Source organism: Varanus komodoensis, unplaced genomic scaffold, assembly GCF_004798865.1.
Source record: "Varanus komodoensis strain SLA01 unplaced genomic scaffold, ASM479886v1 scaffold35, whole genome shotgun sequence".
Taxonomy (NCBI): domain Eukaryota; kingdom Metazoa; phylum Chordata; class Lepidosauria; order Squamata; family Varanidae; genus Varanus; species Varanus komodoensis.
The window spans coordinates 8,530,555-8,674,733 of record NW_025335856.1 but is presented as its reverse complement, the minus strand read 5'-3'; the positions used below and the strand labels follow the sequence as shown (position 1 = coordinate 8,674,733).

The 144,179-nt window shown below is 45.7% G+C and overlaps 1 protein-coding gene across 3 annotated transcripts; it reads right to left on the bottom strand.

Moving 5' to 3' along the window:
• Positions 1 to 62,123: 62,123 nt before the first annotated feature.
• SNX19 (sorting nexin 19) lies at positions 62,124 to 96,564 on the bottom strand. Of its 3 annotated transcripts, none has more exons than XM_044439651.1 (11): positions 94,603 to 96,564; positions 93,915 to 94,050; positions 92,387 to 92,487; positions 91,802 to 91,921; positions 91,123 to 91,253; positions 89,302 to 89,398; positions 88,969 to 89,161; positions 85,358 to 85,487; positions 64,855 to 65,039; positions 63,325 to 63,412; positions 62,124 to 62,729 (listed from the first exon to the last, which is right to left on the bottom strand). In XM_044439651.1, the coding sequence occupies exons 1-11, from the start codon at positions 96,286 to 96,288 to the stop codon at positions 62,630 to 62,632; spliced, it is 2,967 nt and encodes a 988-aa protein (XP_044295586.1). In that variant the 5' UTR covers positions 96,289 to 96,564; the 3' UTR covers positions 62,124 to 62,629. The 3 variants fall into 3 exon arrangements, with proteins under 3 accessions (XP_044295586.1, XP_044295587.1, XP_044295588.1); XM_044439652.1 differs by lacking the exon at positions 62,124 to 62,729 and adding an exon at positions 62,846 to 62,993; XM_044439653.1 differs by lacking the exons at positions 62,124 to 62,729; positions 63,325 to 63,412; positions 64,855 to 65,039 and adding an exon at positions 83,388 to 83,416.
• Between the last annotated feature and the right edge of the window lie 47,615 nt (positions 96,565 to 144,179).

The following is a 144,179-nucleotide window of genomic DNA, read 5'->3' as shown; positions in this document are numbered from 1 at the left end:
GGGAGAAATCAGCCCAGCCAACTGTCCAGGAAGGCAGAATCTCCAGCTGCTTTTTAAACACACTTGATCAGCCTCTTCCTGCTTATAATCTCTTTTACTTACTTGAAAAGCCAGATGACTTCACAGGCCTGGCTTACAAAATCCCCTTGCTTGCTGGCTTGTGGTGTGATGAGACCAAGTTATCTGTGTATTATTCAGAAAATACAACTGCCTTTCTGGACTGGATGGAGCTACAGTGCTTCTTGGGAAGAGCTCTGCTATCACTCACAGTTGCAAAGTCAAGCTGGGGTCACTAAACATGTTTGCAGGTCCCAGTGGTACATAAGCCTAGGATGTGTCCTGTTTGGGTGATGGTTGTTCCTACCATGAAGTCTCAGACCACACCTTTGCAGCGGGAAGCAGGTTGATGGTTATAGCAGCAGCAGGAGGAGTGATTTCCGAGGCTTCTTTCTTGAACAGCCACTGAAATTTTATCTGAAAAGGGAAGTTCAACCTGATCTTGAGAGTCCTCCTCTGGTGAATGATGCAGCTTCAGATGTGTTGTTAGAAAGCCAACTCAGAGTGAGGGTATTGCTTTTTACCTTTCCTCTGCTGTGAAAAACCAAACTGATGCCCACCAAAATCTGGTACCCCAGGAGCATGGTTGATGTTCAGAATAAAAACAAAGCAAATAAGCAAGTAAACAAAATAGGTTGCCATGGCAGTGAAGAGAGAGGTAATTGTTTCATGTCTCACTCCACCCTTGCTCACATGGACACATAGACCTAAAAGAATTTCCATCTTGGAGACATGATAAGTTGATTGTTAGCTTACCCTGCTTTTCATTTGCACTTACAAGCCTGATGCAGAAGCCGTGCATTTGTTCTCCTAAATTCCTCCTTCTTTCCCAGGCGAAAAGAAGGAATGTGCCCTCACTGATGTCATTCTTAAATTTACTTGTAAGTAAAACAAGAAAGGCATCATAAGCTGCACACCCCATATTTAAGTGCCATGACATTTATCCCTCACTTCTAAGAGATACCAAACAAGCTTCACTACCTTTCCTGAAACTTCTCATGAATATTTTGCACTCTTTGCCTTTGGAGCCCTCTTCCTTGATGCACCTTGAACATGTGATGCTTTCTGCAAGGGTTCCCCATTCTCTGTGCATTTCACTTGGTGCCACCTCTTTTCAACAGCATGCCTCTGGTTAATGTGGTGGCCAATGCCCGCACTGATGTGTGGAGCATCCTCTACCTGAATTGTGGCACTGTGCCCTGGCAGCAGCCATCCAAAGAGAACAGCAATGAGGCGTTGCTGCTGCTTTGGTCCTTCCTCACTGGAGAGGCAGTGTGGAGCAGAGACAGTGTCAGACTACCAGGGGGGCAATGCAGGGTCAGACCCCCACTCAGCCATGAGGCTTACTGGGTGGCCTTGAATTCTTGGCCTAGCCTGCCTTGCAAGGCTGTTGTGAGGATGAACATGGAATGCTTCTCCATGCCTACTTCTCTCCAGTTTCTATGTGTATCTATCACTAATTTACACCAAAGAGGTATTAAAGTGGGAGGATTGGTCCTGAAAGAAAAGAGGGGAGACCAGTCTGTGGTCGCTAGACTTTGCATGCCGCCTTGCCTCACATCAAAAGCAGTGCTTCAGAGTGGAGCCCACTCAGACATGCCATTGCTCGTCTCAGGTATGGAAACCAAGTGTGTGAGACCTGTGTGAACTGGCTCTTAGCAAATCAGAACCAATTCCCCCTCCTGGGACCTGAGACAAAGATTTCTTTTCATTTGTGCCGTTCTCCAGACCTCTTTCCTGCTTTTGCTCATGTGTGATTCCTTTTTATTTTGTCTCCTCCGCCAAAAAGGAGGTGGGCGAGAGACTCATCAGGCCTCCCTGACAATATGTCATGATCTCGCCGTGTTAATTTTGGACAGTCTCCTCTGGGCTGCATTTCAGCTTTGGCGCTGGCACATTCTTGTTATACCAGCTGCCTTAAATCAACACACCTGCATGCAAGATGGGTCTGGGGGCTGCTGGGCAACTGGGCAAGCATCCTAATTATCACGGGGTGACACACGCGTTCTGGCATGACCTCATGCATTTACTTTAGAGCTGGGTGATCTGTCGTGAGGGAGGACCCTTGTTTTCGCAGGTGGGAAAGCTCCGGCCAGGAGGCAAAAACGTACCTGTGTCATACTTTTCCAGGCTCAAAGAATGGACACCTGTCTGAAGGAAAAGGAGATGCCCACCACACTCACCTTGCCATAAGGATGCTGCTTCTTTCCTTGTGGTTTTACCTTAACGCCATTCCCCACCACCCTACATCTTGTGCCCCAGAAGATATTGATTGCAAGGGTTCGGATTCTTCTTTGCAAGTAACTTTGGTCTTGCTTTCCTGCCTTGTCCAACCTGGTACCTGTCAGGTGCTTTGGGCTTTTACTTCTGTCAGGATGGCCAATTCCCAGGGATGCTGGGAGGTGTGGAACAAACATCTGGAGGGCCCCAGGATGGGTAAGAGGTAAGATTCTGTACATGCATCTCATGTGCTACTAGAGGGTGAAGCCAAAGCTGAGTGGGAGAGTCTCTGTCTTGCTTGCAGAAAGCCCCTGAATTCAGTTCCCAGCATCTCTTGTTAAGAAAAGACTGGGCAGAGGTTGCAGGGAAAGGCATCTGTTGAGAAGCAGGGGAGTCACAGGCAGGCAGAGTAGAGGTTGGGTGGACAACTGGCTTACCTGTGTCAGGTAAGTTGCTAACTCTGTGTTCGGTTATGGCAGAGATGGGAGAGGCAGATGTACTTGCACTGCAGCTCTCCTCCCTCCTAGGCACTATAGACAATGAGGCCCACCTCCCAGCTCCAGCCACAGCTGGAGGGCCACCTGCTGCCCGACCTTGGACTGGGGCTGGAGAGTGGGCTGGCGCACGCAATGGTTTACAGCCTTTGATGAATTGCAGCTGCCCTCGTTCTGCAGCAGGATGAGGTGGCAGAAAGCTGAGGTGCACCTCTTTGCTCCAGGCTGGACTTGGGGAGGTGCCATATTTAATGCTCCTCTGTATAATGAAGCAAAACGCCTCCCTGAGAATTAAAAGAAAAAATCGCTAGGACATCAGCATCAAAGGTGCTGGCATCTTCCATGGAAGAGTTTCCTTCTGCAGATACCACTGCATGCAGTCCATAATGCTTTCAAAATGCCACCCCTACTAGTTTCGAAAGGGTCAAGGTTCATTTCTGCAGAACTCCCCTGCCTCATTCCGACTCCAATCTGCTGCATGCAGGGCAGTGGTTATGCAGCTGCCTTGCCCCACACTGGTGCCCTACAGATGGTTTGCTCTACAATCCCCACCATCCCCAACTGCAGTTTGGACTACCACTCCCATCTTCCCTAGCAAAGGCAGGAGAGAATTATTTTACATAAATAGGTAGAGAGGAGGTGGGATGAAAAGAGCCCAGTGAAGTAGTAGGTGTAGATGAAGTTTCCCTTCCTCTGATAGAAGGAACTCTTCCATTAGAAAAAGATTATTTCCATTAGAGAGAAAGAAAGAGAGAGGGAGATATGTGTGTGTACACACACACACATACATACACACAGAGAGAGAGAGAATTCACTAAGTAAAGCAAGTTTTCACTGAGAAGACATAGCAGGATGGATGGATTTATACCAGGGCAAGAGCTGCAGCCCTAATATGTTTCAGAACAAGGCAGGGAACTCATGAATCCTGGCCTTAAGAATCTTTCTGACTACATTCTCCTCCTGTTCTGCAGTTATACTAGCTAGGATAAACATTACAAGGGCAATCAATCTTTATGCTTCAGGGAATGGCTTGATCATAAGTTGAGGTCAGGAAGAAATCCCCCCTTTTCTCCCTGACCTTGACTTAATAATCTACAGTTTGCCAAATGTATTACACTTGCCTCTACAATAGAAAACTCCAGCCAGTTCTAGAGGCAGGAAAATGTAATTGCAGAAATTAAAATTAGAGCTAAATGTCAGTCTTTTCCCTGCAAATGTTTGGTTCGAGCCTATTTCCCTTTGACAAATAGAAAGTGATGAATCCCTGCTTTTAGAAACAGAATGTCAAATAGCTGGCTTTTGAGAACTTGACTTCATTTGATTTGCTTTCGTTACTTTGCTCAAAGTGACAAGTTACAGCGTTCACTTGACTATGGCTGCAAGTAAGAGGCCTGTGTTTAGAGATGTATGACTCATTTAATATTTAGCCTGTGTGAGTTTTGCATGGATCCAGTCATAAGTCCATTCTGCCCATTTTTCACAATGCTTCTGCTAAGTTTTTTTTTAATGTGCACAGAAATTCCCCTGAATTTCCATTTCCATGAATTCCCATGAATTTTTGTATGCAACTTTCTTTAACCCACACTTCCGTTAGCATTGCTCACCCTCATAGGCATATTTCCTAATACATGTTTTTATTTCATTAATATTTTCAGGAAGCCTATCTGAACCAAGTACTGCATTGCAAAATTCTGAGAAATGCAATGAATAACTTTATTCTAACCCTCAAGTTCCCCTATCATACATGTTTCCCTAATATTTGCATTTTTGATAGCAGAACTGCATTGAAAAATTCAAATTTAGACACACGTAGAATAATAATTAAAAATGACATTCTCATCCAAGAACTGTAAATTAGGTTGGTTTGCTTGAAAGTGTGGACAAACCAAACAATCCAGCAATCCCATCCTTTCCATTTCTCTGCAAAATGTCACAATGCCAAACAGATGATTACTCTAGCCTAGTCACTTACTGCACTCCAATAAACAGTAGTTGATGAAATGAGGTCAGGGCTGCATTTCACATAAAACCAAGAAGATACTTTGAATTTAGCTTCTGTGGCAGATCAAATCAATCATAAATTTCCCTCAAGGATCGTCTCCTCCCACATACGCCCTCTTCCATAATGCTTTTAAAAGGCAAGGAGACCTGTTTTGAGGTCCCTCCCTTTCTGCTATCAGGCAGCTGGCTCCCAGAAATAATGTCCCAGTTGTTACCCCAGGGTCTCCATGGAGGTTGACCACATCCTGTCCCCCCCGCCCCTGCCCCCCACCCTTTGCTTTTTAGAAACTGGGCCCATGCACAATTGCCCTGCTTTGTCAGTCTTCCTTGCCCAGGTCAGCTCTCAACACAGACAGGCTGCTGGATAAACAGGTCCATTCTTATTAGAGAAAACCTTGGGGCTTAAGTATTTTGCAGCAAGTCAGAGCACGTGCTCCAATAGATTCACACACACACACACACACACACACACACACACACACAGTGGAAATGAGAGCCGGGTTCTGATCACACCAGGTAAGCATGGTGGTGGGAAACCTGAGTTACCCTTTCTAGGTTCCATAAGGAGATATTCATTTTAGCACAAGCCAAGGAAGAGCGGCATTTGCCACTAGAAAGGTGGAAACACACATTCTGCTTCCTGGTGATTTAGGATAACCTCTGATGCATTCCCATAAAGAGCAAATCCACCCCTGCAAATGAGGACAAATAGAGGGGATCCATTTGTGTCACATTTCTATATACCAACTTATATGTTGTTGTTTATGACCCCATGGACAACATTCCTCCAGGCTGTCCTGTCCTGCACCATCCCTCGGAGTCCACCCAAGCCCACACCCACCTCTCCAGTGACCCCATCCAGCCATCTCAACCTCTGCAGTCCCCTTCGGCTTTTGCCTTCAATCGTTCCCAGCATCAGGGTCTTCTCCAGTGAATCCTTTCTTCTCATTAGGTGGCTAAAGTATTTGAGCTTCATCTGCAGTGTCTGGTCTTCTAAAGAGCAGTCTGGGTTGCTTTCCTTACCAATTTATATGTAAAGATACAAATGTAGAAAAGATTGCCATTATTTAAATAGAAATTGAATGAGCACATCATGGGAATGGGTGTGGGTTCAGTCCTGCCAAGGTATTAACTGTTGATGGGCAACTTCTGATCTCTCCTCCAACCATTCTTTACCTTGTGGACTGGGCAACCCTTCAAATAAGGGGAGCCTTTGAACAAAGGCCTGTCTTCTATCAGCCCTTTAAACAGAGGACTGCCTTCTGTAAAGGAGAAACACGTGGCCATGTTGAGGCCATTGTATTTCTACACCAAGACAAGCTGGCTTCTCTGATCTGTGTTCATTATGCAAATTGAGCTACTATACACAATTATTCTTATTAATTTACTGAACTTTTGCTAGTCACGGGAAGCTATGACATGTATAGTTACCCTATGGAAATATTCTGCAGGAACCCACTCTGACCTTCAAAACTTTTCAGTACACATTATTCACACTCTTTTTAGCATAATTTTCCAACCATAAAAGCTGGGAACTTAACCATGAAAAAAGGGGGCATTCTACACCAAAACGCTTTATCCAAGGGTGTTTTCCTGAGTTCCTAGAGAACTACCATTTGCACCCCAGCCTTGTAACCATGATTCCCAAACCACAATGGATAAATGAAGACTGGCACAGGCTGACTTTAATGCTGCGCCACCAGCACCAACAATACTTGGTACCTGCCAATACTTTCTTGTTGTTTTTCTTTTACTGTCCTTTTAATTCCACCAAAGTAGCCAGGCAGTTGCTTGATTTTTTCCAGAGCCCAAACTATACATCATGCTTTGACTTCCACGTGTGCAATTATTTTTAATCAATAACGGCATGCCAGGCATATTGTGTGATTAAAGAAAGCTGTTTTACAACAAGTTCCAATTACGGAATTACTGTCGACTTATACTAACATGAATTTTGGTGGCTAGGAAGGGAAGGAGGGAATACTAAGCCTGAAAACAAAACAATGACAAGAAACGTGCAGTTTTTATTGCAGAAACATGAGTACAATAGCCAACCTGCAGACCCTCGTAATATCAGCATCCCAAGCTGAGATGTTGGAAAATTGTTTTCTGTCTTCCCCCAGACTGCTTTGGTAACAACACGTTCTGCTCCAAGGGTGTGTCTCTGACCTCTGAAGTTGTGTCTTAGCTTTTCTCAGTACCATAAAAGAAAGCCATAATTTCCACAATCTTTCATCTCACGGCTTTACAGATTAGCTGAAACTTGCAGTCAATAAATGTTTTTACAGGGTACCCTTGCTGTTTCTTTGTTATTTTTTTCTTTTATCCCTTGGTGTTTTTGATTTTTCCCCTTTTATTGCTATTATCTTTCTGTCTGTCTGTCTTTCTTTTTTCAAATATTACTGTTGTAAAAATACAAAAGACATTTCCACAGGGTATGCATTTCAGTGATGCAATTCACTCATGCATTTTGTCCCAAGAGACCTGTAGTGCAGAGCAGCAAGGCCAACTTCAGCCAGCATTGACCGCAACACTCATGCTCTGCCGCAGGACCTAAAAATACCATGAAGAGGATCCACATTCCTACTTTCCTGTCTCAGCGCTCTCTCACAGGATTTTGAAAGCTGCTTCTGCCTAGGGATGCATGTATCTGTCAGTCTTGGTCTTGCTGAATTTCTTTATTTATTTAAAGCTTTTGTATCCTGTCCTGTACATAGAAGTCTCAGGATGGTCCAACAACAAAGTCACAGCATCACATCTATAACAAAAGTCTAATTAAAATAGAAATTGGGTCTTAAAATTATGGGAAAATAAAAAGGTTTTGGCCTGGGGCTGAAAAAAAATATGGTGTCTGTGCCAACATATTCCAGGATACAAATCTCTCTGGATCATAATTCTCACTTGTATTATGTATTAGGTGCCACTTCCTCCAGAAAGTCTACTCTGGCTAAGAACACAAAATGACTTTTTACACACACACATGATTCAGCAGACCAGGCACCCAAAGTCAGCAACCTGGGTGCTGCCCAGAAGTTCTTTAAACTTAACTCTTTACTCTTGATTTTTCTGTCTGTATAGTATGTCCTTTTGGTACTATCCATGGGGTTTTCATGGCAAGGATACTGGAGTGGGTTGCCATTTTCTTCTCCAGTGGATACTTTAGAAGGCCAGATACTGAAGATGAAACTCAAATACTTTGGCCACCTAATGAGAAGGAAGGACTCACTGGAGAAGAGCCTAATGCTGGGAAAGATTGAGGGCAAAAGAAGAAGGGGATGGCAGAGGATGAGGTGGCTGGATGGAGTCACTGAAGCAGTCGGTCCGCTTAAGTGGACTCCAGGGATGGTGGAGGACAGGAAGGCCTGGGCGATGGACATGACTTTGTGACTAGGAAAAACATAATATGGCCAGACCACCAGATTATGCAATCTTTTGTTTGATGTGTATTTTCTCTTTGTTTGGGTCAATTATTTCTTGACTGATTCCTTGCAAACATCTCCTAGACCAAAGTTCCTTTCTTGATTCTGCATGTGTTTATTTGGAGAGATGTTAAATGTCTAAGCAGTTTGGCACCAAAGCACTGCAGTGGCTATATTATTTATTTAGAATATTTCTGGACTGACCAGGACTCGATAACTTCCAGTGGATATTAGATATAGATAGATCAACTTATTTCTGGCCTGAATCAGTTTTTCATGTGAATTTCAGCATTAATCTGCAAATCATTCCAAGCACTAGCGTACTTACATTAAATTTGAACAGAGCGTTGTTGTTTTTTTTACAAAAGCTGCATATTTGCATGTAGTATACACACATTTTCAGTTATGTACACATTTTATATTACACTCTGCATGTGTGTATGCATTCTGATAAAAATGTATACTTTTAGTGTGTAGGCTTCTAGTTTCTACACTTTTAGTACATAGTAGTAGATATCTTGTGGTAACAACAGGACATAGCAAATATCAAGATAGAGACTGACACACAGTATGTAACCAAGCTATAGACACTGAGTAGGTGAAACAAGTATAATTCTAATATTTCAATGGAATGCAGAGAGACAGAGAGAGAGAGAGAGAGAGAGAGAGAGAAAGAGAGAGAGACTAAAATACATTTTGGTATGCTTTTGAGTCAAGAACAGTATTGTAGAATTCAGAGAAATGCAACAGCAGAAGGATAACTGAAGGTCAGTCATCTTAAAAATGCAGATTGAATGATATCTGAGTAACTAAAGGACAGATGAAACTAAATTTCACATCCCGGAAGCAGTGGTAATGCTCATGCAGGTGTCCTCGTCAGAATGCATGCATCAATTTTACAGGATGGGGAACAAATCACAGAAAGCAAGCAATCTTTTCTTTTTTGGAAACACTCACTGGAGGAGTTTGTAAAGACTGAATCAGTTCTGAATGCTGCAGGCAGGGGTTCACCCATCAGAGAAGTTGCTGAGGAACATTGTCCTCACACATTAAGAGACACTGACATCCCCGTGGTGCTGAGAAGCCCTTTGTGGAGGAGAAGCCAGTGTTGCTTGGTCAACAACGATGGGCAAGCCATAGGCTCAGTGCGCACAAGATGTGTCTCTGCACCAGCTTATGAACAGATTTCTGAATGGACATAATTGTGTATTTAAAGTTAATGCTACACTGGAGGAAAATATATGCCAAACATGGTCTGTGGGGTGTAGTTGTGGCTTCCAATCATTTAGCAGAAGAAAAATTAAACAACCCATTTGTAGTACCCTCGGTGGTCCGGCTTTTACCTCTGCTGCAAGTATGTCAACGCGTTGACTCATACCAAATTGAAGGGAGCTCTGATTTCAAAGTTGGGTTGGTTTGCCCTGTCAAGAAACATTTCTTCCATCATAAGTCTTGGCTGTCAAGGCACCCTGTTTTTAATTTTTTATTTTTGATTAATTTCTGCCCAGGGAATCATCATAGGGAGTTTTCGGGGCGATAGCATTCTCATAGTTCACGTAGATGGAAACTGTCCCTCAGCTCTGCATCTTGGAATTGTTCTTCAGAGAGTTTATTTTTCCCTGCAACCCTTGATCTATTGCCAGTGCACTGTTAATTGCACCCAACTGTTCAAAGCGTCACCCAGCCAATGACAGTCAGAGTAGCAAATTAAAAAGCTGAGAAAAATGGAGGGTGTTGCTTGGCCAGGATTGTCCCAAAGGGATCTGGTGCAAACCACAAAAACAACTTACAAGATATACACAAAAATACAATTGCTCTGGAAGTGCCCTCAGCCAGCTCACACATTCATGACACTATATATTAGTATTATTGTTATTCTGTTGTGTTTCTTTTTCTTCATTGGTGATGAACTCCATATGTCCACGTTCATTCCTTTGGCAGCACTCTATAGTTCCCTGATTTATGCTCATTTCTTCCTATTATTTGATTATCCAGAGCTGCGTATAATGGGAAAACATAATATATAATCAAAAGCCAGCCTAGAGACAACAACAAACAAAGAACAGCTAGAGGGAGGGAGAGGAAAGATAAAGATGAAGGTCTCGCTGCCAAGTATCACACATTGGCAAGGAATGTACTACGGAGATGTGTGTGTGGTGATTGAATACATGGAACTTGTTATTATAAAACTTTGTGGTAAACCAAATTCATGGATGCATGGAAGCTGTTAAGAAAAGAAAGCTTGGATCTTGAGTCCGCTAAGGAACAAGTATGTGCAGTTCTACATGTGAAGCACAATTCTGTGGGGAGCAAATGAAGGGCTAGAATCCTGAGATAGAAGACAGGATTATACCACTTCAGAAGAGAAGTTAAGGGTGAGTGAATCGTTTGGCTTTGATTTCTCTTTTACTGATTGTTTAAAAATCAAGTTCTTTCCATCCTGACCTTGAAGAAACATTTTAGCAAATTCTTGTTAAACACGAAGTTAAATAGAATTCTCTTCCATCCACACTGGCCAAATTCAATGGGTGCAGAGGGCCATGCTGAACCTGCCTGCCATTCCACAATCACTTTACATAGATTTCTTGCAGGGGGTTGGACTCGATGGCCCATTAAAGGCGTGATTCATTGTTCTCCACCCTCAGTGGATGTAAGGCTTGGAGTACGGAGGTTGCATGCGTCCAGTGGAGAGCAGAAGCAGGAATGCCACTGCTCTGCTGCTCACACCCTGCGTTTCACCTAGAGCAGGGGAGGGCAATTCATGGCCCTCCAAATGTTTTGGACTAGAATTCCCATCAGCCCTTGTGAGCATAGCTTACGCTGAGGGAACATGGGAGTTGTAGGCCAAAATACTTGGCAGGCCACAAGCGCCCACTCCTGCTCTAATGGAAGTGCCTGAGAAACCTGTGCATATGCACAAAACATGCAGCTGAAGCAAGTTGCTGTCTGACCGAAATAGGTTCTCCAAGTGCCTGCTATTTCCTTCTTCACCACCCTTCCCAATGGTGAGCAAAATACCTTTGGGCAAGAATGCTGGTTGCTCAGCTCCCCTGACCCAGATGCAAAGCAGAACGGGATTCATGCAGTGTTGTCAGTTTATATGCAAAGGCATTGGAGCAGCTACTGCTTGTCGTGCAAGAGGCCCACACATACGGAAGGGGGAAGAGCAGGAGTGGGCACTCGTGGCCTGCCAAGGATTTTGGCCTACAACGCCCATGCTCCCTCAGCGTAAGCTATGCTCACAAGGGCTGATGGGAATTTTAGCCCAAAATATTTGGAGGGCCATGAATTGCCCTCCCCTGACCTAGAGGGTCATTTCTGCCCATCTAGATAAGCTTCCCTGGGATGCAGCAGAATCCATCAACCTCAACCTCCTCCTTCCCATGCCTCTACCAAGCCTTTACCCTGAGGGTGATTTTGGAGAGGCAGCCAGCACAGTTCTTCCTGCACTGGCTGTGAGAAAGGAGGGAGAGCCACACCCAGAGCTGAGAATCTTATTCGCCCAGACAATAATGGCAGGTCCTAGAATTGTGACCTGAGGGAAATTTCACCACTGTAGCTGCATACTCCTAAAAATAAATAAAACAGCCTTTAAAAACTGAAATAATTCTTACCCCTGGCTAAAGATGCTATCCAGAAAGCACATAGTTGGAAGGAGCCATGAAGGCCATTGGGTCTCTCTGCCTCATCCCATTGGAGGAGGCACTGTCCGAAGGCTGCCTGTTGGGGCATGAATTCCTTATCCTCAAATTTCCCTTATCTTCTCTGCAAGGGGCTGACTTTGAAAGCTGTTTGGAAGTTTCAGCTGGTCAGAATGCCGTGGCCACCCTTAAGCCCATTCTGTTCCATTTCTGCATTAACCTTCATTGTTGCTGTTGCTAGCCCGCATATTTGTGTACGAGGTGCCAATCAGGTCCACATGTCTGAAATGAGGACAGAGTGAAATTCTCAAGTGCCCCTTTCAGGATTCAAGGAGGGAATTCCAGCTGTAACAAAACACAACCCATCTCTTCCTCTCTTGTCTTGCCAATAGGGAATCCATCTGGTTGCTGACAGAAGCTGGCAGAATTCTCCTCAAGGAGTTTACCAGTCATATGAGCAATGGCATAAAAATGGCCTACTACCCATTCATCTGTAAGCACTAGTAGGGTAGTGGGCAGGACCAGGGATGCTAAATTCTGCTTAATCTGTTCCATCTGTATTTCACAGATTGTCAACATCTTTCATTCCATCAATCCCTTTTTGATATAATCTGATTCTCCCCCATCCCTTTAGAAAAGTACACAAAAAAGTCCACCACAATTGCATAACATTTGCTGGCACATACAGTTTTATGTATTTTTTTTAGCTCAGCATACAATCAATGAGCCGAGGATACACAAAAAAGAGCAAAGCCTGAAAAGAGATCAGACGCTGATAAAGCATTTTTAAATTAGCATGCTTTCCAGTAAATTTCATATTTTGTACAGCTAAATTTGCATAGAATTCCAGAAAATTAGAGTGGTCAGAAAAATCCACGAAACCTGCATGACTCAGAAGAACTCATGGACTGGTCTCACAGGCATCTGAATTGGTTTCAGTCAGATTTTTCCAACAACTGAATGCCCTGAGAATGCCCTTATACAATCTCTGGTGTGACCTCACTTGGAATACTACATGTGGTATTGGTCTTTGCCCTTAAAATCATATTGTAGAGTTGCAAAACTACAGAAAAGGGCAACTAAATAATTGAGGAGTTGGAAGAATTCCTCTGTGAGGAAAGATTACAACATCTGGGATTGTTTAAGATTAGAAAAAAGGCAAACAAGGGGAGACATGATAGCAGAGTCTAAAATTATGCATGATATGGGAGAAGTGGATGGGGAGGCAATTTTCTTCTTCTTCCATAATATTAGAACCCAGGGTCTTCCCGTGAAGCTGATTAGAGATTCTGGACAGATAAAAAGAAGGACTTTCCCCACACAGCACATACTTCAACTATGGAATGCAGTTCCTCAGGATGCACAGATTGGTTTAAAGGGGGATTGGGAATATCCACGGAGGACGAAGCGATCTGTGGCTGAGAGATGTGAAGGGCATTTGCTGCCTCCAGGATCTGCCACAGACCATGCCTGTGCTACCTTATTGCTAAGGAACTTGGGCAAGGGGTGCTGTTGCGTCCATGTCCTGCTTGTGTGCTTTCCCCTAGCAGCTGGTTGCCACTGTGTGAAAGAAATGCTGGATGTGATAGATCCTTGGTCTGGCCCAGCACAATGCTTCTCATGCTCTTGTACACCTGGGTGCGAGGACACCAGCACAATGCTCTTTGCAAAATGTGGAAGCAAGATAAATAGGATGATGACATGGACAGATGCCAACACATAGGTTACCCTTCAGGTACATTTGCAATTCTAGATTCTGGGGGAAATTAGATGCAGGGAATTGTGGAAGTGTCCCCACTACAGAGATCTGTTCTGAAGGAGGTCTGGCTCCTCGTTGCCATTGTTTCGGATTCCTGATGGTTCATCCTCGCCGCCAAAGCTTTTTCCCAGGGCCAGCTGCAGACTGCAGGGGCTTGCCCCAGGTGTGCAGAGTGGCCAGCCTGCCTGAGTGAGCCCCCAACTCATCATGGCTATCCTGTTGCCTACTCACCTGTCCTCTTGCTCTGGATCCAGTCCACACACCTATCTTGACAAAGAAGGCAGAGCAGGCATGGATGCTGCTGTGCTTCATCGCTGTTTTGACTGTTTACGTGCTTGGAGAAGGCAAAGGGACAGTCAGCAACCCGGAGGAGGAAGAGGAGGTTGCACCTGGACTCCCTACAAAGGTCTGGATCTTGGTATCTGCCTGACAACACAAGCCCCTGTCACCAGACCTGCTTCATTCTGAATGCACTACTAATTTCCCACTAGGTTTCCCTCCCTGCTTTCTGTTTTGGATTCTTGGTCCACAGTGGATCAACTATGTTATTTCATCCCTCTGGAGTGAAGTGTGATCTAAAGATGAACTAAGAGCGAGGCATGATGCTCCTGCCTTTCACCTGATGACAGGTATGCCACCTGGCCTGCTTCTGCCAATGCTCACCACCAAGGCTATCAAGCACCAGGGTCGCTTAGGGCCACTGGGCCTCTCAGTGTGAATCAGCTGCTTCTTCTGCAAGAAGTCTCAAACCGAGCATTACGCCATGGAGAAAGAAGGCACAAGCCTCCTGCCGACTCCCTCCTGTTGGCGACAAAAAGGGAAATACCTCCCTAATGTTACAGCTTAACCCTCTGTGGCTAATCTAATGAGAAACAATGTTTGACAGCAGCCAAAAGATTATTGAATTGAAGAGAAAAATGCATTGCCGCCTATTGTGATTGAGCCAAAGGCAACAGAAGAAAGGGCTATAAAGCACCGCAAGCAGAGAACAAGGGAGAGCAGGTAATCCTGCCAGCAAATCCTCAGCATGACGTATTTGGCATGACCAGGGGTGCATCCCCAAGATGGATTATTCCTACGGACTTTGAAATAGCTCACCGAACTCACAATGGCGAGGTTCTTAGACTGATGAGGGAAAGGTCCATTGCTCCATCGGAGAGGATTTGTGAATTCGGTCTCTGGCACCTCCAGGTACAGCTGCAAAGATCCAAATCTGGAACCCAGCGGAAGAGCTGCCAAGCAATGTGGACAATACTGAGCTAGGGGGACCAACCATTTGACTCCATGTGGGGCAGCTTCTGGTGTTTCTGCAAAGGTAGCATCCTGTCAACATCCGGGTGTTTTGAGTGAAGTAGGAATTCTATCCAAGCTTTATGAATAGTGAGGGTTTATGAGGATAAAAAACTGGCAGAGAAAGTCATATTTATCCTTTTTGACCTGCAAGAGGGAAAGATAAGGATATGTGTCCCCCTTCTTCTCATGGAGTAGTGAGATTTAGCATCAAGCAGTCTAAAGGGGAGGGAGAGAAGACTTCACACAGCTCACAAAAGCTTGGGGCCTGGTTTTGCTGCCCCTGGGATTGATTTTGGCAAACAAAAGCAGCATGTAGGCAAACAACACATGAAGCTTGACCCTCTCTTGCCCTTGGTTGAGGAGCAGCCTGGCAAACACCAGCAGGAATGAAAACGGAATGGGCCATATTTTGTTGCTTTTTTAGGGGCTTGGGATGCAGGTGGCACAGTGGTTTAAACTGCTGTGCTGCTGGGCTGGTTGATCAAAATGTCGCTGGTTCAAATCTGCACAATGGGGTGAGTTCCCGTTGCTCCGTCCCAGCTCCTGTCAACCTTGCAGTTTGAAAGCATGCAAATGCAAGTAGGTAAAAAGGTACCACTTCGGTGGGCAGGTAACAGCGTTCCGTGCACTTCGGTGTTAGGTAGGCATGCCGGCCACATGACCGTGGAGATCGTCTGTGGAGAAATGCTGGCTCCCTCGGCTAGGAAACGGAGATGAGCACCACCCTTTAGAGTCAGGCATGACTGGACTTAACGTCAAGGGGAAACCTTTACCTTTACCTTTATAGGGGCTTACATCTCTGCCCTACCCAATAGCCATCGTGTTCTGGACAGTTCTGCAGGACAAAGGAAGGGGAACAGTTCTTGGGGCAATACTGGTACATCAGACAAAGAGAATGTAGACGCAGCTTGAACCAATCACATTCCCAGTGGGCAAGGCAGCTGGGATAACTCTCCCAGCCTCCATATATATATTGTCTTGCCAGCCTTACACTGTATACAGTGGGGAGAAAACCTCACTCTTATATCAAATTACTTTCCCCTCATATGTATCCCCTTGATATTTGGTGAGTAATTTGAAGAACTATTTTGAAATGCTTAAAGCTTGGACCCAATCCAGATAAACATATATGAGTTTGAATCCCATGTATTTTTCTGGGATCATCACTCCGAAATTGTGCAAAAATTTGTCTGACTAATTTTCCCTAGGATTGCAGCCAGTCTTGTATGTGCTTTCTTGAAAGAAATCGCACTTAAGAAAGCACATATATCCATGTCTCCATATTTCAAGGAGCATATACAATTTTGTGCAAATAGGCAATCTCTTTGGTCCTCATTTTTAATAATGCATGAGCTTAGCTTTGCTTTGCTTTTTGGTAAGTCACCAAATAGTATTATGAGATGTCACTTTAATTAAAACATTTCAACACTAATGTATTGTCATGGCTGCACTTACCTTGTTGTTCCCCACTATGTAAATTTAATAAAATTAACATGTGTAGTCCTCCTTGGACACTATTTGGGGATACCCCCGGCAAAGGATTTATGTGAGTTTGGAACCCAACCCAACAATGTTTTTTGTTTTTGTTTTTCCTGAGGTTAAGACAGCAATTTTAGATTGCAGCTGCCCCATAGATGAGAAACCACTGCCCTGGAGTCCTCTGTACCATCCCATTAGAAATTAAGAATCTAGAAATATGATCATGGTAGGAAACAGAATACGAAAATATTGTGAAATGTATCACTCGATATATTGCAAAGCATTTGTCCGACGTGTCTTAGTAAAACATCTTTTTTCTTGGAAAGCATTAAAAGACTTTCAGTTTTCAGTGTAATCAGTTTAAGATCCCCATGGGATTTTAATGATGTGTTGCAGGACACTTTGCAGCATCTCATGCACAAACCAGCAAAAGACCAAATGATAAATGAGAGCTCAAGCTGACCGATGTGCTGTTCGCCACAGGTATTTCTGAAACTTTTCTGGACAACTCTCTATGGGATTTGGATGAGCTTCTTAGGAGATAAGGAGAAGTTTTATAAACCTCCAAGGGCCCAAACATAGATAAGTACATTAATAAAAATATGCATTTAAATAAATAGTTTGACTTCTTAAATCTAAACACAGATAATAGGAATTTTCATTGAGACACCGAGCACAGATTTGCCTTGTAGGACAAAATGGCAAGCTTCTTTTACAATTGCTCAGTCCTTTAACCTGCTAGTTTTCAGGTCTTCTACTTGGAAAAATCCAGAGACTGGGTTCACACAGGATGATAAGCCATGCATGCGCAGGGAGTTCAGAGATGAACTTCTCCTACTTCCAAGTAGCCAAGATTTGTTGCTCGATTTAGTCAACCCACCACGGTTCAGCATGTCATCCGAAGAGAGCCCAGTAAACTACAGTCAGGCAGAAAGTCTAGAGAACCTCTTGGCCACAGCAGCAAAGCAGAGTTACTATTCTAGACAAGAAGCTCTAGCCAGTATCAGCTGACAGATGGCTCAGGTAGCACTCTATGGAGCTGTCACTTGCTTCTTCCTACCTCCCACCTCTGCTGAAAGCACCGGGCTACTCACTAACAATCCCGCTCACCTGGTACTGGCAGAAGTTTGTGCATGTGTGTGTGGGGGGGAAGGTTGTACGCATCAGGTCCCACTTTATGCCACCTGTTCAGCCCCGGGGTCGAAGGCAGCACATGGCAGGAGAAGGAGCTGAACAGCACCTTCCCACTTGCCACAGCCAAAAAAGAGGCTGCCTCCTCAGGGAAGAGTGAACCATTCCAGGGCATTGTGGGAAGAAAATGGCAGAGTACAAAATCTTTGATTATCTTAGTGCTTTGCTCCCGTTTTAATTTCCGACAATGTCCAGAGCAATTTCCTCTGAGGAATTTCTATTGCCACTAAATTTTAACTTAGTATATTGTTAAATAATATCAGCCTGTTAGCTGGTTGGCATTTGCATACCTCCATTTATTTTTATCTTGCAAGGTTATTTTGCACATTATTCCATTTGTGTTACACTATTCCCTGTCTATGTGTTTAACAACCATTGGAATCAGTTTTTAGAACATGTTCTATTCAATCATATTAGCTGCCTATCTTGTAAAATATATGAATAGGATGCATATGATATCTTTGTAGTTCTGTTTAATGAAAGTTCTGAAACTGCTTAAGCTGCACCATTTTTATGAATGAAATGTAGTGAGCCATACCTAAATGTTTATCTTATGGACAAACACTGTTGTGTATGTAATTAATCTAAAGCTACATTGGTTCATATGTGTCAAACTATTATTGTAGACTTGGAGAATGGGCAGGAAAGTGAATTACAAGATACATACCTTCTTGGCCTTCTTGTGCACTAATACCATCAGTGGAACTGTATTCTGCAAATTGGTCTTTGTAAATTTGCTTTCTGGGGATTGTGGGGTTGGGAGCAGATGGGAAGAAGGGTGGGAGGGAACATGTTGAGCATGTTGCAAACCCAATGAAAACTCTTTAAATAAGCATCTACAAATTGATAGATTGGTAGCCATCCTCTTAGGAGCCATCATCATGAATACAAATGCCACTTAGCTATGTACACAGCCGTTAAAAATTAAGCTGACATATTTCCTCTGTATGGCTTTTAAATCAAAATTGACTTCCACATGAGAGAGAGAAAGCTCAACTTCTGTTAATGTGTATTTATTTCTCTAGTGGCCTATAATAGTAATAATGGGATCATTCCATGTGGGTGGGCTATTATGTGGCAATGGATGTTAAAAGTGTAGCTAATGTGCTGTATAGTTTTCAACCTCGGGGCGCATATTCAGTTGGTCTCCATCAAAGTCACACTAGTGAAGCTGTCGACTAGCCTATTGAGGAGCTAAGACATTTTCCCACTTTGCTTCATAGGATTTGCATCTTAGGAAAAAGAGTCCAGACATGCTGTGGGCTCATTGCAGCCACAAGGAGGAGATTGGAGGCTTTCTCTTCCATTTCAGATTAACCATAGTGTAGCATTGCTACTTCTGACACCCAAACTGTGGTGAAGCTTAATGATAATTCTTTAAAACAAGCCACAGTTGGTTTGAATTGTATGGCAAGTCATGGTTCAATCAAGAAGGGAAGCAAACACTTTCACATTCATTCTCACATCTGTGCCAGATGTGTAGTTGGAGGAGAAAGCATGGCAGCCCAAGAAGTAGAAGAGGGGATTTCCTCTCCTTTGGTAGTCATCTGACTCACTAGCCACAAATAAATTCTGCAGTTCTTCAGTTTCCATTTAACATTCAGGCAGGACCATAAGAACCACTTCTCTTGCTTTCTCCACTAAGCAAGGGCCCAGGCAAGAGACAGAGGCCCACAGTGTCACCACTTGGCTGGTAGTCAGAATCATGTGGGGGTGCTGTGGTGAGCCCTTCTGTTAGGAAGCCCTTGAACTTCCATAGAAGAAGCAGGGGTGGGCCGGATCTTATGAGGAAACACACATGCGCAAACTTGGTAACTCCATCGGCTAGTGGAAAACAGCAGGGCAGAATTATCTGTGGGGCAGGTAGGTACTTGACCCTGGATGTCAAGGCCTTTGGCGTGGGGTAGAAAGGCTGGACACATTGAGGGACACCAATAACACCTCCTGCCTACCACTCACCATTCCATGCTTCGCGGCTGCATTCACCTGTTGGAAGGACAACTGCACTCGCTTGCCAGCCCTCGTTAAAAATGAAGCAAAGCACTGAGCTTGTTCCATTCTGCAGGTTAAACTCACTTAGATCACAGCAGCGTAATGAGAGCAGAAATGAAGTGGAGTTTGCTTCAGAGCTGTGATGTCCTCAGCCCCTACCACACTGTGCTTGATCATGTGCAGGCCCTCAGCATTGGCCTGACAGTCCGGGACTAGCTGCACTGCCGGGAATGATTCCAGACCATGGTGGGTGTGATCCTGGTAGCTGGTGACTTCAGCAAGTTCCCATAGGCCTGCAATCATGATGTTCTCACATTTCAAAATCCTGATTGTCACTGTTTAAACAGCTCCTGCACAGCACATATCCCTTCTTTATTTTTCTGTTCATCTGGTTTATTGTTCTGACCTCTGTGAGATGTACATGTGCTCAGCATGGGATCTTCTGGGTAGCACCAAGAGACTTGAGGGTGCCAATAACTGATTCTAATCATGTATGGAGAGATTATGGGATGCCAAGTCTCAAGTGTGCTGCACACTGCTTTGGGTTATTATAGGATGAGAAGCTAGGGCTTAGAAGAACACCACCAGCCTGGAATGGGAACACTGGGTACTTTACATTTCCTTGAAAAAATTACTTCCCAGTTCTTTGGAAGAAGTTAATTTGATGATGCATAACTAGTCAAGACACCCTGAATTTATAAACAGAGACATACTCAAGCTAGCCTGGAAGCAATCAATTTTTAATCTAGCATCTCTGTCTCCAAACTCTCAGATGTATGAGAACTTTCTGGGGTCACTTAGCCTTACTCTGCCCATGCACACCAATACTTGACATGAATGAGATGTTTTCCAGAGAGTGGGAACACCAGTGTACAGAACTCTTACCTGTAGGGACACCCCCATTCACTTTGATAGATAGGACAACTTTTCCAATGCAAAGAGACATTTTGCATTGATGCCTACTGTATCATGAATGAGGAAGCCTGCAGAAGCGCCAGGTAAGTCTGGTCCAGAGCAAAGCTTTCCTTTATTTTTACATCACATTTTCCACAGTTGGCACTGAAAATAGGTTCTGGAAAGGAATCTAAGTCCTGATGAGCTGAGTTTGGAATGGTTATCTGTCATTCGTGCAGAAGTGATCATGCCCCTTAGCTGGTTCGGGCATTCCTTCTAGAACCCAAATATCCACAGACCATTTCTTCTGCTCCTGCTGTTCAGAAAGCAAGCATGGTTTCTTGGAGTTTTGTCTCTGTCTCTGTCTATCGCCCCCACCCCTTTGCTTAAGACCTTTTCATGCTGTTCAGCTGCAGATTCCCAAACACCTATGCAGAGTTTACTTATTACATGTTTAAACCTCCCAATAGGCCGAAGGCATAGTGTTCCCTTCTGTGATCCTGCCAGCAAAATAGCAGACCTGGGATACATCCTTCTTGCCCATTCCATGAAACCACTAGGCAAATAGATGCAGTAAGCAAGCACTGTCACCCAAGTGAGGGACACAATCCAGAGACATCCCACATTCCCCCTCCCCAGCATTAAAATTCTCCTACTAACAGGAATCCAAAAGTGCTGGTGGGCACATAATGAGAACATGAGAAGGGCTTCTGTGAAGGTCCTTCCAATCCAGCATCCTGTTTCATTCACACAGTAGCCAATCAGATATGTTTGGCAAGCTCACAGATGGCGTTTAGTGGCATTCTGTCTTTGAGCATGACGACTGCATTTCGCTATCGTAGTTCTGAGCTGCTGCTGGCCCCACCCTTCATGATACAGCAACAGCGGTGGAACCATCGGGGCCAGATTTGGAGGCAAAAGTCCATGGCTGAGCAGCATGCTATGTCCTGCTGGACAATGCAAGCCACTGAACCTCAATCAACCTGCTGCAGAGGAAGGTCTTGCTCATGCTGCCAGAATCCTTCTGTGGATAGACTAACTCCAATGGGAAACTCAGGTTATTGATGATCAACTCCAATGGGAAATTCAAGAATATTGATGATATTCCTTCTCCCAAACCCAATACGCAGTCTTATTCCATTTTCCCTTTTCATAACAACCCTGTGCTACAACACAGTCTGAGTGACTGTGATTTTTCCCAGGCTGCCTAGTGTCAGGCACTGTGAATCTTGACTGGGAATTCTTTGGATGAGGTATAGATTCCTTGAACTGCAGGAACACCAGTGGGAGGAGGAAACTGCAGACATGTCAGGCTAGAGCAATTGAATAGCCTGGGATTCTCTTGGTCTGGGGATCAGGTGGCATCAATGAACCAAACCCAAGCAAGATAAGCAATCTGTGCATCTAACAGAGGTTCCTAAAAGACAATAGGAGGTCCACTCCAAATGTCTCCCACCCCCAAATCCTGCCTCTCTTGTTATGGTGCAATTCCTAAGGCCCCCAAAGCAAGTGGAAGAGAGAGGTTAGCCCTGGCATAGCCCTACTGGAGTGAGTTTGACAGGACCAGTGTGGAAGGCCACCACCCAGATGATTTATGGACGTCATTGGGGAAACTTGGTCTTTGCCAGGTGGAGTAATAGCAGCAGGTGGTGCACAGGGCCATCATTCATCATAACCTTGTTAATGCAAGCAGTAAACCAGGCTGTGACGTCACCTCTTCTCCTCAATCTTCTGGGCTCTGATGGGCATATCTGTGACTGCATGATGGACAGGCAGAGATTCTGAACTGAATTTCACAACCCCCATGACAGTCACAGCTGGACCTGCATTACTTCATCTCTTTTCGTGTATGTGCATCTGTGTGTTTTCCTTTATGAGCAAAGAATAACAGAGAAATTTCCATGCCTTGTGGTTTTTCTGAAGGGTGGGAATAAATTCCCTTATGGTGACTTATGTAGGTAACTGAAAAGCCCCCAACACACCAGCATGGAAGAGATTGAGCAATGTTGGAGTGTGATGAACCATAGATACAAACTGGCTAGGTGGCTGCCAAATTACAGATTTGGTAAAACTCCCAGCCAGGGTTGGGCTCATTTGCATTCTGAGCACAATGAGGAAAATTCTGGAACAGGCTAAACCACAATCTAGACCACAAATTCTGGGTCCTCCATAAATTATGCAAATCCAGCAATAGATGTATAATTGCTTCTTGGAATATACTGATGGGTGGGGGGAATTGTAATTTGGGAGAAATTTTTGCTTGGTGAGGAACCATTGTTCAGAGAACTATGCATGCAGAGCAGTGAGGGAAATGTTTTGATGATAAGAGAAGTTCAACAATGGACCAATTATCTGGAAGGAAGGCCAGTGGTATCCCTTCATTGGAGGGCTCTGTGAAGAGGCTAGATAACTTAGGGATGCTATGGGAAGGAGCTGTAGCTGGGAAGGGGGATCCAGAGATGCTGTGGCTTACTGAAATTCTCCAAACTTTACTTCAGAGTCCCCGTTGGCTTGCTCCCATTCTCATTTGTTTTCTGAATTTTTGTTTTTTGGTTCATTCAAACAGAAAAAACACACACACTCTTCTTTCATGGGCTCAACCTGGAAAATGTCATTTTTTAAAAAGCACCATTTATGTATTATTTTAAAAAAGTAAACTGTTTTGTTACGAGAACGTTTTGCAAGTGTGAACACAAGTTTGGGAATGTGAACATTTTCTGAGAATATGCTCTCCTGTTCGTGATCAGAATTGTATGTGGGACATTTTCAAGTGATTTGCAAATTGAAATGAAATTCTTGTATATCCCTGGCTATATCTCAGTAGATAGTCCACCTGCTTTGTATGCAGAATGTCCCAGGTTCATCCCCCAGTATCTCCAGGTAGTCTGAGAAAATTCTTGCTAGAAACTGTGGAGAGATGCTGTTAGTCAGTGTCAACAATATTTGGCTAGATGGACCAAGGGTCTTATTGCGTTAAAGGCAGCTTACCTATGCTCCTATGACCATTTATCACTGTGTGAAGAAATTTTTTAAAAAATGTCCTGATGTCCAGACATGATAGCTTTGAGGCCAAGGCAATGGGGAACCATCTCTCCATGTAGTTCCAAAGCCATTGCAAAGGCTTGGATGTTGCAATTCCTCCAGATTGAGCAACATGAAGATGACTGGAAATGGTAGCTTCCATGGAGACTCCGTACAATCTTTCTGCTCAGATGAAGTGCATGGAGGAAGGATCATAGTTCAGTGGTGGAGCATCTGCTTTTCATTCCCAAGGTCCCAGGTTCAATCCTCAGCATCTCCAGGTAGGACTGGAAAAACTCCAGCCTGAAACCCAGGAAAGCCATTGCTGTTGAATATCGCTCAACAATACTGGGTTGTATGAACCAAGAATATGACTTGTGTAAGGAAGTTTTCTGTATCCCTGTGTTTGGATTTCCTGCCCCCCCCCTCCTCTGTATGTGTGTGTGTGTGTGTGTGTGAAAAAAGTGGACCCTGTGGTTTATAAGGACCCTTCCTATCTAAAAGTTTATGAGAGAGTAACTAGTTTATTCCCTGGCATTTCTAGTAGGAAGAATCAGGGGACAGGGAAAGCTTTTTCTTGCCTGGAATGTTGGAGAGCTGCTGCCAGACAGAATAGACAATAATCTGAATTAGATGGCCAAATGTTCTTACCTGATCCAGATTCTCAAGTCTGTACCATTTTTGCTGATCTTGGAGAGACCTGTGACCTATGTAGGGGCATGGAAAAAATAAAAAACCTCTGTTTCTTTAAGAAGCAAGTATAAAGGGGAAGGGGGAGTAATACTCTCATTTAAGATTATACAAGGGAGAAACTGGAAAAAAATGACCTAACCCATTAGGAATATATTTATATTTTCATTTCATGTAATATTACTTCCTGGTTTCCAGTCTAAATTCCCTGGGCACTCTCTATCAAATATCAGGCAGTATTAAATCACTGATCCCAGCAGTTCTCAGAAAAAACATTTGTACTAATGTGTTGGTTTTCCTTAACATGAGGGCCAGATTGAGTCCACCAGGGCTCAGTCAGGCAGGATTGCTGACAGATGCAGAATGGAGGGGCAAAGAAAGAAAAAGAAGCCCTTCCTTTATTAGATGCAAGCTTCCATTATTCAAGACTTCAGTTTGCAGTGTGTTATATGGGGCAGGGGATTGACACACAATCCAGCCTTGAGCCTCCACTGTCATGGAATGAGACATAAATAAAAGATCATTAGATAATGTTAATGTCTTGTCTAGCATGCTTGTCCAGACTGGCTTGGGATTGATCGTAGAGGGCTTTAGTGATAACATGCAACACAATCCATGTTGGAAGATGAGTGGTGGCAACACGCAAGTCAAGAGGAGATGGTGAGTGAAATTATGGGTACAAATGAGGCGAGCCATTGCTTCTCCTCGTTGGCAGAAGAAATCTGTCTCCTGTTGACAGCCTCCGAGTCATTCTTGGCATAAAGATATGTCTGCAGGGTGGGGATTGTTTGGAAAGCTGCTCATGCCAAGAAGTCACCTGCTCTTGCATTCTGGAGGCTGCCCACAGAATCCCACATGGAACTCCAAGGGTGGCCAGGTGCCCTAGTTTAAGGTGGAAAATCTACTTGTCAGAGTACAGTCCTCTATTTGAAGGTGTCCTTGGCTTGAAGAGCTGGCCAGTCCAGATCTCTTTTAAAGATAAAGAAGAACTATCAGAAGAGAGAACTGGGCCCTTGTCAGTGTATTGTTGTGGTGGGGGTGTTGAACCATGATTCAGGAAATCTGGGTTCAGGTCTCCATTTAGCCCTGATGTACACTTGGTAACTCTGGGCCAGTTACTGAATTCCAGCCTAACCTAACTCATAAATAAGAGAGAAGCCACCTTGGTTTCCTTGAAAAAGGAAAAAATGCAGTAATAATAAAGTTTTAGCAGCTGGGTAGCAGTTTGTGGAGGCACAAAGGTCACTGGGTTTCCAGCTTCTCTGCTCCATACATCTGTTTCTACATGTCCATGCATATATTTAAATGAAAATGTGGAGACTATATGTAAGTTTGTGTCCTCTTTGTCCTCTCTTCTGGTTATGTATTTCCACTTGTTTGGTAAATGGCCACCTTCACAGGATCTACCATATTTGTGTGGTTGCACCTTGATATTATCTCGTGAGCATGGTCACCAGTCATGGTCCCGGAAAAGCCCCTCCCCCCAAAAAAGATTTGTGGCTGCCATACTGTAGCTTTCCCCAGCTTAGTGCCCTCCAAAGGTTTTGGATTCCAATGCCCATCCATCCTAACTAGCATGGCCAATGGTCATGAATGGTGCAAGTTGTGCTCCAGAATATCTGCAGGACAACGGGTTGGGCAAGGTACGCCTAAGGAAGCGTGCTATACGGGGGTGTGGTTCGTTGTGGCACCAGACCTGTGGAACGCCTTTCCCAAGGAGACCCCACCTGAGTACCTTGATGAGCACTGGGATGCTGTCAAAGTTACAGTGGATACAAATGGATTTGGATTCCACAGTGAACTGGATTTTCCTGAGTTATCAGCACTCAGAATTGGAGACCTGCAGGCTGATTTTTCACTTACTTTGGTGCTTATGCACATCGTTTGCTAGGAAAAGTCTCCTGCTTGGGTGAGAACACAGGTTGGGACATAGCAGCACAGCACCTCTTGTTATTTTCTTTTGGGTGGCACCTCCCTCTTCTGACATAGCACATGCTTCAAAGGGTGATAAGGGCCCATCACAGAGGCCACCCAGCACTTGTGCATCTCCTCTGAGGCGGCCTCTAATTTCCAAGCTTTACCTTACTTCAGAAAGTAAAAAGTAAAGGTTGCCCCTTGACATTAAGTCCAGTCATGCCTGACTCCAGGGGGCAGTGCTCATCTCCGTTTCCTGGCCGAGGGAACCAGCGTTTGCCCGCAGGCAGTCCCTGTGGTCATGTGGCCGGCATGTCTAAACACCGAAGTGCATGGAATGCTGCTGCCTTCCCACCGAAGTGGTACCTTTTTATCTACTTGCATTTGCATGCTTTTGAACTGCAAGGTTGGCAGGAGCTGGGACGGAGCAACGGGAACTCACCCCGTTGTGCAGATTCGAACTGGTGACCTTTCGATCTACCAGCACAGCAGTTTAAACCACTGCAGTCCTTTCAGAAAGTTGCAACAGCACTAATTTCACGTCCAGGTTTTGCAAAGGTGTTTGGGCAAGTAGACCTGTGTGTGGCAGCAACAAATGATTAGCCTATTATTCCCCTAGGCGAAATTATGTATTTTGCAGTAGAGGGGCTTTTTTTCTTTTTCTTTTTACACTAAGAAAAGTTACAGGGCCACAGGGTGACTGTGCACACACCATGTTTGAACTGGCTACATCGACAGCAAAAGCAAGAAGGAAAGGGTTAGTTAAGAGAGCTGGTTATCCTAGGAAGTGGTGATGTTTACTCTGCCCCAGCCCAAGAAAAAGCCCGTCTACAAAACTCTTCCACAGCTTGTAACATCTGCTGGCTGACGTCATCTGAGTTTACCCTAGCAACCTGCGTTCCATTGGTACGGGTCCACTGATGTCACCTCGGTGTCAGGGACCCCACAAGACTATGGGAGGAATGGCCCCACACCCGCACAAACACTTCTCTGTGTACACATGAGCTTGCTTGCTTGCCTATTTATTTATTTATAGCTTTTATATCCTGTCCTTTACAGTGTCTCAGGTTGATAATTCAATAAAATAAATAAGAGACAGCATCCAGATAATAATATATGAAGTCAATCTTAAAATACTACTAACATTTAAAATAATGGGAAAATGGTACCCAGCAGAAGCTTCCTTCTGTTTCCTTAATGATGAGAAAGTGGGTACTCAGTAGAAAGAACACCCTATAAAGTTTGGAAATAATAATAATAATAATAGCCCAAAATTATTAGGCATTATTACAATCCCCGTATCTGCTAACAGATGACATTTTTCCTTGTTATAATTACCCAACTGTATTGAGGAGCTGGAATGGGTAATAACTTCAAGGCAGCCAAAGAAAAGTAGTTCTTCCCATGATTCATCATTCACAGCCACAAAATATAATGATGCTTGTGACCTTGTGTCTGGTTTGTTTTAGGACTAAACAAACTTATGGACTAAACAAACAAACAAACAAACAAAGCTTGCCTGGGGAAGTGAAGGCCCTTGCATTGTGCACAAACACAATTTGGTTTTGTCTGTCACTCAGTACTGGAGTGCTCACAATGAGAACTTGACTGCAACCACCATAAGAGTGTCAAACCAGAGTACTAGCAGTGGAAGAAGATTCATTTCCCACAAACAGCTACTTCCTACTCCAAAACAGTGGTGGAGTCTCAGCCACTCACCCTTGTGAGCTAAAGAAAGGTAAGATGCTAAAACGTACTTCTTAAAAAGTCTCAGGAAGGAGAAGATGCTGCATTCCTTCATCTAATGTTGTTCTTCATCTAAGTACCCAAGAGAGTAATTTTATCACTTGCTTCTTTTGCTTCATGGCATCATTTGCTTTACAGACCCACCACTCAAAAGGATCTCTACATGAGACATTAATTGCACACTTACAATTCCTCACCAATGGTATTCTGCAGCCGATTTACACAACAGCACAACCTTCAAGGTCTCACCAAGGCTTCCCCTCACTTCTTTTTTTTAGAGAGAAGAAATTATCTGAAAATGGCAAAACGAACCAGAATGAAGAGCTCTTGTTTTTATTTTTGCAAGTCTAATGTACCACAGCACTACCTTGTGTTGTGTAATGGGAAAACAAAAACAAAACCACTAAAGTATAATGGAGTCAATCCACAAAGAACCCAGAAATGTAGCTCTGTGGTGTGGTGGTTCGAATTCTCTTTCCCTGAATTCCCACCACCCTCAATTAACTATTGCAAACCTCCCCTCTCCAACAGTTTTAGACCTAGGCACACTTGGGCATTTTAGAAGTGTTTAAACATTTTAATGGGTAGGGGTTGGGTGGGTGGGGGTAGGTGATGAGGAGGGGCAAGGAGGAAGAGAAATAGTAAGACTAAAGCCAGAGAGGGCGGGGGACATTGAAAGGGTCACATCCTGACCCACCCAATCTACTTACATTCACCCAGACCACACTGTTTCTCCCCTGCAGGCCCTTTCTTCACTGTTTCTTTCCTTCTCTATTCCTAGCCATCTTCTTTCTCTTCCTTCCGAGCCTCACCTTTTTACCTTGCTTTTCTTTGGTGAGGGTGTTCAAAGATAGGCTAGACATCCACATAGTGGGCATGTTGTGAGCGGAGCCGGCTGGGTGGGAAAGGGGCAGCGCTAATGACTTGACAACTTGACATCCAAGCTTGGCTGCAATCCAAGAGGCACGAAATGGATAGTGTCCGTGCGATGCCTTCTGGGCATGGCCTTGCCTTGATGCATTAGAAGAACAAAGCCAGGTGGCTTTTTAGAAATCCCATCTGTTGTCGCTGGCCTGAAATGCTTACATTTTAAAAAATATAAGCAGCTTAGCACAACAATGACTCAGGACTTCTTTTCCTGCCAAGGACAACTTGTCCCAGGCCACAGCATATATTTTATCCCCCCCCCCCCCACATCCCAGTCACGTGCACCAAAAATCATGGATTGGAGCCTCGGTTGTGGTGGCATGAACCGTTAGCTATGCACATGACAACATAATTTCCAGAGATCAACGACCCTTTGACATTGCCAGGATCACTTGCCATGCATCCTGGCTGCTAAGTCTTTTGCTTTTTCAGTAATCTGAAAGAATATCACCTTAATTCATTGAACTGCCAGATCCCCAAAAAGGGGTATTATGGAATTGGAAAGGGTACAGTGAAGGACAACCAGCATGACCGGGAGTCCAGGGAGACTCCCCCATGAGGAAACAATCTTAACAATGTCTGGGAATGTTTAGCATGGGGTGGGGGGAATTACAAGAGCCCAGGGTGACCTCATGAAGCTGCTTGGTGGGAAATTCTGGACAAGTAAAAGGAAGGTCTTCTTCACACAGTGCTATGGAATTTGTTTCCATGAGATGTAGCAGTGGCTATCAATTGGATGGCTGTAAAAGGAGATAAGACAAAACATGAGGGGATAAAGCTTGGCTACTAGGCATGATCGCTATGCATCATCCCAATCTTGGCAGCATCATGCCTCTGTATACCAGTTGCTAGGAAGCGTGAAAGGGCCCTGTTGTGCTCATGGCTTCCTGCTGGGCTTCCCACAAGTAGCTGGCTGGCCATGGTGTGAACGGGACACCAGACAGGATGGTCCTGTGGGCTGGCCCAGCAGAGCTTCCTCAAGTTTCCTTACTACATGGAAACCCCACCCTTGTGCAAGGAACCCAAGGTGGCTTCCCTCCTCTTCCTTTCTATTTGATCCTCACAATAACCCTTTACGATGAGTTAAATGAGTTTTATGACTGAGAGAGGACGAGAACCTGGGCCTCCCAAATCCACTCTTCCTACATTCAGTAGAGCAAGGCATCTTTTCCCAGCAAGCAGGGCATGAATGTCTTAATCTTAATGGCACCTTGTTTCACTCCCTTGCTAATCAATTTGCTCTTGCTGCTGATGGGTAAAGTGATGCTTGGAAGGGAGAGGAAGAATTTGTTTGGCTAGTATTTTAATACAAACCACACTAATGCACACTTCCTGAACCATTGCATGAACTGGAATGTGATTGGCCAATGCTTTTAGCACCCTTTACACAGCTTATGATCTAGTTCTTTGTTCAGATATGTTTGCTGTAAGTAGTGCACAAAAAGCACATACTAGAGAAAATTGCTTATAACGCTGATTATATTATGAAAAATTCATAGAAAATGCATATGGATTTGCATGTAGGCTTCAAATGTGTTTGCAAACAGATGCAGAACCAGGATGGAACAAAATCATAGTGTGTGTGTGTGTGTGTGTGTGTGTGTGTGTGTGTGTGTGTTTCAATGCAAACAGTGTAGAAAGAGAAACAGACAAATTTGTCTATCGCTAGGGAAGTGGTGGGAAGCTGGTGATTCACCGCTAGTGTTGGGAAAACACTAGACCTGACAAAGGTGAGATCCTCAAAGTTCTTTTACAGCTGAATCCTGGAAATATTCAAGAATAAAGTGCAGCCCTTTCCTGAAGACAGTGTATTTTAAGACTTTACACTGCAGTTATGTTTCAATGCATATTAATAACTGGCACTGATGCCTGCATAAATCAAGCAGCAAACACATTTCTGGGCCAACGGATTTGCTCCTCTGGCATGCATACCTTGAAAAAGGAAAAAGGCCCATTTAAGTGTGTTTAAAAGCAGTTAATTTGGGAAGAAATACAAGCACTCTTGGGGAATAATCCCACAAACGTGGAAACGCAGAGTGGAATGGTGCCTATTCTATACCCAGTCCTCTGGTCCACACACCATTTGAGCCAAAAGAAGCAGCACAGCAATTGTGGCTCATTCCTGGCATGGAGAACAAGACAGGAATGCAACACAACATTTGCATTTACTGCTTTCTTCTCTGCAGCAGCAGAGGGGAAATTCTGGGGGAAAGAGGGATGTGCTAGAACCTCCAGAGCCACCAACCAGATACAGTGCAGCCTCCTGAACCAGATGTGATGAACCGTTAATAGCTATGCTGGCTGGAATTATTAGAATTGCAGTTCAACTTGAACTGAAGGTTGCCAGGTTGGAGAAAGCAGTTCCAGAAAAATGTAAGCGTTCAGGGGCACGCATGCACCTCGAAGAGCCAGTGTGTGTTGGATTCAGACTCAAGAAACCTGGGTTCTGGTCCCCATGGATCCATGATGCTTATTGGATGACTTTGGGCCAGTCTGACTTTCAACAGAACCTGTTTCATAGGAGAGGATTTCTGTACGCCATCATGGGCTTTCTAGAGGAAAAGTGGGAAATACATGTGAAAAATTATAAATGAGAAAATGGAATGATGGAATGGAATGAACAACAGATACTCATTCAAGGAAAGGGTTTTTAGAGACAGAACTGAGCTCACAGTCTTCCACCCACAAATTCACTCCTGGCTTTCTGCAGGCATTCTTCATTTCAGTTCTCCGATTTGGGGTCAATGATCCCTTTTCATTTGAGTGGGTATTGTTGAACACTTGGAAGCCAAAAGTAAATCTGGCCGTGATATATCAGAAGACCCAGGCTGAATTCTGCCCACACATGTCCTACAGCCACACGTGAGTGTCTCCCTCATTCTGCTTGCTTGGAACCCTCTTTCCTCTCCCTCAACAACTAAGGAAATGTAGTATGAAAGGACTAGACTACAAAAACTCCATGTGGACCAATGGCAGGAATGAACTTACAGCTCTTCCGACCTTTTGCAAGGCAGCTGCATTGTGAGAATTCCTAGGACCAGCCCAGCACCTGCTCATCCTTGGTCTGTTTCTAGTCCCAGCTTCCTTACTTAGAGAAGATAAATAAATAGAAGCGATCCTATTCAAGTACCTTCCCTCTCCTCTCCCTCTTTCCCCACTGAGCTCATGCATGGCTTGGAGTCCACAGTAACCTCCGGGCTGCCAAGTCCCCCCATCCAGCCCCTCCCAATCAGCTCACTGTGAGCCGAAACTCAGAGCAACACGATCAGGACAACAGTTGAGCCAGCTGTTAGAAATCATCGTAAGACCAAAAACAATTAAAGCAAGGATGAAGGAGGAGTGACAGAAAGCTGCTTGCTTCATTCCCTCTGTCTCTGCATTGTAGGTTTTTTTTTTCCTGTGGTGATGACTTTTAAATCACACCACAAGGAACATTTCCAATAATCGGAGATGATTAAAAAGCAAAATATTTTTGAAGGAATCAGACTGAGCTTGGGAAATTGGGCCTGTAGAGGATTCTTTTACTAGTGCTTGCACTGATTAAAGTGTGCCTCTGATGTATTATTTTTACTTATGAAGCAAAGACAGAAAATGATCTTCCAATGACTTTCCAAGGGTTGTATCTTCCTGTCTCTCAGTTTGGAGGCGATTGACCACTAGTGACCAAAATGGAATTTCATAATAAACCTTTATTTACTACAAACATTTTCACTCTGCTTTTGTGACTCCCTCAGCAGCTTATAAATATCAAAGATAAGTTCATCCATGATCTCAGACTTGCAATGTAAAAGAGACAACAGACAAGGAAAAAGGACAGGGCAGGGGTGCAGGGGAGAAGAGAAAAGTCATGGACTCTGAAATTTAACCTTATCATCATGACTGGCCAAGATGGAAACAGTTCAGGTACCTGACAGGTTAGCTGCCACTAGGTCACAGTGGAAGGAAGACCAAACGTGGCTGGTCACCTCATAGTAGCAATGGAGTTGTCCGTTTTTCTTCATTCCATGTGCTCTTCTGCCTGGTACAATGGTCACATGCAGTGTGGTGATCAAGTGAGAGATCTATCATCTCTCTGGGCAGATTAAACTGGCTTACAGAATAATTATTAGGAGTTCTGAAGATGTGAGACTGCCCTGTTGGTTTCATCCAGGATTCATCCCGTTGGTTCAAAAAGCGTAACAGTGTCTCTTGATTCTCTATCAACACAAAGTACTTCATTTCCCCCAGCCTGCTTCCTGGGATATTCCCAGCCTGCTCCTAGTTGATGACAAACTATAGCTCCATGATAAAGTGCTCAGCATGTGGAATTTCTCACATTCTTTCCCTCAGTGGACAATAATTCTGGAGGAAGCACAGAGCCATCAGTACTGGTAGCCACTGATGTCCCCGAGTATTTCCAATTCCCCTTCAAAATCATCCAAATCAGCACCCATCCCTCCATCTTGTGAAAGTGAATTTCACAGTTTAACCCTGCCCTGTGTGACGAAGCCTTTCCTTTTATCTATCCTGAACCTCCCACCCATTGGATTCATGGGAATCCCTTTGGCTTCCAGAATGATGCGACATGGGGAAAAATCTCTTCCTAGTCACTTTCTCCACACCAGGCATAATTTAGCAGCTCTCTATCATATGTTACCTATTTTTTTTAACAAAGGAAATGGTCACAGACATTATAACCTTTCCTTCTTTGCTGGTGATCCTAAAGAGCAGCTGCCAACTGAAGCAGACAGCATGGGGCCATTTGGACAAATAATGTGAGTTGTTATCATAGCCTGAGCAATTTGTTGTGTTGCTGGGGATAGATGCTGACACCTTTTGCACAGGACAGATGGATTCTCTGCCGCAGACTGGCGGCTGCTCCTGAATTCCTCCAGACAGCTGTAAGATGGCAGCAGAGCGTTTGCGAGACAGGGACAGACATCAAGGTTATTTCGGCATGAATAGGAAATGTTGTAACAACTCAGTGACTTCCAGTACTTCCTAACCCTATCTGTTCACAGCTTAAAACAGATTTCCTGGCTTTCCCTTCCTGTCTTGCTCCACTCAGCTCCACCACTGGCATCCTCCCTTGTTAACATGAGAGAGGCCAAGACTGCTTTCCCTTCCATTGACATCATTAGTTTGCAGTCATCATCGGAGGTGTATCCAGAAAATTTCTTTTGGTGGGACTCAAGAAAATCTGCTAGGGCAAACTGGTGTGCACAGACGGCAAGTGTGCACATGCCTGCGTGGATCTTGGGTGGAGTTCAAGGCATCTCATGATGCTTCCAAGGCCTTTCACAGTGAATGCAGAGTGTCCAACCCTTGCTATATTTATTTAATACTTATTTTAAAGGTGGTTTGTAACTCTGCATTTTGGAGTGCATTGTCCTCTTGGCATGACTTATTCAATAGCTTATGGAAATATGATTGTAGTTTCATACAGAGAGAGAGAGAGGGCGCATTGGGAATATACCCATATCTCAGATGCAGACCCTTGGAGGTCTGGAACCCCATAGCCCTTGGAGTTGCTGGATGGGGTCAAGAAGATGGAACTTTTGTGGGATGCAGCTCCTCCATTCTCATCCCTCAAGCCATTATTGGTAGTGCCTCCCAGGCCTTCTCCTTTGTCCACCAAAGACTCTCTTATGCATAAGCAGTTCGCTTTCTCTTCTGGGAGCCGAGCACAAATGGGGAGCTGACCTCTACCTGTACTTTCAGGCCTGAGAAAACTACTGGGATGGGTAGGGTGATAGACTGGAAGGCCATGTGGGTTATAAGGGTAGATGACTCTGTCTCTGAAATGGAGAGAATCTGTGATTTTTCATGTTTCCAATATTAAGTTGGGTTCATTGCAAAGCCTGAAAATGTTTCCAATCTTAACTTTAATTCATTCCAAACTCTGAGAAGATATTTCTGAAGTGTGTATAAAATATTTAAACATTTCTGTACATCTTTATGTATGCATTTCTCCTAATACATGCATTTGGGGAGTAAAGTAATATAACACATTTTGCAAGCAATATTAATAACAGAATGTATTTTATTGTTTCTTTCCTGTAATCTATGCATTTTATGCACATTGTACTAATATATGAATTTTAAAACAATGGCAATGTGGTTCACTGCAAAATTTGGAGAAACCAAATTTGCTAAACAAATTTTGTTTAGCAAGCCTTTGTTCCTCTCTGGATATACTTTTGGGTGCCATTTTTCCACTTTACAGGCAGGGCCCACTTGGCCTCCTTTACTCATAACAACATAGAGTCCAATGGGTGCGATCCACACACCTGATTTTGTTGATGCTGCTGCAGGTATGATAACACTATGAGTATTTCCAAGTAAAGCTTCAGCAAACTGCTCAGCCAAACTACCAAGAATTACAGAATTGTTCAAGATAAGAGAGAAAGTGTTCACATTAGTGTCATCTATCCAGAGCACAGAATCCAGCTTTTCTGGATTTGTTACAATTTGCAACATGGAATACCCATAGCCCTACTCCTTGGCTTGGCCTAGAAGAAGAGATGGACCCCCGTGGAATTTGTCTTCTATTCTGTAAGAATAGAAGGCTTAGAGTTGCCCCTCTGCATGCATAGAGAACATTTTCCCCTTCCTTTTAGTACCCACAGTTAATATAATGTTAGAAGGGAATCCTAGAGGTGCTGTAAAAATGCTGATGACATTGGTCTGGGATTCTGTCAGAAGGCTAGGCAAGAAGTAACCTTCTTCTCAGAGTTTCCCCTGTCAGCCATTGACAACATTAAGTCCCTCCTTTCTTGCAACTCCTCTGTCCATTCAGGAATGCTGAGGCAAAGACTAGCAGCTGATTTCAATTTAAACATATCATTGGGGGATAATATTATTGTTCCTCTTGTGCACTGGGTCTTTCTTTAAAAAAATAAAATAAATTCTTCTATTTTGTTTTGTTTTGCTGCTACCCTGGATAGTATATACTCGGTTTCCATAGCAACTCAACATCACTGCTTCCTGCCTCTTTCTTCTCTCCAGCACCTGATGAAAGCCTTGTTAGAAGTAAGTTAAAGAAACAGTGCTTACTGAGTGTTATCAGAACAGATACCAGGAACTTACTCAACAGGTTCAAAAAAAAATCATAAACAAACATCACTTGTGATACAATCTATTCCTTATTTACAAAGATCAGCTTAATTTCTTGATACCTGTCATTTCATTTTGCCATCTGGAGTGCCTTGTTCCGAGTCTGTGTGGAAGAGCTTTTCTACATTTATTTATTTAGAGAATTTCTATGCCACCCCATTCACCAAAGACTCGGGGCGGCTTACAAATAAATATTGTGTGCTCATCATTCCCTACTCACAGTTCTATATGGTTCTGTAGATGACAATATGGGCCTCCACTGCTATTTCTGTTTTTAAGCAGCACTTTTGAGGAGGCTTCTGCCCTTCCCCCTCAACCTCTCCTAATTGCTGGAAAAATCTGGTATCATTTCTGAATGTGAAAGGAAACTTTTCCACTTACATATTTGCACTATAGCACAGTGCCACCTAGAGGTTAAATCAGGAAAGGAAATGCTCTTCATTAGGGTTTGGATTTCAGTTCCACAATGAAACTGAAAGTAGGTGCAGTGGATTAATAACCCCCAGTAGAAAAACTCATTATCTGTATATGCATATGTACTAGATTGGCTATTTTCAAGGTTTGGCTCTCTCTCCAGGTATTTCTAAGTTATTGATGGAAAGGAGAATGGATCTAAGCTGTAGTGCACACTGCCTATAGAAGCATGAACATCATGTAAGGTCCTGCAGCTGCTAAGGCTTATTTCTATGTCGATAGACAACTTATACTTCTCCTTAAGCTGAAACTGATTCCTCCTCCAATCGTTGACTAGTGCTGATTTTAGCAAAATGGTATCATTCTCCCCACCCTATAACCTCCTGAAAAATCAGCTAAGGAGACATCACACAATTTAGAGGGCAATATGGTGAGTTGCTACAATCTGCCTCTGACAGGTGGCATCAGAAAATTCTTCCGATGGGACTTCTTGCTCTGAGGGGACCTGGTAAGAGATAAATGCAAGCCTGAATTCAAAAGAAAATAAACTGTGGAAAAGAGTGTTGGCACAGGCAGGCTCTCTGTGAGTTATTGACTGAAGACTGGGATAGAAATGCTTCTAATGGATGAATGAACACATGCATGAAAGCAGCCACAGGTCCCTTCTGGACATCCTGACCTTCTGAAACAAGATGGTGTCATTCACTGCAGAGATGCATGAGTGCTGCTAGGTTCAACTCAAGAAGGAGCTTGTTCCCAAAGAGAGTGATGCTAAATTGTGACAGAGCATCATTCTTGGGGACATTCTCAGGGGTTTTGTTTTTTAATGGTTGTCCCATGGTGTAGCATCCTTTCCAGGATTATTTTTGCAATAGATAAATTATGATGTCTGTCCTTTCCGGAGGTGGTCATCTTTTCTAAAAAATATTAAACAAAAATCTCCTTGCTCCCCTGTCAGCATGCTGCCCTGTGATCCCATATTTTGTTTTGTTTTGGTTTGGTTTGGTTTACTTAATCATTTAGAGTGTGCTTGAGATATGGGACAGATGTGCAAGCAAGTATAGGACCAAATGCTTGAGGGGACCTTTGTGCAAGAAATGATATTAAACAGAAGGAAATGGGTGCTATTCCAAGCTCACAGGGAAGTACATCTGTTAATCCTCCAAAGCAACCCATCAGCACATCCTGGAATCTGAGCAGATGTGAAGTAGATGGAATGGATTCGTGGTCTTGTCTTCTGTAAGGAAGAGAAATCTGTTCTCCTACATTACACCCTCTTCTTCCGAACAGAAGAGTTCTGCCAAGGAAGCCAAAGGAAGGGAGGGAGACGAGGGTGTGGGTAGAAAGCAAACTTTTCCACTGGTGGGAAGAACAGTGATTCCTGCACAGAGGTGGGGACCATTTCCGAAGCCTGACAGGACATGAATCAGGATTCTTTGGCTCTCTTCTCTGCTGCCTCTGCTGGAGATACACCTAGGGCTGCGGGCTGAAAGGCTTCCTAGGCTATTCAGCCCCCTCCAGTTCCACCCAGGTGGGACATAGTAGCTCCTGACTTGCCTGGATAATGCAAGCTTCCAGATAACAAACAAAGCCCGGGGAGCGGGTGATCACATCAGTAACTTCTACAGCCTGCACCTGTTCCCCCCGCTGTGAAACAAAGCAAAAACCTTCTTAGGGTTATTGTGTGTTATGCTTGATTTTGCTTTTCTTTTCTTCTTCATCTTTTGTTCCTGTGCCTCCCTGTCTCCATCTGTGTCATCTCTTATAGATTGTAGGTCTGCAGAGAAGGGTTGTATTGTCACTTCAACTTTGCAGAGACCCCAGAAGTAACAATAGCTTCAACATCTGAAAGTAAAATAGGGCATTCACCAGGTCCACAATCCATCTTGCTAGTATGGATGCCGTTCCCCTGCCTGCCTTATTCCCACATCACCTTTGAGGTTCAGGGCCTGGGGTGCAGGGGCAAGTCAGCTTCTGTTGCTCCATGCATTTCTGTATTCATGGCCAGCCCAAGAAGATTCACTGCTTGAGGTGACAGACAAGACGGTTCTCCTTTCCCATGGACTGTGCTGGCACATGCATCTGCCTTCATCAACACTGAAGATGGAAAAACACTTCCCACTGCATGTAAAGGAAGCAGGCTAATTCTAGGGGTATAAAGAAGGCTGCAAGAGATAGACACAATTCTCCATTTGAAAACCTTACTGATGCGTCCCAGCATCTGCTGCTCGAGGTCCTGCCTCACCCTGCCTAATGTAGTGAGGTTCTGCCTGGGTTGCTCCCCTGCATGACTCTGCCCTGCATTCCCCTCCTTCTGAATTCCAATTTAACCAACCAGGCCTCTCATCCCATGCACACCTAGCTGGAGGTAAGTGCCACCAGACTAGGCATGCATAGAATTGTAGAGCAGGACAGGTTCTTAGATGAATTCCAAAATTACCACAGCATTCATTTCTTTCATGATCCATTTCTTTGATTTGCATACAGTTTTTCTAGTAAAACAGTTTTCAAAGCCCCGCTTGCTGTAACTGACTTGCACACCAAGTATCGATAGAACACTATAGGATTCCATCAAGATTCTTCTTCTGCAGTCTCCTGAACTCTGGTAAAACACCACACCAAAGACTTTGGAGGTTACCTCTTTTGCCATGTTTTATCAATGCACATGTGCACAGTGCTGGCTACTTAAAATGGTGGTAACGTACACAAACAGTGCACAGAAATTAACAACATATGAGAACATGGAGAATTGCTCCTGCACTCAATTCACTTCTGTTAATCTGATACTCCAAATTCCAAGGAGAGGTTTGGATGAGCAGAATGTCATAAATGTGTCTTCTTTCCTCCATGCTCTCCTAGCTCATTATCTGTCCAAGGTGTCTCACAGCCAGAGGAAGACACTTCCTGTCTTCCTGCTGTCTGTGTGCTGAACAAAAGTGCCTGAGGATTCAAGAGAGTGATTTCTGTGATGGGTGGGTTGTACCTGGGACCTCTCCCACGCAAGGCATGGCCTCTGCCATTGAGCCCTGGCCTCTTCCCTGATGGGACAGTTCATGTGAAGTCCCGTCAAGACTGAACCACCCCTCAGAATGGACACAAATGGGCACAAGCATGGCAGTACAGAAGGAACTAAATGCCCATGTGGCCATGCATGTTTGAGCACAGATTATCTGTCTTCCTCTTGCATTATATTTGTTTTGGCTGTGCAGGGTCCTTGCTGTCAACTTAGTCAACAGATATCTGGGCTGTGATAAACGCAAGGCAGCTGTTGAGGGCCCACCATTTTTTTTATTGCGCTGAACAGCTGTTTGGGGCTGAGAAATGGGGACAAGATGACATTCCACCCTGTCCCAAATCTCCTTCCAGCACAATGTTTTGTTTGGAGCTTCCTTTTCTTGGGTGAAGCTGAACAGACATTTGAAGAAGAGACGTTTCCCTTAAAAACCTGTTTCCAAAAAGAAAACAAAATGCAAAAACCAACCAAAACCAATACAACTAAACAAAACACCATTACATTGACTGGGAGTATGATAGGTAAAATGCATGTGATGCCGGTTACACTGTTTTATTTGTCTGGAAATGCTTTAAGCAAAGGTCTATATCACTAAGGCCTGTCCTCTCATGGGATGGGATAATATTAACAATTCCCCTCACCAACAATATATTGTCAAATTGGGAGTAAAGTTTAACATGGCATCAAAAGGGTGAGAAATATGGCACGAGGCAGTTCTCAATAGGAAGGGAATGCCACGGTCTGAGGGCCAAGAAGGTTCTCTCCCTCATTAACATCCTTGGAACCTCCCATAGAGAAGAGCTCCAGATGATGAGCATTGTGATTCTAGAGGTTCTCATGAAGTTTTCCATTGGAATGATTCACCAGCGACATTTGGGGTTGAAGAAAAGTTGACCAAAGTGATCAGAGGGCTGGATTAACTCTCATACTAAAGTGCATTAGGTAGATGGTCATACCATTTCACATGGGAACTGCAACAAAATGTTCCAGGGTCGGATGCTCTTCTTTAGAGTTTCAGACTGTCCTTTGGCCATGTCATCTTCCAGAACGCTCCAGTCCATTCCTTCTCCCCCAGCTCGGATTCCAGTCTGTGGATCCTTCCCATCCACCCCATTTTATACTTCTGCAAATGTGGAGGTTCCTGCCCCTCCTGCAGCTACTTCCCTCTTGCACATGCATGACACTGTCTTGGCCACAGGGAGGTCCAGACTCAGAGAAGGAGCACAGGTAAAAGGGTCTGAGAATTGCATTTTAATGAAAATTGCACATTCAGGGAAGGAGGGAGAAATATTTCTCAGAAAGCAAGTCTTGTGTCAATTGTGTCTATTTTCATAGTTGTTTGAGCTGATAATCCCTACACGTCCCGGGAAAAGCCCAGTAAGATCCTATACATAATCCAGCACTTGGACAAAAAGCCATTTTTCCCAATCTCTTTAAATAATGAAGCTATCTGAGGCATCACAATGACTTTCAGGGCAGTCACAGCATTACAGATCAGCAAAATAATAGCTCTGTTTAATCAATCTCTCTCCCCCCCTTCTCCCCCCCTTCAAAATTTCTTCCATACATGCCTCATGTGTAGGTTTGAACTGAAAATCCTGCTTGACCAACTATGTGTGTGTGTTTTAACCAACAACCAAATAGGAAATTGCTCACAATGGTGTCATAAAATCAAAAGCTGAAGATTAGCTAATAACCTGAGGATTGAAAAGAACTGACACGCCAAGCCACAAAGACACTCTGACAAATAAAATGTGGGTTGCTGTGAAACTCCACCAGCTGCATGTCTGTTTTCCACTGAGTCCAGTGTGAGACTTTATAGGGGCCACTGAGCAAAGGAAACATTTCAACAGCCTTATAATTGAGGGAAAGAGTGGGAGTCTTTGCAATGCAGATGTGGGCTGTGAGCTGGAACCTTCACTGTAAAATATGCATTTAAAAAATCACATATTGTTCATTCTCTAAAATTTAGCCAACTTATTTCCTTTTTTTTAAAGCATGTAATGGATTTGTGCTTAAGCTAATGGGAATTACTATGCCGGCTGGACCTTGCCAAACATTTCCTGTTTCCCAGAGTCCCAGTTGCCTCTTCTGACAGTATGAAAGGTGAAGTCCTTGGGTAGCTTGTAGTGGGCATTTCCTGGCAGTCATGCCAACAACTTTGAGCATTTTCAAAGCACTTTCACAAATCACACTTTCAAAGCAAATTTCAGCCGCATGTGGCACTCAGACTGATAATGAAAGTGTCCATTCTGTCATCCTCACCAACCAATCAGCTTAATAATAGATAGTTACCAGTTCCATGCTGTCCCTCAAGAGTGTGGAGGGACACAAGAGGCTAGGAGCTAGAATTCCCATAGGGGGATGTGGCATACTTCAAAACACAAAAGCATCTATCACAGTGAACTAAGATGGACTACATGTTACTCTTGAGAGGCTGCACATTGAATTTAGGAATGCTTGCTTGGCCATCCCCCAAATGGTAACCAAAGTTAAATGCTGGATGTTACATGTGCAATGACAGAGAAATTTGGAGGTCACTGTTGGGTGGAGAGAAAAACAGTTGTTTGCTTAGATTCAAAGCTTACAAGGGCAAGAAGGCTTACCACATACCTATTGCCTCTATTCCTCTTCACCAGTGCAAGAGGTTTCTGGGCAATATCAATGAATACACGTTCTGCAATGATGTGAAGAGGAGACCTGCAAATGAACTGAGAACAGGCTCCTTAATGGCTTTCAGCCACTGCCCTAAAACGAGTTCAGAACCCTTGATAGATATCCTTAGAGGGCATGAGTCAGTCCCCATGTGTGATTAGAAAGCAGGAATGCATAGAATGCCTGTAGCCTTCTGCATATACTTGTGAATATCTTCAGACATAAAGAAAGTGCTTGCAACTGTGCAAACAGAGCATGCATGCTACCGAATAGTGGTGAGGAAGGGTGTTCTGATGGATCAATAAGTTCCAAAAAGGTTCCTATTTCATGAGAACTGATATTCTGAGTATTTGAAGCATCAGGATTTTCCACAATGCTGACCAAAACTTGGTACACCTTTGAAATCTGCACTTCAAACATTTTGCAGCAGAGTTCATTAATAAAGAATGTATATGAACATGTACATGTTAGGGAATCGAACACTGAAGCGCATTCTACTAGAAAAGTGCAAAAAATGTATTACGGCATAGTCCTATGGACTGACCCTCAATGCTAAGAAGCTGCCAAACTCTGAGACTTAGGGGAATCATGTGCCCTGCCGGGTGAAGCCAAGAACATAAGAAAAGCCATGCTAGATCAGATCAATGATCCATTCAGTTGAGCACTCTGTCTGCACACTGGCAAACCAGCTGTCTACAGTGTCCATCCAATGGGATAGGAACAGGAACCCTCCCCTCCCCTCCCCTCCCCTCCCCTCCCCTCCCAAGCTCCTCAGTAAACAGTACATGCAGGCATACTGCCTCTGGTGACACAGGTAGGGCATAGCCAACAAAGCTTTTGATAGACTTGTCCTCCATGAATTTGTCATGGAACCAACCAGAAGGGGAGACAGTCCTGGATTTAATGGCTTTGAAGGGAGACTGTTTACCTTAGAAGACAGGCAAATAAGGGGAGATGCAATAGAGCGTTTAAGAAGGTGTTTATGCATGATGTGAAGTGGGAGACATTGTCCTTCTTCACCCATAACACTAAAAACCCATGAAGCTGGGAGGTGGGGGTGGTTCAGGGCAGATCAAAGGGAGGGCTTCTTCTAACTGTGCATAGTTAAACTATGGAATTCCCTGCCACATGGAGCAATGATGGCTACAGACTGGAAGGGGGACCATTTAAGGAAGTTGCTTCGGCACTTCCTTTATGGCAAATGGTCTCTGGCCTCCATTCTTTGCCTCTAAAATGAAATGCTGTGTTTCCGCAGGTCCTTTATCTGCTCTTAGGCACACCAAACCATCCACCAAAAGGAACTGGAATTGGCTTTTTGGGAGGCGTTTTGCTCTCCCAGGCTTGCAAGAGCCACTGGAGATTCTGTCCTAGTCAAGAGAGCACCACTACTGGTATTAAAGCACCCTGAAAAGAGGAGACTTGAGAGTGTTTATTAGCAGCCATAACCTTAATCAAGTAACACTCAGGGAAATTTAAAGAACCCCCACCCCCACCCCCACCTCTCTCCAGTGTTGCTTCAAAAGCCAAGTAAAGGAGGAAGCAGGACTTCTCTCAAGACTCTTCAAGGCATGCATATCGGGTTCTAAAAATACCCCTAATTCTTGGGGAGCTGCCAACGCTTATGCGATGAAGCCAAAGGATCCATCTCATGCAGTCCCTCTTCTCACAACAGACAACACCTGATGCTTTGAGAGAAAGGAAATTTCCATAATGCATGTGGCTAATTGCCCAGGCTTTGTGTTTTGAAAGCTTTCAGAGATCAATTTTTACCACCCAGAGCGGTGGTGGAGAAAATCCTTGGCTCAATTTGAGACTATGGCTGTGGAGAAAGAAAGGTGCGTGTGGGACTGTGGGTTTGGGTGCACAGTGGAAAAACCAGGAGCATATTCAGCTGTGCTTCTTTGTCTTAAATCCAACTGGGTGGCAGCCCTGCATTTATGAAATCATACATCAGGCAGGCGCATTTCTAATTAAGAAGGAGATCCGAATTATGAAATGGCTATTTGGGAGTCAAAGTAGACGTCATACTAAATGCATCATTAGCAGCTTTGACAGATATTACCATTTATTTATGAATGGACACAGTGGTGTGTGTGACACATCAGGACCATCACATTTAGGGAGGGAAGGTTTTATCCTTTCCTACCCAGCTGAGTGCCTGAAACAAATTGTCCAGTTTGGCTATAAGTGGGGAAGAAAAGTCCTTGGACGTCATCTATTCCAGCTTGTTGCTCCATGCAGGGATATCACAACTTCAGCATCATTGATGGATGGTTGTCCAGTCTCTATCTAAGTTTCTCCACAAGTAACATTCCACTACTTCCCAGGGAAGATTGTTCCAGTGTCCCTAACTGATCTGTGCAAGACACAGTTTTAACCTTGGCATGCAGCAAATTATCCATCTTAATAATTTGAACTCTTTTTCCTTCTCTTTCTCCCATCTTTTCTCCTTCTTTTTCCTTTTAAAACAAATGAACAAGGGGAAAATAACGTTCTCAAGTATAACAAACAAACACTGGTAATTCCACTTGTGTGGCCAATCTACATTTGAGGTTTTCATGGGACAACATTGCTTGCATGATGGATGAATGTTCGAATCCAAACTTAGGGGGCACAGTAAAAGCCTTCTGCATGAATGAGCACATCCTCATCAGTTTCAGAGAATGTAGCCTCTGGATTAAGTATGGCAAAATGCTCCACTGAGCAAGGTGGAAACACTGCTAGAAGTGTTGCCTGGAAGCAGAGTTGGCAAACATTCCTCAACTGGCTATATAGCTTCACCTCCCGGCCTTGATATTCCAGATTTCCATCTTTGTTCAGTAGATGGGCCAACCTCAGTTAAGAAACACCTGGAAATGCTCTTTTTTGGAAGGATTAGAATTCATTTTTAACTTCTGTAGAGATTAGCCAGTGCCCTGAAGCATGAAAATTAATAATATGACCATTTCTGTTACATCCCATGTAAGAAAATCTAAAGCAAAAAAAAGCTCTATCAGGATATTCCTTTCCCTCTCCTCTCCGTGAAACTTTCATATATTGCAAATCTTCACATGCATTATGTAAAACTACATTTGAAAGAGAGAAAAGAAACAGAGTCGGTCCGAGAGGTGTATGTAACTAATCACTAGGCTAATCTTCTCTGCACTGTAAGATCCGCGGCCAAATAATTTTTCAGGCCCACGACTCAACGGGTAATTTAAGCCTCAAGGAAGCGGAGTCAAAAGGGGACTCGGGTTCCCATACAAGCTTCTCTACTTCCAAAACTGGGGTTCTACATGCCAAAACCCAAAGCAGGCTTCCAGACATAACAGCAGAGACTGCGGGGCTCACAGAGGGAGGGGCTAACCTCAGCTGGCGAGACAGCCTGCCCGACAGATATCCGGGGGGAGGGAAGGCAAGCCGTTACACCAACACAAGCAATACATTGAGGTTTAGTACATGAACTCTGGGCCTTGTTAGTTTTTCAAAAATCCTAGAAAAATGGCTGTCCCCGCGATGGTTTGTCGAACACACGTCTTGCATGCAGAGACTTCCAAGTTCAGTTCCAGCTGATATGAAAACCTATCAGAGACAGAGTAGACACACTGGGCCAGATGGACGAATGATCTCACTTCACACAACTGCAACTCCTCCTCCTCCTCCTCCTCCTCCTCCTCCTCCCAATTCCCAAGACCCTTGGTACTACTTGCCTCTATCCAGTATTGCACCCCCACCCCTGTACCGTTCGCCATTGGATCCAAGTCAGTAAGGGTGATTTTAGCCTTCTGTGCCTCCAGCTCCCACAGGCAGGACTTTCCTTTCCCCACCGCATGCAGAATGGCAACAAATTTCATACACTGGAAGAAACAAAAGGGTGCATGTAGAGCAGTGTAGCCGCTAACAGCAAGTGAAAAAAGAGGAAATTCATCACTCATAACTGGACAAAGGCGGGAAGAGAATTTGCAAATCAGTCCATCCTAAAGGTAATTAACCCTGACTGCTCTTTAGAAGGCCAGATACTGCAGATGAGACTCAAAGACTTTGGCCACCTAATGGGAAGGAGAGACTCATTGGAGAAGACCCTGATGCTGGGAAGGATTGAAAACAAAAGGAAGGGGACAGCAGAAGTTGAGGGGGCTGGATGGGACCACTGGGGTGGTGGGTGTAGGTTGGGTGGACTCCAAAGGATTGTGGAGGACAGGAGAGCCTGGAGGAATGTTGCCCGAGGGGTCCTGGTGGGTCGGACACGACTTTGCAACCAACAACAATATCTATATGCAAATATGGAAAGAATGACCATGATGTGAAGAAATACACTATCTCTCCATAGTGAGGAAGACTGTGACCTGTTCATTGGCTAAACAGGTGTAACAGGTGATGGGCAACTTTAAGACTCCAGTCTTCCTTCAGTTGGTTCAATATTTTCTACGTGATTAGTACTGGATAGCCTTCTGGCAACCCTTCTGGCAATATGTAAATAGGGACATATCTATTCCCACAAAGTAAGATAGCCAATTCTGGGATGCCATTAGGATGGTGGAGTGGAGATTCACACCATGCTTCTGGTGCCAACAGTCTGAAATTCATAGCCCCATCCTTTCCATCTCTCTAGTCCCATTGCAATTTACTTTATTAGGCTTACTTCTCATGGAGGTGGGAAAACTGTGTTTGGACTATACCACTTCAAAGTGTAGGCAGAGCTCACACAATGGAAGCTTCTTTCATACAAGAAGAATTTCCTGCATATAGAGAACTGGTTTCCACATTTGTTTTCCATTCCTGCCTCTAAGGATGTTGAAACAGCAATATTCCTAGGAATGTTTATGAACACAGCCACAGCACAGATAAGCAGCCCAGGGTCCTCCAGGAGTTTCAGACCACAGCTTCCCTAATCACTCACCACTGGCCATGCTAACTGGTGCTGAGGGGAAACGTAGCCCAAAATATCCAGAGGGCAGCAGCTCACCTGTGTTATACCATAGAAAACTGAGTTATGTGATGGCTCCCGCAATGTTTAGAATTTTCAGTCACAGTTTGCCCAGGTCAATTAAATAAAGAGATGAATGAAACAAATGAAATTGACTAAAGAGCCAAAGCTTTTCATTCAGATGATCACACAAAAAGAAAGTATAGGATTTCTATACTTCTGATGGTGAGCTGAGGAGGAAATTTAGCAGCTGCAGCCTGCAGGGGTTTGGGAAATGCAACACTGGCTAGCATTTGCCCTCTTGAAGGCATCTGGTCACTTCTATGTTTATGCAAAGTTACAGAGAGTACCGGAAGCAGTAGAGAGTGAAGAATAGCCATCTCTGCTCACTGCAGCTTTTGCCGGATGGGATGAGCCACTCTCTCCAGCTCCGCAAAGAGCATTAGAACCAACAGTCCTGTGAGGAAGAGAGGCAGAACTACTTAGTTTGCGATAGTAATGATATTTTCGGGGTCCCCCAAGCTTTACCTGCAGTAGCAGGAAGACAAGATGCAAGCAAATTCCAACTGGACCTCAGAACTCCGGATCCCAACTTGTATGACCAGCGAAGTCTGACTGACTTACAATTAGGGCAGCCCAATGTCCTATTTTGCAGGCATAGAAACAGAGCAAAGTGCTCATATTGAGTCAGAGCTTTGGTCCGTCTGGCCCAGGACTGTCAGCATCAACCAGCAGTGACTGCCCTGGCAGCAGCATTTCCAGCCCTTTCTAGCAGTGCCTGGGACTGAACCTGGGAGCTTGTGCACACAAAGCAACTTCTCTGGAGCTGAACTACAGACCCACCCCGAGCCCAGTTGAAAGATAAGGAGACTAAGAGGAAAGAACCGGGCTTCAGAGTCACCTGTCAGCGGCACCCAGAACACCGAATTACAGTCTTCTTCATTATGGTGAGAGTAAGTATTTCTGTTCCTTTTTTAAATTCCAGTAATTATTTCTTAATGTGACTCTATACCTATCAATTTGCATATACAAATGTGAAGCAGAGCAAGGCACTTTCGGTGATGCACTTCCTCATTTCTGATGAAGCAGTCAGCCAGCTTGAGTCAGGCTGGGTCAGCAGGATATTCCTGGAGGCTCATGCAAGGTTGAGCAATGTCTTTTCACCAGGAGCAAAAGCTGGTTTCTATCAAAGCTGGTCCCGAGGAGACCACAAGATATCAAGGCTTGGTGTCAGGTTTTTCTTCTTTTCACATGCTCGCTCGCTCGCTCGCTCTCTCTCTCTCTCTCTCTCTCTCTCTCTCTCTCTGTGTGTGTGTGTGTGTGTGTGTGTGTAGATGGTAAGTCTTAGGGCAGGGACTGTCCTCTTTCTATTGATCTGAAGATACTCCAGGGTCCTTTCAAATGGAAGATGGGATAACAAATGTGTTAAATAGACAAACAAATAAAGAAAACACTGTAGGTTCCACACTCATTTTTTGACAGGACTTACAGTGGAGGTGTCCCTGAACTCCTAAGTGGAGCCTTCCTGAATCAGACCAAAAGATTCACCAGCTACTGCAAGGGGCACGCATATAAACAGCATTATGGTCCTGCTGTGCAAATGCATTCGCAGTCTACCAGGAGGCCAACACAACTGATTTTTATACACCAAGACAGCAGCAATGTGTGAGGTCTAGCACTGACTTAACTAGTGTGCTCCCCATCCCTGGAGGCTGGATTAGACAAGAAAGAGAGAACAAGCAGAGATCTGCGAAAACTGTCAACAACCAGCAGCAGGTGCAGCTGTCCCACTTGCAAGACTTCATTTCAGATGAATAATTGCCGCTGTGTCAGTCTCTGGGAAGAAGAGGTGTGAAATGCAAAACAGTGGCTTTCCCCCGCAGTGGTCCTGTGAACCTGGGCATCGTAGAATAACTCACCAGAAAGCGTGAGAAGACACATTTTTAAGTCTAGCCTTTTCAATGTTGTTGTTATTCTGGGGTGCAAGTGAATGGGCAAACCCGTGTGACCCTCCAAATTTGGAGGATTAGGAGCATCCTTTGCCGAGCAGGAGGGGTGCAGAGATCAAGGTTCCCTCCATGCTCCTCCTGCTCTGCAAAGCAGCTACAGGGCTGATTTTGGCACTTTGGAGGAAGGGAGAAGGAAGCGGAGGTGATGTCAGGACTCATTGTTTCTTGACAGTGCCAGCCTCCTTCTTACCCCTGCAGCATCCCCTAAGCCCCTTCTGGGAGGTCAGTTTGGAGAGTCTGAAGAGGCAGCCAACTTGGTTCTTTCCATGCCTACTGTGGGGTAGTGGGATGCGAGATCAGTGTGTGGATTCCCAACTCCAAGCACAGAGCAATTTTCTGGCATCAGATCTGAGAATCCAAACAAGCAGGAACACTCTGCTCTTGTTCCTTCGCTTAACAATTTTTAATGTTCTTTTTAAAGGTTTCTGTTGAAGTTTTAGCAAATAAGGGAGTGCATAAATGCTAATAGCAGCCGTGACTTAATCTGCCACTTGAGAGGTGTACATCTGCATTTAAATCCCCCATCAACCATATCCTCTGCTGTGTGATGTCTGCATATTCAGAAAAAAGTGCATTGTGGTCCTAGCAGGGCTATAGCACCAAACAGCAACCAAAGGAGTTGGACCTGATGGCCTTCCTGGCCCCTTCCAGCTCTGCTCTTCTGTGATTCTATACCACAACAAACTTCAGAGAACTACAGGATTACTATTTTAAAATAAATTTTAGCCCAATTCTCTCACATTAGAATACTTTAGACAAGTTGTGGATTGCATATGTGAACATCCCTAATGTTAAAACTCCTTTTCTGCAGAAAGCTAGCACACCAAAGATAAGATTTTTCATTTTTTATATGCAGAATAGTGTCTATTTTCATTGGTAGGAGAATTCAAGATTAGGCCTACAATCTTTGGGCTGAAATTGGGTGGGTATTGCGTCAAGAGAAGAAGGGTATCACCAAGAGAGGAAAGCACAGATTTGCTAGAAGTGAAAACAGAAATTGAGTTCCTCTCACCTTAGCGAGGGAGACTTCCATGGCCTGCCCAGCTGCTGGTGGGCATCTTCAAGGCCACCGCTCTCCCTTCTTAATCTTTCAATGGGACCTGGAATGGCCTGCTCTTCACATAGAAGGTGCCTTTGACAGACTTTTAAGCAGGACCATCTTTGGACCTTCTGATGCCAAAATGGTATGCTGGGGCCTATAGACATTCTGGTCAAACTGAGATAGCAGCTACATCATCTGTCCTTTTCTTAGCCCAAGAATGTAAAAGAAAGAAAATAAGCATAACATTTAGAATCAAAAACAGAGGAACGTCAGTGGCAGTGCTAGTGGACCTGCCAGGACCCTAATATGCCCCATTTGCTCCCCCAAACCCATCATGTCCGTCCGTTTGCCACAATAAGCTGAGAGTGTGTGAAAGGAGATTCATGAGGATGTACAGACTATGGTCAGGGCATGAATACGAAGGAGGTGCATCTCAGATTGCTCTGCATACGAATCCCCCTTATTTTCTGTGGACCCTTATTAACGCAAAGCACTTCTGCACAGGTGCTCACAATCTGTGTGCTGTCTGCTTGCACCCTCTGCCTCTGCGAATCAAAATGACAGTTTCTTACACAAGCTTTTGAAGGGTCTGTGCTGACTGCCTATGTACACCTGTACATCTGCGGCTGCAAATCGGCAATGATTCAAGAGGACACCATATTAGAGAATGGAAGGGCTTCCTTTTGAGATATTACAGAAGAAATGCGAATTCACAATTGAGTGACAAAAGTGAGCATGCGCTGTCGGAAGAGAGAAGCCATCTTCCTTCATTCTTCATCACCACAAAGTGCCAGAATGGCTAATTATTAATGCACACCTTCTTAACTCTCAGGTGTGTCAGCTGAGTTACCAGTTAAACCCTTTAAAGCCTGCAGCCTTTGTACTCAAGCAATGACTTTGCTCTGATCACAAGCAGACCTGTGGCTCCTTCTGCTGAGGGCAGAGGGATGCGTGTGCATCCCCACTCTCATTCTCTATTGTTTCTTCCACCATTAAGATGTATCATGCAAGCTCTTTGACACCAGGGTGTAGACCTGTGGGTTGCAGTCCTGTTATTGAGGGTTTCTAAAATATTGCTCTGCAAAGAATCAGGTGCACTGATAGTGCTCTTTCGTAATAATTAATTATATGTGCTTTGGGAGTTATTTGACCTTTCTTTCGAAGGGTTTAGAAGATATGTTCAAAACTAACCCAGTGCTAAGGCACCGCAATCGATCCTTCGTTCCTTGGTGCTAGGATGTACATCTAGCATGCAGGCTGGTCGCTCCTGGAGAAGACACACAGTTGTGTGCGTGTTGTGATGGCTGAGGCAACAGCACCACCAAGTGTCTATCACTGGTTTCCATCGATGTTTGGGCGAGGAGGCAGAAAGCTCCCTCTAGCGACGTATTCTGAGAATTGGCTGATAATGCAGAAGAGATGCAAATATATGACATATGGTTCTATATTTTGTTTGTTTCCATACACCTCCTTGCAAACATCTTCAGTGCAAGTCTGTGAAAATGACAAAATGCATCTCTGCAGCTGGATTTTATCTTATCTGAAAATCTATGTCTTTGTCACAATATCAGCAGCCGATGTGGTCAATAAAATACACTCAAAATACATAGCAGGAAAAGGACATTGCACAGGGTCACATCTTGTCCTCAAGGGCACTGTTCCTATTCCATAGAAATAGGACTTTGTTTGGGAGATGCCTTTTACTATTTCCTGCAAGAGCAGAATTTCAATGCTGTTCTTGGGTGAAACTGCTTTCCAAAATTCTCTCCAACAAATGCGGTTGACTATTCTCCAGATATTCTCTGGATATTTGATGAATATCCCCTCTTAATATTTGTCATCTGTAATGGGAATTTGATGGTATTTGAGATAGTTTACTATAGGACTGAATTGGCAACTGAGATATGATCATGTTTAGTATTTGACTGTATCCAATAGCAGGGATCTAGTGGTGTATTGCTAGTATTGGAGAGATAACATTGAATCATATTTAATATTTGACAGTTTATGATGTCTGATTCCATATTTATTGGATTAAAGAAGAGGAAGAGTTGGGAAGTAGGAGGACCCCTCCACTGTGTTGCAGAGAGACCAGTTCCTCTGGGCTCCTCCCTCCCTTGATTGTCATCCTATCAGGATGGGAGAAATGGGAACCAGGGACGACACCATCAGCTCTACAGCTCCATCTGGTTTTTCTCAGCCCTGAACTGTTGTCATTCATTGTAAGAACATTAACATCATAAGAACTTTGGCAATTGAAATTTAATAATCGCTGATTGAGCTGGATTTCCATTTCTATCCACATCCCTGCCCTACATTTTTAATGTCTTTCTTGTTTTTCTTTTTAATTGTGTCTCTTGTTTTTATTGATGATATGCAAGCCTCTCTGGGAAGCTTTGTGGCTGAAGTGCAGGGTAAAACAAACAAACATTTGTTGCTTGCCAAAACCAAAGTAATTACGAAATGCCAAGAAGGCTGATGCACACACATTTTAGATACTGAAGTCAATTTGCCATTGAAAATGCATGTTTTGTGACATGTTGGTGTTTGGACAACTGGTAAATATTTGCACATAATGGTTTCAAATATAGTATGAACAAGCCCATAATAATGTGTGCTTGCCTGTCTTCTCACAACTGTATGCATGGTAGGCCAAAAGCTCTAAGAATAAATATACTGAGATTCTGCTCAGGAACACTTGCTCTATCCCACCACAAAAGGCTGTTGTGAAACTGGAATGCATCTCTGAGCTTTGTAGGACATACGAAAAGCTCTGCTGGCCCAGCCTGAAAGCCCACCTGGTCTGCTGTGACATTGATCAGTCTTCGTCCCAAAGTAATCAAATATACGAATCATGTGGTTTCTTTCTGCCCATTTTCTGACTTTCACTGGTATATTCAATACTGGGAAGGGCTCCAAACAGAACACTGAACTGGAGAATCTAACAGGTCCTCTTTTTGCACTTGATTTCACCATTATTGTTCTGCTTTGTTAATGTTCATCTGAGTGGAGTTTGATACTTCTCTGGGATAGCATAGGAAAGCCATAGCTTCCTATCTCAAGCCGCAGCAGCTACATTATCACTCAGGGGATGTGAACTATCTGCACTGTTTCTTCATCTTGGCCGCCATTCTTTTTACTTGAAATTTGGTACCAACCCTGACATTAAGCAGAATAAGGCAAATACTGGGAGGTGGCAGGAAGGTGCTGGAGGAAAAGGGTGTTTACTGCCTTCAGATGTGCTAAAAGATGCTGTTGCCGTTGTGGAGAGAAGATTCAGCTGCCAGTCCACCCTGTCTTTGTGGCAAGTGGCACTATCTTGTCCTTCATTGCCAGCCTGTTGAAATTCTCCAGTCCCCTATGTGTGTTTAGACAGAAAACAGTCCTGCAACTCCTGTCATTCTACAGTCTTCTTTCTGCCCATCCCATTCCAGCGAATTTGCGAAAGATATTTGCAGTTGATTGAAAAACAACTTCATCAGAGAGGTCCCAGTGGTAAAAACTGGTCAAAATTGTGAAGTGGTTGAGGAGTAATTTTATGTCTATTGCTGATGCTTCTTATATTTCATTTCCATGCCCTTTCGGCCCCATTGTTTACAATTATTTTTCTTTATACTCTAGTGTATATACATCTGCCAACCGAGGATAGCACATCATGCATTTGACAATGTGGGCTCTCATCCATGAAAACTCATGCCATATTAAATCTGTTCATTTTTAAGATGCCACAAGACTCTTTCTTGCAACAGACTAGCATTACTAACTCTTGAGATTCTGGAGAATGTAAACTAGAACAATTCCTCAGGTTATTCCAGCTCACTCAAGATGTGTAATCAAAGACAACCATCTTCTGAAGCCACTTTCTGAAAACCCTCTAAGAAAATGGTCACTTTAGATTGTTATCGGGAAGTCTATTTATTTACTTATTTATTTAAAATCGCTGTAGAGCATCCAACAGCAGGAGTACATGTGAAGAGTCTGATTTGCCCAGGTATGAAGGAAGAAATATTAGCATTACCCTCTAGGTTTAGTCATTTAGGTTTAAGAACAATGGAATGAGGTGTCAAGAACTTCCCTTCTTGGTCCAAGCTGTACCTACAGAATACATGTGAAGGAGAATCACATTCTCAGTGAAAAATACACTGAGAGAAAAGCCTTTGCTAATCTTGATTCCTTTTATTCCCGACATCTAGTATTCCATGTGTAGGCTCTCCTTGTAATTTTTTACAAGAAGCCATGCTATGCCTCAGGGTACAATCCAATGCATCTTTAGACAGAAAGAAGTCCCACTATCTCCCAGCTTAGTTGGCCGGGGTATAATGGGAGTTGGCTGGACTTTTTGTATGTCTAAACACACACAGGATTGTGCCCTTATAGTCTAGTCCAGGAGCATTTTTATTGTTCCAGATGCGCTAAGCTTCACCCAGAACTGGATGTAAAATCAAAGAACTTCCTTCATGGAGGGAGCCATCAGCCACAATGACAGTCTTCGAGGAAATTTACATGTCTGCATGCATTTAATAGGAACTGACTCTCTGAAGGAGCATCTCCTTCCCCGTGTACCCTCCTGCCCCTTAAGATCTGGCACAGAGGTCCTTCTTCAGGAGCCCTCCTTGAAGCAGATTAGGAGGATGGCTACCCAGAGAAGGACCTTCCTGGTGGTGATACCCCAGCCTTGGAACCCCAGCCAGAGAGGTCCACCAGGTGCCGACTCTGTATTCTTTTTGGTGCCAGGCTAAAACATTTTTATTCACCCATTATTTTAAGGATGATTGGGTTTTAGTGTGGCTTTTATTTTTATTGGACCTGTAGGATGCTGTGCTTCATTTTATTCTGTTTTTATTGTAGACCATCCCGAGAATGTAGTAGTTGGATGGTATATAAAAGCTCCAAAATATGTTAATTAATCAGCACCTGAAACTCACCGTTGGTGGCCTCCCCTTTTCTCTTTCCCTAGAATACACAGCACTGGCCACTATATGTTTTGAGAACCATTGAAGCTTGGTGGGTACAGCTTTCACATGGGAGAGCTGAGTTCGGCCTTCTGCATAGCCATGATGTTCACTGGGTGACTTTGGCTTTGACTCGTAGTCAAACTGACCTCACAGGGTTTTTGTGACGATAAAAGGAAGCAGAGGAGGGTGATGCAAACTGACTCCTGGGAAATAGGCAGGGTACAAATATAAGTAGAAATGTTTGCAGGAATCCATCCACTACCACGCACAGGTTTTCCCATGCAAACCTGTGTAGGCACATGCCCTTGGCTTATCCCCTAATAAGACCCAGTAAGATTGCACAGCTCAGAATGCTGGAGGGGGATGTGAACGTCCATCGCTTGTGCTAATCAATTAACACTATTAAATATCAAGTATTTCCCATGAAGCTGACATTTCTAATCCCCTTTGCTGCCGTCTCTTTTCACACACCATTGACTGAAGCCTTTCCCCACCGAGAGGGGCCCTTTTTCCAATTTCTGCAGGCTTATTGCTGCCTCCCACTTCAAGATTAGAGTTAAAGACATAATAAAGGGCCCTTTAGCAAGAGGAGGGAACGCCGAGCGAGGGAGGTGTGTGTTTTGCAGGGTGGGGGACGCGAAAAGGCAGGTCCCTTGTTTGAGCTCGAACTTCATCTCCCTCTTCCTGGGGAGAATAAAGAGGCCCTTTCACCCCAGCAACCAGAAGGTGTGAGCTGGATATGTGCTTCCTAGATGCACCATAGCTGGAAGCTGCCAGCCCAGGGACTACTGGTGGTGACATTTTAAACTCAGCTTAGACGGTGAGCCTCAAAACGCATTAGAGACATGGCCTGGCCGGTTGCTGGGGAGACAGACCCTTCATAGAGTCACAAGCTTGATGGAGGCCTGCTGTATCTATGAAAACACCCCTCAGTGTGGCTTCAGATTAAGGTTAATAAGCAGCCTCCCCTACTATCTCTATCTCCACACTTTTCTCACAGTGGACACCAGACCTAACAGAGCTGGGCGTCTAATGCTTCTAATATGCCTACCAGAGAGGCTGCCCCTAGCCTGCTTTTGTTCTCAGCTTATTTTTCATTATAAATACCCTTCCCCATAATGTGAACATGGGGAGAAGATTGGAGGGCAGGGGAATGGGAGGGGGCAGCTTAGGCCCACACAGTGAGAAAGAAAAGCCTTGCTATCATGGACTCAATCTCCATCGGGCCCTGTTTCCCCTACCAGCGAACGGAAAAGATTGGTATAATATTGGCATAGGTGTGCTTTGCCAGTGTTTGACAAAAACAACAATGAGCTGATGGCAATGCCATTCGATTAAGGTTGGTATCTGTGGCAGGATGCTGTTAGTCACAGGAAGAATAAGTAAATCTTGACTGAGAATTCGAGGCAAGTCCTTGGTTAAGTGTTTGAGCTCCTTTGTATGGAACAAGGATGTCAAAGTTGAACCTGATGTTCTATGTGAAAAGAAAATTTGCTCTGCTCCTGGAATATCCCTATCCCCAGTGAGTAATAATAAAAAACTGAGAAAATATACCAGTAGGCCAAGCATATGCAAGTTTACTTGGAAATAAGTTCTCCAGTGGCACCAGTGGGGCTTACTCTTAAGTAAGTGTTCACAGACCAGCTTGAGGTTGCTGTCAGAGTTGATGGGATCAAAACTGATGCAAGTATTCTACAAAAATTGGTTCCTTTGTATTAGATTGTTTCAATCAAAACATTAAATGAAACAAAACCCCTACTATTTCAAGCCATTAATAACACAGAACATCTATCATAATGATAGGTACTCATACATTAAATTAATTTCAACATGTCCCATGAAATATCTTACATGCATACAAGCATACATTCCTATCTGACATTCAGACACATGGGAATATGGATAACTTCTCTTCCACTTTATCCATTCAAAGTGGAACCTGACTTCAGCAAGAAAGAAAGAAGGGTCATTGGAGTAGTGAGATAATAACTACAAAGCATTAGATTAGGGCTGCACAATTTACCCCGCACTCCAGGCTTTTATTGTAACCACCCATGGGTGCCCTGACACCACTAAATCCTCCCTCAGGATTCAGGATTTAGTGGTATCAGGGCACCCATGTTTCAGCTGGGAGGAGACTTCTGGGCCTAAGTGCAGTGCCCTGCAGTCCGGTGGGACCCAGATGACTACCTAGAAAATGGCCGGTCATGCAGCCAGCAACAAGCAAGTGCAGCACCGGCAAGCAAGACACTTGTGGGGCTGATATTTCTTGCCACAGCTTCTTTTATTACATTTTTAAAGCATCTGATAGTCAGAAGAGATCAACCAGGAAATCTCCAGTTACTAATGCTGACTTTTTACTATCCTTGTTTCAACAAGACCATGTTTGTTCCTAAGTAAATGTGCTTAGCATTAGGGTAATGCTGAGCACACACAAACTTCATCTTCACACTAGTCCTGTATCAAATAAATAATATAAGTGCTTTTAAAACGTGATGCTACATATGCTGAGTGCACGTGTTTTAACCACTGGGACAGGCAGACAGACATTCTTTTCTGTAGTCATCTATAAGGAAGGTGGAAGCAGTTGTACGGCAGTGGCCAAAACAGAGGTGGACAGAAATTAATACTAGCCGTACGCTTCACAACTGAATTAACACACGTGGATATGCAAAGCGCTAATACCATTAAGACCAGGGTCTGAAATGACCTAGTTGTGCCCCGTCAAAAGTTTCATACAGATCACTTTATTTCCTTTAGAGTGTATGATACTTGTGTGTTTGTGCACGTGTGTGTATGTGTGTGTGTGTGTATGAGCACAAGTGCACGTGCATGCAAATATATCTTCCTGTGGCCCCTGAGCCCATATCGCATGCCATCCTCTAAACTGGAAACATGCATCTTGCCATTAGATGATAGCACAGTAAGCTTTGCTTTTTGTTTGAATAGGAATGCCACCAAAGTGTCTAATTAGCTGTCATACAAATTTCTCCAATTCGTAAATCTCAAACATATTTAAGACCTGAGCATTATTTCTGCTGTTCTTTTCATGCAACTAAAGGTCAACATTCAGCAGACTAGGTATCCGACTTTTACTCCTAATGAATCTCTAATTTGTTGTTGTAATCTATGTGATCAGACGACACAAAAATGCTAAACAAGCTGCCCTTTATTCCTTCCAGTAAGCAGAGTAACCTCTTTATATGAGTTGTGTTTTTCCAGTTTCTTGTAAATGTTTCACGCAGTTGCTTTTTCTCATCAAGATCTAAGCTCCTCTTTTAATCCTAAATGTACTTTTTTGTTTTTTTGGAGTATCAGTGTGTATAATTTTTATGTGGATCCCAGCCTCTGGCTAGTCCGGATAACGTCTCCAGAAGGCAATATGCTAATGTACAAACATACCGCACATTAATAAGTCAGAAGAAAATGCTACAAAAAGAGACATTCATCTTCTATATTAGGTCCGGCCAGACTCACTCAACAGAAGAGACACACAGTACATGACACACAGTTGTTGTTGTTGTTGTTGTTGTTGTTGTTGTTGTTGTTTTTAAATAAGTTTTATTCTTATTTTCTACTAGTTAACAAAGCTAAAAACTAAAAAGTCATCAATCATCAAAAACATCAGACCTACTGGGTCAGCCCCCCATAGTTTTTCTTTTTATGGTAAACATGACACACAGTTGTGCGAGGCCCACAGGCACCTGCAGGGAGTGGCGAGTGACAAGCGGGTGTCTGCAGGTGCCCATGACAGAGAGTGGCGAGCCATAAAACAAACTCAGAGAGCTGCAGGTGGCTCCTGAGCCTCGGTTTGGTGGCCACCCTGTTCTGTACAGTTACCAGGAAAGCTTGTAAATACAGAGACCATCTGAATGGGCAACAAGTTCACCCAACGCTACATTTAAACTGCGAAGGAATCTCCTTCTTCTCACAAAATGTTAGCCATCTGTGAAGTGGTAGGACAGAGAATAACCGAGAAACAGCACGATTCCACATTTGCTGCTCTCAGAAACTGAGAACCAAGAGTTTCAAGAACAGCAGAGGCTGGACACGGCTTTCCAGATCTGCACCCACACCAACACTAGGAAGGAAATAAAGAATTTCTGACTTAAATGGGGACCCTTCCAGATCAAACCCATATTTCTAATTTTGAATTGGCTTTTCGATTGAAGTAGGTGTCCATAATGACCTGGCGGATATCAGTTTTAAACGCTTGTCAAACGTAGACTGTAGAGTTCTGTGCTTCAGGACCTTCATTGTTTGATTTGGTTCTTTTTATTTCCATCATATTCTTTTCCTTCTCCTCTTCTATCTTGTTAATTTTTGTGTGGCTCCTAAACATCTTAAATGTAAGAGTTGCATTACATAGGTCTTTACATGCAGATAATCCTACACAAGTTTTTGGTCTTTTTCCCTCTTGAGAGAAAGGTCATCCCATATGGATGTTTAGCATTCGGCAAATAAAGGCAGGAACAGAGACACTGAAAAGCATTTGCAAGGTTCTGGCTGTGAACTTCTCTGAGAAAATGTCAGGGTTGGGGCAGCAATAATAGACTTAATCTGCAGTACAAGGGGATTAGAACGCCTTTCACACAGGCCCAAATAATAATAATAATAATAATAATAATAATAATAATAATAATAATAATAATCCCTAAAAGGAGCAGAAATGGAAGGGGGTATGTGCAAACAAGAAATGGGGGGAACAGGACCTGCTGTTGAAAGGAGTGGGTGGGGGAGGGAGTGAAACCCCCAAAATAAAGACTGCCAAGTTTTTAAGAGCTGCATCCTGTCTTGTATGAAATGTGAAGTGGTTTACACAGAAAAGTAGTTTCAGAGCAAACAGCTTTGATTTTACCCTTTGCACTAAATACACACACTCTTACGCTCTTCCGCCATCTTCAGTCAAGGTTGACTACTTTGAGGGCATTGTTGGTTTTAAAGCTAAAGAATGGCTAAAGGGGTTCTGTGGGCACTTGAAAGGGAGTATATATGCTTCGCTAGACCTTTTTGGTTATTATTTTAAAAGGCTTTGCATGAGGAAATGCATTGTCTTTGATCCTTACCACTTCTGCTTTCTTCAGGAACAGCCACAGAGTCCCCCCGTTGCCCATTTGCCCCAAAAAAGCTGGGAACAGGAAGGAAGACTAATTTGGTCAAGTGATCCTCGACTGCTCTTTTTTCCTCGCTCTGTGAAATGAGATGAAGACCGATGGAAGAAATTGTGGGGAGAAGGGAAGCGATCTTTCGAAGCCCCCTGGTTTCATGTAACACCCAACTTGAGCTGCAGAATTTACACTATAAAATGATAGTTAAGAAATAATGCTTCAATATTGAATTAACGCTGAGCATGTTTACTACTAATGCTATTAACAATGCACGCATCGTCTGCATTAATACTGGAGCAATGCTAATCTGCCAAGTATAGAGATGTTGAAAAACTTTGTAAGTCCTACCCATTATCCATATATCCTCACAAACACAGCAATACTGCCAAACCAAAGCTTTGGTGCAGAGTTCCCAGTGTGATCTGGTATTAATTACTCTGTATCTTGTGAGAGGATGTGTGCTTAATCTTAAGAGGTGTTGACACTGGAAATCGCTCCATCTAGCCTGGGGTGGATACTAGGGAGGGGAGCTTGGCTTTTGCAGCTACACCACATCATGTGTTGCGCAAATGTTCAGTTTAGTTGCAGGTAATGGACTTCGGATGCCATCTGGGATCTTTCTCTGGCATGTCTTGACCGGGAATAATATTTGACTGAACCCTGTGCCATATAGGTTTTCCCCTCTCTAAAGCAACATCGTCTTGCTTTTTTAAAAAAGTAAGATGGATGCCTCCTGCTCCCTAGCTTGGTCCTTCCTGTTTTCCAGTGCCTGGGACACAATCATCCATAGACTGGGTGACTGGAACATCCCTTTGTGGTGCTACTACTGAGGATGAGCTGGAAGCTGCAGCTAGTACAGAACACAGTCTGGTTCCTGTCAATTATCAGGCAGCAGAAAGCACAGATGTTACTGTTACAAGCATTGCGGGTTTCACAATCAATTCAAAGTGCAGTTTGTTGCCTTTAAAGCCTGTAACAGCTTAGGCTCTATGTAGCTCATGGAGAATCTTTTTCACCCCCACCCCACCCTTTCCTTTCAGATTTATCTGGGAAGGCTCTGCATGGGGCCAAAGCAGACATTAAACCAGCCATGCAATAAGCAACTGTGTAAATGGCATTCCAAATGTAAATTGCAGGCATGATGCCCTGAGGAGATCCTGGCCACTGCCCTTTGCATCAGAAGGGAAGTTCCCATTGGTGTCAGTGGCAGCCGACTTCTTCATGTAAACAGCAGGCATGGAAAGAGGGGAGAGAAAATCTTAATCTGCAGCACAGAGGTAGGGGCTGGGCAAAAGATAAAAGCACACTCTTCTGTGTCTTGATAATGATTAGGGCATTTTACCCTTGAAATGCTACTCCTGCGTTTGCTAAAAGCCCAAATTACTTAATGTTCTGTGTGTACCTTTCAGGCCACTGGGTGGTATGGAACTTCTGGATGGTATGTTGCTTCTGTGTGATGGCAACTATATTAACCAAGAGCCTATCAAAGTAAATTATAGTTGTAAAAGACTATTTCTTGAGTGTGGATGTGTGTACATTTGCCTTTCCCATGCTGTGCTTCCAGTATGGAATAAGGAGGCTTCAGAACACTTTCCCTTTGCAAGACTCCTCGACCCTTTGATCTACCTCCAGCATTCCCTTGCAAAAGAATCAACCGCATTGTCAACTGAGGCTCCAGTCACAAAACCTGCAGCAAACAACATCCCTGATTTTCCCGATTGCCTATATGCAATTCAGGAAGTTGCTCCATCACCATTTGAAATGCTTGACGCCATAAAGCTAGCAATGACAGGAACAAAGAGTCCTGCCTCATGTTTAAGAATTCATGTACCGAGAAGTTGGGACTGGAACGCCTTCCCCTACTTGTGTGGATACATGTGTATGTGGTGGCACCCAGACATGCTAGCATCCTCTCTGCTGGATCCCAGCCTTGAAGCAGGACTTCACGCATAAGAAGAACCTTCTGAATTAGTTAAAACAGAAATGGAGATCTATAGGCAAGCCAGTGACTGAGCCATGGTACAGCTGGTGTTCTGGCATCTAGTGGTGTTCTGAAGACCATCTTGCAGTAGCCATTATCACAAGCAGATTCCATCAATTCCAGACAGCAATCAAGCTTTTGCCTTTTTTCATTAAGAGACAGCATCAAAGAATAGTTACACAAGACAATAAATAAAGGGAGGGTGGATTTATTTACTAAACAATTTGTTTTATTTTCTTCATTGTAACTGTTTTGTAGGGAAGGAGAATGGAGAAGTATCATGAAATGGAATGCCCATCTAATAGCAGGGAATCGTAGACGATCCAACTCTACCATCTTAACCATAGCTTTGAAAGACATGTAAGAAGTAACTATCCAGGAATGCCAGTGAGGTCTTGTCTGATTCTCAACAGTATCCACCTCTCCAAGAAGACTGATGCATTCCTTCCAATGAAGAATTAGTCTTCGGTTCTCCCAAGTTTGAAATGGACACCATTTTGCAGTGCAAATACTTTGGACCAAGCATCTTAGGTTCAACAGTCACCAAAAGAAGTCAGTCATACTGGCCTTCTGCAACAGCCCTTGGCTCAGTTCAACAGAAATGGAACGCAAATTTAATGCTTCTGGATTCTCTTCTACACAGACACTCTGCCCCATGGCTGCTACCAGCACCAGTCTGAGCTAATGGGATGGAAGACCAGTTCTCTCAGCCCCTAGACAGATGTAGCTACAGGTGCTGCTTTAGACTTATCAATTTGGGGTTCAGGAAACAAAAACTCCAGCAGAATATCTGAGAGACAGTAAACCATGTGCCTGAAAGAAAGGAGGAAACAGGACTTTAATGGCACTTGCAAAGTTTGACTAAGATCCCAATATGAATGCTCAGCCAGATGAAATGGCGATCACTGTACAACCGAGTACCTCAGCAAAATACGGACTGCACTGAAGAGGTGAACTATTTGGATGACTTGTGACTGGTAATGCTGCACAGGCTGGGCTGTGTCGAAAGATCCATAATGCCTAGGACTTATCTAATTCCGTCTCAGAGAATTCTGGGGAGCTGCATGTCTATGTTGGCTGAGAAGGCAAAGTCAAAGTGGGTTGGGATACATTCATGTGGGTGGGGGGCCTGAATCCCCCCTCTTTCCATTATTACCCATTTAGAGGAAAAAGCTTGCCTTTATATATATATCTGTATATCTAAGTAGGTCTGAGTTACTCAGCAGCTCTCTTCTCCCTGCCAAGCGAGGGAAAGCCCTTAGAAGTGTTTTCCGCAGCTGCAAAACCACTAAGCAAGGAGACATTTTCCAGTGCCAAGCAAGGACAAGTACTTGTCTCTGATGAGCTGTCGACTGCATATGCTTCTTACTTATATTTTCATGCGATGATGCCATGATGGCAAGGTTACCTGTTTATGATGGGGTGTTGCATGGACTCCAGGACTAGGCCCCAGCTCTGCTGACATTTATTGGTCCCAAGAATTTCTAAGACTAATTCTGTGGACAACAGAGATTGTCATGAACTCCAAAGGACCATTTGACTCTCACAATATAACCCTTGCTGTATGCAGTGAGATTTAATTACTCTGATGCCAATAACATGCTTAAAATGGAATAAATATCACCAGAAATCAGGCATCTCTTTAACAATTGCACCCTTTAAATATAGATCTATGAACTTAAAATAAAATGCATTATCCGACTCCTGATTCTAGAGGAAGATTCCTGGTAAGACAAAAAACTTCAATAATGAAAAGCCTAAAGTATATCTTTACAATACCATAACAACCACAGCTAACCATAGATGCCAAGTGTATAAATGCACACACCTCAGGGCGCGAAGCACAGATTCGCCCAGGGATGCTGAATCTCTTCCAGCCTGAGGGCCAAATGCTGTTGCAGAGAAGCTGTGGAGGGCTGCACTCCAGTGATGAGCAGAAGCCCAGCCAACAAAGCAAGCCCACTGGAGCTTCCAGCTGTTAGTTCCAGTAGCTAAGCCTTAGGAAAGGCATGTCAACCATTAAAAATGGAGGTGGGGGAAGTATGCAAAGCTGGGCGATCATCAAACAATGGATGGTTGTGGGGAGAGAGGACATGGCCATGTGGGAACCCAGGTGGACCAGATCTGGCCCTTAGGTCTGAGGTTCTGCACCCCTGGCCTAACTTTTAGACTAGGATATTAAGGCAGTGTCAACATTCTAAGTGTTCCTTCTCCCTAAAACTGAACCACCAGCCTTCTAGCCCTCATGGGTGCTCTCAACATAATGTACAGTTCACCACATTGGCTTCCTCTCTCAAATGGAGGGAAAGGAACTGGGAGGGACAGGAACATAAACAAGTTCAGGTACCAACCCTTTCAAGCTATTATGTCAGGAACAGGTGCATGATCCCCAAAGGAGAAAGTTCTGGGAGCAAAATGGCAGTTGACCCCAGCCTAGCCAATGGAGTGGCCCTCCTGGCTCAAATACCACCAGGTGAATGGCTGATAAGGACACTTTTGGAGGCAATGGCAGTGAGCCCCAGCCAGGCTGATGGAGAGGGCTTCCTTGTCTCACCTACTCCTTTGCTACAGGTGGGATGGCTGCTGAGGGGGATGAATTGGGAAACGGGGGAGCCATGTAGGTTGGCAGATGGTGCTTCTCTGTCTCCTCTCTATCCGATGCAACTGGGAGGAAAGGATCAGCTTCTCTTGCTTCACCTGCCGATTGCCCAGATCTTGATTGCTGCTTTCCCTCAAACCCGACACCCAGAGGAGAAAGATACGAGAGCCCTACGCTGCCATAGCTTTTGAAACAGCTAGCTTCCCACTTGGATGTGCCTGGCAGTCTTGCACCACTATGCCTTGTGAAAGAGCTAACTTGCAACACCAGCTTGTTGGGATCCTTGTTCCACTTGCACAGAGAAAAGGAAAAGAAAGGAGGAACACAACCCTTACTCACCAGGCAAGATCCCCATGAGAATCTGCAAGGCCTGTCTTTCTGCAGCTGCTTTTTGCTCCTCTGTCCTGAGAGGCTTGGGCACCATGGGCAGCACCCCACCGGGCCATATTGATTCCTGGAGCAACCTGAGGTACTGCACCCAGCGCTGAGTGCAGGTGAGATTGTCCACCTGGATTTCCAACCACCTGTGGAGGGGATTGGGGGGAGACAAGATTTCGGCTCAATATTTGCTATGCATCACCTTGAATCTGCACAGCTGGGCAGCCACTGCTACTCAAAACCCCCAACGCTTTACAATGGACACATCGCACAGACAGTCAACAGGTTAAAAATAAACACAGGCAAGGACCCATACACAGGAGGCTGCTATTTGGGGTGCCTGAAAAGTATTTTCATACCAGGATTTTGGGCAAAAATAGCTTGATTGTGGATATAAAAAGAAAACCAACTCATTGCTGAGCCATGCCTGGTACTTCAGATGAAAAAGTGACCATGTCAGACCTGAGCAGTTTTGATCCAGACAGTATAAAAAAAGGAGAGCAAAAAGAAAGCCGAAGCCACGGGTATTGGCTTCCGATTTGGAAGCGCATAGCTTGCGCATGCCGTCATGGGGTCTGTGTTTGAAGCAGATGCTGACAGAGGGATGAAGCCATTGCTAAAAGAAACCCGGGTTCATACCAGTGCTCACAATGCAGGCTTGGCATCAGGGCTTGGCATTGTTGGGCTCCTGCTGAGGCCCACGGCCCCGTGACTCCTCCGTCGGTGAGGCTCCCCATCCACTGCAGCTTGGGCTTTTCAGTAGGGGCAAACCATGTGCTCTCTTCCCAAAGCAGGTTCGCCACCATGGATTGCTCCTGCAAAGCTCAGGAGAAGAGCTGCAGTGGGCGAGGGTCCCCACTGGCCTCCCCCGGCTCTGGCAGGAAACGCCAGAGCTGCAAGAGAAGGAGAGTCCCAGGTCGCCTCTCAAGGCTCACCTCCAGAGCGGCAAAGCAGAGCGATGCCTGGAAGGAGGCAAATGGCGGAGGGCGAGTTCGCAAGCCATGCACTACTGGATGGCTTGCAACGGTGCCCTGGTCTACATTTTCAGCAGAACAATGTGGTGCAGTCCTGAGAAGATCTTCTGGGGTTCACCAGGCCCCTCCTTTGCAGGTATCCAAGAAAGTTCTGAAGATCCACTTGCTTCCGCTGGCCTTTCCTCAAGTCAGGGCCACTGGTCATTATGAATAAATATAGTTTTGGCATGCTCCATTTTATTTTCTTGTAGCATGCTTTTAGGGATATTGAATAGGATTCACTTTGTGTTCTTTTATCTTGCATGGCACCTGGAGAGGAGTCAGGAAATAGTTTTAGATAGATGGAACCCGATCCTCCTCATTCTTTCGATTCCAGTGCAGGCATCAAAAAACTTCTACAAATTGTGCTGTTCTTCCAAGCACACTCACACTTCCCTTTTGTGTGGGAATCATGCTGTTCTGGGTACACAAGCAACAGGGCTCATGCCTCGACATTGGGAATAAGCAGGAACGGTGGCCCCAGTGTCTGCGAAGGCTGTCATTTTGCTTCCTTCACATCCTCGGGGGGTGTTTCAAGCACATCTCCCGCTCTCAGAGACCAGCAATGCTACTCCAATATCAGAATCCCTGTCTTTCCCCTTGTGCTGGAAAAAATACCCAGCGGCAGCCCGCAGCTCAAACTAAACTTTGCTGAACAAGCTGCTAAATAGTGTGTGAGGGAGAGAACAATTTAAAAAAAGAAAAGAAAAGGAACCGCCAATAAATCAGCAAATATGAAGCACCCAGAATGCTTCCCAGGAACTGGCCAAGAAGAGAAGAAAGCGGCACAGTATTTTACTGGAAATGTTACTCTTGCTTACCCTGTAAAAGTTTACAGTGGTATAAACCGTGAACAATGTGTTCTGTACCCCTGGCTGGAGGACAGTATGATGAAGTGTTTGTTTAGCAGAGCTGCAATCCTTCCTGACCTCGGCAGGATGGAGGAGAACTGCACTAAATGTACGACTGCTTGGCCAGTTTGCATCTAGCAGAAGGAAGATGTGCCACAGGCTCCGTCCCAGCCTCCCATTAAGGTGGCATATGTTTATAGATGGTCAGAATCCAGGCAAACTTCATGTCCTGCCTGTAAGCTTCCTGGGGACAGGAAGGATAGCCACCCAAAGAGGATTCTGGGTTAGGTCAGTCTGGAGAGACTTGTAGCTCACCATTTGTTGTTGGACTGCAACACCCATCTGGCCCAGGCAGCACAGCCAACGTTGTCCAATAATGTCAGGTGAGCCAGAAGTTCAGAGTGAAGAACCTCAGGCTTATGAGTGAAACTCAGCCCACTTGGACTCCCAGTCCTGCTGTCCATGTTCCTCAGATGGCCTCACCACTTGCCCAGGGATGATCTGGTGTCCCTGCTTCTGCATATGACTATTCTAAAGGTTGGCATGCCTCTTCTAGGACTTAGTACTTATAGTAAGCTAAACTGTGCTGGCGTTGTGGGTTTTACTCCCATCCTTTTTGCCTTTGGCTCCACCAACAACGGGACCGTGGTCCTCAGAGAACTTCTCAGAAACAGAATTTGCCTCTCCGGTTAAAAGACGTCCAGCAGGCCTGGATGGAGATGGAGCTTAGCCTCTTTCAGAGCAATCCAGCTGGACTCGGTGGGCAAAATCCACTCAGTGGGAAAGTGGGCCATCTGCTCCTTCCCTTCTCTGAGTGTCCCTGCCTTTGCATGCAAGCTGAGGGCCAATGATGGAGAAAGGTCCTTTCTGTGGTGGTGTGACCTGCCTGTGGAGCACTTTTCCTAGGCATCTGGTTGCTGCCCACTCCATGTAACTGTGGGTGCATGGTGAGGATGAGGATGATGACAACGATGGCTTTTCTGCTCTCACAAAGATCCTGTGCAGCGAGTTAATTTGAGAGTCAGTGCCTGGGATGCCACTGAAGAGTGAAGCTCACTTTTAAGTGCGGCTTTTCAGATTGGACTGTTATTAAACCGCTGTTTAATGCAGTCTTCTGCAGTTCTTCAGATTTTATTAAATTTGTTGCTTGTAATTTTACCCTATGCCAGGGTGCTGTAGAGGTTAGAGTGCCAAACTGGGACTCAAGAAGTGCAGATTCTAGTAGGGATGGATGAGAAATTAGTTTCAAAGCAGTTTTGAACAGTTGCCAGTTTGCACCTTTCAAACAGATCATGGACTCAGGCAATCTGCAGTCCAAGTCTGTACACTTTAAGCTTGCAATGTGATTCGCTGCCCCACCCCCAAGAAAAATGCATTCAATGGCATGTGCATGTCTGAAAATCGAGTCTGAAAAAATAAGTACGTTTGGAAAATGCACACAAATCGATGGGAGAAAAATGCATACATTTCAATGATGTGAATAACTGAAACCAACACCTGGCAAAAGGTGCATGGATTTTCCTGTAAAATCAGAGAAACTTCCCATCTGATACAGACTTGAGTCAGCACATGGTTTGTAATGAAATCTGGATAACTTCAACAACATCAAAATTTATGTATCCCTGGATTCTAGTCCCTGCCTGGCCAGGAAGCTGATGGGATGACTTTGGGCCACCCACATACCCTCAGCCTAACCTTTCTCCTGAGATTTCTGTGAGGATAAAATTGAGAGGAAGACTATCGAAGCCACCTTGGATGCTTTCCAAGGGTAGAAAATGGCGGGATAAAAATGTTAATTACAAACTGATATCTTACTGTGCTTTTAGGAGGTCACCAGGGACGGGGATGCTTTGACTATGCTTTGGCTCCTCTGGGTTGGGGTTAGGGCAGAGGGGGCCGAATAGGCAGTGGCTGGCTTTAGGGCTATGGCAAAACGGGGAACTAATCTGAGCTAGTTTGATTTCCTGCCTGCTTGCAATTCACTGGATCGGAAGCAAGCTGAATCAAGGCTTTTGTCATAAATTCTCATGTGCAAAATGGAGCACAATTTGCATGTTTTTAAAAAACCATCCATGGAGACTGCCACCAGAAAAATACACGAGATAATGGGACTTCTGTGATTTGTGTAAGCTGCCCATTCCCCAGGTTCAGTTTTTGCATAAAAAAGAACCTAAAACATGTGACTCAGAAAGATTCGTGTAAATCGCAATAAACTAAATGTTCTCCGGGTGCTATTTTGAGCAAAAAGGAGCATTTTTTTTTTCACAAAACAGCAACTGGAAAACAAGTTTCTGGGTCTTGTTTTTTGCAAAAAGGGCTCATTTTGGACAAAATAGCTCTGAAGAACATGTGGGCCAGTGTGATTTATGCAATGATAATTAATCCACACACTTTTCAGGTGTTGTTTTGTGCAGAAAGGGCCATTACTGTGCAAACGTACACTGGAAAACAAGCAAGCATGTGGTTTCACAAGATTTGCACAGAACCAGCACGGGTTCCATTCAATTCCACTGGTAGTGCACCTTGCAGACACGAGTCTGCCAGCCAACTTGCCTCGTCCTGCAGTGAGTTATTACCAACGTGCAGCCAAGCCAAGGAAATCTGAGTTCCAAATGGATTCCTCATACATACCCAGGTGGGCCTCTTTCAGGTTCTCCCATGTACAGGTGGAAGATTACCTGACCCACTGCTGGCCACCCCAATCACATCCGATCCTTAGAGGCTAACTTTAATGGAGCAATTAAACAAAAACTAAGACGACACTTTAAAACTCAGCCTCTTGGATGAAACGAAGCATCTGCTATTGTTTTGGGTGTGGGGATGGGGAGGGGAGGGGGTTAAGCAATCCTTTCAGTACATTTTAGGCTTGGACTATGTTCGGGAGTGTTGATGTCCACTTTGTTTATAGTTTTAACCACAAAGTGCTTCACCAGTGCAGCTCACTACAGTTTAAAGCAGAATCATAAAAATAACCAAATTAATAGCAAGCATGCTTGACTCTGCCATCTGTTATCATCAGCACACTGAGTTCTTGCTTAACGTCCTTCCTCTCCACATTTAGCAAACCAGATAAGACCATGTGTACGGAATAGGATACGCAGCACCACCTTTTGCTGCTAACCCCATCTTTTTATGGAATCTGTCACAAGTATACATTATTTTTGAAAAGCAACAAATAAAATAGCCACCAAAGACAATCCAGTGCACGTTTAGACATAATAAATGAATAAATGTTTTAAAAAAAACCCCCAAAACCTATAGACCGGGAGTTCTAAGACTTTTTTCTGCCGCTTGGCCTTCTACCTGCTGGCTGAAAATATTGTAAATTGCAGGATCATTCTCGGTCTAATGATCAGGATGATGCCCTAAGAGAGCTTTTAGTGACCTTGTAAGGCATGCATATTTATAACAGACTCCGTCATCCTCCTTTTTGACTGGTCTGAAAATCAATGGCACATTTTAACTGAGTGACTGTGTTGCTCCATGATGGTTATTTAAGGTTTTAATTCCTCCATTTTGATTTTTTTTAATAAACCATGGAGGGAAGGACCTTCCTAGGAAGGCCCTGACCCAGACCTCAATCATGCATGGATGGCGTTATCTACATTTCCAAAGAAGGCACAAGGGAAAACCTCACAGGGATGCCATGGAGCAGTCTGTGCACTAACATTGCGGAACACGTGGTCATCAGATTGCTCCAGAGCAAGGCCACCCTGAGCACAAGATGGTGCGCGGCCGTTACTGCCTCCTCTTCATCGTGCAAAGCATGCCAGCAAAGCCCATTACTATGACCTGAAACGACGGGAGGGGGATAAAGAACGCAGCTTTCTCAGCTGGTTGCACATAAACATTTTAAGAAATTTACATCTGGAGACTCCGCATGCCTTTTAAAAGTGTTGATGCTCTTCTTTTCTTAAAGAGATGGAAGCCTGCAATGAATATGTCACACACGTTAGATAAATACCATTTTAACTGTGTTTCTTTTAGGCTTTACTCCTTGTTTTATTTACTATGAAGAAGAGAAAAGTACAAAATGGATGCATGCTGGGATTTTAATTTGCCACACTTGTTTTATCCCGTACAAATGGACTAATTCCCCGACCCCTTTTTGCGCTGATGCTACAGCATGGCTTCCCTCAACCTATTTTCTTGCCTCTGGGCTAGGCAGCAGAGGGGCCAACTGGTACCTCCTGGGCTCAATGAGAGAGGTCAAAACTTTATAGCCATAAGCTGTCAATTGTCTTTCGAGAAGAAGATAATCCCGTGCAAGTCTGTTCAGTGGAGGACCACTAGGCTGCTGTAAGCAAAGCTCTCTCTCCATTGACATTTCATAAATGGATTGTTTTCCTCCTGTGGCAAGCAGACACACCTCTGGCTACTGCATGCCACAGACCTGCCAACATGAGTAATGCAGTCTGACTCGAAAACCCCTCAGCTGGAAGAAGGGTAGCCAGGCAACTGTTCTCGTACGTAGTGGCAAGAATCTGTCCTTGCCCAGAAACAAGTTATAGCTTCTGCAATAAAGGAAGAAAGAACCTGGCTGCAACAGCGGACTGGCTACATCTGGTAGTGTACAGGAGCCAGGTTTGCTAAAGGAGCTAATGAACTAATGTCCTTGGCTGAGGGCCATTGGAAGAGCCAGCTGAAGCCCTCCAGATGTTTGCAAGGTACCAACAAAATGGCAACCTAAAGGCAGGGTGTTTGAAGTTCAGATTTCAAGAGGATTCACCTCCTTCAATCTTACTCTGATCACAGCAAGAGCTGATATTCAAGGAAGTAAAATATACCACAAATCCTGTGCTGCTTTACTTGAAAGCAAAGCCTATTCTGGCCAAGTGGTGGCTTGAATATACCATCCCAAATAGAATTGCAAATGAGGACCAAGTTGTGGTTAATAGAGATTGCTCAAACCAAGGTTTATCAGTTTGGACTTATTGGCAAACTATGGTTTGTTTGAACAAGGAAACAAGGTTTGTGCTGAGCATATAAAAGTAAGGAGGCAGTACTCAAATTATGGGAGAAAAGGTAGGAGAAGAAGACTTAATAAAATCCAGAAGCCCCATGATGACTGTTCCTAATTTTAGTCAGATCATGCCCCTGTCTAAATGGGAAGTTTTTTAAAAAACCAAATAATTAATTGAAAAAGATAAGAGGAAACATCAGGCATTTTCTGTGTCCCTTCACATAATCCAATGATTTGAGCAATGAAGGTAGAAAAGAGAGTGGGCTGGGGAGAGAATGCAAGCACATCAATCTTGTGCTGGACTACAACTTCCACAATTCCCAGCCAACATGGCCTAACAATTACGGGAGATGCACTCTAAAACAGCAAGAGGGTACCAGGTTGACAAAGGCTGCTATAGCTCCTTCCCAACCCTCCAACCAGAGTTTGGCAGATTGGCAATCTGGCACAGGATTGAAGCCAGTACTGCCAACGACCACAAGGAGTTACACAACCGAGGGACCAAGTCCAGCCTGGCAGCTGGATTCTCAGATGGCCCTGGCAGGAGGCCGGCTGATTCACCTGCCCAAGCATCTGTTCTGGCAGTCGCAGGACTGGTGGAAGCAGGGGCCCTAAAGAGAGTCCAGCAGCATGGGCAGGCTCCCAGGTGGATGCTCGGAGGTGGCACAAGAGCATTTCAGACCCACGACAAGTTATAAAAAGGGGTGCAAGGATGCTGGATGGTGTCCAAGCCTTTCATTTTTGCCAGCTCCACTAAAGCACTAGAACTGATTGTCAGCTAGATCCACAGCAGCCTTTCCAATTTGCAAAAGTAAGAAAAGTGGTCCAACATGCTGTTCCCACTACAGATATTCAGAGAAATCCCACAAGCAGGATGGAAACGCCTTCTCTAGCTGCTGGCATGCATAGCATCTTGCCCTATGCAAAGAGGGGGAAGGAAGGAAATCCAGCAGTTCTTGTGTGCTTGGAGAAAAGCATCTGGGCTTTGTTGTGTAGCTTTAGGGAACTCTCTCTCCATCTCAATCCATCACCTGCTGCAATACAGGTATGCAATACTGACCTCCTTTGCAGTACCACTGTCAGGATCCACACATATTATCTCATAAAGTTCCTGGAACTGTGCTATATGAATGCTAAGTATCGTAGCACACAATGCTAAGTATTGTATAAATGTCATGTGATCTGTTAAACATGCTTTCTGTGGTTTTGCAGCATTTTTGCTGCTTGGTTGTTTTAGAACCACCTTCTCCAACCTGACCTCCAGGAGTTTTGGACTACAACTCCCCTTCATACCCTAACACAAGAGGTATAAGGGCTAAGGATGATCAGAGCTGTAGTCCAACAGCAGGTTTGGAATTTTGGTTTCGTTTCATTACTTGACTGATCTGTAAACAGTCTTCAGTGAGGGGAGAGATGGGACAGGTACAGCTCACTTGAATATTTAATTCCCTCTTTCCACTAAACTTCAGACCAAACATACACAGCCCTGCAGTGTTACTGGGGAGAAACGGACTCCCTTCCCCGCTCACATCGATGCAAAAAGCTTCCTGTGTCGGTTCTCACTCGACAACAGCCAGCAGGCAGCAAACCTGGCTTCCCCAGGATAGAGTCCCTGGGTTGAGAGCTAATTAAACTGGCCACACAGCTTGGCTCAAAGCACACACATGCGCCAAAAGACCCCCCCACACACCTGTCCCCTCCCCTTGAAAACAATCTGAGGCTCGGCAAGGAGTTGCGGGTGTGAAATCTGCCTGGAAGGGGAAGAAGCTATGGCAATTTAATGGTTGTCGTGGCGACTGGGAGCCCAATTGTCCGCCGTGACTTTACCTCAGTGGGGAGTGACCTCCATCCCAGCAAGGCCAAAGGACGGATTACAGAGGTGCTGGGAATGAACAGCTGCGGGGGAAAGACCCTGAATAGGCTGTATTTTGGGTGAGAAGCTGGGGGAGTGGGATGGGACGCAATAACTCACTTCCTTCTCCCTGTGACCCAAGAGTGCCGATGCAGCTCACCTTCTGGAACAATACATGCCAATATTGACCCAGTGGTGTGAACCGTTTGGGTAGAACAGGAGGACAAGCAGAAACGATCATGAGCAGCACATCCGTTCATCTCTTCCTCAATGGAGCATCAACGAATAATGGCCACGGGCACATGCCACAATCCACCATGGATTAAATAAAGTACAGTGTGCTGCGGCAATCATGTGAACTGGCCCAAAGAGGAAGGAGTGTGGGGAGCCAATGAGGGAAAAGGACTAAACTTGCATTTTCAAACACTGTAAACTGTTTTGTAGGACCTAATGGGTGGACAGACGGGATCTAAAAGTATCTACTAGCAAATCAGCTTCCAGGAAGCAAGCAAAAATGTCTAATGATTTGGGTGGGGGTGGAAGAAACACAAGCATTTGCTTATGGTAGAAAAACATGCCAAACATTCTTATGCACTTGCAACTTGTAATACTAAGATGCAGGGGCTGAGAAGGTCAGTGCAAGGAGACAAGCTGTATTCACACAAGGCACCAAATCATTCCCCAACCTCTTCTGATCCCATTCTACCCAAGACCACAGATAATTGTTTGCAGTCGATAAAGTAGATAAATGGCTCCTCAAGATGCTGCCTTATCAGAAGCTCCTTCAAATGCACACACAACCAATGCATGGGCTTCTTTTGAAGCGTCTCTCATACAGACACGTATCAGATTGGTCAAGCTTTGGCAAGTAGCGCAGGGGCCCAAGTTATCCCGGAAGCCGTATAGCTGGAGGTTTGCACACCCCCCCTCCTCTCCCTCTGCAAAGCATCTTGGGACAGGATTCTAGCAACAACTGTTTGGGCTGGCAAATGTCCCAGATTTGCTAGGATTTGCTCCAATTTGCTCCATTTGCTCCAATTCCTTCTCCTAGCCTGAATGGATGCAAAAACAAGAAGGAAGGCCTGTAGGCTAAAACGCAGCTTCTCGAAGCAGGAAGTGCGGCAGCTCGAATCACCTGCCACGTGCCAGCTTCCGTATCTTTTGAATGTACGAGGGACATTAGGATCCTCCCAGCTGGAAGCTGTCCTGCTAAGGCGAAGGCATGGGTGCCGCGGAAGGTGTGTGGGCGCTGTTTGTTATTTCCTGAAGTTGGCAGTGGGGCACTTGGACAGCCTGCTCTGAAAGCCTGTCAGGGTTGTGCCCCTGTTCCGATGCTGGCCCTGCATCAATAGTCCACAAGCAGTGAGGGAGAAAGCATTTCCATGGTGAGCACTGCCCTCTTGTGCCTACGAGTGAGAATTCCCATGCCAGTGGAAATGGATACGGGACACATGGGGTCAACAATGCAGCCTTCTTAGGGGCGCATGGCTGCTTGGATGATCCCCTGGAACACAGCGATTCCACTGTTGAAAAGGGCAAGCACTAGAATCACAGAACAGTAGAGTTGGAAGGGGCCATGAAGGCCATCGGGTCCAACCCCCTGCTGTTGCAGGACACCAAATTACACAATCCCACTCAGATGGCTGTCCAGTTTCTTTTTGAATGTCTCTAGTGTGGGAGAGCCCACCACGTCTCTAGGCAGCCGGTTCCACTGTTGCATTGCTCTGACAGTGAGGAAGCTTGTCCAGCCTGAACCTGGGTTGTCACAACTTGAATTGATTCTTCCGTGTCCTACATTCTGGCATCAGCAAGAAGAGATCTTGACCTTCTTCTTTGTGACAGCCTTTGAGGTACTTCTACAGTGATATCATGCCCCCCTGAGTCTTCTCTTCTCAAGGCTGAACATGCCCAGATCTCTCAGTTTCTCCTCACAGGACGGAGTTTACAAACCCTGGATCACTTTTGTTGCCCTCCACTGGACCCTTTATAATTTACCAGCATCTTTCTTAAATATTGGTGCCCAGAACTGGACACAGTATTCCAAGTGAGGTCTGACTAGTGAGGAGTATAGGACAACTACTACTTCTCGTGATTTGGCAGTAGTACTTCTGTTAATGCATCCCAAGACAGCATTTGCCCTGAAAACCTGCCTGCTGGATGTCCCAAGGTGCAAATGTTGCTGAATTACAGCTTATACTTCAGTAAGATCACCCCTTCAGACTCCCCCTGCCTCTGATGGTGTTCCAGGGGCCAGGGGACTTCTAGCTGCTGACTCCTACTTGACCCAAACCAAATGGTGCTAACATCCAAATTGGCAGAATTTGCACAGCCACAGGAAGAGTCCAATTAGATTCTTTTGATTTGTGTGATGAGCACTTTGTGTACAGTGATATATCCAGTAAGCTGGAGATAAGAAGAATTTCCACTGGGTGCATTGGTTGTCACATCCCAGTAGAGAACTTCTGGGATCTTTTCGCTTAAATGTTCTGGCTTTTCCTAACGCCTTGAAAGACTTCAAAAGCAATAGCAAAATAAAACCATGTGCTTATTTTTCTGCACTGTGGGATTGTTTTCAGATTTTCAGATCTGATTGGATTCAGTGAGAATTACCCTGGGGAAACACGCATAGGCTTACGCTGCACCATTAGCCCTGCTTGATCATGCCGTCCTCACAAACAGCTGATAAAGATGCACCACCAGGCTGCAGGCAGGATTCACATGCTTCCAGTGCTCCATTATGTGCAGGTAATAATGACGTCACCACTGCCAACACATAGACAACATTCTAGAATTCTTCTCTTTGATATAGTGCGATTTTTCCTGTGTGGGGAGTTCCTTTGAGGAAGAGAGGGATGTTGCAGGCACATTCAAACACGGCTGGGCCCTTAGCTGTAACGTGATTTTTTAACTAACCTCATCTGGTCTTTGCAAGGACCAAATCATGCTGGAGGTGGGGGCAGATTTAGGTAGCTCAAGCGCTGGTTTCTGCCAGGATTTTCATACATAGCTTTGCTGTTGGCTGCAGGGGGAAGAGTCTGTAACCAACAGGCCTGTTTTAGGACTGTCAGAATGCCGCAATTACAAAGCCAGGCATGCGTGGGCAGGCACAGAGCTCGGCTGAAGCGTTTGTAAGCCGGCGGCTTTTGTGGCATTCTCTGCGAGGCTGCATACCAACTCCATGTCATACCGAAGGGTCAGGGAGAGGGAATTTGAAAGTGAGACTGACTTGGTGGCAGGGCCAGAGGATGCTCTGCTCGCTATCAGCCAAGTTAAGGATGCTTCTTGTTTATTTTAACTCCTGCTTTGGAACCTGACACCAACCCTGCTTGATGTGTGTGCCCAAATTTCCCTTTAAGACACAGGCACTCTTCCGAGCCCCCATCCCAGAGGCTGCTCTGCTTGAGCCCTGCTCGGATTTCCAAGCACAGACAGGCCAGGATGTGATGAGACATACTCTCTTTATCTTTGGATTAACAGTTTGCACAGAGCACGGCACTCAAATGACACGAAGGAGGGGAGCTGGGGAGGTTGATCTACCAGGAGGAGCAGAATGCTTGGCCGAGCATTTCCTCAGCCTTCCACAAGACCCAGTTAAGCATTCCTTCAGTTGTGTTGGACTACACCTCCCATCGCCTTAGGGCTAGTAGCAAGTAGCCTGGCTAGTACTAAGCTCAAAGGCAGCAAAGGGCTTTGCTTTGGAAAGGGGGCATTAGATTCCCCATAGATTAGATTCCCCATAAGTGTCTGGAGACACAATGGTAGCAGCAGGCAGACTTCTCCATCTTCATTGATTTCCTCCTTGGGAGAGCTAGACAAGCATCTAAGGAACCTCAGTGTCCCCCAGACACTGAACAAGACAGCAAGTCATCGCTTGCCCAGGTGATCAAGATCAAGTGCAGGAAAGGAACATCCTGCATCCCTTCTCTCTTTCACAGGGGAGCCCAGAGAGGGACAGCAGCTGAATGGAATGCACATGCTTTGCATGAAGTCCCAGGGAACAAGAACTTCTCCTGTCTGAGACTCAAGGGAGCTGCCACCAATCAGCGTAACCAACAGTAATCTGGATGGACAAATACTGGAAGGACAAATATTGGCGTCATCCCATGAAGATGGTTGGTGGAAGATGCAGAAGAGACATAAGGAAGGACTTCTTCACATAGCACATGGTTACACTACCATAAGATGGGGGTCCAGGCAGCTCTTTGGATGGTTTTGAAAAGGAACTGGGCAAACTTGCAGAGAAGGCGCTGGGTGACTACTGGTCCAGATGGCTGCATGCCACCTCCAGGTTCAGAGGAAGTCTGCCTGTGTACACCAGTTGCTGGGGAACATGCCCAGGAAGGTGCTGTTGCATTCATGCACTCATGTTTACATCTGGACAGTCCCATGTTGATTTGTCCACATCTGCTAGCTGCTGAAGCTGCCATATACAAGCTGTTTTGAGAAGCCAGAGTAGCTCTTGCAGGTGTGTTGACAAGTAAGCCTCACTGTATTTAGTGGGGCCTGTTTCCAGGTAAATGTGCCCAATGATGTTGCACTCATTCACAAAAACTGAAGAGAGCAGAACTCTGAGCTGGTTGAATGGGCTGCACTGTTTTAAAGTGCAAGGGATGGAACTGTCATTTCTGTGTTCTGTGCACACCCAGCCGTCGCAGGCAGAAAACGAGAACAAGAGGAAGCAGGCACAGAGGTTCTGAGACAGAATGTCAGGCTTGGTCTGGACAGGCTGCGGATAAAAAGTTACCAAAAGCTCTTAGGAAGGAGCAAGGGACAAACTCTCAAATTGCTTCCGCTCCAGTGCTGCCACTTAGGAAGTCACACCAGTTCAGACTATTTGTCCGATGAGTTCAGTATACTCAGAGCCAGGGCAGGCAACTCATGGCCCCTGAGATGTTTTGGCCTACAACTCCCATCAGCCCTAGGAAGCATCACCAATGGTGAGGGCTGATGGGAGTAGTTGGCCAATGTACTTGGAAGGACAGCAATTGGCTACGTGTGCTCTAAGAGAATCTGGTGCCAGCAGAAACCTCCCTCTGTTAACAGCCTGATAATCACCTCAATTTTATAAAAAAATAATTGTGTTCAAACAGCCGGAGTGCTTTGAGGTAAAGCTTAGGCTTCCAGCTGTCTGCTGTATATATATTTCTGACTGTCCATGCGGTCTTACAAAGGAAAGCTGGCAGGCAACTGCAGGCCAGCACTTCCTCGGAAGAGCCCCCACCCTTGGCAAAAATAAGGAAGGATGCAAAGGAGCAGCAAACCCCCCCCCCCATCGCCTCTGGCTGGTAAGAGGGGAGGTTTGGAGATGGTGGTGGGAGAACTGGAGAAGCGGCTGTGCGGGGAACTGGGAATACCATGTGTGCACTAGGGCAAGCATCTGTGGGCAGGGATAGGAAGGCTCAACAGTGGCAGCTAAAAAGGCACGGTTTGGGTGCGAGTGGGGTGTGCGAGATAAAGCCAGCTGTCTGTGCGTGGGGACGCAGTCCTAAAGGAGAGGGAGCTGTGGGGTCAAAGGAACGGTTTTGGGGCTCAGAGCCCACATCTGCTTCGCATTGAGGGTCTCAGGAAAGTTCCTCGCCATGCAGCATCCCGTTCCTATGAAATGAGTGTTTTGAGCTTGGCCATGCCGGAACCGTGGCCATTTTGTCAAGGGGCTTCCTTGTGGCAGCCATTTGCCATGGCACCCTCAGAAGGTGCCCCATGGCCCAGGAGGGCTGAGACCCCCCCTCTGTCTGGCAGCAGCTCTTGAGGGTCTCAGGCAGACAGATGCCCTTCCTATCCCCTCTTACCCAAATACTTTCACAGAATACATCAGGGACTGAACTTGGGGACTTCTACAGGCAAAGCTTGTGCTTTTTCTCTGAGTTCCAGGCCCTTTCTCTGAAACTGTATAATCGTAAATGATACTATGAGTAGATTCTCCAAAAATGGGATTAATACCTTTCCCATAACTAGCCTGGAATGTTATTCTTCCAGGAAGTCTATTTTTAAGTTACTAGTTCTCAAGAGCAGTCGCCTCATAGGCTTGTGAGGGAATCATGCCAAGGGATGAGGCCAGACAGGATAAGCCAAGCCACCCTGTTCTCAACTCCTAACCCTATCTCCAGACCTCAAACAGTTCTGCCAGCTGGGTTTTATATTTCTCACAGATGTACACATTTCTCCACTGCCATGCTGCCTCCTTCCAAATCAAGTGTCTATTTTACCAGTTGGGTTGGTTGGCCATTGCGCGAGTCTGCCTTAGAAATCTGTGTTCTGATTTCATCTGCAATAGGTCTAGCCTCCAACCAGGCCGGTTTTGACAGCTGCCAGAGTTCTAGAACATTCCCCCTTTCTCCTGGGGCTCACACCTTGCCAGGGCACGCTGGATTAGCACTCCCCCTCCTGACACAATGTCATTGCCGCTAAAGAGGGCTGCACAGGGCAGGGCCCAGACAGGCAGGGCGGATGCCTTGAGCACGAGCTGCCTGGCCTGTATTTTTATCCTCCACTGACTCACAGGTGCAAAGAAAGCTCAGCATGGCTGGGTTGCTCACCATTCTCTCACCTGACGATGCCAAAATTATGAAGGCCCAAGGCACACGTTGTCCCTTCTGTGCAAACAGGCCTGTCTTGAAGGACCTGAATTTCCTATCCCTGCAGGATTAGTTCCCTCACCTGGGATGGAAGGAGACCGTTCCAAAAAAGATGGTGGACCAGATTGACTCGATGATGGTTGACTAGATCCAGACCTTCCTGATTATTTGATCAGGGTGACCCAGAAGCAGAACCCAGGCTAGGCAAAGTTAGTATGACCCTGGCTCACTTCTTAGGAACTGAGATCCGCAGCGGTCTTAGCCACTCATCCCATCGGCATCTCCTAATGCACGCGTAGCGGCCACCGGCTCCGATAGAAAATGAATTCTCCCACTCCCTCAGCAGGGGTCCTGCAGCAGTACGCAAGCATGGCCTTTGCACGCACGCAAGAGAAGCGCTTCGCTAGCAGTAATAGTAAGATGCCCACATTGGACCAAAGAGGATTGTTTACAGACTGAGCAGAGAGACCACCCAAGCGGCAATCTTTTCTTGGCTCAGGATGATCTCATCTCTTGGCTGGGTGCCCCCCATCTCCACGAGCCACCAAAAAAGGATTGCTCCGCATTACATAATTGGCCAGGACTGCCTCTTCAGATAGGGGCGTATGCCTTCCTTCCTCTGCAATACCTTTTTCGGTCATCTACTTTTTCTCCTCTGGCCGTTGCCACAGAACCCATCACAGGGAAAGATTTAGAACAGACGCCTCCACGAGCTTCTCTTCCCAGTCATGGAAATGAGGATCAAAAGCTGAGACTCTGCCTACAGGGCAACCATTGAAACCTGAGTGTCCTCGTCTGCCAGCAATGGAAGGTACAAAGCAAGTCTTGCTGTTTGCAGGTGAAGAGGCTCTGGGAAGACTGTTCTGTTTTTGATTTTTTAACATACTGTGGCTCGAAAGATAGCTGATGGATGGAAACTGCAAGGAGTTCCTGAGAAAAGCTGCTTCAGCCCTCCATCCTGTTCCAAGCACAACAATCTTCCTTCCTGAATGATATCAAACCTTTCTCTAAATTCCACTTGCCAACATTACGCCAAGCACTTTACATTAGAAGCATGCTCCTTTTATGAGTAATTCTGTACAGTGCCTAGTGCTGGAGGCACTTTATACATACTAACAATAATTAGTAATAACCCAGAGACCAGGATGGAGCTACGTAGAAAAGAACAGTCAATTCTCAAATATTAGAGCTTCTGTGGTCATGGGGATGCAGGAAGATTTGATCTTGCTTTAATGGTGCCCCGAGTGCTCCTATCGAATGTATCCTATATAAACATGCTTTCGACTGTGTCAGACCCATCCTCCATCAAAGCCAGTATTGTCACCACTGAATGGCAGCAGCTCTCCAGGGTTTCAGGCAGGATGTATTCCTAGCCTTAGCAGGAAAAGATGGGGATTGAACCTTGGACCTTCTGCACAGATAAAATGGGCTTTATCACTGAGCCCTTCCCTGCATGGAAAATATGTTCCTCCCTCGAACAGCTGATGTTCGCTCTTGCAGCAGAAAGGATATCCTGCTGTCAGGGCCAGCTCTGGCGTTTGGTGGCGCAACCTGTTTGATACAATGGAAAGCCACGGCCTGGGGAAAGAGGGCAGCATGGAATCGCGATGGAACAAAGAAGTTGGAACTGAGCCCAGTGCCGCCATCACTCATGAGCATCAATGCAAGGTGGAATATTGGTGATTTGCCAGCATGGGGAAGTGACTCAGGGACAGCAAAGGGGGATGAGCAATGGCTGCAGTACCCCCACAAGCGATGGTTTCCGTTTTCCTCCCCAGAATGCCCTTTGGAAGCCTGCTACATCATCACCATTGTTTTCCCAAGAGGCATTTTGGGAAGACCTCTGAACCAGCCACTGTGAGACAGGCAGGAACAGCAACAAAAACCAAAGGGGCATTGATCCTCCATACCTCAATGTCACCACCACCATTTTCCCCCAGTGGTTTGGTCAAAAATTGTCCTCTGAGACTTAATGACCCAGCCATAGTGGCCTCATGAATGAAGGACTTTCACTCAAAACACATTGGGCCTAATAAGCACTTCCTTGTTGCCCATTTGAAGGTTTCCTCTTTGGTTGTTCACATTGCTGCTGATGTACTGCTTAACTACAGCAAGATTAGAGGGAAAATCTGCTCCGGAGACAGAGTTGGGGAGCAGAGGAGCTGGTTCTCGTATTCTATTGTCCAGAGAAAGCACCTACCACATTCAATCCACCACATTCAATCCCTGTGGTTTCCCCTGCCTACAGACTGTAGCCACAAAATCCAGGCACAGTTTTTGTATTTGTGGCCTTTTGTTTATACGGAGTAGCTCATAAATGCAATCAGAATCAGTCACAATTGAATTATGCCCACGAAGAGGCATTTCCTGGGTCATTTTAAGGCCAGGAGTTTTGCCTTCAGTGGCAAACCTGGTTCTGTTAACCCAGATCTCTAGCAAACCACAGCGGTGTGGTTGAGCGAGTGGCCCAGTGACAGCAGGGCAACAACAGAAGTGGGTTGGAAGTGTTTAATCCTGAACAATCCCTGAGTGCTGCACACAGGGGTACCTCAGTCAAGGGTCTGGGCACAATTTAGAATTGCAGAATAGTAGAGTCGGAAGGGGGCATGAAGGCCACTGTGTCCAACCCCCGGCTGTCCAACTCCCCAACCAACTGTGTCCAGCCCCCATGCCACACCATCGCACTCAGATGGCTGTCCAGTTTCTCCCTGAATGCCTCCAGTGTGGGAGAGCCCACCACCTCTCCAGGCAGCTGGATCCCCTGTCATATTGCTCTGGCAGTGAGGAAACGTTTCCTGCTGTCTAGCCAGAGTCTGGGTTGTTGCAACGTGAGTTGAGTCTTCTGTGTCCTACACTCTGGCATCAGCAAGAAGAGATCTTGCCCTTCCTCTTTGTGACAGCCGTTGAGGTGCTGATAGAGGGATCTCATGTCCCCGCTCAGTCTTCTCTCCTCAAGGCTGAACATGCCCAGTTCTTTCAGTCTCTCCTCAGGGCAGCGTTTCCAAACCCTGGATCCTTTGTGTTGCCCTCCGCCGGACCCTCTCCACTTTTTTGGTGCATTGCAAGAGCAATAATATTTAGGTGGAAGTTGTCACAGATAAAAAGCCATGGCAGAGACATTGACGCCACTCACCCAGCCCTTGTGCAGCTGTTTGGCCCAGGCCAGGGGTGCTGCCATCTGACACAGAGCCTTGCATGGGACATTTCTGAAGCTCAGCTCCAATGGGACTCCAAGTTAAGGCAGGCATTTAATATGTGACTCCATTTACCTTAACAAAAAATACCAGGTTCACATGACCAGTGCCTCAGGCTTATCAGGGCCTGGCATATTAACAGGCAATGACATTCCACTGAAAGGCCTCATGCCTTTAAGCATCGCTCTCAAGGGTATCAATTTCCCACTTGGTCAGTCCAGTTTTTAAAAAGCCCGTTTAGGAGGTGCGGCTCACTCTTTCTGATCCCAATTTTCTTTAAAAAGAAAAACGGCATTCCGGCACCTGTCAGCATCCCCTCAAACACGACGCTTTTTGGCAACCTTTACCTCGGGAAGCTCAAATAAGCCTTGACTACTGACATGCTGTACCTTGTACCCTGGACAGCTGTCCCTTGGGCCATCTGCAGTTTCTGGGCCTCAAAACACCACTAGAGATTCGGCAGTCAGGGTTCCAACTGGTAGATGGATCAGCGAATGCTTTCACTATCTGATCTGGTGCAAGCACTCTTCATGCCTTGTTCCTGATTTGACTTCGGGGGGACTTTGGGCACATGGTGCATTACTTGAGCTGGGAGCAAAGTAAAATTGGGAATCTGCTGAGATCTTCTTTGGAAGCTCTTCTGAGGTGAGGCAGGTGACAACTGGGGCGTAAAAAGCTTTCTCTCAGTTGTAGCGCCACTTATAAGTTCTTTCCCAAAGATGGTTTTGCTTGGCACGTGTAACTGGTATCTTTTCCAGCACCAGACAAGGTTGTCTTTATCACCCTAGGTTTTAAAATCTCAGGAATGTTAAACACTAACAACAGCAACCACAAAGATGGCTGTTTTACATTGCTGACTTTTTTCAGCTTTGCTATAGCTAAAGTAAAGTAGGAACTCAAGAGGGCTGTCTTGGTGTCAAGGGAAGTTCATGTTGCCCCCACAAGCAAAGATATTGCTTATCTGGATGGTCCTTTAGCCCCAGGAGCTTTCTTGTGATGGCTGCTGCCAACTGCCTTGCCTTGCTGTTTTTAATGGTTCCACTGATGTTCTTACCTGGCTCTTTTTTGTGCTGTCAATTGCTATTTTACGTTATTTTACAGCTGTTCACTGCCTTGAGCAAAGTTTAGTGCAAAGGCAGCTTTTAATAAACAAATTAAATGTTACTGTGCTTTTCGAATCATTTTGTTGTTTTACCTTGAGAACTCCCCTGAAAATTACAGACGGAAACGTAAATTTGTAAAGTAGGAAAGCGGGATAGGTACCCACGATCCATAGCTCACATTCTTTTCTGCTAAGAGAACGCTAGGCATTCCCTCTCATTGAACTATACCCTATTCCAGGCTTCCTTAACCTGTTCCCCTCCATATACTTTGAACTCCCATCAGTCCCAACCGGCACAGTCAGTGGTTTAGAATCCCAGGAACTGCAGTCCAAAACACTGAGTAGATGCCAGCTTGTGGAAGACCCCCCCATATATTATCCCTTTGGGGCCAAGATTCATGGCAAACTGACCAGGTACATTTAGCTTCCTACAGGAAAAATCTACTGCATGAACCACAGGAGGGTAACCGGATCACGCCTGAGATTGCCAAGTTTCTCCAAAGACCACCTCATCACTTGCCTCATGCATGCTTTCGGTCTACCTTCACCACCTGCACTGTGAGAATGGAAACCTTATGTGAGCTGAGCAACGATCAAAGAGGTGGTGCCTGAATGTTTATTCAAATTTGCACCATTTCCTAATTTGCTGAGCAGCCTTCCCCCATAGACTAAAGGGGGGCTAATTCAGTCTACTGAAGGAAGTTGCGCATTGAACTGGGGATCAGGAACGAGCAAAATGTGGGTGTGTTGGCAACCTGGGTGTATTTTTGGAGGGCACATGTTCACATGGGGAGCCTTGAGCTGGGGCAGGCTCACTTTCATTGAGAGCAAAACCAAAATCCTCCTACATCCCTAGAGTGAACTCTCTACATCCAAGTTCCGAGGTGGTTCTTCCACTTGCCTTGTGGCCTTACCTTTGGATTAGGGTGCCGAAGAGCAGATGCAGAACCTTCTGCATATTCTCTGTGCAGAGCCAGCTCCAGTGATCAACCATGATCAAACGGAGAAGGTCCAGAGCAACATCAGCCAGCATCGTCTCCGATCCTGTGAAGTCAAGGTAAAACATATGGAACACTCCTTTGTGCCAGGTGAGAATATTTGTTCAGCCAGCCTTGACTGAGATGCAAGCCAAAATCAGCCCACCAAATCAGGTCCTTTGGGGCTCTCCATTTTGTGTTTGAGCTCACACACAACTGGAATGCAACCCTCAAAGCTTTTCCAAAACTGAATTCAGCTCTTGGTCTGAAAGAGGTTCAACATCCTTGCTCTACTCCGACGGAAATCTGCATCCCAGGCAGTGAGTTTTACTGTCACCTGCTCCTTCATCCTTTCTAAGTGAAAATGCCAGGGAACAAATCTACATGAAATGCTGCTCCTGAGCTAACATCCTTCCCTTCCACAAAATATGACTTGTCATACAGATTCTTCTTGGTCTTTCCAAGTTTCCTGGCAGGACTACTGAGAGCTTTTTGTTTTGGTAGCCAGAAAGGAAGCCAGTCAGCAAGGCAGTGATGGCTGACCAGTCATGTTTGGTTCTGCAGCAGCCAAAAAATCATTCACATCAACACTTGTGCATACACAGCAGACTCGTGCATGGACAATTCTGCCTGTCAAGAGCACAAAGAGAAATCTTTTCATCTGGGATGAATGAGGCAAGTGAGATTCCTAAATGAATAACCCATGCAACACAGAGGTCTCAGTGCAACAGGGCTTGGGCAGTCAGTGCGCTGCTGGAAGTCTGCAGGCGTCCTGTCCTGTGGTGCCCAGCGTGGAAGCGTGGAGCACACGTGTGCAAGGTGTGTCCCTCCAAGGCGTGTGTTTCAGACAATAAAACTGAAAGGTGCAATGAGTTAGGCGGCTTGGAAATACAATGCACTGCAACAGATGCAGTGTGGGAGCTTCAGCAGCAGGGATCCCGAAAGAGCAGGCAAGGAAGACCAGCATTAAGGTTCCTGCAGCACACTGGAGAAGAGGCTGAGCTGCAAATTAGGGTGGTCACAGCTTGAGTCTTGCCTCTGCTGTGAATTTACTATGTCCCCTTCCCATCTGTAAAGTGGGGAATAACAGAACTGATTCACCATACAGAGATACACAGACAACTAGAAAAGGCACACAAAGTACTTTAAACATATTAAGAATGAGAAGTACTGTAACTACCTACACAGTAGCATTACCTACATGATTTACTTGAGCTAAGTTTATGGTAGTCTGACTGACAGGGTGTTCCGAAAAGAGCCCTGGGAATTGTAGTCTGAGAGCCCTAACCAAACCCGCTGCCTGTTAGGACACTACAGCTTCCGGTGCTCCCCAAAGGGGGTAGGGACAACACGACGGTTTTCTGTCCACGCTACAGCAATGCCTGTCCTGGCCTGTTTCCACCCCTTGCCTACCAACCGCCACACTGCTGCCTGCATTCATGTCACTCTGCTGCCACCTTATGGAGCCATCTCGATTCAGCCACACGGCGAGCATCTCTACTGTGAGGCTTTGCTGCTTGCCACACCAAAGGGAGCCCAGGAGACGGAGGGACGCGGGAGGCTTGCTCTGTGTGGTCTATAAAGACAAGCAGTGGCTCGACCAAGTCTCAGAAAGGGCCCCTTCCCAGCCTTGCCTGGTGATTGTGGAGATTGATCCCCTGGCCTTCTGCATGCAAATCGTGTCTTCTGCTACTGACTTATGGCTGTCTTTCAAAAATTAAAGTACAGGAAATGCAAAAACTGCTTTTTCCAGAGGAAGATGGCAGGTTCTTCTAGACAATGTACTGACTGTACTGACTGAAAGCAGCTCAGGGTTTTATGCAGGGGTCTTTCCCAGTCCCAAATGTGCTGGGGATCCTAGCAGGGCCTTTAGCATGCCAAGCGAGCGCTCTACCTTGGAGCCATGCCCCCAGCACCAAGGAACTCCAATCCAAATATTATACTAATAGTGAAGTCTTTCTCCTATCTTTATGCGGCCAAGATAGCACTACCCAAGCATAAGGGGTTGGCACAGGAATCAAAAGACCTTCAGCAGATAAAAGCACCCTAATGTGGGGAAGAGGGAGACCTTTAGCAACCCCAAAAGACTGAGCATGCTCAATGGGCAGAACATGTTCCAAGGACTGTTGCAGAATCCCTACCAGAAAGCCAGAGGTGTGTGAGGAAGAATGGGATGAAGCATCCTGGAAGAAGGCGTGGCTGATGGGCTGGAACGGTGAACAGGCGCACCACAAACTGCAATACTTTGCTGCTATCCCCATCTATAATACTATATCCAGATGCTGGCTGGAAACAGCAGGGGATGATCACTGAAGAGGCAACCTGTTTGTGTGATGAACTTTCTTCCTCCAGAAGAAATCCTTCTGTTGGAATGGCGAACCCACCAGTCCTGCCTGCTGCCTGGGGATCCCTGCTCTTTCACGTCAAAGCGGGCCTGCCTTCACACCCGCAGGGCAGGGCTAAGTGAAGCCGGTGAAGTCACTGCAAGTAATCGAACAGGGCAAGGGAGCGGCCTATCCACCCTCCCAGCATGCACCTTGGGAGGGATCAAGAAGCATTTTTACCTCAGGACAAGCCTCAAACGAGCGTGGCCATTTTCAGAGTAAGCAGCCAGGGAAAGGGTCAAGTGTTGAGGACCAAGATCCAGCCTCTCCAGCTATAGCTCAGTCTCAGGGATTCCCCTGATTCTCCCTTCCTCTGCCCAGGCCATTCTGTAAGGTCTGGGAAGCCCCAGCATTTGCGTGCTGAACAAACTGCATTCAAAACATGGGTCCAAACATTCCCACTCTTCTTTGTCCTGAATGCTTACTGGCTCCAGCTCTCTCTGTGTTTGGGGTTTCTTCTCTTAAGAATCTTCTTGAGAGAGAAAGCCAGGAGTAAGGCATGGGGTAAAGAAGACATCTTTCCCCTGCAAGTTGGCAGAGCAAAGCTGGCAAGGTGGGTCCCTGGGTGAGGAAAGTTTAACGCTTGCCTCCCCTGCAAAATCTCCTGTGGGAGGGGAAGAGGTAAGGGGGGCATGTGTGAGAGACAACCAGGTTCCCCTGCTGACTATGCCATGCTAAACTGGTTCTGCTGCGGCCCACTGTCCCCAGGAGTCGCATGTTGTGAGTAGTTGGAAGCTGCCTGTGATACATGATCACAGATTAAATGCGCCTGTTTCTGGAAGGCCCCGATTGCACTGGATACTATCAAATGGACCAGTCAAAGGGGTAGCTGAGTACTTCTGCTAGGCACCATGCCTACACCCATCAGAAGATGGTGCCTCCCACATGACTGAGGCTCCTTATCCATTGGAGTGTTTACACTGAACTTTTGAAGCACTGCCGTGGGGCTGAAGTCCATCCCCCAGCACAGAAACCGCCTCCTCAGGAGGTAAAAACACCCTTATGTGGGGAAGAGGAAGACAGGTATCACTCGCTGCGGCCTCTGCTGTGCACCACTCTGTGTGACCCTCGGGGAGAGAAAAGCTAATCACAACCACTGTCCAAAGTCAGCCCAGCAGGTAAACAGGACTGAAAACTAATACTTGGCTTGGAGGTGGGACTCACCAGACTCGCTGCGTCCATCTCCTGGCTGCTGCACCACTTCCACGGGCTTTGTGTACAAATGGGGCGGGCATTTCAGAGCCTCCATATCGCCATCTCCTTCGCCCTCCAGAACCTCGCCGAATGCTGCCTCCAGCAGCCGCTCCTGCTTCTGAATGAAGGACTCCATTCTCGCCAGGGACAGGAACTCCGACACCTAGGGATACATCAGCGTCTCAGTGCAGTGGAGAAATTGAGAGCCACTCTTGAGCTGGGACAACACAGTGGCCAGTTTTCAGGGCAGGGGTCTACTGCAATGATCCCTCCAGCTGTTTGCAGATGTGCATACACACTTACAGTGGTGCCTTCCCTGAAAGAATACACAATCTTCTCCTGTGCTCCAGGCATGTTCAGAACCGGGGCAATTTTACTGGATGGAAACCTCAGTCTGGGCCTGGGAAAGAGAAAACTCCAAGTTATTACTGTTTATTCACTGCTCTTCCTCAGCAGAGCTCACAGGGGCACACTCCTTGGTGATGGATGATCTGTGAACCGTCTTCGATATTCTGGACATCTGTTGTCAACTATGCAAGAACACAGAATACTGCCTCACTCTGAGACAATGCTGGCTTCGTACTGCCGCCAAGGCCTGGAGTGGCTCACCAGCATTCCAGGCAGAATTTTTCCAGCATCAGCTGGAGATGTGGGAGACTGAACTTAGTGCCCTCCTCAAACAAAGTGCCAACCCACAATGCACGCCCCCCCCCCCACTGCTAGCCCTTTGCTGACGTCCAGAAGCAGCAAGTGAAAAGAGATCAAATGCTGCTATTATTTATAGCAATGCTGGGGATGGAAATAGCACGATCTTGAAAAACGACTGAAGATATGCAGGAGCTGATGCTTTCCCAAAATTTGCACAGGAGTCTAGTGGGAACTGTTAACACAGAATAAAAGAGTAATCAGGGGGACAATTTAAGGCAGGTTTGTGGAAATGTGGTTTCCTTCTAAACTTTCACTTATGAACCTTTCGTCAGTGTTTTCCCAAACTGAAAAGCTCCAAAAGAAGACACTCCATTCCCCCCCGAGAGCTTGGTCTGCCCTTTCTGCCCATTTGCCAGTTCTGCAATATCCTTTTTTAGCAGGGGTGTCCAGACGCGTGCAGCAATTCAAAGTCCCCACCCCCATCTCCTTTTGAGTTTTATACACAACACACATTTTGGAAGTGCAATTTTGAAGCAGAAATTGCTCAGCACGGTAAGACTGACTTCTGCATAAATGCACCAAGAATCAATTTGCAAACCCTACCGTTAAATTTCTTTCTTGAGCCTCTCAACATGGATCATTGGGACACGCCTTGCAAAACGAAGGAAACAGTTCAGTTTAAAACTGAAGTTAAAAAACTTCTCTGCCAAGTTTTTAAAAAATGAGATCATCTTGTCTTGCCTCCCCAGCTCATCCCATTTGATTGCTTTATATGAGCAAAGAGGTCTTTGGCTACTACTTTTAAACCATTTGCATCAACTACAGTTATGCCCCGCCCTTTTCCCTCCTGCAAGGAACTCAAGGTGCCTTATGTGGCCCTCCTCCTCTCCATTTTATCCCCACAAAATCTCTCTGATGTAGGTTAGGCTGAGTCAAAGTCACCCAGTGAGTTCTATGGCCAGGCGTGAATCAGAATATGGCTCTCCAAAGACCCAGTCCAACCCTCTAGCTACACAACAACACTGCCTTTCCATCAACTCAAATACACTTAGCTCACACTGGCTGTGTTGGATTTTTCACAACCACTGAGTACCACTTATACATTCAGTCAAATCACGTGTAGCTGACGTCATACGACAGGGCCAGGTATGAGCAGTCTGTGCTATAGAATGCCATCTCCCTGGACGTGGAAAGCCTTCCCGTCATCATGCTCATTTTCTGTGGTTTTTTAATCCTGTGTGCTTCTTGTGCAGGTGAGCCTGCACCTCACATAGGCTCCTGACCATTCTTACCTAATGAAATGCAAGCAAGAGAGACAGGCCCAAGCAAAAGCCTGCACCACTAACAGCCGTCGCTTTATAAAAGCAAGCATTGCCATTTCCTGTGAACAGCCGTTCGTGCCACCACTAAATGTGTGGACAGCAATGCCCCTCGCTTGGCCCTAACGGAAGGACTGAGCCGCAGGAGCACCCTCACTTGGTAGCCTTCTTCCCATCCATCTGCAGCTTCCCCTCCACTTCAGCCTCGCTGAGTTCCTCTGTAGGGCTCTGTGGCTCGGACCTGGGAAATGCTGTTTTTAAAGTGTCCACGATGGCGTTCATTACGATCTGCAAGAGAACGAGGAAGGAAGAGGGTCCTTCAGCAGCAGCAAGAGCAATAACCACAACAGATGAGGTACCTACTAAAGAGCATCTGAAGAAAATTATTAAAAAACCTCTGATTTGGATGGGCGATGCGAGACCAGGGTGGGGAAGTCTGTATGTCTGCACCTACGCGTATGTGTGAGTTGTCTCTTGTACCTATAAGGGCTTTTAGTCTCTATTTTAAAGTGTCTAATCCTTGTAATCTGCCCAAAGAACTCTGGCTGTTGCATGGTATTGAATGTAATCGATGGAAAGAACAAAAGACCCTTGTTGGTAGAGGCAAGGCTGCTCAAAAGCAGGGGGTAGGTTTTGTCTTGTCCTTCCTGTGCGTTACCCCCAGGTAGCCCTTGAATGTGTTACCTGGTCCCAATCCATGGGGACTCTGAGAATGAAGAGCTAATTATCAGCCTCACTGGGCTGAGCTTCTTGGCCACACCACATTGTGACACAATACCTTAGCTATACATGACTGAAGCCTTTTCTAGAAGACCATTCGTCCAGAAGCACACTACCTTGTCAATCCTGGAGACCACGAAGGGCTTTTTGACGAAGGCAATCCTGGCATCTGTGTTCAGGGCCAAGAATTCCTGCATCTCCTCGCTGTTGGCAATCTCAGGGATAGCGCACAGTTGCTGGAACATGAAAACACTCTCCTAGTACACTTAGCAGCATGTGGGTGTGTTTTACCAAGGTTGACAAAAGCTGCTCCTAACTCCAAGGCCAGAGAAGGCAGAACATGCTCCTGAAGTTGTGGTCCGCTGTTTTACATAGCAAAAGAATGCAGTGGATGCTCCCAACCCCATTAAAAAAGAAAGTGTCGTGTCTGAACGGGAGATCAATGCACAGTCATGGACGTCTCCTCACATTTTGTGTTACTACCAGGGGAAGGCCCACTGTTCTCCTGATCCCATCTTGTACTGTCTGGAAGGCCCCACTGCCTAAGAAACAAAGAACTGTGCCTATCACGGCATCTTTGTAGGCTTCATAAAATAATAATAATGATAATAGTAGTAGTAGTAGTTATAATAGCAGCAGCAAAAGAGCACCCCACTAGCCATATCTATTTAACTTCCAGGACAGGAGGAAACAACTCCTACCTTCAGGAATGACTCCAAAAGGCTTTTTCTGGCTTCTACTTTGTCGGTGTCCATATTACCAAATGGAAGATCTGGGAAGAGCTTCTTTGGACCTTTTATATCTGGAGATTTAAAAAGGAGGAGAACCTTAACTGCATCATTAATTGTATTAAATGCATTTGTTTCATCTGTTTCTTGGATACTTGCATATTGGCTTTCCAAACAAAGTTTGGAGCTATTTGTAATAACAAAAATGGTGTTTGAAACCAATGTTCAACATAGTTCATCTCGAACATGGGAACAGCTGCAAGAAGCATTGCTGGAAGTGATCGACACAACAGAAATCCAACTGCACTCCTCGCTTGCTTCTTTGGAGGGAGATGGCGAATAGCAGCCAGAGCTATGGCAGGCAGGCATTATATGTGGCGAACACATGGAGAGCATGATAGAAAGTGTGCTTGACTTGCAACCTCAGTTCCAACCTCAATTAGTCCTCCGTCACAATTTGTGCTGTGAATCCAGAATTGCTACATTAATTGTTTGCTTAGGACCTAGACCCTGCCCATTCCCAACATCTCAGGGTGGGTAGCAAGTTATTCTTTATTCTATCTTTTCTCTAGCTCCCAAGAGCGAGTGTGACAAATGATGTGGGACATAACATCTGGAAGAATCACAGGCTCAAACGATGCCAGGTCTCCAGGAGAAGAGAGCAACAAAGTCAGTACACAACAGCACACACACATCTTTGCACACCACTCTGATGTGGTGCAGAGATGGCACACATCAACACATTGGTGGTCAGTTGTAAAGCACACAGTAGAAGACAGCATGAAGGCAGCTGATCACAAGCCCACGCGGTGATCACTGAAGCAGCTCCAGCTGACAGTGTCATGACCTCTGGGTTGCCACCTCGCTAAAGCGGGCCTTTTCCATGGTGGCACCTAATTTATGGAATGATTTTCATTTCATAATTGGCCAGGGTGACTTACTTTATACAGTTATGTGTCTTTTATATTGCTATTTATGTATTTTAATTTATTTATTTGTAAGTCGCCCCGAGGCTTCGGCGAATGGGGCGGCCTAGAAATTCTCTAAATAAATAAATAAATAAATTTCCCCACTGGAATTCAGGAGGAGACCACTTTAGGCTCCAATGAAAGACTTCTTTCCTTCCCCAAGCCCTTCCTCAGAGAACCTACTGCCCTGTCTGCTTGCAATTACAGCTTTGCTTTAATTGACTTTAATGTTTCTATTAACATTTTATGCAATTATGTAATGTGCTGTGTAAGATGTAATATACTACAGTGCTTAGCATGTCGGAACAGCATTCAGAAGATCTGGATTCTAGTGCCCACATCTAATATAGCCATCCATATTACATGAACAGCTGAGGACAGATAGAAAGAGAAACAGAGGCTGCAATCTATACCCACTTACTTGAGGGTAGGCCTCACCAGACTCCGTAAGATTTATTTCAGAGTAAAGATATGTAGGACTAAACCTTTTCTGTACAAAAAGGTTCCCCAGAAAGTGTCAACTAAGCACTAACTTTTAATGAATTTCCGAAGATCCGACTTCTCCTCCAGTCTGGTTTGCAAGTTCAAGAATTCTCGGTATCGCCGGTTGACAGTGTGGTAAGCCACTTGCTGGAGACTGCTGCTATCACTGTCCAAAGTTGTCTCATACTGTTGAAGATAAAAGACCACCCATCATGCAAGCAGATCACATGACTGCCAACCTTCTGAACAGAGGTTGCATGACAGCACTGAAGGCTTCAGTGAGCTAGTTTGAGTGCTCAAGACTTCCAAGCCTTACAAAACATAACTGCAAACTGAAAACATCAGCCTCCCTGTTCATTACTGCAGTACAGACAAGGCAGATTCTACTCGGGGCCAGCTCAGGAGGTGCTGCACCTCTTTCAACCTGAACTCCCTTCTAGAGAAGACCTTGGAGGCCACATTCCAGCGCTGGATGGAGCCAAGAGCCAAAGGGGCACAGTCAAATCATCAGCCCGTTTCAGCATAAAGTTAGTTTAGTTACTGCCAGTAACTAAATCTCGGGAGAGGTATTTTGACCATTTGGAATTGGGGAAAACTGCTGCATAAACACCAAGGGAATGCAGCACAGTTGGTGGTCAGGGGAAAGGAAGGACACCAGATGTTGCAGAGCCCCTGGCCTGAAGTTCTGCACCCCTGGCCTGCCCAGTCACAGCACACCGAAACAAAGAGCTGGGTTACCTTTACAGTATACAAGGTGTAGGGATGGAAGCCAGTTCCACTGTGCTCACGGGCAGTGATGGTGCCAGTTATCCGCAGGTTCTGAATGATGACCGGGCCATCTGGGCTACTTAGAGGTTCAAAGCTGAAAGTTCCCATGGGGGCAGTGGGGGAGGAAGACAGCAACCCGGGCGACTGCGTGACATCCTGAGGGCTTTGTGCCAAGCTGCCAGAGGAGACCAACTCTTTCTCCAAGAAGGATGGCCGCCTCAAGAAGGTCTTTTCCGAGTCCTCCAGAAGGGCCGTCAAGGAGGCCAAAGTTGCCTCTCTCTCAGCCACTGGCGCAATCTGGATGTCTGGACACAGGTTCAGGGAGGCAGTTCGAAGGCCAGCTTCAGAGCTAGGGACAACGTTCTCCTCCACCCCTCTGACTTTCACTGGCAGGCTGTCCTCTTGGTCTGAGCCATCTTCTCCCTCCAGAGCAAGAGAGTCCCCAGGACATTCTTCAGTAGATACCAGGGTCATGGGACCAGAGTCTTTTCCGACATCAGACATGGGAGACTCAAGTTCCATGTTTTCACAGGGGAAGAAGGACCCCAGACAGTCTGGCTGAATGCAGGGCACAGAGGTGCTACTGGCTCTCCTTCCATCTATGTCAGAGCTCAACTCTCTGCTGATGGGTTCTTTTCCCTCTTGCAGGTGGCACTCCAAACTGTCCAGCGTGTCACCCACCAAAGGCTCAGAACTCCTTGGAGATTCAGCCCTAGCCTGTGCTGTGGCTTCTGACTGAAGGATCAGAGGCAAGGAACTGGGCACAGTGGGCTGGCAAGGGGAAAGGGCCGGGGCCTCTGGGGACGGCTCCACCTTCTCTCTTCCACCTGGGCCTCTGCCACTGATCTTGGAGAAAACTGCAATCAGCAGCAGGTTGAGCCAGTCGGGGTCTGCCATTTTGTTGATCATGGGCAGCAGCACATTGCAGGTGATGAGCTCCACCACCACAAAGCGCCCAGTCCTAGTTTCCAAGTGCGGTTCAGGAACCAAGACACGTAGCAACAAGTCCACAATGCGCCGAGCATAGTCCACCTCATTAGCCGGGCTCTGGACGGCCAGATGCGGTGTGGAGAACTCACAGTAGGCCTGCCACAGACGGTCAGCCCTCTGAGTCAGGTCCCCAGGAGGGCCCTCCGCTCCCACCTTTTCCCGGGCCTTCTTGTAGGTCTGCAGGTGGCAGCCCCCAAGCAGAAGCACCTTCTGGGTCAAGGCCTGCTTGTCCACAAGCTCCATCCTCCTTTTAAGCTCCAAGGCCAAGCTCATCATCCCTTTCTGCACCTCGTTTTCGAAGCTCTGCTCGCTGCTCACGGACTGGTACCAAGAGGACACAAAATCCCGAATGATCTTCCGGATCATGTTCTCAATCTCTGCATCCAGCTGCTTCTCAGCCTCCAGGCTCTGGGGGCAGCTCTCAATGAGTAGGAACCTTTCCAGGTGTATCTTGCTGCTGGTCCCGATCACCACCTGGGAGCCCAGCCACCCGCCCAGCAGGGCCAGCAAGCCAGAGAAGATGCACAGTAGCCAGATGTTGACCAGCAAGTGGAGCACCACTAGCCAGCCCAGCAGGGCCCCCAAGGCAATCAGCTTCCTGTTGCTTACCATGTCCCCGAAGCTGGGGCTACCCACCCTAGGAGCTGGCTCTGGGTCCCTTGGCATCTTCGGAAGCTCCCCGTTCCTCCTCTTTAAAAAACGCACATCTGCCTCGCTGCCGTCAACTCGAATTTTTCATCAAAGCTGCAATTTACACGAACTGGACATCTCCCCCCGCACCCCTTATACAGATGCAGCACAGATCTCGCAGGGTAGAAAGCAAAGGGTTTGGCCAGCAAAGTACAACGTTAGAGGCGGCTGGGCTTGCGGTGAAATGCCAAGTTCGCCGTCTCCCCCCACCACGCACTCTTCATGGGGGGGGGGGCGCAAAAGATGGTCTGCGGAAATCAAGGGGAGAAGAGCAACTCCATAAAGTCATTCCCCACCCACTCCTAGCGCGACCCCGGCTTCACCGCAGCTGCATGCGAAACCCTGAGCCCCGCGCGCTCCCCTAGCGAGTCTGACATCCTATTTTAACGCAATCGGCGGCGGGGGGTGGGGGGTGTCTCTCCTGTTTGTGTTTTTGCAGGAGCGACAGCGCGCGCCCCCACACGCGTGCACGCGCACGAGGAACCGGACGACCCCGCTGCGTCGCGTGCGCGCCCGCCCGCTTCAGGGCTTCCGATCGCCCGTCCAGACCCGGCCAAAGCGCTCCGCCGCCGCGCAATGCTCGAGCGTCTGCGCTCGGGTGCAAAGCACCGCATCCGTTCCGGGAGCCGCCGGCAGCCGCTGCAGGCGCCCCCGCCTGTCTGCTCGCTACAGGTGACAGGCTTTGCGGGAACCTGGGAGCTCTTCCTGGGTCTCTCGCTGCTAAAGAGGCAGCAAGAGAGGAAAGCTCTGAGCGGCGCGTTTGCAGAGGTGGTGCCATCTGGTGATGGGAATGGAGCACCGCGAGCACAGACCGGCTGGCGGGGACAGACTCCCTCTGATGCTGCCGCGGCTGCTGTCGTCGCCCATTCTCCTGCTTTTCGCACGCCCTGCTTTTTCCCAGTGTTTTTCCTTTTTTGCGCGGGGGAGGCAGGGACGGTGCTAAGTCTGGAAAAGATGCGGCTCCGGGCTGCACAAAGACGCAGAAAGCTGCACCTGCTGACCTGCAAATGCTTTTAAGTGTGCGTGCGTGCTTGCCTATAAAGGACCTATTTGTAAAAACGGATTATGGACAGGGAGGCATCTGATTCCTTAAAAAAAAAAAAAAGGAGAAGAAGAAGAACCTCAAGCCGAAAGTTTTGGGAAGAGAGCAGTAGGGGTGTACCAAGGGCCTACTATCCCAGGGGGATCAGAGGCAGCCAATCAGCAGTACCTTCATGCCAGCGAATGCTCCCAGGGAGCAGGGTGGTGGTACTGGTGGCCTCCCAGAGATGCTGGGCTCTGAATGGAAGCACGGGGGCTCCGCTCTTGAGGGCTGCCCCCTATGCTGCCTCTGGCTGAGCAGTTCCTGGGAAACTGCATACCCTTCACCATTCCACAGATGAAACCAGCGACACACTCGCAACACTTCCCATGGCAGGAAGGGTGCCCAGCCATGGCTGGCTTGCTCCACCAGCTGCTTCTATATACCAAGAGCAAGCTCATCACTCCAGGGTGGGGCCTTGGGAGGTAACTGGCTCCAGGCACAAGGTGTGGGCCTGGGGAAAGCCCAAGTCTGCAGCAGTCGCAATGCGGAGAGAAAGAAAGGGGGGAAGGAAATCATGCCCCTTGCCCAGTGGCCACAGAATTTGGATTAATGGAACGGGGAGAATGGAATGCAGTACATGCAATGGATTGCAATGGAGAGGGCCGGACGGCCAGCCGGCTGGCTCGCTCTCCACACCGTGACATTTTGTTGCACTCTATTTGTTTGCGTTTGTTAGAGACTATTCACACGCCATGATCCCTGCACCCCACCCCACCCCACCAGCAAGGCACAGCTCCTATGTTGTTCATCTTTTTCTCTTTGGGGAATGCCTTCTGAATGTTTTATTTGCTCGCTAAAGTAATCCTTGCCCAGATCCTGTTTTCAGCACAGAAGGTAAGAGCTGTGTTCAGTGGGGCTGATTGACTTTATCACTAAGTGGTGTCCATGTGTGTGTTTGCGTGTTGCCCCTTCTGCACCGACACGGAAAGATGGCTTGAGAACTAGGGCACTGGGTCTATGCAGCTGCTGAAGTATTTTGAGCAACCTATTGCAAGACATTTATGTGATAAATAAACATGCCCCCCTCCCTCATCAAGTCGACCTTCTCATGGCCATTTCCCAACTGCTGCTGTTCCTCTTTTGCTTTCTCACCAGTGGGCGAGTAGGCAGTGGCATCTACTGCTCCGTCTTCCCATCTGCAGGTGCCAGGGACTGATCCTGGGACCCTTCCCATGGAAAGCAGATGCCCATCGACATTCCATGGCTTCTCTATAGGTACCTTGAGGACTTTGGGTTGAGTGTGTTCCTTGCTTCCTATGAGCAGTACCAGGCTAGCTGTGCATGGAGCCTCACAGAGGATAGTCTTCTCTTGGAAGATCTGGCTGAGCACCATCCTTTATTTGCATGTGGCGTCTGTTGGAACAGCTCTTGTATCTAATTCCAGATTCAAAAGAAAGAACCCTAGAAAGAGTGAGCACCTGGGCAGCAGACGGAGAAGGCAGGTGGATAAGTTATTTGGTTACAGTCTTGCACATGATGGAGTGATGTACCATATTTCTACTGAAATTAACACAGTTATGTCTACATTTACCTTTTCTAATCTAAAGCAGCACCTGTAATTTTGCAGAAATTGCTGTCCTCTTTCTTGTGATGCAGTCTTCCCTTTTGGCAAGTGGCCACCCTTGGCAAGATCTGCTTTATACTGCATCTCTGGGGTTTTAGGGCAGACATTGGAACAGAAAACAGCCCTCCTGTCCACCGTGGAGTGTGGCAAGGAGAGTGCCAGGCCACCGCTTCTTGGAGCCAAACCATACATGGCACCATTCACACAACTGGAAATTGCGCCAGTGTTTTGTGGCAGAGCAAAACACACCTGGACTATCAGTAAGCAATGGGCTAAAGACTCCTATTCCCCACAAGATCAGTGGGTCCCTTGCCTTCGGTTTATTGTAAATACAGTAGTAAAAACAAAACAAAGACCCCACTTTTGCTCCCATGCAGCTTTTGGTCCCATCCGAAATCAGATCTTCCTGGGTCCATTGAGAGGGCCGAGCATTGGAGCCACTGCAGCAGGGCGGGGTCTGTGCCTGTCTCCTGGGGTGATGCCAGGGAATCACTCAGCCCAGGAAGGTTTAATGCACATGGTCTTCCAAGGCTTCCTTCTTTATTCTGATGCTCTGACACTTTTGCGCCATGGTCTTAATTTTGCACAAATGAATGCAGGGGTGGGTGGGAGACTTTGATTGCTACAAAAATCCTGTGGGATGGATTCAATGAGAGTGTGATGAATCCAAGATCACCTAGTGCATGATACGGCAACATATTCAAAATGAGATCTCGCCATGCTTCAGGGTACAGATTCCAGTATGCTATTTTCGAAGCATCAGGTGCCATCCAAAATTTCCATCCTAGTTCTACTGATGAGCATTGTTCTGAGAAAGGAGGAAAAAAAAGTTGGATGCGCCTAACTCATTTCATTTTCCTTCTGCCGGCTGGTAGAAAAGCAATCTAAGTGTTTTGCTGCGACTTCATAAAAATACATTTATTTTGCAGTTGTCAACTTTTAACTGCTTTTTTTCTCCTGTAGCTTTCCAGGAAGTATTGCCATTTCCAACCATTACCCTTTGTGAGAACTGAGAAAGTCTCTTTGCTTTCCAGAAGGTGTTAATGCTATCATGTTGGGAATTTCAGATCTGATATAACTCCTCTCCTGGTAGCATTTACTCTTACTGAAAGACAGCAGCTGTCCAACAGTCTGAGAAAGGAGGATTTGGATAACATGCTCAAGGCTAGGAAGAAGGATGTGCTTTTCAGGTTGTGTCTAACGCTATTTTTAAACAGGTGTGTATTAAGACTGTGTCCCATGCAGGAAAGTTTCTTTCTGGGTAGTGCTGATGGTGCTAGAATACGTATTTGAACTGAATACATTTTCCCAGTCCATGACACATTAGATTAAATGCTTCAATTTATTCTTGAAGTTTCCTTTCCTATGATTTTATTGTATTTCTCCTTTTAACAAGATTGGTATTGTGCCTATATACTTAAGCTACTGTGGTCATTAACAATATATGTTTTAATATCTTACAGTCATTCACATAAATTGTCAATCTCAAAACCATAGAATAAAAGTGAAGAAACTATTAAAATGAAACCAGGCATCTGTTAAAGCCTCAAGAGGCTACAATGGCCTCTTGGGACTGGATTGCGGTGCTATTCTGGAATCAAGGGTCACGCCACTGAAAAGTTCTCAGTTCATCAGTCTCCTCATCTCTCAAGGGAGCAGCAACTGTTAGACTTGAAAGAGCAGGTATGGCCATATAAAACTTTATTGCTCACAATGAACCAGATGTCATCTTTGTCTTGGTTGATGTTGCTATTATCATTATACTTCATAGAATCATAGAATAGTAGAGTTGGAAGGGGCCATGAAGGCCATCGAGTCCAACTCCCTGCTGTTGCAGGACACCACATTACACCATCCCACTCAGATGCCTGTCCAGTTTCTTCTTGAATGTCTCTAGTGTGGGAGAGCCTACCACCTCTCTAGGCAGCTGGTTCTACTGCCCTATTGCCCAATATTTGGAGATCAAAATGGCAGGGTGCATTTCTTTTTCTTGGAAGTGGAGAACACAAAAAGCCACATAACTTCTCTCAAACAAAAATCCAAAGAAATTTTCCCTCAGCTCCAGCTGCGAATATCTGGGAAATAATGAATAGCCTTGGTGTTTATCTTTCTGCCAATAAGGACAGGGTTTTAACATGTTCTTGCAGAATCTGCAGTAAGGATGTACCAAAATTTTGTTTCTGCTTGCAGATTATGCAAACACCCCCATTTACAACCCTAAAGATAAACATGAGCAAAAGCATAATGCTTGAAAATTGTTCAGCAGTTTCCTAAACTTGCATTTGCATTTGAAAGTGCACACTTGTGCAAGTACACACTTCTGAAAATGCACATCCCTCCCCCCAAATTTTCATACTTTAGCCTATGGTGGGAAAATCGTGTTTGGGATGTGTGCTTGGAAAAGACCACAGTGTTTATGTTTGACTATGTGCCCTTTTTCTGCTCAAGAAAAGAAACAAATACATTCAGAAGCAAACGTTATCAAGATGAGCATTGAAGTGGAAAATAGTAAACCTCAGCAAACTCTAACATTTCTTGTTTTCCCATCCCTAATCCACAATAATTGCCCTGACAATTATGAAGAAGTATAGGAAAAGGAGTTGCCAGAGTTATACATCTTGGAGAGAGACTCTGACACAACTAGACGTTCTTTGGAATGGATCTGAGCACCACTGGGGATTGTGAATGGATGGATGGTTTCAGCCATCTCCCCTCTGGAGTCATTTCTTTTTTCAATGTATCTTCGAAGAGATGTGAACTTCTGCATGTCTTTTTTATTTTTTAATACATTGACTGTGCAACCATTTCTTATGTTAAAGTTATTTGAGCCAGAGAGAAGGGAAGGATGTGGAAGCAAATGCCAAGAGATTTGGAAAGTCATTTTGATCTTGACACCTCAGCTGACAAATGACTTCATTTTGGGCCCAGGAGGATGCCAAGATGATTTTAACTGCTGCATGAAAGAAACTGGAGAAGAAGAAAGTGGCTTATAGTTAATCGGTCAGCTACTTTTTCTACCAGAATGACTTTTGAAAAACCAGCTGGGAGCTGTTGATCCTGCAGAGTCTGGAAAGCAGGCCAATTAAAGAGAGGTTAATTTGTAACCACCACAAACCAGGAATTCAGCTTTGTTAGGAATGCATAAATAGGGAAGCTACTTTGTGTTGAGCACTTCATGTTAGAAGAATGGGACTGTCTGGCTGGCTGGAGCAGGTGAGAAAGAGTGACGGCGGGGAGGTTGGGCCTGTGGGATGACGAGCCAAGCCTGTCGCAATTTAGAGGCTTGGGAAGGTGGAAATAGACTTGACAAGCAAGGTACCTCTGAGCGCATGTATTTGTTCTTAGCACCAGAAGTGCTGCTCACACACCCAGCTCCAGTCCCTCTGCCCCAGCTTTCTTGTCTGCATTAGGTCTTTTTGTCACTCTCTTGAAACCTTTCACCACTGCAACTGGTTGCAGTCACATCCTACCTTTCTTCCCCTTGCAAGCAACCCAAGACAGGTCTTACGTATTCTCCCTCTCCATTTTATCTTTATAACAACCTGTGAGATAGAGTGGGCTAGAGTCAGTGGTTTAACCCAAGTTACCAGTGGGCTTCATAGCAACGTGGGGGCTAGAACCCAGAGCTGTGGTCCCAGTCCAGCTCTGTGACTCCAGCATCATGCTGTCCTTCCAATATACTATGAACTGAAAGAGTTCCAAGCTGAAAATTCCTTATTGAAGCCACACTTATTTTAGGGACAAATGTACCATCCGCAGGAGCAACCAGTGAAGGATAGCTGGCTGCCTTGTAAACTGGCTTTGGTGGATTGCAACATTTGCCATTGATAAGATGTGTCTGCTGAAAGTGCTTTTGTCTCTGAAGTGCCTTGGGCTTAAATACAGTTTTCCTTTGGTGTTTTTGGGAGCGTGTTCGCTTTTTGCATCTCCTTCAACTAAAGTGCGACTCTTCTGGTTTACGTGTCTTTCACCTGGAGATGGGGTGGCCTTTGTTGGGGATTGCCAACAAGGAGAAGATGGATCATCAAAAAAGATGACAGTAATTTGAGTATGCTTACACATATGTACAATGCAAATTTAGGAAATACATTGTGGACATTGTGTGAAAAACTGTGAGCAGGCAACCTGTGCATCTTGCTCAGTCTGCTGTTCAAGTGCTGTTGATGGACAGCTTGAAGGCCCAGCATCTTCTCCTGATGGACCGCACAGCTCTTCCAACAGAGGATGCCTTCAAAATAGGAAGTTTTTCGAACAGAGGCCTCTCTTCTTTAAATAAGAAGACATAACTGCCCCAAATCAGATCTACCTTCTTTTGCTCCACACCTGAAATATCAAGTATGAGCCTCAATTCTGGGTGAAATGATGGAACTTTTCAGCAAAGCCCCAGCAGGGTGGCGTAAGGGGGAGAGGGGTGCCCTCCCAAGTTATATTTTTAAAAGTCTCTGAATTATGTGTATTGGTGAGACTTGGATACCATTAAGGGAAGTCTGGTCAGATGGCGTTTGAGGACTTCTGTGCTGTTCTGGAGCCCACAAGTCAGATGGAGGGACACAGAACTGGATTGGAAGAAAGCAAAGTCTGTTGACAGCAGTCAACTGGATGGCAACCCTAAGTCAATCAGCCAGTGAGGAAGCATGAAGGGTCAGTGTGGAACAGCAGAGCAGCTGGAGACCAACTGATCCCCTCCATCATGAGAAGTGCCCCAAATGCGAAGGAGAAGTTTAAGAGGCCATCCCTGCTGCCTCAAGACCTCTGCTCCGGTAGGTGATAAAGGGGCTGTGAGGGTAGGAAGCACATGAAGTTGTTTAATATCAAGTTGGACCACTTGGCCATCCACATTTGGGATATTGCCTACACCCAAGGCATCTACAGTCTTGTCCACCTCAGGTGTGCAAAATCCGCTGACTGAATCTAGCTTGCCAGATGTCCCTGTTTGGCTCTCCCATACTCTTCCTTTAGCTCCAGCCCTGGCTTCCCAATTGATCAAAAGCAGGTCTGTTGCTAGGGTCTTGATCTAAATTGGCAATCCCACACTTACTCTGCAGCAAAATGAATGCGAGGAAGTAGCTGATCAACACCGTTGAAGGAATCTCTGTTTGGGCCTTGGGTCGCAAGTTGTCAAGCCCTTGTTTAGACACTGGCTTATTGCTACATTTTCACATTCCAGGAAGTCTTTTCTTAATGAGTGCTGATTGATTTCCCAAAGTTGGCTTATCAAACGGAGTTGACAGGCTACTTGCCAAAGCTGCAGGCCGCAGACTGACAAATTGCTCTCCCCAGAGATGGAGCTGTGATTAAAAATAATAATGACAACGTGGTGAGTTTGGGTGTTAATGAAAAGAAATTTTCTTTATGGAACACAAGGGAAACTGTTAAGGGAAGCGCAAGGGAATGGAGGCTAAAATAACAGTCGCTTGCTGCAAGATGAAACAGCAAACCGGCAAATCCCAGGCATGCTTAATAGTGAATGAGAAGTGGCAATCAACTTTGGATGCAGAAACGAATATGCATTTGAATATTTACAGCCTTTTTTGTAAAGCTTGATTATTGTGCAACACAGAGTCTGGCAAAAGCAGAGAGAGGCCTCCACAAAAAGTTTGCTGGAAGTTTTATTACAGGTGGAAGGGGAATAGCCTCACCATAATTAACCCTTCTGTTTCCTTCCTTCCTTACCGGGCAGGTTGCAGAGTCTGGACTTTGACTCTGGGTCCAGATCTGGCTGCTTTCTCGACTGGAAGAACTTCCATAAATGGTTCTCCAGTATATAAAAGCTGCAAAATGATCTTGGAAGCAAGGTGGCTTGGTCTTGAGAAAAGCTTGTCCCTGCAAATGATCTTAAAGGATTCGTACTTTAACCTTGATTTATGAACAATAATGTCTTGTCCCTCATCAGCTAAGGCCAGCCGGTACTGCATTCCAGGCGTCACTTCAATTCTTAACAATGCTATTAATCTCGGAACGGTATCGCTTTGTTTTCCTCTTCTGCTTGTGCATGTGTGTGTGTGTACATGCATTTATTTTTTAATGCATCTCTCTCCCCACAAAACCAGTAGCTAAAGCTATGCATAATAACAAGCGCCTCTGAACTATTTTGGCTTCTGGAGGGCTTCTTGATGTGCAGTTTTGCCAGTAACGAGCCTCTTTGCTATTCATTAGCCAAGTGAATGGAGAATTATGCAGATCATAATAGCAGCAGGGACATAACCACATTTTGTTGATCAGATCCTGCACTGCTTAATCCCCTCTCATGAAGGGTTTATGGTTTAATAAACTGCATTGCAGGCCTCAGAAAGTGGAGACCTGCTGGGTTAAAAAGCAATTGAGACACAACCACGCCATAGTGGGAAATATCATTCCAAGCTGCTTTTTGTTTTGCCTCTTTGTTTTTGTTTTCATTTTCAAAGAGACACTCGCGGATTAATTTTTGTATTTTTTATTTTTTTAAAAACCTTTCTAGCCCTTAGCTAGAATCTAGCTAAAGTCTAGCCCCTTTGTGATAGTTATTTAATTAACTGATCAATTTTTAATCTGCTTGTTCTGCCTGTCTGGATTCTGAACAGTTAACATAATAAAATGCAACACAAAATGACAAACAGCACAGATGTAAACAAATAGCCATTATAGCTTTCTTAAAAAATCTCTAAAATATCTCATGGGAAAGACAGTCCTTTGCTTGGTGCCTAAAAGAGGCAACGGGCCAGGCAAGCCTTCTTCTCTGCTGATAGTTACCCTCTGCTTGCAGTCCATCAACCCATCCATTGGACAGTGCATCGATCTATCTTGAAGCACATCAGTTTCTCAACCAGGATATTATGCAGGGCCTTGTCAAAGGCTCTCCTGAAATCTGGGGAAACCATCTCCTCCTCATCCCCTCCATCAAGCCACCTCGAAAACTTGTAATAGAATTCCACAAGGTTCTTCTGGCAGGACCTACTTTTTGCAGAAGCCATGTTGCATGGCTCCCAACCTCTCTTCCCTATTCAGGTTTTCTAGAGCTTTCCCTATTATGAGCTTCTCCATCATCTTTTCCAGAATGAACATAAAGCCAACTGGCCTGTAATTCTCCTTCTCCTCTCTGCTACCCTTTTTGAAGATTGAGACCACTGACGCCACCCTCCAGTCCTCTGGAACTTCTCCTGTTTTCCACAAGACCTCAAAAATTGAGGCCAACAGATGTGAGAGTATCCCTGTCAATTCCTGAAGTACCCTTGGGTGTAACCTGTCAGGACCAGGTGCTTTTTAGACATCCAGGGCCCCGAGGAGCTCCCCAACTTCTAGTGGAGTGAATCTAAGCTGTGCCCCAGAACCGCAATCTCATCTGGCCTCCCAGGCACATCGGCCCCAACCTGAGTGGAGCTGAGTGCTGATATGCACACTGTAAGAAAATCCACTTAGCCCCATTCAGGCCCCAGTCCACAGGCAGCATTCTTGGGTAGATACCCAGGCCTGAGCAGAACGTTCCTGCTGAACTCCATGTGGCTGGATGCAGGAGTTGTCCTTTACATTTCTTGGGATACAGCATGCAACATGGTGAAAGCCGCAGGAAGAGCTCTGTGGTTCCTCTATGGCTTTTCCCAGGGAAACGTTGCCTAAGCTGAAAAACAGCCGAGGGGCCCATTCCACTGGCTAGTCAGCTACAGATTTTGCCATCCACTTGCCCTTTCCTTGCCTACTTTCCCTTTCACTGTTTGCCTGTCTTTCAGCTCTCTCCCAAGCTGCCAGCCCCCTGATACCTGAACTCATTACATGGATGGGTTAACTGAGACCTTGTGATGCTATCTCATTCAATTCAATGGATTGGCTTGCATTAACTTTCCACATGTGTTGACTCCCTTCTAAATCTCAGCATGCAGGGCGGATTCCCTGCCCTAGCCTTTGTACCCTCTCATTTCATGCAGGCAAACTCTTCTGTAGAAAAGCTCACGTTAAAGCAGCAGTTTCTAATTAGAACGATTGCTGATTGCTTTGGTTGTAATGGGAGTGAGAGCAAGGAACTGTGTTGTTCTGCTGTGGAACCCCTGCCTGTGAAGACTCATCATTTTGATCTTCACGAAAAGGAGCCACTACTGTGGGAACCCTGAAATTTTGGAGTTGCTTCTGTCTTGTACGGAGACAGGAGGCTAGTATTGCCATTGCGAACCAAGGACTGATCCGGGGTAGGCAACCTGTTGTTCTCAATATGATTTGGGCTACAGCTCCCATAAGTCCTTGTCAGCACTGCCAGTGTTCAGGATTCTGGGGGCTTCTACTTAATTGATATCAACATGTTCCTCTCTCCCAGAGGGATTAGACACAAAGCTGGGAAAAAGTAACTGAGAACTGCATAGTAACTGCATAACTTTGCTTGTTAGCTAGGCAGATGTAAGAACTGGCAGGAGAGGAGGCGGCTTTTCAGAACAAGATGGGTGCTTGTTAGGTGGTTAGTCTGGGCTGTTAGAGTTGGCAGGTTTGCAAGCTGGGGAGACAGGCTAGGAGTGTTTGAGAAGTGGTGACAGTCTGCTGAATTTAAAGAGCAGAAAAACTATTTTAGTTTGTGATACCTCTTAGGAATCCCCGGTGAGAAAATAACAACAGGGTAAAAATGGGTGTGCAAGAAAGAGAGAGAGAGAGCGCGCGCCCTGCAATCAAAACTTCACTTATTTTTCAGCAGATGAGCTTTTAATGTATGTATGTATATAAGTATGTATGTACAGAGAGAGGGGGGGTGGGGAGAGAGAGAGAGATGGAGGATGTGCCTTGTAATGTAAGGTGTTTCTCCTGACGGTGCAAATGAGACACAACACTATTCACACAATTAGGAATATGTGTGACTCATATTTTTCTTGCTGCCTGTGTTGTGTTTTAGATTGTGGTGGGTAAGTTGTGCCCTTCCAGATGACCATGGACTGGAATCTACATAATCCCGCCACATTGGCTCTGTTGACAAGGGCTGATGGGAGCTGCAGTCCCGCAACACCAGGAGGATACATGCTGTGAACCCTATTTCTAGAGTAAATAGCAGGATCAAGAAGCGCAGGGGTGGTCGGGGTCCCAGTGGAAGGAGTGGGAGCATTGTTATCCTCTGACCTGCTCGCCCTGTTTCTTCCCCAGATAAGCCTCCTACCCCGGATAAGGATTGCAGTGGGAACAAAGGGTTTAACACCCCTTACCATTCCCCTGAGCTGGAAAGGGAGAGGCATACCTGCTAGGTAAAGGCAAATAAAACATCAAGGTAGTTGATAATTGCATGAATGGCATTACTTTTAGTATGCAACCAGGTCAGAGATGACTGTCACATGTTGCCTCTATAGTTTGCTTGCCTGGAAAGCCACCACCCTCCCCATAGGCTAGGTTGGCTAGGATTGATGGGAGTTGTAATCCAACAGGATCTGGAGTCCCACATAATCCCCACACCTGTCCTGCATGTAGTATCTTCTACTCTTGGACTGGCAGGAGTTATCACAGGTCTGGCACAAAGGCTTCATTTATGGCAGTAAGAACTTGGTAATTTTGGTATTTTGGCCCTTCCTGCTTAGTCTTTGGCCCTATCCCCCAGTGAAATGCAGCCCTTGAGGGCCTTCCTAAATGGAATTTGGTTCTCAGGCTAGAAGAAATTAAGCCACCCCACTTTCAGTGCAGGTCCTGGCAAGGGAACCTGGAGCCTACAGTTTGCCAATGAGCTACGGTGGCTTGGCTGGCTACCTTCTAGAATGCGTCTGACAAAGAGGATAAGATTCCCGTGCATCACTTACTTTCCTGTCCTCCCATTGTGGCGATGTGGCCCACCTTTGCAGATCGCAGGCCCTCGAACAAGGCAAATGCCTCATTAGCAAATAAATTTGCTGTATGCGGAGCAATGACGCGTACGAATAGAATGTGCGCACACTATGGAGTCCCAAAACATACTGTGCACAGAACTGGAATAGCCACAATGATGAATGTGCCGTGCAAAAATACCAAGGCACTAATTGAAGGTGGTTTCAACAGAATATTCAATTAATGTTCTCTTTTCATTCACAGCCGCTCCACAAAGTGGCTGCATTGTCTCTCGAGAATCTGTATTACTATGCATCAAACAGATGAAAATGAGCTGCTTTATGGGCTTCTAATTGAAAATGGATGCACTAATTACATTAAGATCTTGATGATGTGGGGAAATGGATGATGTAGAGGAAGAGCAATGGAAGACTTCCATCACCATCACTACTCCACGTTCATTCCAGTGAATTGAAGTGATTCTGGAGAGATTTGTTTGACAAAAGAAATCCTTAGCCAGAATGAAGTTGGGGCATCTAAATGCACAGCCATCTTTCTGGGCTCATGGGGAAAATTATATTAAATCATAAACTAGGTTCAGATAAGACAATAGCCCTCACTCAAGGGTTTAAGTGTGGGTCTAGTGAGGGTTGTCATTGAACCATAGGTGGCTGTTGTTTTTGAAAAGTATGTTATAGTTGACCTGCAGGCAACCCAGGAAGAAAACACATTGTGTGCTGTTCAGTTGTGAATGGTGGGCTCTTCTCCATGGTTTGCTTTCTCAGCTGGTTGCAGACAATATAATGAGCACATTTCAAGAACAGCCCACAGTTGTAGACATTGAGCAGATTCTCAGCCTTTGGGTCTGGGTTATTGTGTTGTCTGAACCCAATCATAGACTTGAAGAGGACCTTCTAGGCCATCTTAAACTAACCTTCTGCTAACACAGACATTCCAGACCTATTATATCCAAACCTTTCCTCTTATAGGCAATGCCCATTGAATGTAGCCCAATTCTGCCTTCCAGGGTATCAGGGAAAGCAAAAGAATGAGAAACTCAAGTTCAGCACACAGGTGGGCCTGAACAGAGAACGGAACACTCATTCAGTAGAAAGGTCTATATAGGGTCTGGATGGTGAACCTCTTCCATCCCAAGAACCACATTCAGTATCTGAGAAACTTTTGGTGGTGGTGGGGAAACGGATCTATTCCAGTGATGACTAGCGCCAAAGAAAAACTTGATGAAGCCTCAAATAATAATAAAAAGCCTTAAAATTTAACACGATGCCCTTCCTGCCAGTATTTAAGCTGTAGGAGAGCATTTTAAGCTTCTAGAATGGAGGGAAAAACAGCACAAAAGCCCTGAAATTATGAAACAATTGACAATTGCAGGAGAGAAGGTGGGATCAGGGCCCTGGAGGGCAGGGTATGTGAACTCACACAAGTCCCTGCCCCAATTTCAGTCTGTAATGCGCAAGCTTCCACCTACACTGAGTGTGGCAGGTTAATGCAGGCAAATACCTTCAGAGTCCTGATAAAAAAGCTAATTGTGCAGGTTGGCATCTCTACCAGCAGCCAGCCCCTGGGTCCATCTGGAACTCCATCTGCCTCCTCTCTCTGGAGAGAAAAATCTGGATCACCAGAAGGGGCTGCCTCCCAAACATGTCCCTAATGATATTGTACCTTGGTATGGATTTTAATTGTAAACCACATCAATGAACACTTTTGGCTGAATGGTGGGGGTGTAAATGTAATAAACTGATAGATAACTAACTTAGACTGAGTGCGGAATGGGGCTTGGCTCATCCAATCATTCCAAAGTGCTGGCGGAGTGAGGAAGCTGCCTCCTGGGAATCCTATAATATGCTTAAGCTTATTTATTTGGTAAGATGGTTTCCTGAAGGAAGGGAAAGACCAAATAAGATAAGAAGAACCTATTATGAAAATTGGGAATGATTTATAACCTACTGGAATAGACAATTTAATCAAAAGGTACCTTTGGAAATATTAACATTTTGAATAGAATGTGGAGGCATTCTGTTAGATTGAAATGAACATTTCAAATGTAAGATTAATTGCTGTTGTTATTATCTTGATGATGCAATTCAGGGCTTCAACAATTCTAGCTAGGCTGATGCATCATGTAACATGGATCAGACTGAGGAGATATCTGATAATGCCTACATTTGGTTTCTTGTGGCATTTTAATGACATGTTTTAACCCTAATTCACTACTTCCGCTTCCTTCCTTGAATTAGTCGCAACATTCTCTACCAATCAGGGATCATTTGGCAAATGAGATCACATTAAAACTCTCCATAGCCAGTTGGATGTGACTAAGCCATGGCCTTTATTGAAGCTTTCCAAATGCATAGGGATCTTTGGCAGTTGTTATGCTTAAGCCTCAGGTTAGGATTGGGAAAATATCAGTTTATGTGCACATCTGAGGGTCAAAAGGTGTAAAGGTGAGCTGTCAACACCTCTCTCTCTGCTGCCCCCATGTGCTGCCTTTGCTGAAACTCTACAGATGAGGTCACATACCTGAGTGTTAGGATTAGGAGTAAGCGCTAGGTTAGAGTTAGGTGTAGATTTAGGATTAAGGTTCAGGTTCAGGTTAGGGTAAGGAAAGATCATTTTCCTTGCATGCCCAATGGTCTGGAACTTGTGCAAGAGAGGCGCTGATGCATTGCCTTTGTGGATACTTTCTAAAAGAATAGGAAGCATGGGCCATTGTAGGGGTCAGTGCTAGGCTTCAGGTTAGGGTTGGGTTGGGAAAATAACAGTCCCTGTGCATGCCTTAGGATCTGGAACTAGTTCAGAAGAGGCAGAAAGAGAGCTGCCAGTGAAACATCCAAGTATGCTACCTCTGATGAAGTTTTCTGAAAGCATTGGGAGTATGGGCCCTAGTTCAGTTTAGGGTTCAGCTTCAGGTTCTGGTTAGGGTTAGGAAAATCAGTCCATGTGCATGTCCAAGAGCCTGGAATGAGCTCACATGAAGCAGGAAATGGGAACTGCCCCACCCTCCCAGTACCCTGCGTTTCCTGATGCTTTCCAAATGCATGCAGAGTATACCTCACTATAGGCAGGTAGGCAATAGATTCAGGTTAAGGTTAGGGTAAGTAGCTCAGACAAGGTGCAGCAAAGCACAGGGCCAGCAACCTCTTTGGTGCCTTTGGTGAGGATTTCCAAGCAGGGACAATGGATCCTTTCTGTAGGGTTGCTGCAAAAAATGGGGTGTGGGGAACAGTAAAGAGACATTAATTTTTCTTTTTTGAAATGACTACCTAAGAGGAGTTGTTTCAAAAAGGTTCATGAACCCTGTGAGTAGATTCACTTCAGCCATAGTCAAAACAACATCGACTGGTTTAGTTTATTTCAACAATCCCCACCTCCTTCTTTTTTATGCTTTCTCTTTCAAAACTGCTTCTGGGTAAGGCTGGCCTTAGGTGTATATCACTCACTGTAGAGCAAATATCACATCTATTCTTTCTATTATTCTTTCCCAGGCATGGCTCTGGGAATGTTCTTTCAGATGGCCTAGGTGGAAAATGAGATCACAGAATGTGCCATCCTTTGTTGTTCATTTCTAGCGTAGGAAGAGAGGATACAACTTTAGGGGCACAGGAAGCTGCTGTCCACCGAGTCAGGCCACTGGTCCATCTCGGCAGGTATCAGCAACTGTGTCCAGAGCAGCTCTCTAGGATTTCAGGCAGGGATGTTTCTTGCTCAGCCTGGAGATGCCAAGACATGAAGCTTGGATCTTCCACACACAAAGCAGGTGTTCTACCCATAGTTAAAAAAACCCCTCCATTCCCAGTTGAGGCATGGTTTTCTAGGTGTGCGGGGTTCATGGATGGAAGGCCCACTAGCAGTGGTGTCATGAATCCAGAGTTTTGAGGGACACTAGTGCCTCTGCTACCCCATCCAGGATTCCCTCTTGCATCTGAGTTTAGCTGCAATCCTCACAGAAGGGGGAGTTTTTCCAGTAACAACATAGTCTTTGTATGATGCAAAATAATTTGAGGTTGACCTAGTGGGCAATTGAGACCCATTAGCTTTACAAAAGGCCTGTTTTTCACAGATCAGGACTCCTGGAGCTGGCTTGCTGATAAAGATTACCATTTCTGCCCACATTTTGGATTCCCCTTGTGAGCATGGCTCTGGTACCTTCCATAATGAGCACCTTCATTTCAAAATTTGCTGACGATCATGGATGGAAGCCTCCACCAACAGCTGTGGTGGTCACATGTCATGTTTACAGAGCACACTTAAAGGACTGTTCACTCAAACTCAGATCTAAGGATAAAGGACCATCTGCAGGAGGAGCTAAAGAGCCTTGACGTCGCCTGTAGGCAGCACTCGAGCAGCAAACTGAGCAAGGCACACAGGTATCTGCTCACAGTCTTCCACAGAAGACCTAGGTGTAGTGGACTTCACTCTATAGTGTAATAATTATTTCTAAGTTTGCACTAATGCATATAAACTAACATTTGTACATCTTATGCTGAAAGATGTGTTCTTTTGTCCTCTTTTTTGATGATGCATGTCCTCTTTTTGGTACCTGACAAGGGGCCGCTCCATTTATAGCCTCGTGTTGCCTAGACAGGGGTTCACCACATCAGTTAGAACTAGGTGACAAAGGCCTTCTATCAAAAGGCCCAGATGTGTGCATTATGGTTCCTCTGGAAGCAGAAGCACCCCCTGCTCCCTGCATGCACAGATGCACAGCCTTGTCAGCTGCTCTCTTTCGGATTGTATTTCCAAGGTGCCTCCTCCGATCGGGCAGGTGGCTTTCCCACGGAGGCTCGTGTCACTCTCCATTTGCATGGCAGCATCCCAGCTCTTGCTTACAGTGGCAGCTTGGAGAACAGATGCTGGGTATGGTGCCCAAGCTTCAGAAATGCACTCTGGTGTGTGCTGAGTCAGTCCGACTTTCCATCAGTTTTGAGGGGACCAGCTGCCAAAGCCAAGCCATGGGGAGTTGGGGCTTTTCCAGATTCTGATGGTTTGTTGCTGCTTGCTGACTGAACAGTAGCAACAAATGGGCAGCCCCGCTTCTAAGCCGCAGGACTGACTGTTCAAAGAAGTGAGGTTTCTTCCTACCCTTGAAGAAATCATATTTCAAGAAGTAAAGAGGCCACCAGAGAGCTTTGGAGGGACCAGCTGTCTTCCAAAATAGCCACTGCAAATTACACCACAATTAGGGGAATGGCTGTCATTATGAGCAAGAGGAAGTAGAGAAAGGGCCAATGATGCAGGCTGCCCATGAAGATGTCTTAGCCACAAAGACAGATTGCAACCCATGCTCCATTGCATGGCCTGACCCTGCCTGTGATCACGCAAGAGTGTGATTGGTTTGCCCATAGTTGGTACCCTGAGGTAGGATTTGGTCTACCCAAGGGTCAATTCCCAGCTTCACTGGGCTTTTTTGACATCATGCCAGAAGTGCATCCGACCCTAAGATTCCAGCAGCCATCCCTGTAACCAAAACGTTTCCCTTCTTGGCTGGGACATCACCACTTTCTATTGGATGCTAAGCTTTCATTGCGGGAAGTATGACACAGTGCTGGGCTGTATCTGCTATTAGACCAAGTGAAGCAATAGCTTCAGGTGGCATCAAGGTATTAGGAGAGAGAGCTGTGTGACTCTTCAGCTCAGCTGCTGACTTCAGATGTAATGAAGGCCCGTGTGTGTAATTCAATGGCCCATCCAGAAAGTTGTGCCTGAAATAGGAAGGGGGCATCTTGTTCGCCATCACAGGTGGCAAGATGTCTTGGTCTAGGCCTGACAAGGTGGCTGCTTAGCTTCCTTTCAAAGATTACCAGTGCAGTCGGGTATGACCCCAGACAGTACCACTGAAGTTTCTGGGGTCTGAAGGTTCAAGCAACACCAGCAGCCGTACTGGTTGAAGGATGTCTGATAAGTATATCAGTCAGGTTGTCTATGGTGAAGCTGGGCAGGAGTTTGACTCGCCATGCAAAGTCGGTTTCTGACTGTGTGGAGGCTGTCAGCTCCACATAGTCACCATGATCAGTCAAAGCTGGTTTCAGCCTGCTTTCAGACCTTCCCCACCAGGATAGGAAGGGCTGGTTTTCTTGTGGAGTGGCCACATGTCCAGAGGACAGTCCTATAATTGCAGATGTCCTCTGTTTGACAAGTTATCCTGTTACATGCTGGTTGACAGAAAAAGTAGCGTTAGCATCTGGGTAGCAGGAAGAAGTAGGCTTAAGGGTCAGCTGCTCATGGTTGTCTTTGCTAAGGTATGTATAGACTTTGTTGGATCCATTCCATCTGTGTCACACCATTTCAGGTGACCGTCATTCTGTCATCTGTCCATTGATGGAATCAGATTTTTTGGTAGGAGAATTTCCTCTATTTGCAAATGTACACATGTGCACAGTGCTCTCCAGTAGTGAACAGCTGGCCTCCAAGTTCACGTGATTCAGAAAAAGCCAGTCCACTGTGGAAACTATAAGTCAGATCCATAGAAATTCAGACTCAGTTGAATCTGTTGTGGATTTGCCCAACATCCCTGTGACGAGATGTACTATGTTCCTATTTAATTTATAAGAATGATTTCTAAATTTGCATCTGCACAAATAACAGCTTTTTTCGCTTTTGGGGGGGAAGTATGGGGAATTATTTGGAGACTTATAAGTGGTCACCCTAGAGGGAGAGACTAGGGTCAGCACATGTCTTCCTGCCTTCCCTCTCTATTTATGGCTTTTGAATGTTTGAAGAGGGCTGGATCCTCACAACCATCTGAACAAGTGTACATGCAGTTGGAATCTATGTTCCATGTGTCATGTGAAAAGCCCTAGCAAGGTACCCTTAAAAGCAAATTTAAGCACACAATTTATGTCCTGCGCAGGGAAGGCCAGGCATGTTGGCTGGAAAATCTGCATACTGTTCTCTCTTCTGCTGCATATTTATTTCACAAGCCCTGTCAACTTACTCTATGCATCAAATCCAGACATATTCCTCTCTTAGCTTAGGTTACATAGGAACGGGGGCAGCCCGCAGGCATTGGGCAAGGTGCCAAAAGAAACTTCAATGTGTCAGGGATGGCAGTCCCTGGATTCAGCCATTCAGGGAAGTCTCCATCCCTGGCCTAGAATAGCATGGCATCACTTGGCCTCCTCCCAGCTCTATGGCAAGTTCTTGAATGCCCTTCAAAAAGACATCAATAATTTGCATTTGATATCAGGTTAAATATGATCCAATTTTTACTTTTGTAGCAATGACACAAAGGGGGATCTGACAACGACCGTGAAGCGACAGACTGCAGGGAGTGCAGGAGGGGGATGACTGGAGCAAAGTAAATGGGTAATGACAAATGAAGGGAGACCAGGGACCACGCAGGCGGCAGGCTTGGCTCTTGCAAAATGGAAAGAATAAAGGGTTTTACTGCAAACACTAAAAGCAAATATGAAACCATCATACTGAAAATAAAGCTAGCCATTTACCAATAGGCTCACTGCTGTAAATCACGTTTTAGAGGAATTCTGAATATGCAGCAGTGTTCTTACCAAGCAGGGCTTGCTTTGGCTTGGGAGGCAAAAGAAAAAAAAGAAAAAAGGATGGGGTTCAGATGGGCAGGAGGGGAGGGGGGCAAGTGGGGGGCAGGGGAGTAGATGAACAAATGCTCTCACTCTGGCTTTATGGCAGCTTTGCTCCCAAAATCGAGTCCTCCCAAAGAAGGGTATGCAGAGCCAGAGATGGTAGGCTGCAGTCTGTGCAGTAGTTGGCTTTTGTGGCTCATATACCAGGAAATGTGTGCAGAATAGTAAATGTGCCTTCACTCACACCCCATCTTCTTCATCCCGCCTTTTATTTATTTAAGATATTCCAGTCCCACCTTTCTGCCCGTCAACAGCCCCCCGAGACAGTTAAATGTGGAATACACTTGGCATACCATTAAAACATGATGCAATTTAAAAATAAGTAAGGAAGGCCAGTCTGCAAAGTGATGGTCAATATTTACATGGTAAAACATCTTAACGCTGTCTTGGGGGTTCCCTCACCTCATTAGGCTTAGAGCTTCACATTTACACTAATATTTGGGGCTGCTAAGCCATTTTAAATAGTTCTCAGATAGGAGCCTTCCAAATAGCTGAATAAAATTTGAGATTGGGAAAGGTCACAACAAGGTCCTAACACGAAATGCCTTCTCCAGCCTGAAAGTCGGGCATGCAAGCAAAAGGAAATGTGTATTCCCAGCTGCTTTGGTGTGAGGACTTTCTAGTGGGCTTGTGTCCCTGCTGTGGCATCTTATCTCTGCCTCTAGGGTGTCACAATGAGAAGCTGCCAACTTGAGATCCACTAAGTCATGGGAAGATGGGCTCATCCTCTCAAGAGGCCTGCTTGGGAGCATTCATCGGACTCCATAATTTAGCCTTTCGTCGTATTCTAAAGGCATCACTTGCAGCAGGTAGCTCTGAGGCCTCTGGGACTGATCTTCAGCTACAGGACAACCTTGAATGTTTGATCACAGCTGCTTTGCACCTCTTCTTTTTCCCTCCATGAACAGATCCAGAGACCAAGCAAAGGAGCTATACAGGAACCTTGTTGGCAACAATTCAAGGATCCAGGATCTCTCTGAAGGGATGGTGCTACTTCTTTGTAGCTATCCAGGCTGAGGAACTCAAGGTGCTCTCACAAGCCAAAGAATGCCAGGGTGTGCTCATGTGGAGTCCTGATGGCAGAATGGGGGCAGAAGGAAAAGCAGCAGTCTGCCATGGTGGTTACAGCAAGATCACATCCACATGTATGTTTTTGGCAATCCCATGTCTCATGAAGTGATTTTCACGAGCCTGTTATCTAAAGGGCGAAACTCAATGTAGTGTGCAAAAGTGACCCACACAACCTTAATTATGTCCAAGGGACACAATGCTCTCACGAACCCTTCTCTTTTGAGAGCTGTTATGTGTGGTAGAGGGAGCACCTTCTCCTTTCCAGTCCTCCAGGGAGCTTGCAAGCGAGGAGAGGACCATAGCTCAGTGGCAAATCACCTGCTTTGCACGGGGAAGGTCCCTCAGACCAGACAGGGCAATCCGAGGAGGGTAGGAAGACCCCTGTGTGCCAGTCAATAATACAGGGTGAGATGGACCAAGGGTCTAACTCACTTCTATTTTCCTGGCAGGAAGCAAAGAAGCAACAGTGGTCAGAGAGAGAAATGTGAGCAGGTGAATAAAGAGGTGGGAGTGGCTGCTGTCATGTCCAAGGACGTGGGCATAGAAACCATGCTGAGGAGCAGCAGGGAAGAGGTTCACAGTGAATCCTAATGGGGTGCCAGAGATTCAGCAGCTGCCCGAGAATGGCTTCTTCTGCCCTTGGTCCTGGCCCTGAGCTTGGTTTTCTGTCCTAGCCCAACTGAAAGGGCAGCCTTTGTATTTGCTTGGCTTCAGCTTCTGGCAAGTGCATTCAAGGACCTTAGATTCTTCATACCCCATTGGTCAGAGTGAGTGCTACCTCCAGGCTTGAGGGTGCTATTCAGATAGTGGCTGCCTCCCACCAATGGGAACTCCTGGTGCTCTGTTTCCCCAAAGGTTTATGCCATCAAGGCACTCCTCCAACTGGGGTCAGGTGACCAGTCCACTGAATAGTGGCTACATGGTTTCCATTGTAATTTCCTGTGAAGTTCCAGAGCAGTGGTCTGTTAGTGCTCCCAAACTGGCTGTTCCTTCCATCTGGCAAAGTGAGTTGGGTGACAGCAGCAAGGTGCTGGAGGAGGGCGAAATGTGTTCTGCTCTGCAGCCCCTAAGCTAGCTAAGGTGGAGAAGTCCATCCCACCATCAGTGTTGAAGGAAACATCAACTGTCAGTCCTCTCAGCTATGGAAATGGACTGGGCAGGGAAGCCATCTTGTCATTGCCCTCAGGCAATACAATATCTCAGGCGCCCTCATTCCAAAGCATTGTAGGGCATTAAAAATGGCGGTTCATAGGTATCCATACTGGAAGCCCAGGGCAGATGGCATAGCAGAAGTTCCCACAGGCAGGGCCAGTGGACCTCAACCTCGGTCAGAAGTTGCCTAATGTGGACCCACTGCCAATGGGAGTGGCCTTAGCCACCACTGCCATCCTCTTTGCACCTCAGAACTGCCATGTAGGATGGCTACACAAGTCAGTCAATGTCAGTGGGTGAATTATTTGCTAATACTCTCAAATACTAATTCAGCAAACACATCAGCTAATATTTACATTAAGCTGGTTGTTCATTTAAATGAAAGAAATTTGCTCGCATGCTTCAGCCAGGGAGCCATCTCCATGCATGTGAGAGAGAAAAAGGAATTTGAAATCCTCAAGAAAAGTCATCTGGTGGATTTGAATCCTCTTGGTCATTTTAATTACAAATCTTCATGTTTCTACATTACATTAAAAAATCTCCAGTGCCCAGTCATCATTATAGTAATAGTTTTGCAATTACAAATAGGATCCAAGAAGAAGGAAGGCCTCGGAATTCAAGCCAGGTCAGTCTTTATGACAGTCAAAAGAAATTGCTCATTTGAAGTGGATTCAGAAGGACAAAGAAGACCTTTATATATAGAAATCATCATCATTATAGCATTGCTGGCTCTTTAATTACATTGGCTTCCAACAGCAGTTTACATAGAGCAGTTGAGATAATGGGGAATGATAATGCAATACAATAACGGACAAATGTTGAATCTAAATACTTAAAGTGGTGTTTGTATGGCTATGTGCTTAATGAGCTCTTGCCATTTGTCCATGTGGCAAAACTTAACAGTGGAAAGCCAGTGTGGCATGGTGGTTAAAGTGCTGGACTGGGATTCAGGAGATCTGGGTTCTAGTCCCCACTTGGCCACAACCCCACTGAGTAACTTTGGCACAGTTGCTGGTTTAGCCAAACCAACTTCACAGGGCTGTGGTGAGGAGAAATGAAGAGCAGGAGGACCATTCAAGCTGCCATGGGGTTCTTGTAAAAGAGAAAAAAGAGGGATACAAATGTAATAATAAAATAAAAAGAAAACGAAATAAACATTAATAATCATAACAATGTCTTCCAACAGAGAAACTGGTCGATGTATGAATGCAGAGAGCAAGCATGTGAGAAGAGCCTTCCTGGAGCAAATGAAGGGCCATCTAATTCTAGTCAATTTTCTGTTTCCAGTTGAAACCAGGCAGGAAGCATCTTCCTTCAATCTGAAGGTAGTTCACAAGCAAGGTGTAAAACAGTGACAGAGCCTCCACTTTGCATGCAGATGGTCCCCAGATAAATTCCGGTCATCTTTGTCCCCTGTCCAAAACATCGGTGAGCGGCTACCTCTAGAACAGTTTTGATCTTTCTCAGAAAATGTTTTGTTTAAGATCTTGCTTTTTTCAGCTCTATCACTGCAAACAAATCTATGAATATTCCTCTCAATGATCTTGGAGGCTGACCTAGACCTGCACATGTGATGCCCCAGACTGAAGCTACGAATAGGGCACTGTGGAGAATGCAAAAAGCTGGTGAGGCTGCTGACCCTCTTGCTGCTGTTTCCCCTTGTGGAGTCTGTGCAAGCTCCCTGTTCCCCCATAACTGCAGGAAGAAGATAGGAGCTGTTGATACTGGCACTAGTAATGGTGAGCCCTACCTCTAAAATCTGGTGGAGAATTTTTCCCCCTGCCCCGGAAGAAAATCAGTGATAAGGTCTACCTTGGTTTCTCTCCCCTGAATTAGGATGGAGAATTTCAATAGGCCATTTGTGCAAAGTTCTAGTGCAGAAAATTCATAGCTGAAAGTCAGAGCAATCCTGTGATCTCTGAATGGACTTAATGGAAGAACTATGTGTATATTTCCAAGATTTGCAAACTGAAAAGATGCACAGAGTCATGTGGGGGGGAACCACTCAGAATCTGATACAGTCTCAAAGAAGTTTGAGATGGAATTCAGAGAACTTTGGCAAACTCAAATTTTGCTGATTCACAAAGCTCTATCATTCCAACATCGAAATACAAAAGTTGCATTTTGTTATACTAACAAAAAATTGTGGATAGAGCATCTTCCTCCACAAATGTGGAGAAATCAAAACTCTCTAAGTCTTCAAAGCCCCCTAAGCTTTGGGGAATCACCATAATTTGTGACAGTGAGTTCCAAAGGCCAGTCAAGTATCATATGAATAAGTACACCCTTATGACAGTCCTAACTCAGTGACTATAACATGTCAGACCATGACTTCTGCTAACATCCTGGAATGTAGCCTGGGTCACAGGGTTCTGCTCTGGTCTGATCCTGAACAGAGGTGTTCAGGATCTCAAGGAAGCCAGACAGAAATAGATCAGCACCATGGAAAGCTCCAAGTAGCACTGAGGCTGGAAGCCCGACAGAGTTGTCTGAATGCTATTAGACCAAAGAGAGAGCAAGACTGAGCCTCCAATGAGAGTTTGGGCACATTTAGGTGGATTGGCTCTACCTCCATATTGATCGAGGCTTTGTCTCTTGAAGGGTCTGGCCTGTTTGTCTGAACAATTCCAGGTTGTGATGATGTGGAAGTGGCTCTTGTGTGCTAAATGCCTCAAGACTTCATAATCTGAGGATGGCAATGCAGTCTCATCTGGGTGCAGGGGAGCTGGCTGCTGAAGTCTTTCTGAAGAACTGTTCCTGGGGTGGTGGAAATCTCATAACACCTTTCTGTTGCCACGTTCGCTCCCTGAGCATGCTCTCTGGAGACTCTGTTCTTTTGGAGACAAGGGGCAGTAGAGCCAATGTGGTGTAGTGGTTAGATTGTGGGACCAGGGCTTGGTCAGTTGGGAATATTCATCAATCACTGGCTCTCAGCTTAACTTCCTTCACAGGATTGTTGTGAGGATAAAATGGAGATGAGGAGGACCTTATACACCACCATGGATGCCTTGCAAGAGAGAAAGACAAGATACAAATGTCATTCTAACATAAATACTAAATGAAGGATGCTAGTAGGGGTCCTCACCTGTCATTTTCATTGAGTAGCTTTGGGTCCCAGTGTTATGAAATCTCTGTGTTCTTTACAACTCTAAATGGGCTGTCAGGATGCATTTGTGCATGCTTGCTTTTCGTATCTGTGAAATTTCACCAGAGGAGGCCATGGAGGATTGTGCACAGCTCACAGCATGTGTGATGGGGAGAGTTTGGAAATGTGCCAACTGGTGTTGGGCCACTGTGGTTTTAGAATGGCAAGAGAGAGGTTTTGTTTTAAATGACAGTATAACATTTCCCTGGAAGGGAATCCTCTTTTGTTCGGTTTTATTCTGTGGTTGTTTTTATCGAAAAGAGATTTTACATTATGTATTGTTTGTGAATGTTATAGTTTTCACCTTCAGTGGTGAATTTCCAACTTTAGCTATCTGACAGTACAGCAATGCAGTAAATAAATACCAACATAAATGAACCTATACATGAAATGCAGTAAATTAATAAATAACATTCAAATTGGACCCAGGTTTTCCTCACTCAGAAGCCTTTTATTGTCTCATTGCGTATGCACACTGGATTCCCCACTACACTCACTGCATGGAGTAAATTCAGATTAACTCTTCTGAATTGGGGGGCATTTTAATAAGGCATCAGGATGGTGTAAATGGTATGAGAATTGAATCCACAGTATCTCCTTTGCTGCTTAAAGCCACCTGTTCCCAGAGATAAAACAGCTGCTATCTTTCTAGACTGAAATGTGACATTCAACTCATGAGGTTTGTGCTCTCCCCCTCACTTTAGATGCTCAATGATTTCTTTTCTCAAATGTCAAAAGAGTTTTTCAAAACTTCATTGGAATTCTCCTCTCAGCCTCTAAACTGCTGTTAAGCTTTCCCTTCCCACCTCCCCTGGCCCTGGAGGAAATGTGGTTGATTTATTTACAATGAGTGGGTTTGTTTGTTGTCGCGCTCCGGCACTTCAGAGAACTTGGCATCAGCACTGAATCCATCAGCTCTGGCTTGGGAATGGGTTCATATTTTGGTGTATTATTCTGCTACCACCGTGGGTTTCAAACTTTCTAACACCAGGGATCTCTTTCCATGTTGACTCATCTGCCTAGGAGCCACTGAGCACCTGCCAAGGAAGCCCAGAAAAATGGTCTAGAGGTGCATATATTTAAGTCATGGAAGGTGTTAGCCTGGTCTTTTGGGCTCCACTGTTGGTCTTTATCAATGGAGAGCAGCCCTCCAGGAGGGGAACACTCTCATGCAGTCCGCCATTGTAACGAAAGAATAGCAAGGGGAAGCCAACCGCCACTGACGGATATTTTTCACCATGACTGCCTATGCCTTCCTTGACAATGCACCTGATAAGGGTCTGAGCAGCCCATCTGGACTAAGCTGGAGGCAGCTAGCAAGGAAGCAGACATGCAGAGGTGCAAGAAATGTCACAGCCAGTGTGGTGTAGTGGTTAAGAGCATGGGTCTAGGACTCAGGCGATCTGGGTTCTAGTCCCTGCTCAGCCATGGTGCCAACTGGGTGACACTGGGACAGCCACAGACTCTCAGCTCAACCTACCTCACAGCATTTGTTGTTGTGGGGATAAGGCTGAGAGCAACAGGAGGAGAATGGTATAAACTACTTTGACATCACTGGGAAAAAGTGGGAAATAAATAAATAGCTAGCAAGGACATTGGCCGTGGCACATTTAGGTAATTTTAGATTCTGGTTTTAAGGGGCTGCAGCAGCGAGGAGCTCTTTAGCAGATACTGTGTATTGGTTACTCAAAATGTGTAAGCCAAGCTGTCTGCATCTTGGGGTCCTCCCACTCACTTTACTGAATGGGATCCTGGGAGTCTGACCCAAAGTTCTGCCCTGATGGCACCACCAAAGGGGTGTGTGTAAAAATAATTGCTTCCAAATGGACCAAAAAGGGCCCAAGAGCAGGCATGTGAAGCTGAGAGGCCCACTGACTCCCCCTCAGACTCCAGAAATTGCCACACAACCCTAAACATGGCTGTGTGTGTGTACTAGACTACCACTTGCATGTGCAATGGGGCAGCCCTTGGAGGCAGCATCTTTGCTCAGACCAGGGCTGCTGGAACACCTTCAGCCTGAGCGAGGGTGGACTCCATTCTGGAGAAGCTGCCTGCTAGTGGTGGCTGCTGCAGCCAAAGGCAATTTTCTATTAAAGCATCTGCTGATAATAGCTAAGCCCAAGGGCGGCTGAATGTGATGTGGAAGAGGGAGTCACACGCAGTCAGCAGTCACATGGGGGCCCATCCCTGGAGCGCCTCACACAACCAGCCTTCTCCTGTTCAAGGTGCCACGAGGCACAAAGGCTGAGGATGGAGGAGTCCACCACTTCTGCTGTCTGTGGGGCTGGATTCCTAGCAAGTCCCCTGTGAATGCCTATTTATTGATGTATTTATTTGTTGGATTTCTCTCCCACGAATTTTCTTTTGAAGAGCTCAGGGAGTTTGCACCTCTTCCTGCGCTCTGTTTTATCCCCACAAAAACAACCGTGTGAGGTAGGCCGGGCCGGGGGTCTGTGGCGGGCCCAAAGTCACCCAGTTGGCTCCACAGTCAAGTGGGGACTAGAACCCAGATCGCCTGAGTCCCGGTCCCGCGCTCTTAACCACTGCACCACACTGGCTGGCTGTGCTTGACAGAGACTTGGGCTTAGGACTACTGCAAAGTGGACCAGAGTCCATGCAGCTGAACCCGGGGATTTTGTCAGATTCCCACCTCCAAACAGATTCCTCACACATCCCTAGACTCTCATCACCTGTCAGACAGTGTCTCCCCTTGATCCTGTCCTTGTCTGTTGTGGGCACAGCTCCGAGATGCCATGCACGTGGGGTCCCCCAGAAAATACGGTGCAAAGCATGGAGCTGTTCCTAAGGTGATGGAAAGGAGGGTCATTCTGGCCCACTTTTAAAGTTGGCTTAAAGAGAGAATTTTCCCAGGTACAGCTTCTTCAGGAGAACCACCCAAACCTTCCTTCGCATCTGGCCACTCTAGCTCTCGGCAGCCTGAGTTTGAGATGCAGACTTTTTGTGGCTCAAAAGAGCAGATGATGGAACAGGAGGGGACAGGAAAGTAGGTCTTTGCTCCCTCCCCCCGCCCCCTCTTTATGGCATTAATTAAAGTGCTTAAATACTGCAACATCGTCAAACACAGCCGTTCCAAGGGAAGAGGATTGGCGCTCCGCCAGCGTTTCCTGCTGACCTGCCTCTTTCCGTGTTCTCTCCTCAATTAGCGGTAATTAGTCAGGGAGCCAAGTGTAGGCTCTTGGGTTTGCACCATATTGAGTATCCAGGGACCATTCTGAACGCCGCCCGGTGAGGGACAGAGCATTAATCTCATTTTGATTGCACAACGCCTTTTCTCATTTCAATAACATTGCCCGGAGCCAGCCCTGCTTCTCACAAACATCACCTTCGTATTGCTCCATTAGCACACTATGCTTAATGCTGGGTCAGCCGCATTTCAGCTCTGGGGCTCGCCAAGGCCACATTCCACTGGGGGAATGTTATTACTTAATTAAGACACTGATCCTCAGGCCTGGGGCTGCATCCCAGGCAGTTATTAAATGAAGCATCCCTGATAACCATGCAGGGCCAGTCCTCAGGCTCCTCAGCTGGTGATGTCAGTGTTTTGGCTCGCGAATGATGAGGGCAGGCCCGTCCCCAGCAGAACAAGCAATGCTATGGTGTGCCAGCGTTCTATACCCAAGGGAGAGAAGATAAGGCTGTCAATGGCATGCAGCACATCCGGGTGGACACGCTACCTGGCAACCCTGCTAGTTTCACCCCGCGATGGCCTGGAAGGGGGAAATCAGAATGAGCTAGTCACTCGCCCAGTGCCACCCATAGGTCTCAACTGTATCTGAGAACTGTTTCACCTTTCAAATGGCTGCAGAGTTAGACCGATATGGAGTCACGGATGGGCATCGGCCAAGAGCACCCCCAGCAGAAGTCAGCTGACAGGAGTCCCAGGAGACTCTTTACCTCCCTGTTCCCCTGCCTCTTGCTCTAGCCCAGGCCACAGGGGTGATGAGAATGTGGAGCATCAGATGCCCCGGGCAGCTTCCTTTGGCTTCACTGTCTGCCAAGCAAGGAAGGGACAGCAGTGATGAAAAAGGAGGAGCACTCATTGAGGCAAGGAACCACCTGCAGGCTACAAAAGAACAAGAATGAGCAGCATTCATGATGGCACTATCTTTTTTACTGCAGTGACAGTCTGGGAAGTCTAGATTAGGCTGAGGCAAACACTTGCCTAGTGGCACCCGGGCTGCTTCCAATCTGAGAATTCCTTTCGATTGATTTCGGGGCCAACAAAGATATGACTTTAAACCCATGTCCCCCAGTCATGTCTTTTGCTTTCATTTTTAATCTGATGCAGACCTTTCACATTTCTTCACCTCCTGGTCAGGTCCCAATCCAGATTAGTACCCTATGATTTCTGTAGAGTAAAAATGGACAAGGTCATGATTGTTAGATAAGGATTTAATGTAAGATCTGCACCAGCCCAGAGGTACACCAGTGTTTTGCCAGCCTTTGCTGTGGAGAACATAAAACTAGGTTTGTCCCTGCAATTTTTGCTAGCATAGAAACAGTGTGACCCTCCTCAAGATTTTCTGGATTCTTTGCCTGAAGAGGAACCACAAAATTAGCATTGGATTCTAGTTTGAAAGAAGCAGGGTGGCAAACTTGAGATGGGCAAACATGTAGCCTGATCATCCTGCATGAATTTTCCCAGTCTTGTTGATAATATTCTGCTTTGGTAAGGATGTAGTTAAGGAGGAACAGATTTAAGGATGATTTCAAGGAACTCCCAAATCAAAATGTGAAATGGGAGCACAATAGCATTTGTGGAATGATTGTTACAGATGTTGATATAGGTTTCATGTCGTTCTACGGCTTTGCTGCTGATATACTATTTATTCCAATATGTCCATGTTTATATATTTGATTTCTGGTCCATGCATACATTAGCCTAGTTTGTGTGCATTGTGGTTGTGCACTGTACACTGGTAACATTGCACTGTAGGTTCAGTCTACCAGCAGTTGGAAACAGTCACTATCAAAGCAGAAGGTCCTCACTGGCATCTGGGAAACAGGTGTAACTTTTCATGCCTGTTCAATTGGGTGTTCTCCTTGGATCTCATGAGAAGTTAAGCAGCTATCCCATTTCAATATCCTGTTTCCACAGATGAGTGCTCAGAATGGGCCTTCCCAAAGTCATTGGGCAAATTTGCAGTGCTTTTGTGGAATTTAGACAAAGCGATGCTTTCTTCATGTGTCCTTAGATCAGGGACTTTCAGCATCTGTGCTGGCTGAAATGTAGTTATGCTAATGTTGACACGAACATCAACGCCACACTCTGGTTCCTGGATTGCTGCCAGTTTCCCGGCCAGAGTGAATCTGCCTTCTGTGTTCTATCCGATGCTGTTGGCCAGCTAGATTTACTTGGCCGTTTTGACATGGGCTGAACTGAGCCATCCCCCAAATTGAGTGAGTATAGGCTTCAGTCCAGCCAGCAATGGGCTGAGCATCCAAATTCTGTCAGCCGTTTGAGCATGCAAAGTTGAGCATCCATAGCAGGAGTGGTTCCATGGCTCTCCATCACGCTAGCATCTCTCTTTCTGCCCATAAGAAAGGCTAAGGGGAATGGCGGAGCCTTCCATCTGAATGTGAAGCTTATTAACCAACCTCTGTCTGTGATGAAGGAAGGAAAAGCTCTGGAAACGCTTCTCTCAGCGTGTGTCAGCTGATTACAAAGCAGAAGAATGGGGGAAAGAAAATGGAAATGGAAAGGAACTGACAGCCCATGGAGAAGTATTTCAGCTCCAACACAAAACATTTGCTGGTAATTATAGAATAGCCTTCATTTAAATGCAAATAAGCCAGTAATTAAGATAAGGGCCCTGTCATTTGCCAGCACTCCCCCCATCCCTTGGCAGCCACAGGTTTTGAGACATTCCCCACTTTTATTGATGAGCTGCCAAGATGTATGATGAATGTGGGGCCAAAGGAGAAGTCTGGGAATCAGTAATAAAAAGGAACTGATGGAGGGTGTGCTTTGCCATCACACACAACCTCCTTTCACCACTGTTATTGTTCCTTTAATCATGAACTTGGGTGGGGAGTGCCAAGAGGGATGGAGCCAAAAGGGGCTACTGAGAAACAAAAGAGAGGTACTGCCACCTGCTCAGAATATCTTTGTTCTGGAAGCTTTGCTTGCTAATGTTAACCTCCTTTTAATACTTAATTTTTATCCTTTTATCTGTTTTAGCTTGCCACTGTTCCTTGCTCTAGAATTGGTCTAGATATGGAGAGGTGTAGAAATGCTGTAAGTAAAATGACATAAAGCCCAAAAGCTTCCAGAAGGAGAAACAAAATACAACAAAACCCCAAAATAAAGCAGACGCCCTTCCTCAGCTCAAAACAACTGAATGAAACAAATAGTGTTTAGTGACCACAGATCTCTAAGTGTGTGATGTGAGGAGTGTTAGCAAAAATAACAGGGGGATGGAGCAACAGTTTTGCGGGGAAGACATGCTTGGCTTCATGGAACCTTGAGTAGGAGCAACCTACAGAATTTTGTTGCAGGTCTTACTTGCACGGGGAAAAGGCATCATCCTGATGTCTGGCAGTGGAGATGCTCACTTTCAGCCTCTGAGAGTTTCCAAGTCCAGAGGATCAATCAGGCTATGGTCTGATGTTTATTGGTGTTAACTGAGGAGAACCTCCATGGCTGAGCCCATACATTGCTGCGTCAACCAGCCACTGGAGACAATAACCAGGGAAGCATCCTATTTCAAGCAGATGCTTTCTGAGAAACCTGGGGAGAAGATTGTTCCTGGGCTGCTCAGAAGCATCTATCTGAAAGGGGATGCTGGGCTAAACACTAGACCTGCAGTTCATAATCTTTTTCAGCCTGAGGGTCCTGCAGTGTGTTTGTCAGGCATGGGTGCATGCAGATGTGGTCATAGAATCATATAGAATAGTAGAGTTGGAAGACATCAAGTCCAACTCCCTGCTGTTGCAGGACACCACATTACACCATCCCACTCAAATGACTGTCCCACCTTTTCTGAGTGTCTCCAGTGTGGGAGAGCCCACCACCATTCCTGGTAGCAGTTTGCACTGTTGTATTGCTCTGACAGTGAGGAAACCTTTCCTGATGCCCAGCCTGAATCTGGGTTGTTGCAATGTGAATTAATTATTGAATTGGTGAATAGACACATTCATTCACATCTCCACACCCTTATCTCTCCCAGGATGTTCCCTAAGCTCCAGCATAAAGCTTCCTTAGTTAGCACCAGCAGGTCAATCAATTCCTTTGGCTCTCAAGATGAGACTTTCCCAGGCAGCTCATCCTCCACTCACCTCCATACTCTCCAGAGGGAATGGGACACAATGGGATGGCTTCCCTTCTTGGTGGTAGCACTGAGCAGGGAAAATTTTGGTTTTTCCTAGCTAGCAAGAGCTAAGGGAAACTTTTCCCAATCCCTCAGGAGAAACCAGGGACAAGAGAAGTCCCTTCTTTCAAGTGAGACTGGAGATAGGTGGAAAATGTCCATTACTAGCCCTGGTATCAGCATTGGCAAAGGACACCCCTTCCTTTGACGGCACTATTAAGGGAAAGAGAGAGCAGCATCCTCATGGCTGAAAGGCCCACCCTGGAAGCAGGCTGTGGGTTCTGTTTCCCTGCATTAGAAGACCCTTTGGTCTCTCCTAACAGTATTCTTTTTAAGTGCTTTGGTGTAACAAACTACACCAACTGGCATTGCTACAAACCATCGCAGGTCAGACTTCCCCCGATCCCACTCCAGTACAATGCCAGGAGCCAAATGGGAACCCTAAAGTGACCATCCTATGCACAGTGGGTCTCCTTCTGAGCAAACTGCAGACTTCTGCAGCATGGTCCTTTTCATGCCCCTGGAGGAGTAGCAAAGCTGTCTGCCCTTGTGTAACAAACCACTGTTTCTGCTTATTTTTGCAGGTCTGTTAGAAAGCACATACAGCCTACAACTAAGCATGTTGCTAAACCCCTTGTCGAACTAACACCTGAGACAGATTGTATGTATGTGTGTGTGTGTTGCAGGGGTCTTGTTGGAGGATTTATCATTTTCAGGACTGAACTGGTCACTTAACTAGAGATGTGTGAAACCCAAGCTTGATGAAAGCTCTCCAGTTTCTGCCTAAATCTCATTCTGACCTTTGTCCATCATGGGTTCCCCAGGCCTTATCCCACCCCTTACTCACCAGCATGGAAATCTGTGCACATTTTAGTGTGCATTTCTTGAAATCTTCTGTTTGCATTTTCTAAGGAACTTTTCCCCATGAACTAAAGCATGTTTTTATGCACTCTTTAAATATACCCATTTTTAATGCACCTTTCCCAAAAGTACCTATTTTTGTTGCTTGAATCACACTGCAAACTCAGAAACCCATGGACTTGTTCCTGTTGTCAATGGCATACAAGTCTATGCTTCTTTCTGGGAGGTTGCAAAACTTCTAATCAGACCCAAATGGAAGCAAAGTTCTTCATCAGCCCCATACTTAACCCCTGAAACCGCAACTTAAAATGTATAAGCCATCACCCATGAGAAGGCAGTGTAGTCCTGCATTGCATCAGACCACAGTCCTGTTCATTAGGCAGGATACTTCCTTTAGCCTGATCCTTGCCTTCTAAGGAGAGTGTTTGGACAAGGCCATTGACAACCTCCTGCATATCGTAAGTGAAGCATTGGAAGATGCGGCATGATCACCCCCACCCGTTTTCCTTCTGCTGGTGGTTATTACATCTTTGCAGATGACAAAATCTGAGTGCTGTAAATAGTTGCTTTATATATGTGTGTGTTTGCTGTTGCCGCAGACAGTAATGGCTTCCGATGACAGTTGTGGACAAATTGCAATTGATGGGTTTTATGCGAGAAAACAGATTGCATGAAAATAACTCACCGGGGTAATGTGTGGTGTGTGTTTGCAGTTTTGCTGTAGATTTGAACCCCCTTGACACATTTCTCAGTTCCTGTGTTATCACCACCATCATGATGATTGGTGTCTGCGTCTACCCCCCAACACACACTCATGTGCACGCAAAAGGAATAAAAACGCAAAATGTTTCCCTGAAAATGCTCTGCGTTGGAGCAATCGCTGTTCCCAGAAAGGTTAGTCCATAACCTTTACTTAAACTGTCTCAATCTGTATTAAATGTTATCTGTTTGCTTGGCTAAAAGATGTGTGAGTCAGGGGAGATGAGATGCCCCAGATTGTGTTTATCTACCACTTTGAAAGGGTGTTTGAGGGATTAACTCGGGAGCTAGGGAGTGCTGCCTCCGTTCGATAAATAGCCAGCTCTGCACCTCCTCGAGCCGACGTTACGCAAGCCGTGGGATCCGTTTTCCTGACAGTGCGCGGCCCCCTCCTCAGGCAGCAGGTTCATTGCTAGACCCACAGGTATAATTGACGGACTTGCAAAGAGCTGCCCCAAGGCACGGGCCAGGCCGCCCTCAACGCACACAGCTGAAACAACATCGCAGAATCCCTTCCCGGGTAGGCTGCTAGGGGTACGGCTTTATAGGCATAACCTGCCTCCTAAGAGTGACCTTGCCAGCCCTTTTGCCTGAGGATACAGTTCTGAGGTATGTAATTGCGCACATGGAGGGCAGGCGTGGCAAGGCGGGAGTTCACCGTTTAGAGCAGATGGTCCGTTGTTCGTACCTTGAGGGCTGCGTGAGGACGTCGACACAGAACTTGCAGGCCGCACAATGAATTATATCTCCATATAGTAAATAAAAGTGTTCACAATATATTTATTTAATTGCCACAGTTAATATATTTAATTCACCCTTAAGTGAGGGAGAAGACCAATAGGAAGTCTCAGAGTTGGCTGGAGAGCGCTTTGTGGGCCTGTGATCTCCTCAGCACGTCTTGCCTGTACCTGCACATGAGCACTAAGGCGCTCAGCTCTGGCTCAGCTCTGTGATCATCAGTTGGAGCTGCATGGGGCCACTGGTCAGCTGGAGAGAGTCCGTTGGCCTGGCAGCCCTGCACCTCTCCAGCTGACAAGCACCAGGGGTCCCAGAGGCTGAGCATCTCAGTGCTTCTCAGCTGGAGCTGGTGGGGCACCCTGGGAAGGGACCATCTGGCTGGCGGCCCTGCACTGCTCCTCAGCAAGAAAGGGGGCGTGCTGGGGCAAGCTCTTGCGAGGCTGCCTGAGCCTCAGGAAGAGAGTGGCATGGGCTGGCGGCTTGGGGAGAGCTTGCCGCACCATGCCTGTGCCAATGCTGGGAGCTGGCCTGCAGGAACAGGTGCTCCAAGCTTCATGTTGGCCACAGAGCAAGACCCTGGACCACCCCAGTGTAGAGCCTCCAGGTGTTGCTCTCCTCCTCACCACTGCCACCTGCTTGTTCACCCGCCTCTTGCTCTCACCTAAGCGAGAGCGGTGATGCGGTTAGTGGCGGTGATGCTGCCGCCTACCTGCTCACTGGCCCTCTCTCTTTCAAGCAAAGGGCAGCAAGGAGGAGAAAGAGGAGGAGCAGTAAGGGCGGCTGGTGAGGAGATGACTTAACTGAGGAATGGGTCCCACTGAGGTTGTCTTGCCCAAGGACCTCCAGAACTTGGGTAGAAGCCTGGGTCTATGCACCATGACCCTGTCTTATGTATCTCTTCCTGACTGGCTGTTTTTCTTTTGCCTGGGCTGCTTGTGTGATTGCTGAAGTTCACTTGCTGATGGCTGAACGATGGGCCAAGAATTTCAACCCATCAAATCCTCCTCCTCACACAGTCAGAACTGCAGAGGTGATAAAGATGAAGAAATGGGGCCAGATCGTTCAAGGTTTAAACAAACTGTCACCATGTATGCAGAAAAATAACACAGTTTAGATGCAGGCCATGTAAATTCTGAAGCTCATTAGCAATTCCAAACTTGATATCAAATGCGTATTTCATTGATTCAGGCTTGCTTCAAAGATGAGCATTATGAATGGGCAACTTTTAACCAGTGGGCCAACTAATTATGAAATTTGGCGGCATCACTACTTTCAATGTGATCTCATACATGTTTATACCTGCACTTAAATGTGGTGGACACTCTTTTGAACGTGCATTCCAAGCCTTGGAACAAGTGCTTCGTAATGCAACCAATGGATGTTCAAAATGCTTCTAGCACACCAGCACACAGTGGGACACACTTCTGAATACACAAGGGTAGGGGTGCATTGTCAAGTGCTATTGATCCCCGAATAATATTTCCTGTTAACTAGAATACAAATTTAGCAAAAGAACACCTGAGGCCATTTGCACACCTGGTGCCTAAATCGGCCACTGTTGTTCCCACATCTGTTTGTCAGTTCGGTTGAAATATGCATTCAGGTTTGAAAAATTGCTTTCTTCCCCCTTTTATATTGCATTAACAACAATTCATATGAAAGAGGCTCTGGGGCAAAGTGAAAACCATTCACTATTTTTCATGGCTTCGTGCAGCGTTGCATTGAGGTTAGAGTATTGAACTGGGGTTTGAGAACCAGGTTCTAGACTTGCCCATAGAGTCTTTTGGGTGATTTGGGGCCAGTCAGGGGCTGCGAGGCCCACCTACTCACAGGGTAGGTGTTGTGAGGATAAAATGGACAGGAGAACCTTTCAGGCTTCCTTGGGTCCCTTGCAAGGAGAAGAAAGGTGGGGTAAGGTAAAGGTAAAGGTTTCCCCTTGACGTTACGTCCAGTCATTCCTGACTCTAGGGGGTGGTGCTCATCTCCGTTTCCTAGCCGAGGGAGCCAGTGTTTGTCCGCAGACAGTCTCCGTGGTCATGTGGCCGGCATGACTAAACACCGAAGTGCGCGGAACACTGTTACCTGCCCACCGAAGTGGCACCTTTTTATCGACTTGCATTTATGAACGGAATAATAATATATTAATTTTGGAAGCATTTGGCAAACCTTCCTAACACTGCGAGCTGCTCAGAAGTGGAACAGATTGCCCTGGAAACTGGTGTGATGTGCTTCCTTGGAAATACTTGATCAGAGGCCGGGGAGCCATCCTGCAGGAATGCTAGAGCTGCATCCTGCATTTCAGAGCTCGCATGAAGCGGGGGCTTGGACTAGATAATCTCCAAAGTAACCTCCAATACTATGAGTCTATGACCCTTATGGCAGGGCTGTGGAACAGCACCCTTCTTTGAGCAATCCTGATGAAGAGTTTTGCTCATTCATTTGAATGGCCCTCACCGCCATGCAGACAAATCAGATTGGCTACATATCAGCATCAGAATATCATCCCCTTCATAAGCTTCAAGATCTTTCATTGAGTGGAAGCACTTATTTGTGTAATCCAGGCTGGAGAAAGAATCAGGGAATGGGGAGAAGGATACTGTTGCTGAAGCTGATCCGAATGAAGTAATAAATGCCATAAAATGGGGAAGTGGGAGATAACACTCGCATGTACTATTTCTTATAGACCACAAGATGGCAGATGCTTCCTAGACAAATGCCGAGATCGGAGCCTCCTAAGGCAGGAGACTCTGTCTGGATTAACATATGATTGCCTTCTGATTTTCATATCATTTTTTTAGGTTTGGCCAGGCCTCCTGCACCTTTTCAATGATATGGCATTGCACTTATATTTTTCTATCAGTAATCCCGTAGTCAAGGAAGACTGCACAGTTTGCATCTGAATTGGGATTCTTAGCTGCATGAATATTTTATGACACTTACATAGCTAGCCATACCCTGAAGGTTCTGGGAGGATAACATTTTGTTATCCTGATTCTCACAAAATCCCACGAGGGAAAGATGCTACTGATCCATTTATTTTGCAAATAGAACACTGAGGCTTGAAATACCCCATGCACCTACAGCCATACCCCAGTTCAGAGTCCATAGCGTGTGGGTGCTCCTGGAACCAAAACCATCGCTTGAGTATCAGGCAGACTCAGGGGCCAGAAGCACCTTCCTTCAGCTTGGCCCTACCTGGACAGACAGAACCTGGCCTCGTTTATCCACAGTCATCCCTACCTTGGCAACCTCACAGTTGGACTATTGTGATGCACTCTGATTGGGCTGCCTTTGAAGACTGTCCGGAAACTTCAACTGGTGTGTGAGAGCTGGTCCATGCACCCATGTCATGCCAATTTTATACCACCTTCATTGGCTACCAGTGGAAGTCTGAGCCCAATTTCAAGTGCTTCTTTAACATACAAAGCCCTAAATGGCTTGGGCTCAGGGTACCTGAAGGACCACCTTCTCCCACACGTATCTACCTGATTGTTAAGACCTGGCACAGAGACTCTTCTTGAAGTGACTATCTAAAGGAGTTGAGGGGGATGGAGAAGAGAAGAGGGGCCTTCTTAGTGTTTGCCCCCTTATCTCTGGATTAAGCTCCCCCAGAAACATTTCAATCATTTTAGGGCCAGGTGAGAACAGTTTTATTCTCCAGGCATTTTAATACTTAGCTAAATTGTATTGAATTAATTTTAACATGGGTTTGATTGATTGCAAATAAATTTTAATGATGACAAATCCAGTATCCTGCTTAGGATAAATTTTGTTAAAGTAGTATGTAGCAGTTGTAGTTTTAAGTTTTAATAGATTTTTGTTAAAAATTAAATTATTTATGTATGCATGTATTTATATTTATTTAAAACATTTATATGCTGGCCCCATCACAACAAAGCCTCAGGGTGGCTCACAGCATAATTAAAACATATAAATAACAATACAATTAGAGATTAAAAAGTCCAGTTGCATCTCGGCTTAAAAATTTAAAATCCTATAAATATCATAATAAGTTAACAATTAAAATAAGTTTTAAATAAAAAGGTCTTGGCCTGGCGCCGAAAAACAAACAGTGACGGCACCAGGTGGGCCTCTCTGGGGAGTGCATTCCATAGGTGGAATAGATACAATAGCTACAATTATCTATTGTATAATATATTTGATGTTGCCTTGTTGGTTGTACACTGCCTGGAGAGTCCTGTTTGGGACTATTGGGTGCAGTTTTATACATCTACTAAATAATAATATTAATAATAATAATCTGTGGTCATGCTGGGACTTTGTCCCATGTCCGGTTATGGGCACTGAATCTAGATAAGACTAACAGCATCAAATTATTGGATGGGTAAGATTTATGCACGTACTAGTTCAGACCAACCTTCTCTAACATGGTGGCTTGCAGATATTTTGGACTGCACTTTCTGCCAACTCCAGACATAGCCAGGGGTAAAGGAAGATGGGACTTGTAGTCCAAACACCTGACAGTCACTAGACTGTGGTAAGCTGGTTCAGACTTCTCAAGAAGCTGGGAGCAATTCAGTACATGTTTGGAACAAATGTCGATGCACATTTTCCATGGGAGGAAGTTGCATAAGCTTCCATATGAGTTCATGGCCTTTGGATTCTAGTTCTTTGGACCAGGCATTATAAAATAGGTCAAGACACCCACCAAGCCAAATACAGCCCTGCAGTCTGATGGCCATTATGCATGACCAGAAGGAGGACAAATGAGGACATGGGCTTGCATAACATCCGCACAGGCTAAGTTCTAACTATCTATGGAAATCTAGAAATAATTACCCCAATGTATATAGGGATATGGTACACTCCATCTCACTGTGGACAGGGAGACGGTGACCAGGTGAGCTTCATTCCCACTCAGATTTTTGGCAGTGTTGAGATGCTTTGCTGTGCTCCCCCTCAGAGAGCCTTCACGTTTCCTCATCACCAGCAGTTGCTGGTTCTTCCTGTTCCTCAGCACTGTTATTGGTGCTTGCTCACCAGGCAGGCAGCCAGAGCAGTGGCTTCTAATGTTTCTCCTAATGTACGGCTGGCAAATCAGCAGGCTGTGATGGTGAAGAGAAAGAGCAGATCTAGGAAGCCTTCCCAGGTGAAAGAGTGACCATGCTAACCTTTGACACTACCTGGCACCATCATCCCTAGCAAAATGAAGACATGCACTCAGCTCCTATGAATGGAGAGAGCTGCAGTGCTTGCTCTAGCTTTTCAAGGACCCTTGGCCAGGACATCCTCAATGGTTCCCCTCCCTTAGTGGTGCCCCTTCTTTCTGCCAATGTCACACAAGCTGTTCTTGCTTTTTCTCCTCTTTTCTCATTGATGCTACTTGCTTGAGAACTAGCGAGCAGAGGATGCATGAACATCTCCCATTCATCTTCCTTACCAGCATTGTTCTCTGGGTCAGAGTGAGAGGAAGGGGAAGGCTGCAGTGGTCAAGACGAGGAGCAAGACAAGTGGGATGGTGTAACCTGGTGTCCTGCAACAGCAGGCGACTGGACCTTTTGGCCTTTGTGGGCCCTTCCAACTCCACCATTCTATTATTCCATGATTCAGCCCTGGTGCTGATGTCGCAGGCCTATGCTATGATGTCAGCCATCAGCATGTGTCCAAACATGCCTGCTCTTGAGAACATGGCTGCATGCAGCTTAGTGTCTGTGTCACCAGTGTCACAGGCCTGTTTTCAGAGACATCTCCACTTCAGGACTTCGCCAGGGGACCTCTCCAGTGAAGCACTTGAATGGTGCTTGGAGACATGCAAATAGAATGCAATGTTCTTTAAGCGTTGTCCCTCCTTTGGAAAAAATAGAGTCTTCCATCTTCTCAAGGCTGCTTTGGCTTGATCTGTAACACCTCTAGGCAAGCCTGAAGCTTTGTTATAAATGAGCAGAGGCAGCCAAATTTCCCGGGGGAAGGATCACTAGCTGTGTGCAAGGGCGTTTTCGCCATCATTAGCTGTCTAATTGTGTGCCACACCGCACGGAGCTATTTAGATGTGTGACTGGTGATGATTTATTGATTACTGCTCCTTTTGTAAAGCTTTGTTTTCCCATTTCTGACAAATCCAGTGACTAGCGATTGAGTTTGATTTTTTTCTTTTCCTTCTCTTTGTGTTGTTTTTTTAAATGAAAAATTGCTTTGAACGTTTGCTTGAAATTTCTTGTACATTAATTTTTTACAGGAGCTCAAATACACAAAGCAAAGAACCACCCACACATGCTCCATGAGCAAAACAGAGAGGAAAAAACAATAACAGAGTAAGGTGGCAAAGTGTGGATTTAGTGGGTCCCCCAAGCCACTTGTCCTTTAGATACACAAACCTGGGACTCAGGCAAGACCAGTTTGAGTGGCACGTAAGCAGAGTTCCTCTTTGGTGCTATTTGTCTCTGGAGAAAATATGAACCATCTATCTCATTGGAGGCGATGGGGAGTACCTGTGTTTTCAATAGTGCTAGCTGGAGTGAAGAGGGGCACCATTCTTCGGTTGCCATAATTCAAGGGCTTAACTCCACAAGTGGAACGCTTTGGTGGAATGCATCTTAATTGTCCACTGGGCCCTATATCCAGTGAGCAAATGGAACCTGAAATTCTTGACCCTTTTTGTACGTAGATAAAATTGGTGGATGTTTCTTTAGACTTCTCCAGTTCTCAGAGTTTCTCAGGATGGTTCACTTTCAGCAGGAGCTGGTACTGCAGCTGGTTCCCTCCATCTTCTGTTCCTCTGCAAATGGCAGCGGCAGCAACTTAGTCACGCCAAAGACACATAGCAAGCTTTCTTGTGGACGTTGCACCATGGGTGATCTAGATAAGCCTTGACAAGCACAGTTTTTGTAGCCCTACCTGCACAAACTGGGGATTCAACCTGGGACCCTCCTAATGCAAAGAGAGTATTTCTCCACTGAACTATGGCCCTCGCCTGCAGCAGAAAACACTCACACATGTACAGATTGCTAACTCTCAGTCGAATCTACTTGGCAGGTTTGTTGAGAGGATAATATGGAGAGGAGAAGAACCTTGTAAACTGTTTTGGGTTCTTTGCAAGAGAAAGAAAGGTGGGTAGAAATACATGATGGTGGTGGTGATGGCATGAGCATAATGATGCATTAATGATATTATTGTTAGGCAAGGCTAAAAAATGTAGTTTAGATTGAGAGCCAACCGCTGGCCCAAATTTCCTCTTTGAACTTCATGACCAAGTGGGGACTGGAACCCAGCTCTCCTGTGTCCTAGCCCAGCATCCTTGCCACTACATCTCATGGGCTGTCTCTACTCTTCTTTCCCTAAGAAGTCCCAGGAGCACAGAAGCTACTCAAGCTTGTTAACAGTGGAAGGAGGCTCATTGACAGTTTGTACCTTTACAGGGGTGAACATCAGTGAAGGCACAGCTTTAACACATGCACATGGAACAGCTGGAGTCCCCTGCTCTCACGTTAGATGTCTGTGGAGACAGCCAGCACCTTAAGATGCTAATGGAGTCCAAAGTTCAGCTCCCAGTGTGCCTCTCAGTTGGCTACAGACTGCTGCCTGCTTTTACACAGACACCAGATCTGGAACATATTTAGCTGGGAGAAGGGAAAGTATCCTCCTCTCCACTATTTCCTAGCCAGTTACCTTCCTAACAAAGAGACACTTGGCAGCTTTGCCAGGACTATGAAGGCACAGCCTCCCGCAGTTCTCCTGGATGCATCAATTCATGATCTTGCAGCAGTATCCAGATAATGGCTGTAAATGAAATTGGAAGCTAATCTTGACTGCAAAGCATAGTGTAAATATAATAACCAAGGAGACTTCGATGTACCTACACTCTAGAGTATATGCACACGGCTGTATGAACACAAACACAAATGACCAATCAGTCCTTTACTTCCCACACTACCTGCTCCCAAATAATAATAATTGGATCATCCTGCATCTGAAGTGAGCCAAGAACAAGAAGCTGTGGGATGAATCTAGTAGTCAGGATGGAAAATCAAGACACAACAAGGCTCAAAGCAAGAGGCAGGGCCAAAGGACAACCGAAGGACACAGAAGCATGATAGTGCTTAGCAAGACCTTGCTTCTCCAGCTTCAATGGAAGAAGAAGCCCTCTTCTAGTCTGTCCTGCCCAGGACCATCCAGTGGCCAGTTGGGATGCACAGCATCAGTCCCAGCCCAAAGATAGTAAGCTGCCTAGGCAGATGGGGTAATGTGCAGTTTAGTGGCTCAGCACACGGAGCAGCTTTGCACAGACCCAATGGTGACTGAGTCCTGGTAGCCCCTGACAGCAGGTGACTTGCCACTAGTTTTGAAGTGGCATGTTTGTTGTGAAATTAAATGCTTTCAACGGCACAGATAATAGTCAGTTTCTGAATCCAGCACAGGATGGTCTCTTGCAAAGTAAGCAAGCAACAGGAGCAGCAGAACTTGCAGACATGGTGATGCGGTGATCCACCTTGGTGTGAACAAAGAAAAGAAATGCGATGGCCTGTTTGCCAGCCCTTTCCAGGATATAGGAGAAAATTCAGGTGAAGATCAGACTGTTCTTCCAATCAGTCCTGCATTCAGGTCCCCTTTGGTAATCAGAGTCAGAGCAGAAATCCTCAGCAGAATCTTCTTCTCCCAGTGACTTCAGAATCAGGGGAATGCCCTTTAACAAACATCCATGAGCCCTACTTCAAGTATGCCCTGGCCCAGGGCCCTGACAGCAAGCCAGGAAGGGATGGGGCAGTAGCACCAGTTGGAGCAAAGCCATTGCTGAAAGAACACCTTTCTTCCATGTTCTCTGCTGGACAGCTCTCCTGCTAGCCAGAACATCCTCATCCTTGATCCACAGGACTGTTCTTGCTTGGTAAGGCAGGATTTAACCTACGTGGCAGGCCTGGCAGAGATGGGAAATGTGAAATGTTGGAAGGTGCAAATACAGGACATCATGTCTAAAGATAATATTGCTGGAAATGATAAACAAAGGCTATAAAAGTTCAGGAGAAACCTAAACATTATTATTGTAAAGGTCACCAGAAGAAACCAATTAGAGTTCTGGATGGTGTGACTCTTCTACTAATATCCTCTGTGGAAAGGTCAGGCAAAAATGCATATTAGCCTTCATTTTCCATGGAGATGAAAATTTTCAGGACACCAGGTTCTTGCTCCATCGCAGCTTGTAAGCTGCAGTGGCAAGGAAGAGGTTGACATCAGTCTTGGATAGACCACAACTTTATAGACAGGCATATCAGTTACGTAATACTAATGAGTGCAGGTGTGGCAAGAGAGACTGCGATTTCCACAGCTCTTGTTCTTCCATGTGGCTGGCCTTGTTGTCCATGCTGATTTGGGCTCCTTGGGTGGTTATTTTCATGGCATACTGAAGTCCTATATTTGTTGCCATATGTGGGATAACTGTTGCTCCCAGTTCTAGCAGTAGCCTACAATCTAGCTGGTGGTTGCAGGCTCATCATATCCAGGGCTAAGAGTCCTCTGTGACTGAGGTTGGTGGACTCAGAACCAGTTCCTTGTCCTTCACTGCTGGAACTGAGCCCACCACATCGGATCCCGTACCTTGTCCTCATGATCTCCATGAGGCACCACTGTCCTCTGGTGAGAGGACCTCAGACTCTTCTATTGAGCAAGGAGCTTCTGAGGAGCATTCCACAACCACCTCCTTACTCCTCAGGGCCTCACCACCCAGAAGAGGCTGGAAAGGACACTAGTCTTGCCAGTCTTTCCCCCACCTGGTGTAGTGTCTCCTATCCTTACTATCCTTTCAGTCTTCCTCTCCTGGCTGACGTTGCTTCTGGCTGGACTGGGTCCCTGCTGGAGGGATGTTCCAGCAGCTCCAGTTCCAGAAGGAACTCCCCAAAGGCCTGCTTGCTTGATTACAAGCATCTCCCTCTTGGGGTGGCCCAAGCATGGAGGTGACACCCCGGCAGTGACAGCTCTGAAGGGGGTGATGCCAAAGAGGCTCAGCCCTTTGGGGGAGCTGCTTCAAGGGGAGTTCAGGATAGGGGATTTCTTGTCTGCTTCTGGAGCCTTGAGGGGTGGGGCTTGCTGCTCACGGGGCCTACCTATGCAGCAGAGAGATGTTTGGGGACCAAGGGTCCTGATGGGGGTCAATCAGTGTAGTGATGGGTAGATTGTATATGGCACTCATATGGAGGGCCCCTTGTCATGGTCAGATCACTGCCTGCTGATGTGAAGATTGATGATTCCTTTTTCGTTTTTTGCTTGGAAAAGAATGCAAATATCTCACCATCTCTTCCTTGATTTCGATGGGCCTGAAATATTTCAAACTGTCATGTGTTAAAATGCGATCAAATCATTAAATGCCAGGGCATGTTAGGCAGCAAATTCTCAACACCACCGTACATGATGCGGTACAGCCAAACATTAGAAAACATTCCAGTTCTACTATTAAATACTGTCCTATATATCAACCATCCAATCTCAAATGCTGGAATCATGCATCATTGCTTGTCTGTTGATGAGGCCTAGGGAATACTGCTAGTGTGGCAGTGCAGGAAAAATGATCTATAATATGTACCCAGTGCTTGTTAAATGCCAGCCTGAAAGCTGCAGTGTCAACAATAAGAGCTGGCCATTATTGTCTTGCTGCTCAAAAGTCACATTTTGGGAACTGGTTTGCTGTCGCTATGAAATGCAGCAGGTCCCCAAATGCTGGAAACAAAGGTTCGTTACTGCCTAAGGTAGAAGAGTCTTGCTTTGCCCCACACTCAGATAAAGCTGAGCATATTAATAACCCACCTGGATGGCTCTTTGAGGGTTGACCATGGGAGGCGGCAAGAGAGGTAGACTGAGATTTAAATATCTTGAGAAAAGCCATCTGCATTCTTCAGACATCTCTGTTTGCAGCCCAATCACTAGAGTTAGATGCCTAGAGCAATCCATAGTTGCCATAACAACTAACAAACTGTAATTAGTCAAAGAGGGAAGGAAAAGGGGTCCAAAGAACAAATGTAAATGGGTGGAGGAAGGAAAAGAAAAGAATGTTGCAAAGAATTGTTGTTACAGGAACACCCATAAGGATCATTTTGCAGATACGACTTCAGGTGTCTTGATGGGGGAAAAAGATTTCCTGCCTGCCTGCCTGCCTGCCTGCCTGCCTGCCTGCCTGCCTGCCTGCCTTCCTTCCTTCCTTCCTTCCTTCCTTCCTTCCTTCCTTCTGATCTCTTGTATTAATAGTGATTGAACTCCAAGGCTTCTAGTCCTCAGCATATCTGATGACAACACGAAGGTACCACTCCAGGCAGATTTTAGAGTTGCAATTGTAATGGTGTTTGTGTGTTGTATGGATTGAAGATACTGGCACAAACTAATGCTTGTGCAATGCAATAGGCCAATGGGACAATGCAGGAAAGTGCCACTGAAATTTGGACCAAACCTCCACCTTGCCCCATCTCCTTACCAAATGCTAGTGATAATAGCAAGTTCTGGTTTATACTAGCATAATGTCATTAGTGCTAGCACTGAGACACAGTCGGATACTACTTGCGAGAGAGACACTGTCTGTTGGATATTATCCACATAGTGCATTCTGACTTCCACTCGGAATGGTTTAAGGGAATACTTTAGGGGCCCTGCCCCCCTGTACTGTTGTGGTTGATGTGGGTTGGGGTGGAAGAGCAACCTGCACTGCGGGGATGGCCAGAGGCAAAGAGGTAAATGTATTTGTCAGACAATCCTTCAGCTACATAGATATTACAGGTAAAAAGAGCCATTTTCCATGATTTCCCTGCAGCACAGCCCTGGAGGGAACCTTGGAAGCTGCCTTATCCTGATACCTTCAGTCCATCAGGCCAAGTATCATTGACCTGATTAGATCTGGGCTTTCAGGGGGAAACCCCTGAATCTCCAGGGTTTCTGAGGATCCTTTCCAAGCCATGCCTGTATGTGCTGGAGACTGAACGTGGGCTATTCTGCATCCAAGGCATATGTTCTAGCTTAATGAGGTAGGGACCTTCCTCGTGGGGTGGCCCACCAGAGCTACTTTAGCCCCTTGGACCCAAAGGTGGTCCCGCCAGTGTTGTAAAAGCTTTCTTGTTATGCTGACCCTGAGCCACACTGAAGCACCCATAACTTCAGCTGCTCGTGTTCACATCTTGTTATCGCCTTTCTCTCCTCCCCTTTCTGTCTTACTGCAACCTCCTTGAGGGAAGGGAACCATTCTTTCTTTGTTGATGAAACCATGCCTTGATTGAATAATATACAGCACTTAGAACAAAGGTGAATTTTCTTTGCTCACAGGTTGCTACTCTGTCTCCATATATGGTACTCCTCTCCTCTCCTCTTCTCTTTTTAATCCTTATTATTGGCATTTGGCCAGGACTACATCGAGGGCCAAGGAATGTCAGGAGTCCTATAGCCATAAATCCTGTGCCCTTGTGCAGAAGGATTCATTTTGGAGTCAAGAAATAGTTTCACTTTCACCTGACACTGAATCAAGAGGTGGAAATGTTGCTTTCTGTTGGGAGCCCTAATCAGTTCAAAGGCTTGCACAGGCAAGCAAGTTTAGTTAGGGATCTAACCTCAGGGACTGTCTTATTAACCCAAGACAGAGGAACAGCTTTCTCCGTTTGGTCCCTGCATCACAGGCAAAGCAAGTAGGTTTGTCTACAGACCCAGACTAGTCACTGTGTGTGTGTTGGAAGTGGAGAGGGTTTGTTTGCTTGGAAACGGGCTGATATGCTTTAAAAACAAACAAAATAGCAGAAAAACTAAGCACCTTAAATCAGGGATGTGGAATACTTTCAGTCCAAGGACTGAATTCCATTTTTCAAGAACTCCTCAGGGTTGATGT

Coding starts and splice junctions, on each gene's coding strand:
- SNX19 (XM_044439651.1), bottom strand. CDS start 96,288: ATGCCAAGGGACCCAGAGCCAGCTCCTAGGGTGGGTAGCCCCAGCTTC. Junction 91,922..92,386: donor TTTTGGAGTCATTCCTGAAG/GTAGGAGTTGTT, acceptor TTCATGTTCCAG/CAACTGTGCGCTATCCCTGA. Junction 85,488..88,968: donor AGATGGACGCAGCGAGTCTG/GTGAGTCCCACC, acceptor TTGACTTCACAG/GATCGGAGACGATGCTGGCT.